The sequence below is a fragment of the Budorcas taxicolor genome, chromosome 5, assembly GCF_023091745.1.
Source record: "Budorcas taxicolor isolate Tak-1 chromosome 5, Takin1.1, whole genome shotgun sequence".
Taxonomy (NCBI): domain Eukaryota; kingdom Metazoa; phylum Chordata; class Mammalia; order Artiodactyla; family Bovidae; genus Budorcas; species Budorcas taxicolor.
The window spans coordinates 131,245,527-131,389,705 of record NC_068914.1 but is presented as its reverse complement, the minus strand read 5'-3'; the positions used below and the strand labels follow the sequence as shown (position 1 = coordinate 131,389,705).

The following is a 144,179-nucleotide window of genomic DNA, read 5'->3' as shown; positions in this document are numbered from 1 at the left end:
GGACTGCAAGGAGATCCAACCAGTCCATTCTGAAGGAGATCAACCCTGGGATTTCTTTGGAAGGAATGATGCTAAAGCTGAAGATCCAGTACTTTGGACACCTCATGTAAAGAGTTGACTCACTGGAAAAGACTCTGATGCTGGGAGAGATTGGGGGCAGGAGGAGAAGGGGACGACCGAGAATGAGATGGCTGGATGGCATCACGGACTCGATGGACGTGAGTCTGAGTGAACTCCGGGTAATGGTGATGGACAGGGAGGCCTGGTGTGCCGCGATTCATGGGGTTGCAAATAGTTGGACACGACTGGGCAACTGAACTGAACTGAACTCTAGGACCACAGCCTTGTCTAACTCAATGAAACTAAGCCATGCCCTGTGGGGCCACCCAAGACAGGCAGGTCATGGTGGAGAGGTCTGACAGAATGTGGTCCACTGGAGAAGGGAATGGCAAACCACTTAAGTATTCTTGCCTTGAGAACCCCATGAACAGTATGAAAAGGCAAAATGATAGGATACTGAAAGAGGAACTCCCCAGGTCGGTAGGTGTCCAATATGCTACTGGAGATCAGTGGAGAAATAACTCCAGAAAGAATGAAGGGATGGAGCCAAAGCAAAAACAATACCCAGTTGTGGATGTGACTGGTGATAGAAGCAAGGTCCGATGCTGTAAAGAGCAATATTGCATAGGAACCTAGGATATTAGGTCCATGAATCAAGGCAAATTGGAAGTGGTCAAACAGGAGATGGCAAGAGTGAATGTTGACATTCTAGGAATCAGTGAACTAAAATGGACTGGAACAGGTGAATTTAACTCAGATGACCATTATATCTACTACTGTGGGCAGGAATCCCTTAGAAGAAATGGAGTAGCCATCATGGTCAACAAAAGAGTCCGAAATGCAGTACTTGGATGCAATCTCAAAAACGACAGAATGATCTCTGTTCGTCTCCAAGGCAAACCATTCAATATCACAGTAATCCAAGTCTATGCCCCAACCAGTAACACTGAAGAAGCTGAAGTTCAACGGTTCTATGAAGACCTACAAGACCTTTTAGAACTAACACCCAAAAAAGATGTCCTTTTCACTATAGGGGACTGAAATGCAAAAGTAGGAAGTCAAGAAACACCTGGAGTAACAGGCAAATTTGGCGTTGGAATGTGGAATAAAACAGGGCAAAGACTAATAGAGTTTTGCCAAGAGAACGCACTGGTCATAGCAAACACCTTCTTCCAACAACATAAGAGAAGACTCTACACATGGACATCACCAGATGGTCAACACTGAAATCAGATTGATTATATCCTTTGCAGCCAAAGATGGAGAAACTCTATACAGTCAGCAAAAACAAGACCAGGAGTTTCTTTAGTTTACAGATATAGCCCCTGGCTGCTTATCAGCTGCAGATGAAGAAAATAAAATCTATGGAATGAGGCAGAAGAGGAGAAATTACTGCTAAATTTCTGGGATGAGCAAAGAAGGTTCTTTCTGGGGAAATCCATGTATCAGGTAGGACTGGCAAATACTACAGCAACCCAGGAGCTCAATGGCTTAACCTTATAGAAGTTTGTTTCCTATCCAGTCCTGCCTGGACTCTGAGCATCATTGCAAATTTCAGTTAGACCTTTATCAGGACCATTCTCAGGATTATAGTTACTGTGTCAACCTTGAAAGACGAAGTAATGTCTTCTCCACACACAAGGGCAGGCTCGATTCTGCTTACAATAAAAGTGGTAAATTCCCCAAGTTCAGTGTTCCTTTCTTATAATGTAGCTCACTGCATGTGGAGACATCTCTCCCATGTCCTGTGTTGCCTGAATAGAACTGGGAGACAAGAAAAATAGATACAAACCAACATGAAGCTCTGGCTATTGATTTTGCCAGGAATAGTAAAGTCTTTTGTTTCTGACTCAGGAGTTTTGTGTCTTCTTCCAAAATCCACGAAACAGTAGCAGATACACCAGTTATCCTGTGAGTATTGTAAAATCTCAGATCCTTCATAATTCTTGACAGGTAGCGGTTGGGGCTCTGTTCCGAACACAATTGTTCAGGGATCAAGGCATATATTAGTTTTTCAGCCAATGAGTCCTCACCTACATCTTCAGCACACAAATGACAGGTGAGGGAAGTAAGGGGGGATGTATAGGAGGTTCTAGGGGCCAGGCCGCCAAGCAACATAAATTGCTTCCATCCATTTACAATAGACAGGACATGGAAACAACCTAAATGTCCATCAAGAGGTGAATGGATAAAGAAGGCACGGTACATATATACAATGGAATATTACTCAGCCATAAAAAGGAATAAAATTGGGTCATTTGCAGAGATGTGGATGAACCTAGAGTCATATGGAATGAGGTAAGTCATAAAGAGAGAAACAAATATTGCATATAAACGCGTGTATGTGGAATCTAGGGAAATGGCACAGATGAACCTATTTCCAGGGCTGGGACAGAGATGCAGATGTAGAGAGTGGACAGAGGGGGAAAGGGAGGGTGGGAGGAATTGAGAGATTGCTTGACATAAGTACAAAGAGCTAGTGGGAAGCTAGCTGTAAAACAGACAGCTAGTGGGAAGCTGTTATATAGAACAGGAAGCTCAGCTCGGTGCTCTGTGATGACTGAGATGAGTGATAAGGGGGGTGGAGTGGGAGGGAGATCCAAGATGGAGGGCATATATGTATCATACATAGCTGATTCACTGTGTCACACAGCAGGAGCTGACACAACATTGTAAAGCAATTAGACTTCAATAAAAAATAAATCACTTCCACATTCCATTGACTGGAATATAGCCATAGCCAACAGCCCAACCTGGTAATGGGAATCTGAGATATAACCTGTGTGGTCAGGAAGATCCCCTGGAGAAGGGAATGGCTATCCACTCCAGTATTCTTGCCTGGAGAACTTCATGGGCAGAGGAGCCTCCCTGATGAGTTATAGTCCATAAGTCACAAAGAGTCAGACACAACTGAGCAACTAACACTTCCACTTTCAGGAGTAAAAAAGAAACAGGTCTTGAAAAGGATATAGGGATCTCCTTGCTACAGTCCAACAAGGTGATGTGATCATGGAAAACATGAACTCATTTTTGGAATTTTAGAATTTACTCAACAGAAGTTAGTGCCTGGACCAAATAAAGTTAACGAGTACATCTAGAGTTTTGTTTTCTGTGGAGGAATCAGCATTTCTACAATACTTTCAGATGAGAGGAGAAAAAGAAGAAAGGCATGGCATTCTCTATTTTTCTGGAGAATGAAGAAAGCTTTCCCATCTTGACCTGTAAAGGTTTGAAGCAAAAAGTGCAATTAAATTTGCCAATGAAATATAACTTGGGCACCCATATTGTTAACAATTCTACCTGGGTTTAACTTCTTTTATTTCAGATGATTGCTCAGGTGTTCAGAGTGTTTCCTCTATCAGAGAATGTGTGGAGGTGGAGATGAGGAAGAAAGGATCCTGAGGTCTGGGGCTCTGGCCTTATTTGACTTCTCTGAGGGTGTTTCTGATCTTCCCTGGATACTGGGCATTTTTCTCTTCATTTGTTGTTGTTGTTTAGGCACTAAGTCATGTTCAACTTTTTGTGACCCCATGGATTGAAGCCCACCAGGCTCTTCTGTACATAGGATTTTCCAGGCAAGAATACTGGAGTGGGTCGCCATGCCATCCTCCAGGGGATTTTCCTGACCCAGGGGTCGAAACTGCATTCTCTGTCATTCGCTGCTAAAAGTCACCAGGAGGAAAACTTGCAGTCTTTTCTCTTTCCTGGTCAGATCCTTGTGCTTATCCCTCCACGATGACTGAACTCTGCCTTGGCTGGAGAGGCGAGGAGTCGACAACACCCCCAACATCTGTTCTAACCTGTCACCTGGATGCACCTTGCTGGTTGCTCTTTCTGTCAGTCATTCAGTTCAGTCGCTCAGTTGTGTCTGACTCTTTGCAATCCCATGAATCGCAGCATGCCAGGCCTCGCCATCCATCTCCAACTCCTGGAGTTCACTCAAACTCATGTCCATCAAGATGGTGATGCCATCCAGCCATCTCATTCTCTGTCATCCCCTTCTCCTCCTGCCCCCAATCCCTTCCAGCATCAGGGTCTTTTCCAATGAGGGGACTTGAAATTCCCGCCTGTGCCCAGAAAAAATGGAGAGAAAGCCGTTCTTCTCTTACACACCTGAAACCTTACCTGGTTGTTTTTTAACACCTCACTTCCAGGACTTGACGTGAAATGGAGAGGAAGGAGTCATGGATCTGACCATGTCCTATGTCTTCCTCCTCTCCACTCACCCCTGGGGATCTCCGGTTCTTCCCTGTGCAATCAATATCCTTCCTAATCTCAGCCCATCTGCTCCCTCTTCCTGCAATCCCTAGTGAAAGCTAAAGTTCAGACCACCAATCTTTAAGGAGTTTGAAAATATAGAAAGCCTTTCTCTCTCATCAAACCTTCCCTCCCAGAAGCCTACTTTTTGCAAGAGTCCTACAAATATCCAAGCAATTAAGTAGTGTGTCCTAGCCTTCTGCTGAGGGGCTTCCCAGGTGGTACTAGTGGTAAAGAACCCACCTGCCAATGCTGGGGACACGAGAGACTCGGGTTCAATCCCTAGATTGGGAAGATACCCTGGAGGAGGGCATAGCAACCCACTCTAGTATTCTTGCCTGGGAAATTCCATGGACAGAGGACCCTGGCAGGCTACAGAGTTGCACGGAGTTACAACTGAAGCAACTTAGCACAGCACACACATCCTTCTTCTGAAGAACTGAAACCCTCTGGTTCATTAAGTGGAAAGTTCCAGGACACCACATTTTAAAGGGAAGAAAAATATATCACTCTTTCAAGTAGGTATCTGTTACACTCTCACTCTTGAAGGAAAACAACTGAAAATATGGATAATGTTTTCTTCCCATACATAGTCTTCCAGCACCACTTGTAACAAATATTACCTTGTGGTATTTGGGGCTATCATAACTTTGCCTTCCAGGACAACACTCACATCTTGGATGACTTTCAAATCCAGTGTTACACAATCTACGTCCAGCTGTTACTTCTTGGCTCCTTTTTCCACATGAGTGTTGAGTAGTATCCATTGTCTTAGAACCACACCTGGAACTAGAGTATGGCTATTTTATTTTTTTAAAGGCAGCTCTTATCTCATTTGAGTTTTCAGTGTTCATATCACTATTATAATTTAAAAGGGAAGTTTTGTTATTTACCATTACAGTTTTTCAATGTGATTTTGAAACAAGGCTGGTCTTTGTGCTAGAGGCCTGGCTCCTCAGGTCAGAAAAATTAAAAACTGTCTCAAGTAGAAAATAAGGAAATAGACAGGACTTCCCTGGTGGTCCAGTGGCTAAGACTCACACTCTTAATGCCTGGGTTTAATCCCTGGTCAGAGAACTAGATCCCACATTGTGCAACTAAGACAGTGTGCATGAGTGCTAAGTCGCTTCAGTCGTATCTGACTCTTTGCAACCCTATGGACTATAGCTCCTCGTCCATGGGATTCTCCAGGCAAGAATACTGCAGCGGGTTGCCATGCCCTTCTCCAGGGGATCTTCCCCACCCAGGGTTCGAATCCGCATCTCCTAAGGCTCCTGCATAGCAGGCACTTTCTTTACCTCTGAGTTACCAGGGAAACACATGACTCAGCACAGCCAAGTAAATAAATAACATTTCTAAGAAAAGAAAATTAGGAAGTAGAATTACAGTGGTTTGCTATTCTAAACATTCTACCAGAAGAATCACTCTAGGCCAGAACTCAGCAGAGTGGTGTCATGGAGTAAGTAACTATAGTTAAGCATGTCCCTAGATTCAGGTTCCAGTTTGGGGTGAGCATAGAGTATGAACACTAGTATTTGGGCAACCAAGAGGCTAAATATGGGGCCAGATATAGGTTGTGGGGAGAAAAAGTTGTGGAGTCCTGGTGGTTAAAGACCCCAAACAATATCCTCCATACACTTCTGTCAGATGGACGTTTCCTCAGCCACAGGTCATGAGGAATATTTTGTCCTTACACACCATGAAAACATGCTCTGACAATTGCCAACTGTCAATATCAATGTTCTCATACTCCAAGTTGTATTTCTTAAAATAGAAAATCTGTCCTCTGAGTTGTTTGATTCTTATCACAGGAAGTATTTAAACAGAGGCCGTTGAGGCTTATTATTGAAATGTGAAAATAGATTCGCCTTTTCCAAGCTCTACAGCACAAAGAGCAAAAAGACAAAATAAGGATTTGGATTTGCAGAAGAAAAATCACATCATTCAAAAAAAAAGATTTTGTCTGTAAGAATGGGCATATGTTCAATATTAGGAAGCGGTTCTTTTTGATTTACTTCTACAATTTTTCCACTTCTCTATTTTTATAACTTCAACAACATAAATATCAAAACATCTCATGTTCCACAAAGAGTATCAGCAAGACATGGCTTTTATGTGTAAGCCAGTAAAAGGCTGACCAAAGATTCTTTTCCCACGTTTGCCAAGCATTTGCAATAATTTCTATTTTAGGAGCTTCCAATGATCCAGAGTGGAATTAAAGCTGATGTGCACTGTTTTGGGGTGGTTTTTTTTGTAAGAATTATAAATATCCTGTGACTTCCCTGGTGGTCCAGTGGTTAAGACTTCACCTTCCAACGTAGGGGGTGCAGGTTCAATCCCTGGCCAGGGAGCTAAAATCCCACATACCTCAGGGCCAAAAGATCAAAACATAAGACAGAAGCAATATTGAAACAAATTCAATAAAGACTTTTTAAAAATTAATTTAAATTTTTTTTTAATTTTAAGACTTAAAAAAAAAAATTTGGGTTTCCCTGATGACTCAGCTGTAAAGAATCTGCCTGCAATGCAGAAGACCTGGGTACGATCCCAAGTAGGGAAGATCCCCTGGAGAACACTCCAGTGTTCTGGCCTGGAGAATTCCATGGACTGGTTGCAAAGAGTCAGACACGACTGAGCGACTTTCACTAAAAATGGTCTATGTAAAAAAAAATCTTTTTAAAAATGTGTAAATATCCAAAAAAATGATGACTCAGGAGAAGCACTCAAAACCCTCTAACCCTCTCACACCTCCCTCCTCCAGCTCCCAGGCCAGCAACCACCCAGTATCCTGTCACCTCCTTGTTGTCCCTCGAGCAGCAACAGGAATTCTTGTTCTTACTATCTTTGGGGAGCACAAGAAACACCCCAGGGGAGAAACACTTGTTGTTTTAGAGTATCAGTTGCCCTTTTTGTTCCTCTCTTGTGGCAGAAGAGGAAGCCATATAAAAAGAAGTTAAAAATAGAAGCAGCTGTGGTTACTCATGTTTGGGAAATAGATTCAGAGAGCTTTGTCCAGGTTTTATTGCAGTGTTGGACTCAGAGAGTTTAAATTGAAATGACAGTTTTGCCACTGCTAGCTGTGTGACTTTGGGGAAAAGAGTTCATTACTCTGTGTTTCATGGAGCCCATAAAATAAAAAACGAGGAGAGTAAAATTCATCCCTCTCTGAACTGTTGCATGAAAGTTAAAAATTTAATATATGTAAAGCTTTCGAAGTAGTAACTATGTATAAGAAGCATGATATAAATGTCAGCTGTTTTAGTGGTGGTTTGTTCAGGTGGGAATGAAGAGCACAGATGGAGCCGGGGCCATACCCTCTGCTGTGATTTCAGTGTATCCTTCCTGTTTGGTCTTCAGGAAAACTACTGGCTTATCCTCTTTACCTAAAAGTATTCATGTCATTCACATTTGCATGCCTAGTTGCTTCAGTCATGTCCAACTATTTGTGACCCCGTGGACTGTAGTTGCCAGGCTCCTCTGTCCAGGGGATCCTCCAGGCAAGAATACTGGAGTGGGCAGCCATTTCCTTCTCCAGGGATCCTCCCAACCCAGGGATCGAACCTGAGTCTCCTGTGTCTCCTGCATTGCAGGCTTTTTATCACTGAGTCACCAAGGAAGCCATCATTCACATTTACTCAGCCTTAAAAAAGAATGAAATTTTGCCATTTGCAGAAAACATGAATGGAATTGGAGGGCATTATACTACGTGAAATAAATCAGAGAGAGAGGGACAAATATTGTATGACATCACCTATATGCAGAATCTGGAAAAATAAAACAAACTAGTGAATATAACCAAAAAGAGGAAGCAGACCCACAGATATGGAGAGCAAGCTAGTAGTTTGAGAGAAGGGAGGGGGCAATATACGGGTTAAAAGGAAGAGGTACAAAACTATTAGATATAAAATAAGTTACAAGGATGTATTGTACAACAGAAAGAATATAGCCAATATTTTATAATAACAGTAAATGGAGTATAACCTTTAAAATTGTGAGTCACTATATTGCATACTTATAACTTGTATACTATTGTACAGCAACTACACATCAATTTTAAAAATAAAGCTTTTTTTCATCCAACCTAGAAAATGACTTCCATTCACAGCAGAAGCATAAACAGAATCTGAAGCCACGTGTTAGTTATTCTTCCTATTGAGGGCACAGGGACCCAGGTTTTCAATATCATTAAATGGCACCAAGATGGATAGACCCATCATCCATACAAGAGAGGGTTAAAGACAAGACAGATTTTCCAGTCTAAGGATGCGTGACTTTTTGCTCTGATTTGAGACTGCTGTCTGTGATTCACAAAGGAGAATCACGGGCAACAGCCTAAAGGAGCCCCTAAACGCAGCTCCTTTACCTTAGACGCACTGAATCCCAGCTCTCTGAGTCGCTTCATTCTGCATCTGTGCACGTGATGCTGCCTTGCTTCTGGGAAGACTGGGCTAAAATTCCCTCATCCAGTCTGCCTTCTCTAACACGCCACTGACTTTTGCATGTATTTGCTAAAGGGAAATAAGCACTTTTCCCATCTATTTTTGTATTAATTTGTTTTTTTCAAAGGCACCAACATGCCACATGGATTGACTCATTTGTTTTCTCAATTACTTCTACTGACTGATAACCTCTTCATAATCTAATATCAAGAATAGGTGAGTTTTTAGAAAACTGGTAGAAACTGATAGAAAGTTTCTGGAAACAAGATAGAGATCAAAGGGGGAAAAAGTAAAGGTAATTTGAAAAGTATAAAGCACTGCAATTTAAATAATTACGTAGGGTGCAATTAATAACACCAATAACCCTGTGGTCCAGTGGTTAAGAATCTGCCTTCCAGTGCAGGGGAAGTGGGTTTGATCCCTGTTGGGGGGAACTAAGATCTCACAAGCCACAGAGCTACTGAGCCCATGCACTCTAGAGTCCCTGTGCCACAACTGGAGACATGCCTGTGTGCTGCAACTAAGGTCCATTGCAGCCTAATAAAGAAATAATTTTAAAATAGAGAAATAATTGCATATACATGTGTACCCAAATATATTATTTATATATATGTGTATATATGTCTCTACCTTTTTTCGTAGACCTGTGTAAATATTAACGAAACAAGGACTGAAAAATGCCAGTTTTCATTCCAATCTCTAAGAAAGGCAATGCCAAAGAATGCTCAAACTACTGTACAATTGCACTCATCTCACATGCTAGTAAAGTAATGTTCAAAATTTTCCAAGCCAGCCTTCAGCAATACGTGAACTGTGAACTTCCAGATGTTCAAGCTGGTTTTCGAAAAGGCAGAGGATCCAGAGATCAAATTGTCAACATCTGCTGGATCATGGAAAAAGCAAGAGAGTTCCAGAAAAACATCTATTTCTGCTTTATTGACTATGCCAAAGCCTTTGACTGTATGGATCACAATAAACTCTGGAAAATTCTGAGAGAGATGGGAATACCAGACCACCTGACCTGCCTCTTGAGAAACCTGTATGCAAGTCAGGAAGCAACAGTTAGAACTGGACATGGAACAACAGGCTGGTTCCAAATCAGGAAGGAGTACGTCAAGACTGTATATTGTCACCCTGCTTATTTAACGTACATGCAGAGTATATCTTGAGAAACGCTGGGCTGGATAAAGCACAAGCTGGAATCAAGAGTGCTGGGAGAAATATCAATAACCTCAGATATGCAGATGACACCACCCTTATGGCAGAAAGTGAAGAAGAACTAAAGAGCCTCTTGATGAAAGTGAAAGAGGAGAGTGAAAAAGTTGGCTTAAAACTCAACATTCAGAAAACTAAGGTCATGGCATCCAGCCCCATTACTTCATGGCAAATAGACGGAGAAACAGTGGAAACAGTGTCAGATTTTATTTTGGGGGGCTCCAAAATGACTGCAGATGGTGATTGCAGCCATGAAATTAAAAGACGCTTACTCATTGGAAGGAAAGTTATGACCAACCTAGACAGCATATTGAAAAGCAGAGACATTACTTTGCCTAGTCAAGGCTATGGTTTTTCCAGTATGTATGTATGTGAGAGTTGGACTATAAAGAAAGCTGAGTGCCAAAGAATTGATGCTTTTGAACTGTAGTGTTGGAGAAGACTCTTGAGAGTCTCTTGGACTGCAAGGTGATCCAACCAGTCCATCCTAAAGGAGATCAGTCCTGAGTGTTCATTGCAAAGACTGATGTTGAAGCTGAAACTCCAATACTTTGGCCACCTGATGTGAAGAGTTGACTCATTGGAAAAGACCCTGACACTGGGAAAGATTGAGGGCAGGAGGAGAAGGGGACGACAGAGGATGAGATGGTTAGATGGCATCACCGACTCAATGGATATGGGTTTGGGTGGACTCTGGGAGTTGGTGATGGACAGGGAGGCCTGGCGTGCTGCAGTCCATGGGGTTGCAAAGAGTCGGACACGACTGAGCAACTGAACTGAACTGAACTGATGCAAACTCTGGAAGATGGTGAAGAACAGAGACACCTGGCATGTTGCAGTCCCTGGTGTTGCAAGGAGCTGGACATGACTTAGCAACTGAACAACTGTGTAAGGGACGCAGTGATGAACAAGAGACACCTTAAAGCAGAGGAAGCCAGGATGGCTGGGAGCTGCTGTCAGAGCGGGTGCCTGGGGACAATTCATATAGGATCTTGCAGGATTTTAATTTCATTCTAGATGAATGAGACTTAAAAGCAGGGTAAGGGGGTTATCGGGGAAGAATTTGACTTGAAAACTCTGTGTTCAGGTTCACTAACACAGTTATACCTGGTTTGTTGTTATTTTAACTATTCTCTATATTTATTCTATATGTGATAATATTTCAGGCCTTCCCAGGGTTTTGGAACACTTACATGTGAGATGAGTTTTTAATTTGCTGCTCAGTTGCTCAGTCGTGTCTGACTCTTTGTGACCCCATGAACCGCAGCATGCCAGGCTTCCCTGTCCTGCACCATATCCCAGAGTTGGTTCAAACTCATGTCCATTGAGTCAGTGATGCCATCCAACCATCTCATCCTCTGTCATCCTCTTCTCCTCCTGCCCTCAATCTTGCTCAATCTTTCCCAGCATCAAGGTCTTTTCCAATGAGTCAGCTCTTCCCATCAGGTGAAGGAGATCAGGGGAGGAGAAGTCATATGTACATATATGCCTCACCCTCTCCTCCCTTGATTATCTTTGCTTCAGCTTCAGCATCATTCCTTCCAGTGAATATTCAGGGTTGATATCCTTTAGGATTGACTGGTTTGATCTTCTTGCTGTCCAAGGGACTTGCTTTCCAAGAGTTTTCTCCAGCACCATAGTTCGAAGGCATCAATTCTTCCTTGCTCAGCCTTTTTTTTTTTATTGTCCAGCTCTCACATCCATACATGACTACTAGAAAAATAATAGTTTTGCCTATATTATGTTTGTAGGCAAAATAATGTCTGCATTTTAATATGCTTTTCAATATCCTTCACTAAAACCTGTAGCAAAATATTTAAAAATGGATCACTAACAAGCACCTAGTGTATAGCGCAGGGAACTCTGCTCAGTGTTATGTGGCAGCCTGGATGGGAGGGGAGTTAGGGGGAGAATGACACATCTATGTGTATGGCTGAGTCGCTTAGGTATTCACTTGAAACTATTGCAACATTGTTAATTGGCTATACTCCAATACAAAATAAAAAGTTAAAAAAAAACTGTAAGAAAGAATAAACTTAATGGACAGCAGATGGGTCTTGGTAAACCCAAATTTACCAGGCATATAATTCCATATACAATCATTGGGAAGCTTCCAAGAAGGGGGAGAAAGTCACCTAGAAAAAGCATCCTATCTAATCTTTGCCAAGGTATTAGCTGCAAATGGATAAGTGATGTTTTCCGCATCCTCAGTTGGGAGACACCTCTTATCACCTCCATTTCAGGCCTTAGCATCTGCACAGAACCATAAACAATAAAAGACGTATTTAAACAATTGGCTTGAAATGTAAATCTCTTACCCACCTTTCATTGTATTTGTTTATCTTGCATCTAATAATGAATTCTGTCAATGTCTTTGTATCAAATTTCCCTAACTTGTTATTTTTCTTTAAGCTTTACCTATATATATATATATATATATTTAGTGCCTTTATTATTAAAAAGAAAACAGTTGACCAAGAATGATTGTTCAAAATGCTAATAGTGTAAATTAGCATACATGTGGTTTGAAATGTGGCAGGTAATTAGTTTTCCATTATGTAGGATTCTTGAAAGCTAGTATATAATGAATAATGTATCTGAAAGAGTGTGGCCATTAGTCTGAACCTCTAGGGTTTTGCAGTTTCAAAGGAGAAAATATATTCTGTATATCATTACTTGGTATTTTTAGTGGCTGCAGAAATACCAGTAACTAAATAATTTTGATGATAATATTAACCAAAAATTTAGCAGGGTACTTAATAATTTTTAGTGAACACAATACATTCACAACTGGTGGGATATTATAAGTATTCCTGAAGTCATCTTTAAATATTGAAATGGGCTTCTTTCTAATCCTTCTTTGATTTTGACTTGGAAGTAGAATTTCAAATTATGCTGAGAAAGAAAGTCCCAAGGCAGTGGGAGGTGTTAGCATGAGGCCAGATATAAGAAGGGGTCTGGGAGGCAAGTTTAAGACAACTTCTCTCTGCAGCATGTAACAAAAATGGAATGTTTCCTGAGGCACCAAAACTCCGATAAATTATCTATTCCAGGATGGCATTAAAAAAAGAAAGGAATGCGCCGATTTTAGTTAATAATGTACTCCATTGTTCTTCCCCAGTTCTCTGGGGAGTATCTCATAACCTAGAGAAAGAAACAGGCAGGAAACAATTACTTACAATAGTCAGATACTGTCAGTAATAGCAAAAACAAAGGAGAAACCAATCTAAGTTTTCCTTATTCTAGTTTCAATCATCTCACTGATGTGCAGGAGGTCACTGTGTCTAAGATATGGCCTCCTGAAACATAGCGAGGTTTATAGCAATTTCAAGACCACAGAGATTACTTGGTGTAGGTAGCCATTCTGGGCAGCGCCTATAGACATATTTAGCTGGATGGTGTGCATACATACACGGATTATCTGGTGGTTCATGGAGTTGCTCCCCAAATTTGTAGGCACTACCTTCAGGCTTATAAAGGAGCAATTCTGTATTCACAAAGTGTCCATTCAGCCATATCTGGAGATATAAGACCCTGAGGGCTGTGTACAGACAGAATCAAGACAAAATTGGACAGACAAGATATTTTAACTTATGCCCATTGGGTCACCAGTAGTCAGACCAGATAGTCCTTTTACAATGTCTGGAACCTGAGTCTTCGTCAGGTCATCCCTTCTTTACATCCCAAGCCATATAGTGGTTAAACATCTATTTGCTCTTGTCTGGAAACCCGCTCAGTGATGTTTTTCTCTCTCTGATGGCAGTGTTCTGGGTGCTGCACACTCACTCACCATCTGCAACCAGGCAGCTAGGCAAAGGCGCCAGTTAAGTGTGGTGAGAATCCCCACCCTCCACATAACTTACATCTTTTGAGCTGAGCTGTTGCACCTTCCATCAATCTCCTGAAGAAATAGCTGGGTGGGATTCTTACTGTCTAACCTGGAATTTTGAACGCTTGAAGACCAGAATTAGCCAGAGGATTTTTTTTTTTTTAATAGTTCACCTGAACTACACTGTCTTACATTTATACAACTCTAGCCACTTGCAAAGAATAAACAATTTTTCTTTTAGTAAAAAATGATCTTAGAAGGCTTCTAGTCTCACACCTTAATTTTCTATATTAGAAAACAAGACTCAAGGAATAAACTGGCTTGCCCAAGGACAGAAAGCTTCATTTCTTCAAGCATTCAAAACACATTTATTTATTGAGTATCTATAACCCATTCGTGCAATTCATGGATGTACAGTTTTTCATATTTTGACATCTCTGAAATCTGGGTTGCTTTCTGCCAGGCATTGACTGTCCACAAGCATCAAAACTTGCAGAGCAAATGTTACCCTCAGGGAAGAAAATCACAAAGACAATAATGGCTCAATCTTTTAAGAAACACTGCTTTGCTAATGCTCTTGATGACAAAGACAATAACACTGTGTGAAAAGTGTGTGTGCTGGCAGCTTTTCATTGAAAATTGATACTGGAGAGTTGGATTCTGAGTGAGAAGTTGTTTCAGGAATAGGTTAACAGTTTAGTTTTGCTTATGTTCTCATCTTTCAAGTGTACGGTAAGATGTATGATAAAGTTATAGTCTTTCTAAATAAATCTAAAAGAGCTCTTCAATATTTTGAGATTAAAAAATCTAAAGTGAGAAGAAGACATTGTGCCATAGCTTAAGTGGTGGCATTTTTTCCATACATATGTGATGGTGTATCTTATAATTGACATCATGCTAGATTTGGTGAGATAGGTATACTCCTGCTTCTCTTCTAGACGCTGCATATTTAGCAAAGAAAAAGACATAAAATCTCTAAAGCTTAAATTCTGGGAGGATCACAGTCACAAGTAACAAATAAGAAAAATATCAAGTAGTAAATGATAAGGGCTACATAGAGAATTAGTATTAGGTGATGTGTAAGAGAGAGATTAAAGTGAAGTCGCTCAGTCGTGTCCGACTCTTTGCGACCCCATAAACTGTAGCGTACCAGGCTCCTCTCTCCATGGGATTTTCCAGGCAACAGTACTGGAGTTGATTGCCATTTCCTTCTCCAGGGGATCTTCTCAACCCTGGGCTCAAACCCAGGTCTCCCGCACTGTAGACAGACGCTTTACCGTCTGAGCCACAAGGAGTCAAGGAGATGACTTTAAGGTGAAGAAGTAATAATACTAGGTGAGTGGAAGGGCCACCCGCCTGGACACCAGTTCCTGAACACCAGTGCCTTTGCCATTATACCTACACAGGCTGAGAGTATAATCACTGTGCCAAAGCTTATCCACAGGTTTTTTATTTTTATTTTTTCCACTCTGGAGGCATAATTCTTATTTCAAAGCAAATGTGGACTTTAGGACAAACTACTTTTTATCTCATCATTTTAAACGGAAATGTCTTAGATGGCTAGTGTTTTATGCATTAAAAAAAATTGAAGCTTTGATGCATTGAGATGTTGGAAGAAATGAATCTCTAAAATCCTTTTGAAATGAAGAATGAAATGAGCGAAAGTAGGAAGGAAGGAAAGAAGGGAGGAAGAATGAAGGAAGATGGAAAGGGAAAGACAAAGAGAGAGGGAGGAAAGGAAGAGAGGGAGGGAAGGAGAAAAACAACTACTTAATATCAACTTTCCTGTGAAAACTTTTGCCAATAATCAGACAAAACCGATTTTATTTTCTTGGGCTCAAGAATCACTGTGGATGGTGATTGCAGCCATGAAATTAAAAGACTCTTATTCCTTGGGAGAAAAGCTATGACAAACCTAGGCAGCATATTACAAAGCAGAGACATTACCTTGCCAACAAATATCCATCTAATCAAAGCTATGGTTTTTCCAGTGGTCATGTATGGATGTGAGAGTTGGACTGTGAAGAAAGCTGAGCACCAAAGAATTGATGCTTTTGAACTGTGGTGTTGGAGAAGACTCTTGAGAGTCCCTTGGACTGCAAGGAGATCCAACCAGTCAATCCTAAAGGAAATCAGTCCTGAATATTCATTGGAAGGACTGATGCTATAGCTGAAACTCCAATAATTTGGCCACTTGATGTGAAAAACTGACTCATTGGAAAAGACCCTGATGCTGGGAAAGATTGAAGGCAGGAGGAGAAGGGGATGACAGAGGATGAGGTGGCTGGAAGGCATCACCGACTCGATGGAAATGAGTCTGAGCAAGCTCTGGGAGTTGGTGATGGACAGGGAAGACTGGTGTGCTGCAGTCCATGGGGTCGCAAAGACTTGGACACGACTGAGCGACTGAACTAAACTGAAAGACCCTGCTCCTGGGAAAGACTGAACGCAAAAGGAGAAGGGGGCAACAGAGTATGAACTGGTTGGATGGCATCACTGACTCAATGGACATGAGTCTGAGCAAACTCTGGGGGATGGTGAAGGACAGGGAATCCTGATGTGCTACAGTCCACGGGGTTGCAAAGAGTCGGACCCAACTTAGTGAATGAACAATATCAGAACAGAAGAGTATCAATCTGGAGTTGGGGCAGAGGGATAATTTACCTCATTGGCTTTTTATTCTTTTCTTGATTGATTGCTGTTTAGATAACATGTGTTTAAAATCAGGATGTGTACTTAAAAATGACCAAAAGATTCTTGGCCTGTGATCTTAGTTTTAAAATATCAGAGGTTCTGAAAATTAGATTCAAACAAACAAGTGTATGAAGAAAGTGATAAAATAAAAGATCCGGAAACACTAGGATCAAAAAGAAAATTAAAAGTTAATTAAAAAAAAAAGACACACAAGGTAACTCCTAGGATAGATGAAAACTCAGGGAGCATGACACAAAAATGATAAAATTTTTTAGAGATATACAAGCACTAAGATAAATAACTGGTTTTTACCTTAAACAGCTTTATGCTTAAAAGTTTATCTTGAATTGCATTCTGATTTTTTTAAAAGAAGAAATAAAAGCTTCTCATTCATTTTACCTGTAATAAATATTCACTCTGCCCTTACTATGTACCAGTCACTGCATTAGAACAGTGGCAGAACTCTTCTTAATATACTAAGATCAGTTGAAGCAAAATAAAAGAAACTGTAAATAGGTTGTTAGCAATTTAAGACCTAAAATCTGAGGGATAAAGTGGTACCTATGTCCATCCCAGTGAGCATCCAAGAAAACTGCACTATAGTTTCCCAGCTAGAGACATTAAGTGGTAATCCCTTAGGGTGCATGCCTCTGAAACATGATAAGAATAAATATGAAAGGCCTTTCTGGAAAATGCCTAAGGTTATGAAGAGCAATCAATCCACTGAACCCAGCTGCTCCCCACCTCCTTCCACCCATTACGAACTGATGCTTCTTCTTTTATTTCCATCATTATAACCACTCTGGTAAATGAGGTATTTATGCCAATGTGTGGAGGAAAATCTTAGGGACCAGTAAGTATTTCTTCTGTCTATCCTGGGATCCAATAATGGCTGAGTACTTTATTTCAAAGTGGAGGATTAGGAGACTGATCAATGGAAATTTTGGCAAAGGTCCATCAAACATAACTGAATGTGACAAGAAAAATAGAAATGATTATATTTCAATTTCCTCAACTTCAGAGAGTGAGAAAGAGATGAGAATGTCTGTAAATAGATCCTTTATATTTAGATCATTTCTCTAAAAACACCAGCCAAGGCAGGCAGGAGCAATTCAGCTAGATGACTCTGCTATTAATACATGTATGTGTGCCTTTTTGTCTTATGGGTATGGAATAGTTATCTTCATTCTTATGCCATGAAGAATCCATCTTGTTCCCTCAACCTGAAGCTTAGTAAGATTTTCAAAGAAAATTTCAAAGATTTTCTTTGAAAATCTTACCTGTGAGGATAAAGTGCTATGTGTGACTGATTGCAATGCAAAAGGAGAAAATGTTTTCTAACGGTTAGATTCTGGTTCATTATTCATTCTAAGTTTCATCTGTCATCTTCTCTACAGATCTCATCAACTCCCTTAAACAGTCTCAAATAAATAATTTCCTGTCAAGAAAACATTACTGCTAGGAATATCAAGGCTCTAATTAACCTTTTACACATAAAGTTACTTCAAAAACCATCACTATGGAAACACTGTACCAATATACTAGAGAAGAGTGTTCAGATACACAATATATTTTGCTGTGGCAATATGAGAGCAAAGTGAAAGTTGCTCAGTCACGTGCAACTCTTTGCGACCCCTTGGACTATACAGTGCATGGAATTCTCCAGGCCAGAATACTACAGTGGGTATTTATGTTTCACAAATATAACTTTGACCTCTGAGTTTTAACTACATCAATTAGTAAAAAGTATATTGCCTCAGGAAGGGGCTTCCCTGATAGTTCAGTTGGTAAAGAATCCACCTGCAATGCTGGAGGTGCAATGCAACCTTGTCAAATACTCTGAATCATTTGAAAGAAACACTCTCAAGCCCAGGAAGTGGATGTAGATTTAAATCAGCGTTTTGGAAATGCTTTTCAGTTCCGTTCCGTTCAGTTGCTCAGTTGTGTCCGACTCTTTGTGACCCCACGGACCGCACCATCACCAACTCCCAAAGTTTACTCAAACTCATGTCCATTGAGTCGGTTGGATCTCCTTGCAGTCCAAGGGACTCTGAAGAATCTTCTCCAGCACCACAGTTCAAAAGCATCAATTCTTCGACCCTCAACTTTCTTTATAGTTCAACTCACATCCATACATGACTACTGGAAAAACCATAGCTTTGACTAGATGGATCTCTGTTGGCAAAGTTGTCTCTGCTTTTTAATATGCTGTCTAGGTTTGTCATAACTTTTCTTCCAAGAAGCAAGAGTCTTTTAATTTCACAGATGCAGTCACCATTTCTGAGTAATCAATTACTTATTATAAAAATCATTAACATAACAAGTAATTGATTACTCAGATATTGTAAAATTTTACAATTCACAAAGAATGTTCAGATCCATTATTTTCTTTTTATTTGGAAACTCACAAGACCATTGTAATTTAGGGCACAGATTAATATCCCCATTTTCAAGTGAGATTGTTATGTTAAGTGGCTTTGTCTAAACCAAACTGTGATAAGGAGATCTGGCATTTAAGGCCAGTTCTTCTGAATGCTAGTCCGTATTTTCATCCTAGTGATTATTTTCACTCTTCTGTTCTCTTAATATCTATAAAGTTCATTCATTCACCCCTAGGTATCTGGTGCTCTGCTAGAAAATATGGTGCTCTTTGGAGGAAAAAATATTGTGAACCTAGATTTATAGAGTCAGCTATACTATATAGTGAAGGTGGAATAAAAAAATTTCAGATGCAAAATTTTAAATATGCACAGAACCTGAGTAAACTAAATTCTAATAAATATACTTGTGATGCAAGAATGAAAATAAACCCCCCAAAAAGGAATGGTATACAAAGAGAAGTGCTAAGTACATATCAGAAAAGTACATCAGTAATCTCCATAAATACATAAAATACAAAAACAACCACCATCTGTTTATGTTTTAAAGTGTGAGAATTAAAAATCATAGACAATAACATTAAATCTTTGCTTATTTGGGAGAAAGATAGGAACACTCAAAAGTTTCGACTTATTAGAGAAATAACATACTAAGAATGGATACATGAGGACTTATCTCACGGTCCAGCGGTTAGGAATCCGCCTTTCGATGCAGGGGACGCAAGTTTGATCCCTGCTCAGGGAACCACATGTCACATACCCTGTGCCGCAACTACTGAGCCCGTGTGTCACAACTAGAGAGAAGCCGCTGCACTGCAGTGAAAGAACCTACATGCTGCACAGAAGGTCCAGAGTGCCACAGCTAAGACCGGATGCAGACAAGTAAGAAAGCCACTTTTTTTTAAGAAAAAAAACATCTATGTGGTAGGCTGCATAATAGGCCCCAGAGACAGCCACACCCTTAATCCAGATCTGTGAATATTATCTTATACACCAAAGGGGCCTTGTCGATAGGATTAAGGATCCTGAGATGGGGAAGTTATCCTGGTTTATCCAGGTGGGTCCTACATGTAATCACAAGTGTCTGTAAGTGTCCTTCGATGCTGTATGCAGGCTTTCTCTATCTGCAGCTCAGTCCCTTCTAATCTTTGGGATCAGCTTATCAGTAGAGAACACGAATTCTGCTCTGTTCTGTTTTGCTTCTCAGTAGGGAAGGAGTCCTGTGGTTACTCTACACTGATAGGAACCAGGTAAGTCTGCCTAATTCAGAGATAACAGACTTAAAGTCACATTCTCCAAAACGTCATCATTAGTAATAATTGACAACTACATAATTACAGTGGAAATTTTTTAAAATTATGTATCAGTTAGTAATTATTCCTTCATAGAAATTACCCTCAAACTCTGGCTTAAAGCAATTGTCATTCATTATTATTTATGGATCTGCCTTACAGTTAATTCATTCAAGTGTGGGATGGACTCAGAATAACTTATCTTTGCTGCACAAAGTTCCTCAGCTTCTAGAAGACTAGCCAGGGCCTGCTTGCCTGGCGTGGTAGAGGTTGCAGAGAGAAAGCAGAAACACAGAGCACAGTACATCTGTGATCCGAGGACAGTGTAAGCAAATATACTTCTGCTTTGTCCCATTGGCCTTTGCAAAGCAGGAGGCCAGTCTCAAAATCTGGGGAATTAGAGTCTACCTCTCGATGGTAGGAGCCACAAAGTCATATGCTAAATGCCTGGTTACCTGGAGGCCATTATTTAGGGCCATCAGTGTAATCAACACGCCATAGTCACCTCTCTCAGAAATAGACAGGTCAAGGGGACAAAAATAGTGGTAAGGATGTAGAAGATTTAATAACATAACTGACAAGCTTGATTTAATACAGCCATGATGATAGATGGCAGATAGATGACATAGAGATATATAACTTGCTTGCAACAAATGAATTTTCTTTTCAAGTGCATATGAAACAGGTACATAAACTGAATAGGAAAACAACCAGGGAATTTTCAACAATTTTCAAAGAACTTACTGAGATCACAATATTTTATCATAGTGCAGCTTAATTAGAAAACACCAAAGTAAACAACAACATGCTTTTGGAAACTAAGAATACACTTCTAAAGAAGACATCATAGTGGTAATTATAAATATTCAGATAAAAATCTAGAGATACTGAATTAAACTTATAACTTTAGACACACTTATGAGAAAATAAGAGCGACAATAAACAAGCTAAATGTTCACCCCAGGAAGCTGATTAAAAAAAAATGAAAAGGAAAATTGCTTTCAATCATTCAAAGAATATTCTTGAGCTGCAAAGTTACGCTGCTATACTATTATTTGATGGTAGACTGTGATAAATATAAAAATATATATTGAAAAGTCTAGAGCAACCACCAACTCTTCACAAAAAAGAGGCATAATTTATATGTCAATTTATATGTCAATTCTGAAGACAGAATGAAATCACAAAATCTGACCTTGAGGATATTATGCTGAGTGAGATAAGTCAGACAAAGACACAAATACTGTAAGGTATGTGGAATCTTAAAAAAGTAAAACTTGTTATAGTATAGTGATTATAGACAACATGCTGTATTTCAAACATAACACTTGCTGAGAGACTAGATCTTAATTATTCCCATCACAAAAAGAAATGATAATTACATGAGCAAATAGAGGTATTAGTTAACAGTATGGTGCCAATCATATTGCAATATATAATTGTATCAAATTAATAAAAAATTGTGCACCCTAAACTTACACAAGGTTACATATCAATTATATCAATAAGCTAAATAAATAGTAGACATTTTAAAATAAAAAGTCAAACTCATAAAAACAGAGAACAGGATGATGGTTATCAGAGCCCAGGATGGGGAACCAGTGGGGGCACTGGGGAGATGCTCTTTAAGGGTATAAACTTGCAAACAATAGATAAGTAAGTCTTGGAGCTCCTACGCACAGCATAGTTATTGCAGTCAACATCATGTATTATAAAATCGCTGAAAGACTCAATCTGGTTATCACCACAAAAAAATAACTGGAAAAATCCCTAAATATTTGGAAATTAAACAACACTCTTCTAAACAACTCATTAGTTCAAGAGGAAGTTAAAAGGAAAATTGTGAACTATTTTGAATTTAAGAAAAATATCAAAATTTGGGGAGCCTCTTAAAGGAGTGTATATAGAGAAATGCGTCACTTTCAGTTTTATATTAGAAAAGAGGCCTCAAATCCATGATCTAAGCTTCTGCCTTAAGAAACAAGAAAAATAAGAGAAAACTAAACCAAAAACAAGTATAAAGAAGGAAATGTAAAGGTAAGAGCAGACACAAATAACAGAGTCTAAAAACATAGGAAAAAACAGTAGAGAAAAATCAATGAAACCAAAAGCTGCTTCTTTGAAAATATGCTGCTTCTCCCCCTGAGATCTGGAACAAGGGTAGAATATCCACTCTTATCATTCTATATTATACTTAATAATTTAATAAGATAATTACTAATAAAGCCAATTAAGTAAGGAACAAGAAAAATCAACATATACTAGATTCAAAGGAATAAATAAAACTGTCCCCATGTACAGTCATAAAGATGATTCTCTACATAAAAACTCCAAAGAAATACAGAGAAAGCTAATAGAATCAATACATGGATGCAGAATGCAATATCAATGTAAAATATCGTTATTTGTATATACTAAAAATCAGCTCTCAACAAAGAGGCCATGTCAATCCAGAGTAGCAAAGCTAGTCAACATTGTCATTGCTGGAACAATTCAACATCCATATGCAAGCAAAGGAATGAATGAATGAATAAATCCTTAACCCCTACCTTATACCATATACAAATGTAAATCGAAATGATCGTGTGCTTAAATGTAGAGGCAAAAACTGTGAAATTTCTAGAAAATGTTTTCGAGGTTCATTAGGCAAAAATTTCTTAGAACACCACACAAATTACAAAAGAAAAAAAAAGAATTAGACCTCACCGAAATTTAAAATTTCTATTCCTCAGAAAGAATGTTTAAAGTGTGCAAAATAAGTCACAGACTGAGGGGAAATGTTTGTGAAATACATATTAAAAAAAAAAAAAACAAAAACCTGACATCTAGAATTTGTAACTGTCAGAACTCAATAAACAGTTGAGCACCATGAACTGAATCTTGGCAGGTTTCCTCAGATGGAGCAGGCATAAAGAAAATTACTTGCTAAAGAATCCTGGAAACATATATGCGCGTCTTGGCCAGTTTGACATCCTCCCTGCAGAAAAACCAGCATCTTCTGCTCTACTGTGTGGAACCCGTTACAACAGTGACACCATGTGGCAGTGAGAAGCAAGTGCAAACCAAAGAGGTTCTGGGAGCTGAGCTTTGGGGACTGAGACCTAGAATTGAAGGCAACTTCAAAGACTGAAGATCATGAACTTCTGCTTAGTCAATGAGTATTAAAAAATTAACTGGCAAACAAAAGAGATACAACTATACTCGTACCTTGAGTTAGTGAAGCATTTTGTATTAGATGTTATTACCATGTGCTGTGCTTGCTGCTACTGCTGCTGCTAAGTCGCTTCAGTTGTGTCCGACTCTGTGCGATCCCACAGACGGCAGGCCACCAGGCTCCCCCGTCCTTGGGATGCTCCAGGCAAGAACACTGGAGTGGGTTGCCATTTCCTTCCCCAATGCATGAAAGTGAAAAGTGAAAGTGAAATCGCTCAGTCATGCCCGACTCCTAGCGACCCCATGGACTGCAGCCCACCAGGCTCCTCCATCCATGGGATTTTCCAGGCAAGAGTACTGGAGTGGGGTGCCATTGTGCTGTGCTTAGTCACTCACAAAGAGCACTGTATTTGATATCTGAACTAAATCTCTTCAGTTTAAACTTATGAGAACTTGTATTAGTTTACTATTCCTCCTATTAAAAAATGACTACAAACTTAGTGACTTATACAAGTTTAGCTTACAGTTCCACAGGTCATTAAGTCTGATGTGGGTCTCCCTAGGCTAAAACCAAGCCTTTGGCAGGGATCTCTGTTCCTTTCTGCAGGCTCAAAGGAAGAATCCAATTCCTCCTCCATTTGAGGTGAGGCAACATTCAGTTCCTTGCAGGTGTAGAACTGAGAACCTTGTTTTCTGGCTAGCTGTCAGCTGGTGGCCATTCCCAGCATTGAGATGCCACCCACATTCCTTGGTTTATAGCTCTCTTTTCTTCTTGAAAGTCAGCAATGGCAGGTTGAGTTCACTTCTCAAAGAATCTCTCTTACCTAGTCTCCTATCCCTCTTTGAGAGGTAAACTCAACCTGCCAAGAAACATTAGGTTCTAGGACTCTCACAGATAAACTTAGATAATTCACCCATCTCTAGTTCTTTAGCTTTGACCCTATCTGCGAAGTTCCTTTTGTCACGTAAGGTAATACATTCACAGGCCCTGGAGGTTAGACTGTGCACATCTTTGCTGGGAGGTGGGAGGCTGGGGGGACATCATCCTGCCTACCATAAATATACATCTTTCAAATATTTAAACGTCTAATCTTAAAAATGTCTTTTCTACTGGAGAAGAGGCAAACATTTTAGGATAGGATTTACCCAAATCTTCCTGTTTCCTTCAGCCTGGTTCCTTATTCCCCTCCATATGCTGTGCTGTGCTAAGTTGCTTCAGTCAGGTCTGACTCTGACCCCATGGACTATAGCCCACCAGGCTTCTCTGTCCATGGGATTCTCCAGGCAAGAATACTAGGGTGGGTTGCCATGCCCTCCTCCAGGGGATCTTCCACATGCAGAGATGGAACCCACGCCCCTTATGTCTCCTGCATTGTTCTTTACGCCTAGCGCCACCTGGGGCCTGTACTAAATTTAACTTGAGCTCAACAATGGGGCTTCAACAAACCTGAAACAGTGTGCAAAATTTCACCTCTGTGCTTATTTTTCTGGAGAAAAGTTCCAGAGCTTAGATCAGATTCTCACAGTACTCTTTGAAAGACCCCACAGAATAGAAATACAAGTTTCACAAGAAAGTGTGAACTTAAATAAAAGTTTTATTCATAGTAGCCACAAATGTTGTCCAAAAGGGATGCATCTAGAAAACATCAAACTACGTAGAAGTTACCAAGCACAAGATCCTATTTACATGGAGGGGTAAGTTAACTGACTGCAAAGGGGCACAAAGCATTCTCCTTGGTGATGAAATGTTATCTTGGTTACACAACTGGATCTATTTGTCAAACTTTGACTCGTACACTTAAAATAGATAAATTTTATTGAATGTAAATTATACATTACCATATTTTAATATGTAAGAATACATACTAGGTTATTAACATGGATTGGGAAGGATAAGATGAGGGAAGAGAAAACCAGGTGTAAAGGTAAAAAAAAAAACACCAATATACTTAAAAATTAGGTACTTGATTCAATTTATGAAAAACTGCACGTGTATGCATGAAGCTTCTTAGATGCCTGATACTGCAGCCCAACACTTGCATCCTTGGCAAGTTCAAATTTAGGGCAAGATCAGGTGATGGAAACCTGATGGTGACAGTTTATGGCAGAGTAGGGCTTCCCCGATGGCTCAGCAGGTGAAGAATCCTCCTACAATGCTGGAGACATAGGAGATGCAGGTTCAATTCCTGGGTCGGGAAGATCCCTTGGAAAAGAATATGGCAACCCATGCCAGTATTCTTGCCTGGGAAATTCCATGGACAGAGGTGCCTGGTGGGGTACAGTCCATGGGGTCACAGAGAGTTGGAGATAACTGAGCGACTACACACACACACACTGGAGGTGAGGAAGTGGGACAGTGAATTTAGCAAATCCGACAAAGGACTGGATAAATTGTGTAGTTTAAGCTTTGGACTAACAACAGAGAATGAGATACTACAAGGTGTGCTGTAAGTCCTGTCACTGGCCTCAATATTTCCAAAAGATTAAGTCCCAGTACGTTTGTCTAAAATGATGTTTCTGAGGGAATTTACACACAATGAACAGCAGCAACTCTTTCGGCATCAGGTAACATCAGCCTTTCCGGAAGGAGCCATTTCTGGCATGGGATGACTGCCTCACACGTGACGCACATTGAGCAAATGGCCTGTGTCAGCAGACAGAAAACCTGAGTAGTTATAGAAACTCTAGCTTTTCTAGGAATCAGTCTGTGCCCTCTGTTAAGTATCCAAATGTTGAGACCAAAACAGCCAGTATTATGTTTTAAACATTAGTAATAAGGTATATGCACAAACCTAAAGGAAATCAACCCTGAATATTGACTGGAAGGACTGTTGCTGAAGCTCCAATACTTTGGCCACCTGACAGGAAGAGGGGACTCATTGGAAAAGACCCTGATGCTGGGGAAAATTGAAGGCAAAAAGAGAAGGGGACAGCAGAGGATCAGACAGCTAGCAAATAGCATCACTGTTTCAGCTGACATGAATTTGAGCAAACTCCAGAATGTAGTGGAGGATAGGAGCCAGGCATGCTGCAGTCCATGGGGTCGCAGAGAGTTAAACACGACTTAGTGATTGAACAACAACAATGTGCACAAGATATGACACAAAACAGGCACTAAACCAGTGAGTTACATTATTAAGCCCCTGCCAAGAAAGAACTCAGAAACATACTCAGGAATCACAAAATAGCTATTGTATGGATGGATAAAACTATGAACAAGTCAGTCAACTCCAAGTACCTATTGTTCCAGAACGAGCTCCAGTATGAGCTCTTGGGGAAGCCACCTTCATCCCAAGCTACACACATTTTCCCACTTAACAGTGCAGGTTTCCTACCAACAACAATGAAAAGGCACAATTACACATGCATTTCCCCTCCACATGAAGAACAGACACACAACAGATGACTGTTGACTAAAGAAATGAAGATGATCATATGGAAAGTGATTTCTGACCACTGACAATACTACAAAGAGGCAAAAAAACAGATTTAGGAATATTCCAGTTTATAAAATCTTTTATTTAAAAAATAAAATTATAAACAAAATACAGAAAAATATTGACACCTGTGATAACAAGGAAATGACTCTTAATCTTTAGGGCAGCTGTTATCCTGGAAGAGCAAAATCATGAGTTTTAAAAAGAAATTTTATTGTCCAAAGGAGGAATGTACTTTTAAAGGTTCACCTGTAATATGTATTTGGCATTGACAAAAAAAATTATTTCTATCTATACATTCAACATTCTGCAGCATATTTACATTCAAGTTACATTTCCAAATTCTATGCCAAATACAGTCTACCTCACCACCCCAAACCCCTAATAAGATAGTACTAAAATTCTGTTTATTTGGTAAGGGTTCAGTATGACTTTATTAGAAAATAATTTTATGTTCCAACTAGATCAATCATATTTTAACTACTTCAACAAAACTCATTGGCCTGTTCTTCCCAGTTGAAGTCAAGCCCCTTCCAAAAAAATTAAACACAAATAGAAACTTGGGTAACAATGAAGTTATATAGTAATTTTTTCCTCCTTCCTTAGAGATATTATTAAGCTTCCAATGAAAGGACACTGGCTCTGATAAACAGATTTTACTTTTGCAGCAATTAAGATACAAGTCACAGAAGTTTAACGTCTTTTTCAAAGATGGCTAAAGCACTTTTCCCTTCCAGCTGTTACCAAATTCCTCATCAAAATAACACATTAATAAACTCAGTTTTCTGAAAACTTGACATTTTCCCCATACATTCCTCAAATCAGATTACTTAACAATTTGTTAATTTCTTATTTAATTTTTATAAATTACACCAGAATAGCTAGCCTAATTTCCTGATAATTTAAATTACGATTTTATTAAAATCAACATAAATTATAAATAGCTTGCATCTTTGCTACAGTTCTCAGAGAAATTTATCTGAACTTCCTGGGGAGTCAAGCCTCCATAAGGTCTGTCTGTCTAGCCTTGATTAAAAAAAAAAAGTCAAGATTTGAAAATTCTCATGCCTCCAAGGTGATCCCATTCAAATAAAACATTCTCATATGGGATCAATTCTTTCTTAATTCTCTCATATTAAGTTCATTTTTTACATCTAGTATGATAAATGAATGACAAAGGAAACTGATGAATGTCATTTAGTTGAGCTCTTTCTTTCTAACTGACTTCAGGTTGTGACTTCTCCTCCAGTACATGAGGGCTGGCAACTGGCAGCAGGCTGCTGAGTAGACACCACTTCTAATTCAGATTCACGAACAAAAACCACTGCATCACCACTGACGTTTATAAGACACTGTGCCTAAAAGAATAACAGGACATTTCAGTCACATTTCAGTAACACGCTCATACTCTCCCGTTACGCTGGGGGCAGCACTGTAGAGCAGAAACAAGCATACAGTCCAAGAAAAAAATGAGCAAAGGATAAGAAGGCAATGCATAGGAGAGGAAACAAAAAAATTCATTAATATAGTTATTTAATTTTTTAAAGGACTATCTTTAACAGTTGTAAGTGAATTATTACGTTAACAAAGCTGATAAGAGAAATCTATTCTAAAATTTAACCTAAGCAACACTCCCCTATCCTCATTAACAGAATTATATTACTTCTTAGAATTAACAGTGTGGCCCCATCAGGACGTACTTTTCAACAGCAGAGCAGTCAGAAGTGGACAGCATCAAAACTCAAACCAGAGGGCATCTTTAACTGTCCTCCATTAGCCATCAGGGGATCCCAAAGAACATCCCCCCTCCCCAAGAAGGTGGTGGGAAAAGTAATTTAGGAGCAAAACTTCCAGAGGTATTTGAGACTAATAACTAGTCACTGCGGATATGAAAACAACACCTGACCTATGTATGACCACAGTTACCACTATATTTACTAAAACATGTTTTAAGCCTCTGGAATCAAAGAGCTCTGAGAAGCAATTCTCTTTTTTGGAGGTGGGTGGGAGGTGAAAAGCCCAGAGGGTAAATTTGTAGGGTCTCCCCATCAGGTTTTTAACTCCACCTCACCTGGTTTTTGTTTGGATTCTCCATGAAGACACACTGCTTCATTATGTAGGAGACAACAGCGTTCCCTCCCAGCGCAGCCACATGTGCGCGCACCATGGCAAACACTTCAGCAATAAAAGCATGGAGAAAACCACTGACTCCACCTTCCTAAAGGATAATGCACAAGAAAACCAAACTATATACCTGTCTGAATGAACGTACATAAAACATCAAAGAATATATATTAAAACAGTTTAAGTGATCTTACTATAATGGATGGTCCTTTTAATTTCCTTCACCATGCGGATTTGTTGCATGAATGAAAAAACCTTTACTTAAACGCATGTCTACAACAGGGATTATTGTTGGTGTTCAGTCACTAAATTGTGTCATAATCCCAACAGGGATTACCATCTTGATTTTAGAGATGATGAAACTGAAGCTCATGTGACATGCCCAGGATGAAGGTGGAACACAGAGCTAGTGGACAGATGGCAGAGCAAGAGTTCTAACTATTCCTCCACTGTCAACACCTCCCTCCATGAAACTGTTCCCGTCATCATTCAAATAAATCGATGGTAAATATAAACAATGAGACTTCCCTGCTATCCATATCTCCCACTTTGAAAATGAACCATGTTCCAAGTCGCACTCGTCTTTTTCAGTTTCTTGAAGGTCTGACACCTTTTCCAGCCTCGGGGTCATTGTACATGAAGGGTCCACACCCGATTTTCCACCAGGGTAACTCGTACTCAATTCTTCAGGTCTTGGTTTACATGTGACTTCTTCAGAGCAACCTACCCTATCAGACCTAAATTACGTTCTCCTGTTAACATTCTCTGTGAGTCTTGTTGTATTTCTTTATATGACTTATATTACTAAGAGCCATACTCTCACCACATGATGATTATTTACTGTCCACTAAATCCCACCATGCCAGGGGCTGCATCTGCCATGCTCAGAGCCATATACACTAACACGTGTTTCAACAGGCGCCTGTGCCCAGTGATCTGCACATATTTGTCATGGAAAGAAACCCAACAGTTTGGGGAACTTTTGCAGTGTTCAAAGCCAAACAAGACAGAAACCAAAGGCCAGCTGACAGCTCAAAATGCTTTACAATCTAAATTTTCCACAAATTTTACTGAAGGTTTTTTACAGTCTAGGAAGAAATTTCCAACTTTAAATTGGAAGGGCAAAATTTAATACACTGTTAGAAAAAGCATTTGTCTAGGTCACATCTTTCTGAAAAGCTACAGACTCCTACATAAAGTTTGTCATTAAGGAATTAAAGGAGTTGCTTCAGCCTGCCTCTGACTCAATCACAGTCCAGGACAGTCTTTTCTTCTGCTTTAATCAGTTTTCCTCTTACATATCAAATCAAAAAATTCTTAGAGTAACAGACACTACAGAGGGGTAAATTCTAATATTACATAATTGAAAGCAAATAACTCAACAAGGAATGAACAGATTTCAGATATTATACTATATACAGGCTTCTCAGGTAGCACTAGTGGTCAAGAACCCACCTGCCAAGGCAGGAGTCATAAGAGACGTGGGTTCAATCCCTGGGTCAGGAAGATCCCCTAAGAGAATGGCAACCCACTCCAGTATTCTTTCCTTGAGAGTCTCATCTTCAGAGACGCCTGGTGGGCTACAGTCATGGGGCTGCAAACAGCCAGATACAACTGAAGCAACTTAGCCCACATGCATGCATATACTACATATTATACTATTAACTACATTATAGCTGGTATTATAAATCTCTGTTAAAAGGAAATCTGTGAAGCAACATTTCAGGGTATGGTTGCTTCAGCAGTTGAAAAGACACTTTGGAAAGAAAATTTTATGGATTTGACAGTATAATATCCATGTGCAACTGGAAAAGGTTAATTCACCAATCTTTGACAGCTTCTCAAACCCAGATTTCTTTGTCAAACCTCAATGGATCTAAAAGTGTTGCCCATTTTAATTCTACATTAAAAAGTTTTTTAGAATATCTTGAGATAGTTTCTTTTCCATCTCAACACAATTAGAATATGATTATAAAAATAATTTTTCTTAAAGGAAACATTTATCTAATTAATTAATTTGTCAGAAGTCACTCCCTCATTTACACAAAAACGGCTTGTGGTTCCTCTGCACCAGGCACTGTGCTAGGTGCAAGAGGGTGAGGCTGAGGTTAGTAAGCAGGCTGCTATTTCCAAGAAGGCATAGAAACACTGCTGGTGAAACAATGGGGGGAAAAACACAATTAAGTTGTGTTTATAATTAACACACTTTAAAAAAATACAAACTTCTGCTAAAGTCAATTTTGAAGAGTTTATTGGGTTTCACACTTAAATAATTAAAAATTTTTCCCTACTCACTATATTAATTTGCTTAGCAGCCCTGCTCAAGAAACATAAGACAAATAGAAATATAATCTTTTCCTGAGTTTAAATTCCTCTGTAATGCAAGATATAATAGGCTGACTCTGATTCTTAATTCTGACCTCATCAAGCAAGAGATTATAACTGCTGTTACTTAAAAAACAAATTAAAGTTTAATGATACCCATTGTGAGGTAGGCACTTGAACAAATAACACTGATGGCTAGAGGAGAAAACAAGCAGCCTCCTTTGTCAGGAGAAAATGACAGAACTAAATGATATAAAAAAAATCTCCAAAGACATCCATTCAGGATACAGTCCCCTACTATTTCTTAACGTGGACTCTTAAAAATTGCCATTTAAATCCATCTCAGGCAAATATCTACAGAGAAACTAAGCTCAGGGCTGTTTTAAACCTCTATCAAACATGGATACATTTATTTTATTTTAATTTACCATCTGATAAGGATCTGTAACTTCTAATAACAAATGAATTTAAACCAAACACAACTCTTGTGATAATACTGAAAGCAAAAGTGAAGTCGCTCAGTCACGTCCAACTCTTTGCAACCCCATGGACTACAGCCTACCAGGCTCCTCCGTCCATGGGATTTTCCAGGCAAGAATATCAGAGTGGGGTTGCCATTTCCTTCTCCAGGGCATATTCCCGACATAGGAATCAAACCCAGGTCTCCCACATTGCTGGCAGACACTTTTACCATCTGAGCCTCATCTACAGACAGGTTATGGAAAAAAGTGTGTGTGTGTCTGTGTGGAAAAAAGTGTGTGTGTGTGTGTGTGTGTGTTACTTTTGGCAAAAAAAAACAAACAATTTGAAACATGTTTGGTTTTGATACTAATACTTTCAACCACAAAAAATTCACAAACACAATGAAATAACAACTATAAAATTACCTCACGTAGAGAAGTGGTTTCCCGAATAAAAAACATGTTAATTATACCAAGATATTTTGTTATTTTTGCTCCAGGAATGAAAGAAAGAGGTGTCATCTTAACAACCCCAACAGTAGAATTTGCACAAGGTGGAGCAGAACGATTCCGGAAGTTTCCTTCACCCATTGGACTTGCTTTTTCAACTGTCACTGCTAAAATTGGAAAGAGAAGAGAAAGCATCAAGATCACATGTTGGTGACTCAATGATTCCCTAGTGTTTCCAAATAAGTGGTGACAACATTCAGCTGTCTGTGAGGCTAAGCCATGTCATGAAAGAAAAGAAATTACCATGCACTGCATGCAATTACAAAGAGAGAGAAAGAAAAACGTAAGCGGAAATGCTGGAATGGAATCTTTGGGAAGAAAAATGGCATTCCTGCAAAAGAAAATGTCGATGCGGTGTAGCTACACACACAGTGATCGTTATAAAGTGAAGACAAAGAAAAAGCGGTAGAGCATTAAAAAATCTGCTGTAGGAACAAATTATTACGAGAGTGTGAAAGTTGTTCCATTTCCCAGGGCAGTGTTTTCCATCTTTTTTTCAGACGACTTCATCATTGTCAACTTGTAGATAAACCTTATCTTAACTAGTTGTAGCAGGTTTCTTTTCCAAACCTTCTCGATCAAAGTTGTAATTTAAAAAATTTAACAAATGACCTTGGCTGTCTAAAAGTTAATTGTTCATAAAATAACAAATACCTACTGCTTATCAAATAACTACCATGAACCAAACACACACACACACACACGTGCTTCTCAAATCACACACGTGTGTGTGTGTGTCTATAATTTTCACAACGCAGTGACATAGGTGTTATCATCCCCATTTGATACATGAGGTAACTGAGGCTCACAAAACTTAAATAACTTGCCAAGGTCACACAGGTATTAAAATGGCACTTTTAGGATTCAAAACCAGACCTGGTTGATTCCATAGCCTGTGAGCTTCCCCCTAAATACAGTTCCTTCCTTTTAATGTCAACTCTTTCCCTCAAATACATTTACCTCAAAGTCTACCAGAACACATGGAGTATAGATTTAAAAAAAAAAATCTTAGTCCTGCTGCTGAGTCTAGCAGTGAGATAAGAGCTGGCCACTTTCTCTCTGGAGATTCCTTCTGTTCTCACTCTAGACATTACTCTTAGTCATCTGACGGATACCATATACCACCGAGGACCTTGGGCCCTGAAAGAGTCTCTTCAATAAAAGCTCATTAATTTCCTTCCACTATGTGACCTAATATCTATTTATATACGTCTAAGAATACCTTCACCAAAATAAAATCCTAAAAACACAACCCTGCAGCTGCAATTTAAACATCTAAAGGCCCTTCAAAAGCTTTTGCTAAATGACCGTTAGCATCTGCAGCTTTCACACTCCAACACATGATTGATTGGCAATGTTATTACTGAGTAGTCAGGGCCAGCCTTCACCACTGGGAAATCAAGGATATGCTTCTCAAATCACAACGTGGTAGAAACATCCGCCTACTTGTCTTAATTGATCCGCGCCTTATGGTCTGAGCTTTCAGTTTAATGAGCTCTATCCAGCTGCTGCATCTGTCTGCAAAGGAACTGTAATCAACTGACGTTGCTGAAAACACAGACAGAAAACAAAAGAAAAAACAAAGAAAAAATATGGATGACGTCTCTTACTCGTCACAACACTCCTCTCGATGATGTAATTTAACTGTAACTTAGGGGGAAAGGTGGTCCTTTTTAAGTCAGGTGAGAGAGATAGTAAAGAATCAAGCTTTAGACACTGATTTGTCCAAAACCAACTTGTCGGTTGGCTGAGCATCTCTGGTGATGTCAGAGCTGTGTGGTCTCTTGGGGGGAACAGAAGCGGGTCTACCAAGATCAAGGAAAGGGTCACGTGCTGCGTTTTAACTAACTTCCTTTCCCTTGTTTTTATTTTACACTGTTTTAGCTGTTTATACTTAGGACTTTAATTTACAATCAGAACTTAGTGAATAATTCCTTGACCTATTTTTGCTCTGAAATTTAAAAAAAAATGAATAAATAAATAAATGAGAATCAAATGTTAAAGGATACATGAAAAAAAAATCACTAGTTAACTTATCTTTTGCAAAATATCTTCTTTCTACCAGTAGTAACAAGGAAGCCAAAGGGTCATTTTTATCAATATCCTATTTCCACATCTGATTTTGGCAACAAAGCTTCTGTTAACATGGAGTGAGGATCAAGTGTGAGCCCAACAAGTTCTTCTTTTCAAAAGAGTATCTTTTACTACTGTTGAGCTAAAAAATAATATTAAAAGCTGAAGTCTTATCTTTAGAAACTGGGACACTATTAAAATGCTAGACGGCGTAAATAATATTTGAATTACACAATCTAACTACAATAAAGCCAAATTTTGGTGTCTATTCCATTGTCCAGTGCATTTCTTCAATGTCTGTATGCTTATGCACCACCACGCTAGAATTTCACACCTTTGGTGACTATTTGCTTAATTAGACAAACTCACCTCTCTGTGCAGCTGGTATACCTGAGTTAGAACTTGCACTCTCCAGGTGTTCTAGTAAGACAATATGAACAACATTAGCTTGGATGCTAAGTACAAGCCAGTATCTCTTTGCTCTTGGTTAATACTCTCTAAAAACCAGATGAATAGGAGAAAATTTTTATGGCCTCATTATAAAAGCAAACCAAATAGAAGTACCTAGGTTTAAAATGGCAGTTTCTATTGATATATGAAAACTAGCTCAGTTAATAAACACCATGCCAAGAAAGATTACTTGTTATAACACAAAAAAAGTTCCAGAAACTCTACATGTTAGAAAATATCCACACAGTAACAAATGTTAGTGGAAGGGAAGCAGAATGTGGGAAATCTGAACAGAGAAAAGGGTCAATGTACTGGGAAGAAAATCTGAAATGAAACGGGAAGGTAAATGTATGGGGGGGAAAAGCCAGTAAGATTAAGAGCTACAGACAAAGCAGTGACCTGTGTCTCATAGATAAACGCACACCATACATTAGCCCCGCCCCACCCACCTCACCACCAACCCCCTCATTCAAAGCTTTCCCTTTCAACAGCTTCCTCTGAAACTATCATGATTTTATGGAACTAAAAGGTGACTACTTTTCACAGAAATAACTAGGAATCCCAAACTATAACCTCCTTTCTAGTAAGCTCACAAAAGCAACATCTTGAATTCTTCCTGAAAGTTTATATTTTTATCACAGATATTTAAGGAACTGTACAAATTCAAACAGCACTACATTAAAAAAAAATCTTCATCATCTATTTCTAATTTTCAGGCTCTACCCACACTAGCATATTTGAATTTCTATTTCTAAGAATCTCATAACTGAGGATATAGTGTTGCCAAGATGGAAATAACTCATAAAAACACTAAGAATAATTTGGTCAGCCATTTTTTTTTAAATTATAAACTAAGTAAATAAGTAAATATATAATATTTTTGTCTCTGTGTCATATGGTGATGGGGGGGTAATATTCTTAAATTTGTAGAAGTTGTAATTTTCAAAAATCAGATTTCTACAGAATGTTTCTGCCAACTGGGGGGCAATGACATATCTCCCGTCCCCACTCCACCTCTTTTTTCCTAAGGCTAGTGACCACGAGCTAATACTGGAGAGAGTACAGTGATCAACATTCCTCTTACAATACACAGCTGTCAATAAAAGGGATCATGAGGAGAAGTTCACAAAAAGACTTGTGAGAGGATTACACTGGGTGTGCCCTGACACAAGGCAGTGTCCTCCTGATTCGGAATCCTGAGGGGTACTGGAAACCCAGGAGGAGACAGGACCTACAGCAGGAAGACTAAACAGAACTGACACTCAGTTTCTAGCAACAGCTGATCCAATGCATAAGCTGGGAAAGTAAGTGGCCCACCCCCAGGCTCACATATCCCAGGGGAGTTCCAGGACTCCCAGAGGTCCTGGGCAGCACAGCCTCACTGAGTACAGACAGAAAATACAGTCAGCATTAGAGACCCTAGTTTTATCATGTGGGGATGAGAAGAAGGGAGGGGAAGCTAAAAGAAAACAAGAAAATGACTAAAATTATCCTCTATACCTTCATATTATCTTGGCAGTATGGAACTCCCTGGTAGCAACTGCATATGAAATGTCCACAAAGAGAGCTTATACATGTAGAAGCTATCTGCTCCCATCTTCAAATATGTCGTGTTAAAAAGTAAAGGTATACAATGATCTGTAGAATATCTGTGGGTTTTTTGTTTTTTTTTAAAAAAGGAGAAATAGAACATCTTTGCAAAGAGAGACGATATAGCTATTAAGAGCACTTGCCTCTTGGGAAGGAAAATGAAGGGAGAAGGGAGCTTTATTTTAGATAATGTGGTCTTTTTGTAGGATTTGAATTTTTTATCATGTACAGTTACTACTTTCCCCCAAATTTTACAAAAGGTGGAAGAGAAACAAGAGAGGAAAAATATTTATTCCCAGCCCTCAAATGTGAATGTGTCTGAATTAAAATCTGAAAAGAACACAGTTCTTAAATTGGAGACGTAGACGGAAAGAATGAGTTGGGAGACTTCTGACCTCACTGAAGGAGAGCAGGTTCACCTTCTGCCATGTTTGCCTGGATGCCCATTTTTTCTATCAGAGAAAAGGCCCAAGAGAAGCTAGTCCTGTGGACTTCAGCACTTTGGACTGGTCTGAACACCTCAAACATCTATTGACCTCAGGCTCTCTGCCCCTTCTATTTACAGTTTGGCTTCCCAGGTAACAGCCTTTTTCAAAAGAGAAGGTAGCATAGACATTAGCTGTCTGGCTCACTGACAAAGCAGAAATTCCGGTTCTGTGTGTGTTAGTTGCTCAGTAGTGTCTGACTCTTTGTGACTCCATGGACTGTACAGCCTACCAGGTTCTTCTGTCCATGGGATTTTCTAGGCAAGGATACTGGAATGGATTGCCATTTCCTTCTCCAGGGGATCTTCCTGACCCAGGGATCGAACTCGGGTCTCCTGCATTGCAGGCGGATGCTTTACCGTCTGAGTTACAGAAGCCCTCTGCAATCTCTAGTGTATACATGCTCAATTGTGTCTGACTCTCTGTGACCCCATGGACTGTAGCCCACCAGGCTCCTCTGCCCACAGGATTCTCTAAGGAAAGAAAACCGCAGTAGGTTGCCATTTCCTCCTCAGGGGATCTTCCCCACCAAGGGGTCGAACCTGCATCTATCTCCTGTTCCCTGCACTGCAGGCAGATTCTCTACTGCTGAACCACCGGGAAAGCCCCATGCAATCTCTAAGCCAGTACTAAAAAAAGGCAACAGATTTCATATTCAGAGGTAGAAATCTTTTTAAATGTCCTTGAGGCTTTGCTGGGGAGCCAATGCTCAGTTCTGGCCATTTGTACATCTCTGTGGAAGACTTTGAGACAAATGCTTCATATGTCAGGTCCCCACTGAAGCTGCAAAGAGAGTTTAAATCAAGCCACACAGCAACCCAGTTCTCTTACCATTTCCTTGCCCACTGAATACAATTTTGCTGTTCAAAAATCTACTAAGTGATAGTGATAATCCCTCAAAAAAAACAATGCTGGAAAGCTAACAAGGCAAACAGAACATATAGAACTATTTTCTTAGTATACTCTAGTGACTTTTAATAGGCCTTAGCAGAGTGGGGAGGGGGATTACTCTAGATTAAAGTGGTTTAGTGGAAATGAGCATACAGATGAAAAACAGAAAGAAAATCTAGCAAGAATTCTTCCTCCTTCAATTATACACCTGCCAGTGCTTCTAAAGTTTGAGACGCCTCCATTCTCCTAAACAATCTGTCATACCAACGACAAAGGGATGTGCGAGCCAGGATAAAGTCTTACACTAACTACTCTTTGGACAATTTACTTTCTATCATTAAAACTGATAGATCATCTTTGCTCTGAATAATTAAAAAAGTCTTTGAGACACTCTTTTCCTGTTACCCTAAGGAAGTTATTAAAACTGAAAAAATTCCTGCAAACTCTGAAAAGATTCTCCAGCAGATAAAACTATGTGCAATCTGGAGTCTCTAAATCATAATGCTTTATTTTCCTATTTAAACATGCTCAGTTTTAAACTATGATGATCAAAATTTGGTTTTATGTTCCTTTAGGCATTTCCATCAGTCTATAATGCACTGATCAGTATCTGGCTTAATGACTGAGTGAGACAAATGATGTATGTAAACATTCAGTATATACCTGGACCCTAATGGTCTTCAAATATTGGTGGTCTAATAATGAAACTGACATATTACAGTTAAAAATTATTAAGGCATGGAGAAAAATATAAGTTGTTTTGATCTGGATATTTCACTAGGAGAAAAAAATTCAATACACAGATAATATATAATATATGACAAAAGACAATTAGTTGCCCTATTGAATCATTAAAACTTCCAATTAAAGGTATATAATATCCTAACCCACTTGTTTTTCTTCTTCAGTCCCCATCATTCACTCCTCTCACTACCATCCTTTGTTATCTTTTTTCCCCAAATAATCCTGGTTTTTGGTCAGTAGCCCAATCCCACTTTCTTTGCTTTTCACTCCCTCGTTCCCTGACTGGTTTTTACTGCCCTCGAGCTGCCTTGAAATAGCTGATTCCTTATCTCTACCTCTTCATCAACTCTTTGCTTCCTTCACACTTCTTAGGTGCAGTTTTCACATTTTCCACTCTTTAGAGAGTTCCTGTTCATTCTGTTTCCCCTCAGTATTGTTCCCCTTTCAGGATGCCCTACTGATTGCTGTGGCCACCAATAGCAAGGGAAAGGCAGCATTTTTAACAGCTGCTACCACTTGGTCACGTGTGCTTAGTGTCTCAGTCACATCCAACTCTGCAGCCCACCAGGCTCCTCTGTCCATGGGGCTTCTCCAGGCAAGAATTCTGGAGTGGGGTGCCATGCCCTCCTCCAGGGGCTCTTCCCAATTCAAGGATCAAACCCAGGTTTCCCGCATGGCAGCAGATTCTTTACCACCTGAGCCACCAGGGACGCTCAAGAATACTGGAGTGGGTAGCCTATCCCTTCTCCAGGGGATCTTTCTGAGCCAGGAATCAAACTGGGGTCTCCTGCATTGCAAGTAGATTCTTTTACTTGCTGAGCTACCAGGGAAGCCCACCATTTGGTCACAGTGACAAAATATATCTTAAAAAATAGAGAGGAAAAACAGACATGCAATGAACTGTTAATATAAAAAATTTTTAGCTAATATAAAGAATTATATATACTTGTAAGAATTCAGAACCATTAGTTTGCAGGAAAAACTAAAAGCCAAGTTCTGTAATTCTCATAGATTTATATTTCTAATAACTAGTTTACAATAATTTAAAGCAAGTCATTTAAGTTTAAAAAATTAAGCTATATTTAAAAATCAAATTTGGTTTAACAAAAAGGTAAACTCCAATAGCCTACTGTAAAAATAAAGGAAAAAGGTTCCAATGTGGATACCTAATTATGGAGTACAATGCACTGAGGGGTGTAAGTTTTCTTTTTTATTTAAATCCAGAATGTGACCTATGTTTGTCACATTAGTCAGCAACTGCTCAGTGAAAAGAGAACTCCTCCCAGCCTCTAGTTAAGGCAACTGGACATGAGGATACCACCCCAGCATAAAGCTAAGTGACAGCAGAAACAAGCATGGCGGGGGTGGGGAGTAATAAAAAAATGTTTCCTCTATACAGTTTCACCCAACAGTATATAAACACTAAAAGTGACTTAATTAAACCCTTTTATAGCCTTAAATTCTCAGAATTTTAATGAAAACCATTATCCTAATATAGATTAGATTTATAAAGTATTTGATATCTATCTATCTATCTATCTATCTATATATATATATATAGTGGTATATGAATCACACACATTTGTCTAACGTAAGTTCTTAAAGTCCCCCAATATGGTATCTAATATCTCAAGGTTCAGACCTTTAAATATGTATCTACTAAAGCAATATGCTAATCTTTTATATAAAAAAATTATACACATCTTTTACCCAGATTACATTTACTCAGATTCTCTATTTTTACTATATTTGCTCAATCTTTTTTCACTTTCACTTCATAAAATATATATGATTTTTAAATTCTCTTAAAACCATTTCAGAGTGAAGTGACATATTGAAAAAACTGACATACAGATATTAATGAAGAAGAAAAATATTATGAAAGTGCCATAAAAAATTTGCTATTGTTATCTTTTTTTCTTATAACACAGGTTCATATGAAAAAAAAGTAATTTATGGTGATGCCACATCAACTTTGTTCCTCACAGTATTCTAAGAATTTTGATGACCTTCACTTGATAATGTTCTTTAAGAAATTACTTAGGCTCAGCACTTTTTGATATTTCAAATCAGAAAAATCAAGATAACTAGCAAGGTAACACCAAATCAACCATAATTTGAGACATACATCAAAACTGTTTTGTTTACCTTGAGAAACAAAACCAAGTATAACAAAAGATGGAAGGGAAAAAAAAACTGAACACGGATGGACAACTCAGGCCCGGGTTTACTCTACACAGTCGATTAGAATACAATGTAATTGAAACATCTTCTCTTCAAAGAGTCACTCATTTTCAGTAACACAAAAAGATAAGTAAAGGTTTATCTACAAGTGAAAAGATGGAAGTATTAATAAACATACTGTGCACAGCTCTTGACACTACTCTGTCAACTAAAAAGAAATAAAAATTTTCATAAATCATCCCATCTGTGATGAGAACATGGAAAATAAATTAGTATTCAAAGTCTTCAGAATTAAGAAAGATAAATCTCAGTCAGCTTAGCTAACTGATTTAACTATGAAAACTATGTATTTATTTTACTTATCATATCAGTCATCAATTTTTAAGCCTCTGGTCGCAGAAAGTTTTTTTTTAACATTTATTCCCCACCCTTGCCTTTCTTTGTCCCACCTATTTCCTCTAAACTGCTAAGCTTAACTGTTCCCAGATATTTTTATTCTCTAGTCAAACCCTGCCTTCATGTTAAAATATTCAGCTGCTACATTCATAATATAACACTCTATTATTACGTTTCCTACCCTTTCAAAAGCCATTCTATCCTCAAATTTTCTAAAATATTTTGAAATAACTTTCTCTAACGTATATAGCAGAGCACACGTTCTCCTGGAGAGACGTCAGGAAGCAAAGACAATAAGTAAGCATGCAACATAAACCACAATATACATGACTTTAAAAAAAATGCACAGATAAACTTTTTAGCGTTCACTGATGATTTTAAAATATAACACTCAAAGAAAGGCACATAGGTTTTACAGTTAAGTACTTAGTATTAAAAGTTTTATATGTATATATATAAGTATTAGATGTGATATTATTATGAAGCTGACAACGGTGACGACGATGATGATAAAGGCAGCAGGATCTGATTCAGTGATTTTCAAACTTTTGGAAACCCTTCCTTCTAACAAAATCACATAGAAAGTCAACACAGAAAGCACAATGAATCAAAGCTGCTCTAGTTCAGAGGTAGGTGAGCCAGCACTACCCCCGATACCTTGCTTCTTGGAAGGCCACAAGACACCTCTGAAGAAATTCTATGGTTTGGAGGGACAGAGTTTAAAAATCATTGGTTTAACTGATTTGAGGCTATTTGGAAAATGAACTCAAAGAAGCTCAGTGTGACCTCAGGCATAATTTAGCTTTTATGTTTTTAGTAATAATTGAAGAACCATACACCAAAGAAACTCAAAAAAATCCGAGAATTTTAAAGGCAGGAGAGAATCTTCATCTTTTCACATTTTACAAATGAAGAACTGAGACGTCAGTGGCCTAACTGCAGATCACCTGGCCCCAGTTCTCACATTTGATATCATCAGGAGCAGAACTGAGAAAAACGCCAGGTCTCTTGCTTTGTGAGTCCACTGTATGGCCCTTTCCCATGCTCCTTAAAATAAACTGCAAATATTGTAGGCATTGTTTAGATATAACTTATTCTACTCAAATTCTTCTTTGTTTTTCAGTTCAGAGTATCATTTGTGCAAAATATACTAATTACTACAAAAAGCATTAGTTTTAATTACCTTTGAAAACATTTTGAAAGCTATTATCAAAACTGTAAGTTATCAATATAAACATAGTTAATTTACAGAGTTTAAATTTAATCTTCCGCAGAATTCAGTAGCTATTAACAACATGGTAAAACAGAGCTGCCAGGGACCTCAACTCCACAAATAAATATTTTTATAGATTAGCAACTAATCAAACCTTATTGCTGATTGGATTATTGGTTTTAGTTGCCCCCTCCTCACCACTTTTGGGTAAGGATAAACTAAGTGAAAACTAAAAGTAGCTTGAAACTAACCCTATGTTAAATGTAAGTTTCTATCCAGTCAGTTCAAGAAAGATTCTAGACTGTTCTGCTTTTTGTTCTAAAAGCTGTATTTAAGTTATAAATCTGAACTCAGATTATCTTTGGATTTATCCTTTTTTTTTTTTTTTTAGGAAATTCTCTATGAAATTCTGAATGAGAATTTTATTTGGACAAAAAGGAAAAAGAACCACATGGTAACCATGTTAGGAAGTTCCAAATCTGAAAGTAGCTTAACTTTTTCAGCTCCAAAATATGAGTCAAGATCTATTTATCTTCATAGACTCTGAACTGATTTAGCAAAGACTCTACTGATATATACACAATGTGAATTTAAAGCTATTATGTATTATAACTAACTTGGTATCAGATAAAGTAACTGACAAGTAGAAACCATATGCATTATAAAATGTAAACATTAGAAAGGCCATTTGATTTTAAATAATGAATGCATCATTTCTCAGAATAAAAAATTGAGGAAAAAACACATTTATTGTGTATAAACTGCTCTAAGATAAGGTACAGTAATTCTGAAATTTTTAGAAGAATTACATTGAAATCACAAGAGAAATGGAAAAAACTACCTCCCACTTTTCTCCAAAGATTGTACAGATGTAGGTAGACCTAATGCTACTGAATTAAGGGATAATCATTTTGCATTTGAAAATATGTTCCTCAAATATAAGACACCTGAAAGACAGAAAGCTCATCCCTTTCTCACTTGTGCTAATCCTTGCCCAAAACCTCTCTTCACATGGCTTCTGAAGAAAATAAGTAATTCGTTGGCTAAGAAAATCTAAAAGTTTCTGCAAGAGGTTAGAATGTTGCTAGAAAAAATTCACCAGACAAAAATATCATAGATAACATACGTGAACAGTTAACTTTGGGAAATCCAAATCTCTGAAATAAAACTTTAATATATTTGAGGTATTAGAACAGAATATCATATGAAAAATTATCTTAATAAGTTATGATGAGATTACCAGAGAAATTAAAATGAAAGCAACGGTACTCTCTCCCCTTTATGAACATGAAGAAATATACAATGAGGGAATGAAGAGCAAATCTCCATTTCAAAATTAAGTTAAGATCACCTACAATCAAGAAGCAAGTATAAGTATCTAGAAACTAGTATTTGTGCTTGCATTTCTCTTGCTTAACCAACCTTTAGCTGGTGGAAAAGGATGAGAAGGAAGTGAATCTGAACAGAGTTCCAGGGGAAACTGCAGAAGTTCTTCATTATCTGTAGAGGCTAGAGAAGCAAGAAAAAATATTAATTACTATATAATGATCTCATTAATTTTTTAAAAATTAAGAATCTGGGATAATATATGTATTTTCCCCCAACTCAATTTATTCTGGTTATTTTCTCCTTGCTTTCTACCTTCACCTGCAGACACTGAGAGTGGTTGCTATCTTTCCAGGAGGGACTGATGAGATTTAGAAAGGATGATAAAATAAACCTCTTAGCACAATGCCTTGCAAAGAATAAGCACTCACTAATAATTATCACTATCTTACTTTTGTATTGATACTATACCAGTTCTGTAATACTTAAACCAGTTACTGTTTATTTTCTTTGATAAATATCTGAACATATCATCATTTAACACATCTCTCAATCTGACATTTAATCAATACTATACAGGTGTAATATATTCAACTTAAAATATTTTAGATATTTATTTAGCCAGCAAGTCATTAAACTTCAGAAAGTTTCTTTTTTTCAGAGCCTCTAAACTGCTGCAGAATTAATGATACAATCTAAATGTAAAAAAAAGCCACACTTCCTGCGTAAACAGCAGTGAACCACCTATCCATGTGTGAAACAAAAAAAAGCCAGTCATATGCTTATCCATACAGTTATCCTGATAAAGAAAACAGGAAAAGTAACAGTATCTTACCAAAAAACATATCATTTAGTTAGTTACCTATCCTCTATATTTTTTCACTGAAATATAAAATAGACAAATGTATTTTTTCACTGAACCATGCTCCCATCTACCACAGGTTTACCTCTTTGCAATAACTTCTCAGCATGTGTTTTTGTAGTCTGTAAAGCTTGATTTTTGTCAAAAGTTATTGCAACTGCTGTGACTGTAACCTAGAATCACAGAAACAATATGATGAGCGAAGTAAGCATTCCCAAAGTCATCTCCTCACAAATCTTTCTCACTACCATGGAACAACTTATACAAACTGGCTAATTTGCCTTTACTTTTAACTGGTTAAGATTCTCAACCGGAACTGCACATAAACTCAGATATTCAGACTACAACTAAGCCCAACATGTACACCGAAACCTAGGTATTCCAGAAAAAGCTCAAGAACCTTCTCTAAAGGATGGGGACTGCAGAAGTCACACTGAGGCAGAACTCCCAGTGGGTGTTACGCTGGAACATACACGTGATTCCACCTTTAGATAACTACAGTTCACAAAAGTAAAACGGACAGACAAGGTCTGACTCATACTAACATGTTTAAAAATATTTTGAAATAAAGCAGCTCATACTTCTCAATTACAGCAAATGTATAATATTAAAACAGATCAAAGACATCTTTTTTAATAACAGACTAAACTTTAATTACCTGAATTAATTCATCTTCAGGGAGGGAGACTGTAAAATTGACATGGCAGAGGCAGCAGGGGATCATAGACCGGAGTTTAAAATACAGGCTCTACACAAAAGAAAATATTAGTAATATCACTTCTTTTAATTTAAAAATCCATAAAAAATGATTTTTAATGCATATTTTACTGTGGCAAATAAAATTCAAAAGATTGAAACATTTATGTTTTGTCTATTCTTTCATTAAGAATACAGTTGAGGGGCGGGGGAACACATGTATACCCATGGCTGATTCATGTTGATATAAAGCAAAAACCATCACGATATTGTAAAGTAATTATCTTCCAATTAAATTAATTGAAAAAATAAAAAATGGAGATTTTAAAACATTAAAAAATGAATACAGTTTTACTATCTAAGCAGATAGTAAGATTTAGTCATATTTCTAAGTCATAAAAACATAAGAAAGAGGAGTTTTTTAAATTTATAAATATAAATTTTTATGCAGTTTAAAGCTATGAAATAACTCAAAATATATACCTTTTATACTGTGGCATATTAGGATGGAGAGGACAACTTTGGCATTTTACTTGGTGGCAAGTTAAGATTGACAAACAAAAATAACTGCCCCTACCACTGTGCAAGGTATTCTAGACAATATAAGCACTTTTCTTTTTAAATCTCATGATCCTTAGGCATTTTAACTAAAGTATAGTTAGTCAGAAGGTTCCTACCTTAAGCAAGTTTTCACAGAGATCATTAAAGTTCTTATTAAGGGCTTGATTAGTCAGGTTAAGGCTGCTTAATCGGATTACTCTTACTGATGTAAACATCTAAATATGGGAAGATATAATGGCATGTCATTTCATTATTATTAACTATATACTGTAACAGAAAATAAAATAAACAACAACTACCATACTACTACTAATAATTATTTTCTAAAAAGATAAGATTTAATTGCAATAAGGAGGCAAAAAGAAGACACATGTTAAGAAGAAACTTGCCAAAATCACACATGCCATATTTGCTTAAAATTAAGAATAAAAGGTTTACCTGTATTTCAGATGTCCAATTATTTATACCAGGCATGATTTCTGTATTACAACTATAAAAGCCTGTCAAAATAAATTATAGTTAAAACTTATGATATTATTTCATTTATTCTTGTTGTTAAAGGATAACATATTTCAATTATTACATGAAATCCTAACTGTAAAATCTACTCATTCTTTTTTTCTAAAACTCTATACCTCTGGGAAACTTTAGACCACGTTAATGTATCAGCATGGTTTTGGGGGGTTAATGATAAACATAAAAGGATTAAAAAGCAGTTCACCTAAGTTCTAATGTAAATATTTTTAAACACTGTGTTTTCTATCTTGGGGCAGCAAAGAACACGACAGAATGTAACACTGATAGAGCCTTTAGAGTTAGTGCTATAATAATTATGAACTGAAATACTGATATGCAAAACTAGTCTCCTCTCAGGTAATTTTTCTCTATTTACCTGAAGGAGGTGGGACATCAGTGAGGAGAGAATGTACATCTTCCATAGCATCTGTGTCATCAATCTGAAAATGAAAAGATTAAACCTATCACATAAATAATAAATATGTAGTTATTTCAAATTTTTAAATTATTTTTATTATTTATTAAATAGAAAACATACAGCATCAAGGAAAAGTGGTGCCATTTTCCCCTAAGTTAAAGCATAAAATTTGAAAAAATTTTTCTATAATCTATAAACTTTACTGCAATAATAATTATAAATACTTCTAAATGAAATATCTTACATTACAAAGTATACTGGGTTAAAAAATTCAAGGCTTTTCTCAAGTCTTTTTGAGGGCATGTTTCAAAAGATTTATAAAGATAACATAAACAATCACTAACTCTGTTTAAACTAATAAAGTGTAACTTTAAAAAATCTTTTGGGTAAATATGGAACTACTTTAAAACAGAATTACATAGGGATAAATTTAAAAGTATATCTTAAAAGAATAAGTACAAATTCCATTTTTCTTACATCTCAATATTCTACTGTGAATTATAAATAGTGAACATATCCAACTGGACATATACATACATTTATCTGTACCTTGGGGGTCTAAGTCCTATCTCATACCCTTGAAATGTCAAGAATCACTTTCAATTACACTTTGCTTCAGTTACCCACAGTCACAGCCATACCTCAACTGTGGTATTCCCCAAAACATTTCACACCAAAATCTCAAGCACTCTCCAAGCACAACCCGTGTGTGTCTCTCTGTCCCTTTTACTGAATCTACACCTTGCCCTCTTGTCCACACTTGAAGCACTTCCATTCTCCCATTAGCTAGAATCCCATACACAATTTAAAATTTGCACTCACAAAAAAAAAATAATAAAAATAAATAAAATAAATAAAAAATGAAGTTCTATTAAAAAAATGCTCTGGATAAAGGTTTAAGAAATGCTAAGAATCATCTGGAGGGTTTGTGAAACAGATTCCTGGGCCCCACACTGAAATATTTATGTACGAGGTCTGAAGTAGGGGCCCCAGGGTCTGAATTTCTTACAAACTCCCAGCTGGTGCCAATGCCATTTCACAGGACACTGAGTAGCACTGCTCTAAACAGAACCCTGGAGCTTGTTACTTCTTAATCTTTCACTGACCTACGCTTCTTTTTTTCCATTCTCAGACTGTAGAAATTATGAGAAAAGCGTACAAAGTCATATAGTTTGAGTTTTCTACAAGGTAACACTCTTATCTCAGTTAAGCCTTGAGCATCTTCTACAGCTGACATCCTAATCATTCACAGGCACCGTTCTAGACTCTTCAAGCCTCCAATCCCAACCCAGTTCAATTCTACTATCACCTTCCTGCTTTACTGAGATGCAGACGTCAGATTTTTTCTCTCAACTGTCACCTTCAGTTCAGTTCAGTCGCTCAGTCGTGTCCGACTCTTTGCAACCCCATGAATTGCAGCACGCCAGGCCTCCCTGTCCATCACCAATTCCCAGAGTTCACTTAGACTCATGTCCATCGAGTTCGTGATGCCATCCAGCCATCTCATCCTCCGTAGTCCCCTTCTCCTCCTGCCCCCAATCCCTCCCAGCATCAGATTCTTTTAAAATGAGTCAACTCTTCGCATGAGGTGGCCAAAGGACTGGAGTTTCAGCTTTAGCATCATTCCCTCCAAAGAAATCCCAGGGCTGATCTCCTTCAGAATGGACTGGTTGGATCTCCTTGCAGTCCAAGGGACTCTCAAGAGTCTTCTCCAACACCACAGTTCAAAAGCATCAATTCTTCGGCGCTCAGCTTTCTTCACAGTCCAACTCTCACATCCATACACGACCACAGGAAAAACCATGGCCTTGACTAGACGGACCTTTGTTGGCAAAGTCATGTCTCTGCTTTTCAATATGCTATCTAGGTTGGTCATAACTTTTCTTCCAAGAAGTAAGCATCTTTTAATTTCATGGCTGCAGTCACTATCTGCAGTGATTTTGGATCTGTCACCTTACCAGGAAACATTTCTCAGTATCCTCATTTATTTTCCTTTCCTTCAGGATCAAAGAAAGATCATTAACCCTTTTAAAGCTAAGCATTCTACAGGGGAGTGCCTGGGAAGCAGATCTGTGAAAGCAAAGGTTCCATAAACCTTTCACGTCACATTTATTCTTCAGGGAAGTCAGTTCTGAATGTATTTTTACAATGAAAGTTCGATTACATATTCTGAACTCAGCAAGAAAACACTAAGTGCTTATATTATTATGTTTACATGTAAAAATGTTATAGTAACATTACAACCTATAAAGTAGGTAAGAACTATAGTAAGTGAAGGAATAGAACCTTATTTAAATTAATTCAAATTTACAAAAATAGCTCTAAAAGTTTAATAGTTTTATTTCAACCCCAACATTTCTTCTTCTCAAACCATCTACATTATTTTATCAGTCATCTGGTATTAAACAAAAGATATACTACCAAGTCTTTATATCTTCAAATTTGTTGTAATTTCTGTAAGAAAACATTCTTTTGACATTTATAACAGTTGTAAGCTGTAATGATTTTAAAAATCGCACCGATTTAGGATCTGATTGTAAAAATACATCTCTTATAGTCCAAAAATTTTAGAAATCATTTCAGTGCAATAATACCTCCAAAACAAAGGCATCTTTTTTCCCATGTGAAAGGTCCAATTCTGTAACTTCATCAGAGCTTTCTGACTGAGATCTCAAAAGTCTTGAGCGTTGTCTAGGTTCTGGAATGGGGGATCCTATAATCTCTTCAGATATCTCCTAAAAGAAATATAATTGCTTTATATCATATCTTTTTCTGTTTAAGGGAGCTTCAGTTGACATGTAACATAGCAGTTTCAGGTGTTCAATACAATGATTTGATATTTGTATGCTTCAGTCTGGTTTTGAATTTTCATATTAATAGAAAATTACAGGGGGGATGTGTAAAATGTATTCATAGTCTATATTTAATCATAATCTTTAGGAATAATTAAACTTTTATAGACTACATGGCTATCTCTTTTAGTCAGACACAATTTAGGGACTAAACAACCACCACCACCTTGATACAATAATCCAGAAACTATCACAGACACAGCAAGGCAACACTGACATCTAGTGTACAAACAGGACACTACAACTGGTAGGGAACTGGCGGGTTTTCCAGCTCACAGTGTTTTCCACTCGACATTTGAAAGTCCTAAATAACTCATAAAGAATTAAAGATTATGTACCCAAATAACATTCTAATTTTTTATATCTTATGCAGTGTTAAATTTTCAAAGCCCCAAATAGTAAAATGTGGTATATGACATACGTATCTATGACCAACTTATTAAGCTAAATAAATCTTGACAGTTACAATGATCTCTTTAAGGTCAATGTATGGTGCAATCTTATATGGGTTTATAAATTTTCACCTATTTTATAACCAAAGATCGCAGCTAACTAGAGGTTCTAAATAGCTGCTGGCCACAAGGATATCAACAGAAAGTGGAAGGTACACAATGTACAGAACACCAATGTAAAAGACAAAGCTTGCTGTTGGTATAACAGAGCTATCTTAAAAAAAAAAGGACCAAGGAAATTATTTTTAAAAAGGTCTTTCCAAACTGTTTTCAATGTTCTCTGCTAGTGCACACCTTACATAAGACTGCCACCGCACCATTTCCTAACTCAGCTAATCTGCAGCACCTTCATATCCTTACCTTATTTGCTTTCCACATTAATCTGCCCTACATAAATCTAACAGGGTGCCTGTACAGTGACTACAAAATGAGAAAGAAAAGACCCTGCATTTTTTAGTATTTTTGCCATAGATAAGCAATCTTTCTTCATACTAAATGAAGAAAAATTTAAACCATTTATTTGGTTACTCAACAAGGACTTATCTGTCAGGAGGCTACTACTAGGTGCAACTGGTCAAACCATTAGGGATATAGCCCTGACGCAGCTTCATTCTACTGGGAGCATCAAGGCAGGTAAGTGAAAGTCACCCAGTCATGTCCAGCTCTTTGTGACCCCATGAACTATACAATCCTTGGAATTCTCTAGGCCAGAATACTGGAATGGGTAGCTTTCCCTTCTCCAGGGGATCTTCCCAACCCAGGGATCGAACCAGGTCTCCCACATTACAGGCGGATTCTTTACCAGCTGAGCCACCAGGGAAGCCCAAGAGTACTGGAGATAGCCTAGCCCTTCTGCAGCAGATCTTCCTGATTTAAACCGGGGTCTCCTGCATTGCAGGCAGATTCTTTACCAACTGAACTATCAGGGAAGCCCAGGAGCATCAAGCAATACACAAAAACATACTTCACACATAAAGACACACAGAAATAAGAGAAACGGAAAACAATAAAACACTGAAGGGAGATGCAAAGTACCAAAAACTGATGGGAGAGTTACCATTTTTTAAATAGGGTGTTCAGAGTTGGCTTCCCTGAAAAATAAGACATTTGAGCATGGATGTAAAGGAAGGAGAAAGAATGAGTAATAGGGACAGCAAATTTAGACAGTGTAGAAAAAAATCCTTAAAAGAACCTAGAAATACACTAACATGTAAACAATAACTTATGTATTCACAATGGAGATTTATTTCACTTACCGGAGGATTGATTTCATACAACTCTTTATTCTTGGCAATCGTGTCATTTATCTTCTTCTGCATATGAGATATGTGCTGCTCGTATGAGCCATCATTAGGAGTCTTTCCAGCAATCTGAATACCACCAGGCGTTGGTAAAGCTGCTAAATACACACCGGTGGCCGACTGGTAAAAATAATGGGGGAATAATGAGAAAAAAAATATCTAAATCATAACAGTCCTTTGGTATTCATATTTAGAAATATGGTCCTTGTCCTGTGTAGGAAAAAGATAATTAGCACCAGTGTTTGCACAGGACATATGTAAAAGAACACAGAAAAACAGAACTGGTAGCACAGGGGTTGGTTACTTCCAGTGAGAACCTTGGGTAGGTCAGACACAGTAGTGAAAGGACAATTTCCTTGGCTCTGCATACACAACTGGACTTTAAAATTTTTCCTCATGACTGTAAAAAATAATGTGCACAGAAAAAAATAGCTCAGGAAAATACGATTGAAAATTGTAATAAGTAAGTATTTAATGAATGAGTAAAGTTTATCTTTAAAGTGGCAAAAGTAAAAAGGAAGCTTATGCAAAGCAAGTAAAGAAACTGAAGCTCAGAAAGGATAGGAAGCTTACTCAAGATCACATCAATAAATGTGGAGAAGAGATGTGAATGTGTTTCAAACTCTTAAAACCAAGAATTTTCCACTGTATCATCCTAACTTCATAATCACCAAGAAAGAAAACCTGATACAGATTTATTTTAAATATTTAATTAAATAAAATTCTGACTTTGTAACAGTACTGTATGTCATTAGTACTGAAAACCCTATATTAGGGGAAATACAAAACAAGATAAAACACACACACATATGTGCTTTATGTTTAAATATGTTTCTGTAAGGAAAGAAAGCAAAAAAATGTATAAAAGTACACACAGCAAATTGTTCACATCAAAGGAGTAGAATGGAGAAAAGAGAAGACGATTCTTCTAACTCTGGATAGCTGCATAAATTGTAAGAGCTGTTGTTACTAAAGGTTTTAAGTGGCTGCCAATTTTGTTAAAGTCCATCCTGGAAAGCGTGTGGTGCTCTATGAAGTCTGGTCCCCAGAGCTGTTTCTCCTGGTTTGTTCGCATGTCCATGACTGGACCCACAACCCAGTCTCCGATGCTCGAACTTAGAATGCCCTCCGCACCATATGACGCCTTAGAGCACCATCTCTTAACACTTTCTTAACTGTATTCACTAATGAGGCAACAACCCAGCATGGCTGAGAACACAAACTCTGGAACTAGACAGGCCTGCATTTGAAACTGAGTTCTGGTATGTGCAACCATATCACTTTGGACAAGCCTCAATCTATTATGGCATCTGTCTTCTCTTGTAAAGTTAAGATAATGTCCATTCCTTCCAGAGAAGCACAGTGCCACATACCCAGGAGACACTCATCAGAGATGACCTATTATGAAAGCTACTCTTGGGACCTTGAGATTCAGGTGTACAGACTAAAAAAGTCTCCAACAGTTACAATGAGTGTCCCTAGTGATCAAGAAGAAAAGATCAGTAAGAATCAGAAAAGGCAGTATTTGAGGCAGGAATGTTAACAATGCTGAGAAGGAAAAATCCTATGCTAGCACTGCATAAACAATAATAAAGTCCAGACAATGGTGGCCAACTTACAAAATAAGGTCTACATGGTAATTCTTAGAAATGTGACCATAAGAATTATAATCTTAATACAAAAATAGAATAATAACATAAATATAAATTTATATAATACTTCATTAATTTAATTTCAAATAATAATTTCATAAAGAAATATAAAAGTATCTGAACATCTATCACTGGATTTCTTTTCCCCTAGCCTTTAGAAGTCTTAATGCCAATTTTTTAGCTAAGTCTTCTTAAAAGACTCTTTGAATCACATAAAACAGAATCTACAACCACATGAATCACAAAACAAAAACAAAACATCTTGAAACTTACCGCTAAGCCCATCAACATATTTTCGCCCACTGTGATCTGAATTCTCAGTCCAAATAAAGCATTCATTGCTTTGAGTTTTAGTTTATTCATTAGCTGAGTATGCACTTCATATTCCATAAATGGCAAGAGATTACTGATGGCTGTGGCATTTGCTTCTGCCTGTGCCTTCTTTTTTAAGCGACACAATCTATTAAGGAAAATAATGTAGTCAGTGGACAGTGTTCCTGATACCATCTTAAGCAATATCCAATTTTTTAAACTTCCTAAAAATGTGCTTGATGAAAAACATTTACTTGCTTCAGATGGGCTTATTATGTTTTATCAATAATCCTTTCTGCCATTTTTTCACCATACACACTTTTGCTAAAAGTCCCATTTTGATAAACAAAAGGAAAAAAAAAATCTCAAAATCTCTAGAAATGAAACAAATAGTAATCAAAATCATCAGAGAATATAGTTTTAAATCTTAGGTTTCATAACTCCACATGATCATATAATGGGTGGACAATAGAGAAAAAAAAGTTAATTTACTCATTAAAAGAATATAAAACTTGAGTATCTACCATGTGCCAGGCACTGTTCTAGGTGGTGAGCAATGAATAAAACACCGAGACCCTGCTCTTGACCGTATTCCAGGGGAGGAGTAATAAAAAAAGGCAAAGAAACAAAGCAACTGCAGACAACGCTTAAGAATCAGGTGTGTGCAGAAAATAAACCAGGTGAAGAAAGAATACCTGGACAGAAAGCCTCAGAGCAGAGATAACACCTGAGCCAGGATCTTAAAGACAAGACGGAATTGGGACTGCTGGAGAAAGACAATGATGGAATGAAGTTGGCATATTACAAGAACCAAAAGGAGACCATTGTAGCTCCAGTGAAGTGAGCAAGGGTGAGGGCAGTACAGAGGAGGATGCAGTTAAGCATGGGCATGACTATGTCAGGATTGGTCATGGTGAAGAGTCTGATTTTATTCTACCAGCAATGGGAACGCCAGATAGATTTTAAGAAATAACATGATCTAATGTATATTTTAGGACATCATTTATACTGCTACACAGAGAACGGTGCAAAGAGAACTGATGTGGGAATGGTGAACAAGAGCTACTTAGGTGACAGACAACAAAAGCTTGGACTAAAAAGTTGACTGAAAAGATGAAGAGAAGATCCCCAAACTGGTAAGCCAGGCTGCTCAGGCCAGCAGTTTTCAAATGCAGGCTTGCATCAGAACCACCTGGAGGGCTTGTTAAAAAACAATCGCTGGGCTCCATCCCTAGGGTTTCAGAGTCAACAGTTCTGGCACAGAGCCTCAATTTGCATTTCTATACATTCCCCCAGGATGGTGATGCTACTGGTCTAAGGGCCATACTCTGAGAACTGTTGAAGAAGATTACTTAAAATAAGAAGAAAAAAAAAGAAAACTGGATAAACTATGCACTTTTAAAAATCTTCCTAAAAGCATCACAGGACCAGGGCAAGGGGCAATACAGGGTATAAATGTAAGTGAGTAGCATAAGGAAGTTCTTTTGTGGTGGTGAACAACTGTGTATCTTGACTATGATGGTGGTTTACACAATCTATTCGTTGGATAATACTGCACAGACATATATACACACACACAAATACTTAAATGAATGCAAGTATTAAAAATGTAAAACTGATTCAGGTCTGGAGCATAGTTAAAACCATTATAACAGTGTCATTATCCTAGCTGATGCCCTACTACAGCTGTGTAAGATGTCACCAATCGGGGAAGCTGGGCAAAGGGCACACAGGACTTTTTACAATATTTGCCAAACCAAGTGAAACACAATGAACAATAACCAGCAGAAACGACAGAAAAAAAATGTTTTAGATATTAAAATCATCAGTTACAGAATTAAACACAGACTATAGTAAGTGGTATCAGATTTGAAAAAGAATAAAATACAACTTCTGGAAATAAAAAATCAAAAATTTTAAACCCAATTATTAGGCATAACAGCATATTAAAGATAGCTGAAGACAAAACTAAAGAACTGAAAGATAAGAAAATATCCAAAATATAACATAAGAAATAAAAAGATTAAAAATAGAGATAAGAAAGTAATAGACATAGAAGAGGCGGTCAGAAAGTCTCACATACTTTAATTGGAATATCAAGACAAGAGAACAGATGAATCACAGAACTAACCTAAAATTTTTTAAAACACATGAAAGATACCATTCTATAAATTCAAGATGTCCAAGGTATAACAATTAGGATAAAGAGAACTCCATACCTAACACTCTACAGGGAAACTGAAGAAAACTGAAGACAAATAAAATAGCTTGCACACAGCCTGAGGGGAAAAAAAAATAGACAAACTTCAAAAGAAGAACAGTTAGTCTAGTAGGTTTTTCTCAACAGTTGCAATGAAGGCCAGAAGGCAGTGGAAGAGTATCTTCAATGTGCTTAAAGAAATGTGCTAGCCAAAGATACTGTTTAAAGATAAAGTAGGCTCATTTTCAGACATGTAAAAATAGTTCACCATCAATAGATCCATCAAAAAAAATACTCAAGGAGATAACTCAGGTGAAAGAAAAACAATTCTAAACTGAAGGTCTAAGATGCAAGAGGGAATGAAAGCAAAAAGGAAATGGATTAGAAATATATTTTAGAAGAAAATTTAACATGCTTTTGAAATAACTCTGATGTGGGGAGGTAAGGAAAGAAAACAATGTCTAAGAATACCATATTTGCAATGAAGAACTGAATAGAGCAAGTATCACTTATGAAAACAGGAAAGACCAATATGAAAGAAATGGACAAAATCAGCAGTTCAATATGTAACAAGTATTAGATGCTTATGAAAGTGGGGTGTAAAGTAGACAGCAAAATATATGGGTCGGAAGCTCAGAAGAAAGTTCTGAACCAGAGCTATACATTTAGGAGTCCTAGAGTTACAGACAGAATACAGATATATAGGAGTTGATGACTTCAACTAGCAAGAGAGCGTTGAGAAGAGGGTCTGAACTCATGGCTCTCAAGGAATAAGAAATGAGGAGGAAGGAAGACTATATATAAAGGTAGGAAAAAAGGACGTGTGGCATTGTGAAGTCATGAATTTCAAGGAGAAAATGATCAGCTGTGTGATTACTGCTGAGACCTTAAGTAAAATGAGGACAGAAATGCTCCATGGATTTGGCAGCCTGGCAGTTGTTAGTGACCTAGATAGCTGCAGCTGTTTCCTGCGTGCCTTCCAATTTCCTATTCCAGCACACTTTAAAGAGAACTCTTAACAGCTAACTGAAATTGTTTTAAAAAAAAAAACAAAAAACCACACAGCACCATTCTTAAAAAGAACAAAAAGTCAACTTCCAAAATGTATCAGATATTTAACGTCATTAAAGCATACTGAGTCACATCCCTCACCTGTGACAGGGTAGTTAATAATCTTAATAATAAACATTTGTACCTAATTTCCATGTTTAAGACTGTTTTTGCATACAAGTTTATCTGAGTCTCAGAAAGAGGATTATTTTTCCTTCCAATTTTCCATACAGTAAAATCATATGGATCATATATGTCTATTTGACTTCATACTCTATATTCCTTCAAGGACCCCAAGTACTGTCTTCACAAACATACCTTGCTTGAATGAGACAACCTTTTCCAATAACTGTTGCATCCACTGGGAGGTCTATGGTTGTGAAGAGAACATCAGGAACTTTTTGTTTCCTGCAGTTATTGCAGTATGTGAGATGAGCTGGAAACGGCATATTCAGTTCATCATATGGTATATGGCAAAATCCACAGCCTGCAGGCGAATTTTCTTCTAGCCTATATGGGTACATTAAGGGGAAAAAAGGCATTCTTGAAAATTCTATGCATTTTTCCAAAAACAAATATTATCTATCCAGTACTTATGTACAAACTATATCATAACTTTGACCATAATAGGTACCACTATGTTTGATAAGAAAAACAGGAAATCAGAACCACACACTCTGTTATGGAACAAGAGGCTTATACAAGTAGAGAGGCATTTTCTATCAATTATGGTTTTTTTTAATTTTTTAATTGAAGGATAATTGCTTTACAGAATTTTGTTGTTTTCTGTCAAACCTCAACATGAATCAGCCATTGGTATACATATTTCCCTTCCCTCAATTCTTATGTTTGATGACCTGACAAAAACCACTATTATTCCAATGGTTTCTCCTTTAGGATACAACATAAAAATGAATGGTTGATATATGACAGAAATCAAACCAATATTGCAAACCAATCATCAATCAATTAAAAATTAAATATTTTTAAAAATGGCTAGATAACAAGAGTGATATGCTTTTATTATCTGAAAAGATAATACTCAGAAAATAATTCCTAAGGGAAAAAACCAATTTGAAAAAAATCTACAGTTAGAAACAAATGTATTTAAGAGGGGAAAAATGTCAAAGCTAGACACTCTAAAGTTTCTAATTTCTAATGTCTGTTGTAGCCTTTCAGAGAAAACAAAACACCTGGGTTCCAGAAATGAACATCCATCATACATGAACCACAAACGAACAACCCACAACCTTCCCATTCATTGTAAAATGTCTACTGTAATAGGCTGCTTATGAAATCACTTTAGAATGATTAAGTTTTTTTTCAGTCATTAAATCTGAAAAAATCAGGAGAATAGGAAGGGAAGAGAGAAACTCCATGGAGAACAGCAGGATTTCACACAGTCACATCCATGGCTCTGAAAAGATGTGGGTTCTCAATTCTGTTTCATCCAAAAGTTTACAAGTTACTATATTTTCCAGGAATCAGGCTTTGCACAGATTCTTTGTATACATTATTTTACAGAATTTTCTCAGTAAGCCTCTAAATTAAATTAAGTTTCTCCCAGATATTATTGTTTCACTGTTGGGATGGCATTCTGGCTTATTAGAAGTAACAGGGGAAACAGATATGAGCAGAGCTGTGAGCCTGAGCAAGTCATTTAAACTGAGAGTCTCCTCTATAAAACTGGAACAACAGTGTCTACTCAGAAAGGTTCTATTTTTTTTAAAGATTAAGTAAGAAAACTATAGCTACATGAACACCCCCTTCAATATGACGCCAAGCACAAGGAAACAAAACCTAGTTTCACTTGGCCTGAAACCCAGCTGAGATGCTAAGTAATTTGCTCAGTCACAAAAAGTACTAAGTAGCAGACATCAGATTTTAACGTCAGTTTGTTTGAATCCAAAGCCCATGTGGTACAGGGGGACACAGAAAGATGAAAACTGGGACAATTTTTAACCAAATAACCAAAAAATTTGAACACAGGTGGTATAACATCATAAAACATAAAGAATAAAAGTGCTAAAATGTTCAGTTCAGTTCACTCAGTTGTGTCTCTTTGCGACCCCATGGACTGCATGACATGAGGCTTCCCAGTCCATCACAAACTGCCAGAGCTTGCTCAAACTCCTGTCCATCAAGTTGGTGATGCCATCCAACCGTCTCATCCTGTCGCTCCCTTCTCCTCCCACCTTCAATCTTTCCTAGCATCAGGGTCTTTTCCAATGAGTCAGTTATTGGAGCTTCAGCTTTAGCATCAGTCCTTCTAATGAATATGCAGGTTTGATTTCCTTTAGGATTGACTGGTTTGATCTCCTTACTGTACAAGGAAATATCAAGAGTCTTCTCCAACATCACAGTTTAAAAGCATCAATTCTTTGTCATTCAGCTCCTTTATGGTCCACCTCTCACATCCACATGACTACTGGAAAACCATGCTTTTGACTAGATGGACTTTAGTCAGCAAAGTAATGTCTCAGCTTTTTACTATGTTGCCTAGGTTGGTCATAGCTTTTCTTCCAAGGAGCAAGCGTTTTTTAATTTCATGGCTGCAGTCACCATCTGCAGTGATTTTGAGGCCCAAGAAAATAAAGTCTGTCACTGTTTCCACTGTTTTCCCATCTATTTGTCATGAAGTGATGGGACCAGATGCCATGATCTTCGTTTTCTGAATGCTGAGTTTTAAGCCAGTTTTTTCACTCTCCTCTTTCACTTCATCAAGAGGCCCTTTAGTTCCTCTTTACTTTCTGCCATAATGGTGGTGTCATCTGCATATCTGAGGTTACTGATATTTCTCCCAGCAATCTTCATTTCAGCTTGTGCTTAACCCAGTCTGGCATTTTGCATGATGTACTCTGCATATAAGTTAAATAAGCAGGGTAATAATATATAGCCTTGATGTACTCCTTTCCCTATTTGGAACCAGTCCAAAATCACTGCAGATGGTGATTGCAGCCATGAAATTAAAAGATGCTTACTCCTTGGAAGAAAAGTTATCACCAATCTAGACAGCATATTCAAAAGCAGACACGTTACTTTGCCGACTAAGGTCCGTCTAGTCAAGGCTATGGTTTTTCCAGTGGTCATGTATGGATGTGAGAGTTGAACTGTGAAGAAGGCTGAGCACCGAAGAATTATGCTTTTGAACTGTGGTGTTGGAGAAGACTCTTGAGAGTCCCTTGGACTGCAAGGAGACCCAACCAGTCCATTCTGAAGGAGATCAGCCCTGGGATTTCTTTGGAAGAAATGATACGGAAGCTGAAACTCCAGTACTTTGGCCACCTCATGCGAAGAGTCGACTCACTGGAAGACTCTGATGCTGGGAGGGACTGGGGGCAGGAGGAGAAGGGGACGACAGAGGATGAGATGGCTGGATATCATCACTGACTCGATGGACGTGAGTCTGAGTGAACTCCGGGAGTTGGTGATGGACAGGGAGGCCTGGCGTGCTGTGATTCATGGAGTCGCTAAGAGTTGGACACGATTGAGCGGCTGGACTGAACTGAACTGAACTGTTGCTGGTTCCATGTCCAGTTCTAACTGTTGCTTCTTGACCTACATACAGATTTCTCAGGAGGCAGGTAAGGTTGTCTGGTATTTCCATCTCTTTAAGAATTTTCCACAATTTTTTGTGATCTACACAGTCAAAGGCTTTGGCGTAGTCAATGAAATAGATTTTTTCTGGAATTCTCTTGCTTTTTCTATGATAGCGGATGTTGGCAATTTGGTCTCTGGTTCCTCTGCCTTTTCTACATTCAGCTTGAACATCTGGAAGTTCATGGTTCATGTAATGTTGAAACCTAGCTTGGAGAATTTTGAGCATTACTTTGCTAGTGTGTGAGAGGAGTCCAATTGTGTGGTAGTTTGAACATTCTTTGGCATTGCCTTTCTTTGGGATTGGAATGAAAACTGACCTTTGCCAGTCCTGTGGCCACTGCTGTTTCCCAAATTTGCTGGCATATTGAGTGCAGCACTTCCACAGCATCATCTTTTAGGATTTGAAATAGCTCAGCTGGAATGCCATCATCTCCACTAGCTCTGTTTGTAGTGATGCTTCCTAAGGCCCACTTGACTTCACATTCCAGGATGTCTGGCTCTACATGAGTGATCACACCATTGTGGTTATCTGGGTGATTAAGATCTCTTTTGTATAGTTCTTCTGGGTATTCTTGCCACCTCTTCTTAATATCTTCTGCTTCTGTTAGGTCCATAACATTCCTGTCCTTTTATTGTGCCCATCTTTGCAGGAAATGTTCCCTCGGTGTCTAATTTTCTTAAAGAGATCTCTAGTCTTTCCTATTCTATTGTTTTCCTCTATTTCTTTGCACTGATCGCTGAGGAAGCCTTTCTTATCTCTCTTTGATATTTTTTGGACTTCTGCATTCAGATGGATATATCTTTTCCTTTTCTCCTTTCACTTCTCTTCTTTGCTCAGCTATTTGTAAGGCTTCCTCAGACAACTATGTTGCCTTTTTGCATTTTGTGACTGGTGATGGACATAAAGTCCGATGCCGTAAAGTACAATATTGCATGGAAAACATTCATAACCTGGAATGTTAGGTCCATGAATCGAGGTTAATTGGAAGTGTTCAACCAGGAGATGGCAAGAGTGAACATAGACATTTCAGGAATCAGTGAACTAAAATGAAGTGGAATGGGCGAATTTAATTCAGATGACTATTGTATCTACTATTATATCCATTATATCTACATTATATCTATTATATCTATCAGTGGGCAAGAATCCCTTAGAAGAAATGGAGTAGCCCTCATAGACAAAAGAGTCCGAAATGCAGTACTTGGGTACAATATCACAAATGACAGAATGATCTCTGTTTATTTCCAAGACAAACCATTCAATAGCACACTAATCCAAATCTAGGCCCCAATCACTTATGCTAAAGAAGCTGAACAGTTCTGTGAAGACCTACAAGACCTTCTAGAACCAACACCAAAAAAGATGTCCTTTTCATCATAGGGGACTGGAATGCAAAAGTAGGAAGTCATGAAATATCTGTAGTAACAGAAAAGTTTGGCCTTAAGAGTACAAAATGAAGCAGGGCAAAGGCTAAAAGAGTTTTGCCAAGAGAACGCATTGGTCATGGCAAACACCCTCTTCCACTAACACAAAAGACTGCTCTACTCGTGAACATCATCAGATGGTCAACACCAAAATCAGATTTTTGCAGCTGAAGGTAGAAAAGCTCTCTACAGTCAGCAAAAACAAGAGCAGGAGCTGACTGTGGTTCCAATCATGAACTTCTTATTGCAAAATTCAGACTTAAATTGAAGAAAGTAGGGAAAACCACTAGACCATTTACATATGATTCAATCAAATCCCTTATGATTATGCAGTAGAAGTGACAAACAGAGTTAAGGAATTAGATCTGATAGAGTGCCTGAAGAACTATGGACGGAGGTTCATAATACTGTACAGGAGGCGGTGATCAAAACCATCCCAAAGAAGGAATGCAAAGAAAGAAAACATTTGAAATATGAAATGTACAAAACGGATAATCTCTAAATACTGACATCCTAGGGAATTTTTTTCTTCCTTCTACCCTCCTACATTTTTTCAAATTTTCTTTAGTAAGCACTAATAATTTCATGTGTCCATCCAAGCCATAATACGGAAACAATCAAACTGCATGAGAAAGGCTGTTCATTAAATTAGGCTTCTACCTACTAAAGAATGGAAGCTACTGACATAAGCAAGAACTATACGGCAGCACTGGGACAACTCACTGGCAAAGTCAGTTTCCTCAACAGAATATTCCAATTGTTTAGTATACTTCAAAATGTCCAACCTTCACTTTCCTATTATTTACCATGACTTTTAATGCTCTGAAACATATTATGGTCAAAATCCATGTTTAATACTGAGAAACGAAGAAAATGACCAAGGTCTTCATAATATATCTTTCTTGGCAACAAAGACTTGCAAATTTATACTAAATTTGATAACATATAGTTTGGTTGTTTTTTTTTTGGCTTTCTTCCCTACATTAATACTGGGGGGAAATATGCATAGTGTTAGGTAAGAAGTATTTAAGATTTATATTATTCAGGCAAGCTCTGGTATCATACTTACAAGCTTTCTGTATATATAGTTGATAACCTCATCATTTTATTTATGGACACTAACAGATTAAAGGAACCAATAATCAAATAAACCAAAAAGCAGTCTCGTTTTACCTAATGCTTTCACTTTTACTTTCTCTTTAACATATCTTAAAGTCATATTTCACAAGGTTTTTATACATAATTGAACCTTTTATATATAATTTTCGTACAACATAGTGTCTGTTTTGTAAATTAGAAATTTTCTTTATGGAAATTGTTTCATGACCTTTTCCTATTTTGGAGGTAAGACAAAAGGAAAAGAAAGGAAGAGAAAAGTCAAAAGAAATTACTTCTACATTGTAGCAAACACAAAAATGTATACCTGAAATTCTTCAATTGGTAATCACATGTGCCATTTACTGAGATATTAAAAATAACAATGTGCGTCACGCAGTGCAGAACCCAATACTTCTTTGTTGCTATGGTGTTGCTATGGATTAGGTAAAAATCAGTCAAGTGCCTGGTCCTGATTTCTACACTGCACCCGTGTTACCCGCCCTCATAGAGAAGGATTATCCCAGCTCTGAGAAGAAAGTCAAACTCTCCCTTCTCTACCCTTAAGGAAAATAAGCCATGCTGTCGTGACAACCTCTGTTCCAAACAGCCCTCCACGGTGCCATCCTGCAAAAATCTAGGGTTCAGTACAGCTGCCGTGCCGGATGCAGATAAAATACAGACCTCTTCACTACAAAAGAAAAAAAAAAATAAAAATAACCAAGTTAATATTTTCAGGCAGTCTAACTCTGGAAAATGTTAAATATCAAAGTCATTACCAAGGTGACAATTTAAATTTAAGATAGACTTTACTAAATATTATTATCACAGGATTACCTCCTAAATCTAGGATAGAAAATAGAAGTAACATTGTTAAAATGAAGACAAAGAGTATTCTTTGTCACTTAAAAATTGTAAAAGATATAGTATTAGTGATAATTCCTTTAAAATATGGCAAAGCTTATAAAGACTGGAATGTTTAAAAATAATGGTAGTAACAAACTATATTGCTAGCCCATTAAACTGTAATAAAATACTCTTTAAATGAATATTGAATTTTATTAAAATTATTCTAAAAGCACAACTATGTAAATATCTACATTGCTTTAGCTTAATTTAAACTTAATAATAAAAAGACAACTGACACAAACATACAAAGTATACTAGACAGAGCTTAAGCTACATCATATTATATATATGATAAAAACCGATTTTCCAAAGAATTATCTGAAACTCCTTATTACATATTATCCAACCTGAAAACCAAAAAACAATCAACATAATTATTGAATTTATGAATGAGATCACTCAAAGCTAATGGGAAAAGTAGCAACCTAGGGACAATACACTTGAAACAAAGTAAATGGACAAGAAGCAAGGCCATAAAAGAAATGATCTGCAAGAGGCCAAGCTTCTAATGGTTAAATGCACACTGAGAATATAAAAAAAAAACACAAAGCCACAGAAGGCACTGAATCAAATAGCTACTAGAGCAGGTGTGCATTTCAAGGTGTGCACTGCAGGGAACTAAATCCAGTAATAGTAAGTAGGACGGGTTAGAACAGAAAAAACTAGTAAAGACAGGATCTAAATACAAAGATTTTCTGAGGTCTCCAGGGAAAACAGAAGCTTACATCAGGTGAATGCAAACTTCTAAGTAAATGAATTGGACTCATTTCTGTAGACTCCTGCATCTCTGACTTATCTCCAGCAACTGAATCCACACCTCTGGCCTTCTCCACATGCTACTCTTTTCACCCTGAAAACCCTCCTTATGCCTTTTCTCTTCATGATATAACTCGTTTCTCAAGATACAGTTCAAGCTTCAGTTACTGCATTAAAACTTTCTTCCAATCTTCCTAACCTATAGCCCTCTAGGATCCTAAGATACACTGGGATATCTCTACCATAAAATGTATTATGCTTGTCTTAATTCTCCAGGAGAATGTGAATCTGATGGTAAGAACTGTCTTCTAAAACTATACCCCTAAGAGCTGAAAGTTTATGAAAATAAATCCACAAATAGAGCAAGACTATCTACTGGGGAAAGGTAGGATAAGCCTAACAAGGTTAGTAGGTTAACAAAAGTAGAACAGCTTCTATGAGGACAGAGCAGTTCAAGGGTATAATATATACAAAGGAGTACTACTCAGCAATGAAAAGGAACAGGTTCTTACTAACTGTTACAGGGACGACACTCAATTTAATCTCAACTTAAACATGCTGAGTGAAATTAATTAAACAAAAAGGAGTGCATAATGTTAAGATTCTATTTACATAAAATTCTGTAAAAGTGAAAACTTATTCTAGTGATAGAAAGCAGATCAGAAGTATATCCTGTGACAGGGGTGGGATGAGAAGGGACTGAAGCAAAAGAGTACAAAGGAATATAGAGAAGCTTTGGGGGTGATATATGTGTTGACTGTCTCGACACTAATGATTTCATGGTTTCATGACTGATGCTAATGGTTTCATAATAATGGTTTCCTGGCTTTTATGGTTTCACATAAAACTTATGTGAGAATTTTTCAAAGTAATGCACTTTAAACATGTGCGATTATATGCCTATTATACATCAATAAAGTTAGAGAATGAAACAGCATGGCTCTGTAACATCCTCATTTATTACAGTCTAATCATTTTTTCTCCAACAAAAATGATCAGCACCACCACAAGAAAGTTATCCATGTAATAGCTGGCAGTTAAGAATTACCCAACAGAAGGTGGAAAAATTAGACAGCATAAGGTCAAACAGTGTCTAGATGACATCTATTACCAACTTCTGAAGGAGTGGAAAGTAGGGTTCAAGGATGGCAGACAGCATAAAATCAGAACCTAAGTAAGGAACTGGGAAAACTCTTGATTAAGAGAAGGGCCAAAATAAACTAGAAATAAATAAGCAAATGGAATGGGTAGGAAAATATCAGGTTGTGATCCAACAGTGAAATTTAATGGTTTCAAATTTTTAAAGAGGAACAGTTCCATGTGATAATGAAGTCAAAAGAAGGTTGAAACTCAACTGAGGCTAGAGGACTTGAGAATGAGAAAGCACAAGGACAGGCTGTTAGAAGGGAGATAATATGTTTAACTGGAGGAGACAGGCAGGAAAAAGAGCAGAAAAAAGTTTTGGAGGTAGAAAATCCTGAACAGTGGATTGGCACGGACTTAAATGGGGAAGAGGTTGTCCAAATGAGAGACAGGCGAAAAAGAAATTGAGAACTGAGTATGGAAGTCCCTTCCTAACTGGATAGCGTTAGGGAGATTTGTTGGTGGGAAAAAGTTAAGTTATAGTTCATTAATAAAGGCAGAAGAGTTTACAAATGAATTTGAAAGACACACGGCGGTTCATTTACAATAGATTAAGGGTTTCAAAATCCCAGAGGAAGGAGCTGGTGGAGTCACAAACTGGAGTAAAGTAGGCCTGGAGTTAATACTTGCTGTGTGCCAGTATTATATTCTCATTTAATGTCTCAATAACCTTAACTGATAGGTAGTTATTGTCTCCAACATATAAACTGAGGCTTGGAGGAGTAGAGCAATTTTCCTGAAGTTTCAGGAAAATTAAGCAGTAAAGATAGCATATGAACCTCCTCCTGATGTATTCTAAAAAAGCCCATGCTAACTGGATCAATCCACTTTTCTTCTTTTCTCCATATCTGCCTAAAGCTTTTCCCCTTTCAGATGACAATCTGTAAACTACAGCATCTAGAAAATCAAGTTGTTATTATCATTTACCAGATGCTAGTTGATTCACTGTAGCCCACTACAGCATGACAGCCTAGTGCTTTGGCATGGGATTTTATTTCTTGTCTGATTTCTGCCCACCATGCATCTCGAGTTTCTGGTTCATCTGAAAAATAAATTTTAAATCAGTTCACTATTCAATAGCACACTGTCTATTTGAACAAGAAATATTTAAAGTACACATACTCTGGAAGGCAAAGAACTACTATTCTACAACAGGTTTTCAAACTTCACATCTTTAAAATGCTAGTTCTCAAAAGCTTATTAACATTTTCATTTAATGCTACTTCTCAAGAAGTTTAACATTTTAAACTCAGATGCTAGAAAATAAATCCTCTAGTTCTATTTGCTTTATTGCTTTAGGGCTATCTATAGGGATCTGTTTTATGAGACACAATTTGAAAGGTAGACCCAGAGTTTTCAGACTCTAATCTTAAACTAAAAGGACTTCCTATGTCTCACCTCACTGAGTGAGCACCTTGAGTCATATCCATAAATTTATTTTAAATTCTGATTTCATTTCCTGGTACTTAATTTTTAATAATGCAATACAGTCTGGGTTCTCTGCAAGGCATAGATTTATCAACATTAAAAAGCAGAAAGCCATCTGTAGCCATCCTTCTAAAGAGATGTGGGTCCTGAAGCAAAGTGACAAGAAATAAAGGGACTGGCCAATTCAAAATAAAGAAAGCAAATACATCGGAAACATTAGCACGAAGAATCTAGTTAATGTACATAAGGACAAATTTCAGAAAGAACACTGAAACTCCATATATAGCTCTGTCATTAAGAAAATGCTTTCGAATCACAGAATCACATCTTATTACCATAGAGTAGGCCAACATTGCTTGCAATGGAGCATTATAGATGGAACATCTGTCACATACACTTTCTAATTACTTGCATTTAGCTGCAAACTACTGAAGAGCAGCTGCATATATAGTTAACTTTTCATGCGCAAAGATGTTAAAAACAGAAACGGTCTATATCAGCATATCCTAAATTGTTTCTTTTTTTGTGACCAATTCCATTTGGGAACAATTTGGAAAAGAAAAAACCTGATCAACTCTAAATAAGATGTTAAGCTCTTACTGTAAATCTTTCACATTAAAAAGGCACTATTACGACTACAAATCCAACAATCCAAAACAGCCTTCTGAGTTTCTGTACATATGCAGTTTTCAAATACGTTTTTCAAAATAAGTAGAATAAGTAGAATCATACTCACTAGTGAAATACTGAAGACAGCAAAGTAAAGAAAGGTTAAAAGGCTTGTTATAGCTCACATTCCTATGGTGGAATTTTGTTTCCCCCACAGGGAGATCAGCAAAAAGAAATGAGGAGATAAAAACCAGAACTACAAATGATGCCAGCCAGTTCTTGCGTTAAAGTCTTAGATCCAAGACCGTGCTACCCTAAAACTTTCTTTCAGAAGAGAAGAAAGAAACACAAAACTCCAGGAAACTGAGGAAAAGATCAAAGTACGAGATAAAGAAGGAAAAGAAATAGAAAATACTACAATATGGTGTTAGCAATCAATATTACGAATTCAGAAATGGGTGAGACAATTAGGAGGCCCTATTTTGCACATATGCTACTATGTTAAAGAATTTCTTCATATTCCTAGCTGAATTGTAGACATTAAGAGCAGAAAAACACTTTCATATCCATTCTCTCTTTTTAGGACATACAAGTTTCCAGATTAATTTGGACATCTATTAACATCATCTTTTCCTAATAGGGAAATTTCACATCATAAGACAAACTATTATTCAACTAGTTGCTCCATCTATCAAATTACTTATGATTTTCTAAAAAGATAGCAAAAATAAGAGAACTATATCTCAGCTTAGAAAAAAATTATTTTCCTGAAAAACTATGTAAAATGAAAAGTCTACTTTCTAAAACATAATAGTAAAACCTGCAATTTACTTTTCAAATCATTCTGGAAGTTTACAATAATATTTACTAAATCAAATAATCATATACTACATTTTAAAAAAAAATAGATTTTCTCACATTAGGTTGGCCTACATCTTGCTACATGGTAATACATGGCAGTTTTTCTGCTTTAAAAATTTTACAGGATGTAATCAACAGTATTATATTTTTTTAAATTAATGAAAAATTTGGAAGAAGCTACTTATTTTAAGTTTGAGATCTATTTATTTAGAAAGGCCAGCATGCCTAAATGGAAAAGTATGTAATAATAATTACTATGAGATACATGTAACCACATAGAATACAAAGTTTATCTACATCAAACTTACCTTGGTATAACACATAAAATAATCAGATAATTAAACCAAACACTATGAAAGAATAAGTGGCTGATTTAAAAAAACAAACAAAAAACCGACAAAAAGCTGAATGCAGTGCAAGTAGAGCATTCATACTCTTCTGACAAGTTCACAAGCAGCCTTTATTTTTACATGAGCCACACAACTGCACGTGGGGATGCCACTGTCGTAGTTAACACAGTATTTACAAGTTTAATAAAAGCTGAAGAGTTACATAACAGGAGGGCTAAGGAAGCAAATGGTGTTATGTCCACACTCCAAAGAATTTCTTAAATTTGGTTTTTGGCTAAAGCAAAAGCTCAAAGAACGAAGGGTTTTGCAAAGCAGATTCAGCAGACAGGAGCCAGAAACAGTGGAAACTTTGGCGCATGCTTGGATCAGGTGACGGTACAGACTGAAAACTATGGCAGCTCACTGAAATGGTTACAGAAAGTAATGGCCCTACAGTCTAGGTGAAAGCAAGGCAAGCATACAGTAGGGAGCACTTCATCACAAACCAGTAATTGGATTAAAATCATTACCTACAACTGTGAGCAATAAGTCAAGGGACGAATTTTTTGGCTATTAAATTTAGGGGTTAATTAAGATACAATTAAGAAAAATCAATTTATTTAATACTACAGAAAAATTAAGCTTCTCTTCAAAGCCTATCTTATACTTAATGCCAGAGATGAGCCACAGAATATTCAAGTAGCAATCATGATTCAGTCTAACTTACTAGTACTGAAAATTCAGAAACAAAAATCAGAGTGTTTAATCCCTACTAATGGAAATCTTAAAGCTTAAAAACTGCTAATTATACTTCTTATAGGAAATACATTAGTGAATCTGAACTGTTTTATTCACCCTACAAAAAAGTAAAAACTGAGGATTTACCAAACTTATATAAAAGGCAAAACAAAGAACCTGGTTTAAAAGTTTACTGGCAACTATACACGCCTTATATGAAACTGGATACAATTTGGTCACTTGAAGGATATACAGCTGAGATGTGAGGGTTTGAAATTAACATTTCAGAGATGTGAAGAAAAAATATCTTCACTTAAAATACCATGCTCCTCCCAAGAATCTATAGAATTAATGATAATCATAAAAAGATTATCATTTTAGGAAATATGAAGTTACTTATTATATAAATTATATTTCATACTATTTTGTATTTTTCTTCCAAGGGTCAGAACTATACATAGATAATTATCACAAATCTTTTACTATATTCTTTTAATTGCAAGCACGAATTGAGTTCTAGATCAATGCCTCACTGATGCCTCTTACAAGGGTAATGTCCTCACACTTACGCTGACACCACAGTTAATTCGTTTTTCTATTACTTGTCTAGAGCATGGCCATAGCTTGATATCTTGCCATCTTTTTAGTATTTTATCTTGTTTCTAAAGCACAGGTGACACTGGTGAAGATTCCTAAAATGACAGTAATAGTTTACCCCTCAAAAAGTAAAGAAGTGAACAACTCAACATAATAAGCCTTTATAAAAGTCAATTCCTTCGAGATTTTAGGCAATTACATATTTGCAACTAAGAAATGCTAACTACATAAAGAGTTAAATGTATTTCTATTTTTATATAGGTCTAGAAGAGAATAATTCTGTCCCTGGGAACCTTTTAATCAAGTTGAAAGAAAAAAAAAAGGAAATGGGCAGTTATTCAATCTAATTTTTAAATAAACAAGAGAAGATAAAATGTTAGACAGGATTTTCAGAAAAAGGACAATGTATCTTGTTACTGGCGAGCACAAAAAGCTACCTTCTCAAATATCTGAAAGTAATAGTCCAACGCAAAACAACCTTTTGAAGAAGATACATTTCCACTAATAGAATAGAAATTAGAGAGTCCAGGTTCAAGGAAGTATAGAACCTCAAACTGGTTGGGGATTCAGTATAGACTAAAAAGAAGAATCTCATTATAGAAGAAGTAATGCACAAACTGAGAGTGAACTTCAAGATGTGGTAATTTGGAATATTAGGATGGTGGCTCAGATACAATCCATGTTGGACCAAACCGCAGTCGTTACTATTTGTTTAAAAAAAAAAGTCAAATATGTAATTTACTCCTTGACTGTGACATTTCATTCTTTATATATATAATGTAACTGGTGACCAGTTACATTATTTTATACAGAGAATGATACATTACATTTACATGTTACATTATAATAATGTAATGGAATATCCAGTTACATTTTACATATTTCATATATATGAAGAGTGAAATTTCACACTTAAGGAGATTATCCATCTGACTTTTTTTTACAGATAGCAGAAAAGTAATGAATATCCAGTTACATTATATATAGAAAGAAAATTAAATATTATAGTTATGTCACATTATAAAGGAAAGCTCACAAGTCATGCATGCTATATTTATGCCTTCTTGAACTCTATGTGTCTACTTTCTGAAAACCTTATTAAAATACTGAAAACCAAATGCTGCTTAACTACTTCAGGCTTACTTTGCACATCTGCTCATGAATGTCCCTCAGATGTAGAAAAATAATGACTGCTGAGATCATCAGTAGAATTCAAATTCCAACAAAGTCTATCTCCATTTAACTCTCTCTCTCTCTCACACACACAGCAAAGTAGTATAAGAAATAGACTAGACTAGTATGTAAACAGGAGGTTTGCCTGGGTGAACCCTGGTTATTTCCAATCCCCAGAATTGTGCTTAAGACATGGTAGGCACTTGACAAACATCTACTGGAGAAAAATTTGAATGATCAGAGTGGTAAGTATATTCTATATAAATATTTCCTTATATAAATATTTCCTCAGCTGACTCATATTGTTAAATATTTTTAAAGTAGTAACTACACTTTTAGATGTTAACTATTAATTTTGCCTCCAAAATAAAGTTAAATTTCTAACTATATTTCTGAAAACAAAAAAAGAGAAAGAGAGTAACATTTTCTAAATTTAAACCACTAAATCTATCATTAGCTGAAGTTCATTCACTGTAAGATTGAGAAAATTTCCAGTCTAATAAGTCTTAAAACCTACAATCTGTCTAAAAGAGTAAAAAAAGAAAAAAAAAATTTTTAGAATATTCTCAAAAACAAAAGAAAGGCTATTCAAACATCTTGCTTTACTAACTCAGGGCTTAAAAACACTTAAAAATACTGTCTAAGTTCATAAGCTACTTCAAACTAGTATTTTTCAAATGACATTATATAACTACTTTAAATTTCCTCTTGTCACTTCTAAAAACATTATCTAAATTGACATGCAGGAAAGAATAACAAATGTTCCTCAACTCACTGAGACTGTTATAAGTAAGAAACTATGTGTGACCTATTCAGAAATACTTCTAGTGGTAAACTCAGAAGAAAAAAAGATTACAGCCATTTGAGAAGCAATGAGCTAGGGCTATTAAAATTTACTCAAAATATTATTTACAACTGAACTTTCAAACAGACTTGAGTTTCTACAAGGTAGGAATCATTTGCCCCCTGGGATGTTAAGACTTGCAGACCTGTGGGACAATCATTACCCTTCCCTCTCTCTCAGCTGAAAGTTGCACCGAGCCTGTTTCACTCACCACATTTTCCTATAATTACCAAGTCCTGAAGGCTTTACATTCTAAACAGTTTGTAAATTTGTGGTTAAGAGTGTTAAGCCCTGAAGCCAAAATTGTAAGGTTCAAACTGGGGCTCAGTCACTTCCTATTTGACCTCGGACAAATGGCTATGTTTCGTACTGCTCACGTACAAAATGAGACGAACGCCTATGTGAGGGCTGTGCTTGAGGATTAAATGACCTACTACCATAAAATCTTAGAAGAGTACATAGTAAGTGCACCATGAAACTTTAGCTCTCCTGTCACCATCAGATCCCAGGTCACTATCTGGCTAGGACTCCTGCACTGCACTAACTGGGCTCTCCCTAGTCTTGCTGCTTTTAAATTCATTCTGAATCAGAAGGCAACAATTTAATGCAAATCTGACTACTCTGTCTTGAATCTCCTGTCCCTGGCATGTCACACACAAGATCTGCAAATGTTATATTCTCCTTCCTAGTAGCAAGGTTCATTTTGTCTTTCTCCAAGTGTTTTAACAGACCAAAGAAATAAGAAACAAGGTAATAAAAGGTAAGAGTTTTGAATAAATTTTCAAATATTGAGTTCCTTTCTTCCTGCTCTATAAAAATACCTTCTATCACTGTAGTTAACACTGTAGTTAACACAAACTAACATGACAAAGCAGAAGAAAAGGAGGTGGGGGAAAAAGGTAAACTAAGACATTTTGCATTAATAGCAAACAAAAAGTATGAATTAGCTATGTAATAAACATCAAAAGAGTAATGGCTAGGATATTGTTTTGCAAATGCTTGAAGTTTCAGAAATAGACTCAAAGAATATATTAACATGGTTCCAAATACACTGTCTGAAATATAAATCTAAGTGAATCTTCATATACTATCCAAAACTGAGCTCAAGATTACTACCTCTATAAGGTACCCTGCCACACAGAGTTAATCTTAACTTTCTCTTTAACTCTGAATCTTGTATCACACCATACTACACAGTACGCCGTTTACGTATTCTTCTATCCTCCTAGAATATAAAAATAGGGGGACAAGTACCTTTGCACAACTCTTATCTAGCAAATTGCATAGTACAAAATAAATTCTGATAACTGCCCACATGGTCTACTGTTTTGCATGAAACACTATTGTGTGATATAAAATGTTTTCCTATACCGTCCCACATTTTTATGTTTCTGAAATAAAAATGTCAAATAATTAGTATGTTTGACTAGCATGTGTTCCTCTTTTTTCTTAGAAGGCTTTTATGAAGTCAATGCTATAGCTGGTATCAGAGACCAGGAAATATAGTATTGATAAATAATTTCTAGCATTAACAGAAACTGTATCAACAACTACTTTTCTACAATTTTTGATTTTCTGTGGTAATACAGGACAAGAGTGGCTAAATATTCCCTAATTACAGAGAAAAATATATAAATGATTTGAATACATTTACCAAATATATAAATTTTTTGCAGAATTATCAAGCTATTTTTCTGAAACTAGTATCAGAAAAATCCTGGTTTCTAAGTATATACCAATTCTTACCAGAAAGACTAAATATCCCCAATCAAAAACATAAAACTATGAGCATATTAAACTGAAAGCATCATTTTTTATGTTCTTTTAATATGCTGTAACATATCCATCTTTTCTTTCTTATACTTACTACTGGATTTTATTTTAAATGATGGCAAGATATACTGCTTCCTCAACCATGTTCCTCCTCACCAAATTTTGTTTACAGGGAACAAAGTCTTTACTGTGTCTTTAAGATTTAACTTTTGCCTTTTCCACTTTCCAAAACAGTTCTATCATCTATTATATCTCTCATTTTAAACATCATTGCCCTCACAAACTTTCAGCTCCTTAAATTATTAATGATGATGCCTCAATGTCCTATTCTTATATAACTAGCCTTTTCTCTGCCCACGACCATAATCTGCCCATGTTTTTCTAAAATATATTCTTATTAAATGAATCCAGCAGGATATTTTTAATTTCTCATAAAAAAAAACAATATAAAGCATGACTTACAAGAGATTACTTTAACTCTAACCAATGTGATACATGCTGGCAAAAACTTAGATAGGAAATAGAGGTAATTTCCTCAAAGATTTACCAACTGATGTCAGTCCAAATCTCCAAAGGTTGGACCAGATCAGATTGTTGGACCAGATCAGATCAGATCTGACTTTAGGTTAAATCCACATGATGAACATGAGTTACTTCATAGTCAAACATACACTACTTACATCAGAACTTACTCCTGGACTCCTAAAAACAAAAAAAGTTTATAACACTGAAAAGATTATGGGATATTATCTCAAATGTTGAGCCTCTTGGTGCTTCTGCTTTTGTTTTTCTATAAATAGATGTACTTTCTGATACAACGAAAAAAGTTCTTTAGGAAAATGCCAGTTTCTGATACTGAATCAAATAGCTCTATTATTTAATTCTAAAATAGAGATAATATAAATATCTACATTTTTATGTTGAGAGAACATGCTTTTAATCAAAAAGAAAAATTAATTGGCTTTGACTCTAAACCACATCATCAGCTGTAAAGCTATCTTAGTTTCTTTAAAAGCTACAAACTATATTCATATGTAAAATTACTTAAAAAGAAAAAAATATATTCTATTTGGAAAGGGAGAGAGGAAAGCTTATGAAAGCTGTTAATCCCCCCAAAATCTGCTCCTACTTACCAAATTTCAGAACACTTCTAGAATTATAAATAAAAATACAGCAAAACCACTACAATATTGTAATTAGCCTCCAATTAAAATAAATTTTAAAAAATTAAAAATAATAAAAATACAGTTATACTTTTATAATATTTACAGAACACTAAATATATTCAAATCTAAATTGAAGTTTAAACATACTTCAAGATGATCAAACTAGCCATTTGATACTTATATATTTAACAATTACTATTCCCTTAATGATAAAGCTAATCTAGTATCATTCACCTGATAGGAAAAAACTGTACAAAATGTAATAAATATAATTTAAAATTATCACTCTGAAAGTTCATCACCTAACAGAAGTCATTCATAATTCATGGTATTTCTATGGTTTTGATTAATTCATTTTAGTAAAAACATTTTTATGTTTGTATCCCCATGGAAATTACAAAAGTTATCACATATGTATTCCAAAATATATCTGTATTAACTGAATTGACATTAAGCCTATTTAATTGAGAACATTTCTAAAAACTTCACTGAGCTGCCATAATTTTTGTCAGCATATGTAGTACTGAATGACCATTAAAATACCTGAATTGAAACTATTCCAGTCTAGCAGTTTGTAAGATCTTGTGTTACCCATAATTCCGACAAAGGCTGAGTTCAAAACAGCAAATTAGTAGATCAGTTTTAGGTGCAGAATAGTAGGGAAAAAAAAAAATACTACAAATAAGAACACAATTGACACCACCACTTGACAGGAACTAGAAAGACACAGACAGCAGAGTTAATAAGAAGTAGAAATAGAGAAGAAGGAACATGCTATAGTCATCTAACATTAACTGAAGTCTAATTATTATTTCAGATAATTAATTACCTTTTAAAACCTTCCCATTCTCTCCCTTATTGTATGACCTGTTTATTTATTATTGAAGAAGAGGAAGTTCTAAAGAAGTAACTCCAAAATAACAATCAATAGTTAGCAGGTGGTAGTCGTTTTAAAATAAGGCTTTTCCTTTTAAACTTAGTGTGAAATGAAAATTTCCCATATTCACTAGTCAAAAAATAGCTGCAAGATTCATCTGAGAGTGCAAATATAGGACTTTTAACATTAGCACGTGTTATCTCATCTGTCATAATTTTCTTTCAGCAGAGTAACTCAGAATCATAAAATTAATAAATCTTTATTATGGTAGATACTAACTGAGTTTTGTTCTGACATTTAGCTTCTGTAAACAAATTAAAATTTTTTCACACATAATTATTTACGGGGCCTGAAGATTAACAAAATGTTAAACAAATGTTCCTTTTTCAGGCACAATACATATATTAAAAAAACATCCAAATAATGTGATAATTATATCAAAATAATATAATATTGGGGCCATTAGAATATGATTTGTATTTAACCGAAAATAAAAACAAAACTGAAATACAACATTTATAACATTACAAGTATTTACATGTATTATATATGCCCATAATCTTCTGGAAAATAAACCATCAGTAACTGAGAATTTCTCCACATAAACTGAAAAAATATTCTGATAGGGAAGGAGAGAAAGAAAATGGATGTGCCATAGTTACAATATACAAATCATATTTTATAAGAAGGAAGAACTTGTGTTTTCTTCCCTGGGCCTGGAATTTTATATTTCTTACACAACTAAAAATAAACTGTCAAGTATGGAAAACGCTCAAAAGCAGGTTTTTTGGGTTGTTTTTTTTTTTAAGTAATGCAATTTAAAATTTGGCTCTCTACTTAAACTTAGTTTAAATAACCTTCGTTTCTTCTCCTAGATTCTACAGCTTACTCAGAGTACATGGAAGCAATGATGAAATTTAAAATGTTCCCATCACGAACAACTGAATATATCCCTAGAGCCATTTTTGGAGCTATTATATCGATGGGTAGATGCCACCTATCAAAATACTTGAGTCAAGGGTACACAGAAACACAGGTAACTGGCCTTGGGTCACCCAGTTAGTGTCAGGTATCTTAACTCAGTATTTCCTTGCACTTCTCAAATAATTTAAGTTCCTAAATGCACAGATATGAAATTTGGCATAGTCTTCAAGATCTCAATCCATTAAAACTGACATCAGTCTAAATTTGCCTTTAATTACTGCTGCTGCTGCTGCTAAGTCACTTCAGTCGTGTCCGACTCTGTGCCACCCCATAGACAGGGTCCCCCGTCCCTGGGATTCTCAAGGCAAGAACACTGGAGTGGGTTGCCATTTCCTTCTCCAATGGATGAAAGTGAAAAGTGAAAGTGAAGTCGCTCAGTCGCGTCTGACCCTCAGCGACCCCATGGACTATAGCCTTCCAGGCTCCCCCGTCCATGAGATTTTCCAGGCAAGAGTACTGGAGTGGGGTGCCATTGCCTTCTCCGCTTAATTACTACAGAATGCATAAAATACTGCACGAAGAAAAGATTTTAAATTGACCCCAAAAATGAGATACAGGGGAAAAAAATAATAAACCAGAGAAGAAAAAGAGAAGAGTGGTACTTAAAATATGTATTTGCTCAACGTTAGAGTTAAACTAATCCCCCAAAGTATTGCTTTTCTGCAATTCCATTCAGGGTTTAGAAAAATTCCATTCTGTTTTAATTCAAATGACATCAAACTATGGGGCCCAGATTAAATTTTTTAAAAATCTATAAGAACGGTAATGCTTTGTATCCTCAAAATCACTATTTGAGTTTTGCATACAATAATTTCAAAGCATTTTTCTTCTTTCATAGCTGTCAGTACAAGGCCCCAAAGAGCTTACTGGAAGTGACCATTTCAGTTTTCAAAAATACATTTGCATACATGCCAGGTAAGAATACTAATATAACTTCAAGTTTAAGGTATGTCATCAAAATAATAACTGACTTGAGCAAGTTACTGGGCATCTAGTCAATGAGAGATGCAAGAACAAGTTCCATCGGGAAAGGTCCTACTATACTTCTCATGCTTATTTTAGATTTAGAAAAACCAGCAAAGCATTTTTAATCCAAGGGTCTGAAATTACTGGGACTTGCATGCCTTTTTTCTCTTTTATAATCAAGGTTCATGTTTTAAAGAAGTGAGTTGCCATTTTCTCCTGTTTGCTTAAATGGAATAAATAGCTACTGAAAGAAACCAAGGATCCAAAGACAATAATTACTTTTTAAAAACTTTTAGGTTCTCTACACAATGTATACATGTCAAACTAAGACTTCTTTTGTGAATAAGAAAATTACTCAAATAACCCATAAAGAATTATTCCAGTAAAAAGAATTAACCTAACCTCTTAAGCTAATGGCCACAATGATCAAATTGTAAATTTTGTTATCTGCCTGAGTCAAAGAAAACAGCTGACTCAAAAGTGATTTAAGGACTGCCTCAGAGTGATACACCTTGGCCAAAAATGAATCAAGATTTGCTTTGTATTAAAAAAAAGGTAACTGAAATATACATGTCTACTTAGTTTATTTTTAGTTAAGATTACTGCAAATATTTGAAAGCAACGTGTGCTAGTTTATACTTTCTTCGTCATTTTTCTTTTTGGATAAATTCAGCTTAAAAAACTATAAAAATCAGTGTTAATAATAATCACAGTGTAAGTAAATGAAACACAGAAAACAAATGTTTAGAGAACATACCAGGATTGTGGATACGATCCAAAAGCTTCACAGAGCGTGCACTAACAACGCCCCCAACATGCACAAGGAATCCAGGAGGAAATGCCGTCAGGGTGAAAAATGGAAATTCCTAGTAGAAAGAATGGGGGAAAAATATGCCTGACCATGTGTGAAGTACAAATGCATGTCTGTTAAAAAGCTTGTCATAAAGAAATGAATTCTACCCCTTAACAAAAGGCTACCAATTATACATTACAGATGCTTTGTAATGAAAAGCTTCCTTGGATGCTGAGTTCCCAATCCATTTTCCCATATGTATTATGTTATAGAGAATCCGAACACCTTTTTTATCACTTCTAAATGAGAGAAAAAAAACAACATTCTCAGAGTTTCAATTTGAGATATTTGAACACACTCTTCCTTCCTCTCAATCGCCTATTGCGATCGAACTTGGCAATGAGATGAGGAATCTGCCTGAACCACAGTCCACGTCTACTTCTCGACGGGGCAGACTCTCCCTCAGACACCTACCCTGTTCCAGGCTACTGGCAGACTCTGAAGTCTTGGGGCAGGAGGTCTAAAACAAGGTGGGGCTGAGGGAGGAGGAGGGAGAGGATGAGCAGAGCAGGTTAACAGCTACATAGAAAGATGAAGAGAAGAGCCAAGTTCAGGTAGGCAGAGAATTACTGTGTGGGCTTATTTCCTCTATCAACAAGGGGGCAGCAGGAAAAAAAAATCTAAATATATAAATGCATATTAAGAAGGGGAGAGGTATGTAGATGACAGCAAGGTAGGCAATAGAATTCTACAAGTTCTTCCAGGATTTATTCTCCTCTTTCTCTCGCTCTCTCTCTCGGACATCAAATTTGTCAACTTAGAAATGAAGAGATGCAGGCAACAGAGAAATGGTAAAGCAGAGAAAGAAAATTTATTGAAATAGCACCCAAAGGAAAGGAGAGTTCCTGAGGCCGCTCATATGATAAAAACTGGATGCAAGAAAGGAAAACAATATCCAACCTGTCTGGCGGCAAGATTAACGTAGCTCACTTAACCACAAGTCACTTAGCAGTAGCCTCAGCTATTCAGAACATACTGAGAACTGGAAATTAAGCAAAACAGGGCTCTCAACAGTCAAAAGAACTGTTGCAGTTGCAAGGACTAAACTTCATGTATTTCATTCCTAACAGATCCCCATAGACTATATTCATACAATGATATATGGTAATTACAAGTGTATAACATTACAAATATATTCTAAAATCTACTGGTATCTTTTTTTTCTGGACCATAGCAGATTAAATGCAGCAAATAAAAGTTTGGGAGATAAAGAGATACAGAATACTACAAGAAGTAGGCACATTAACCACAGCAAGATTACTGACTGGCTGCTTAAAGCATGGGGATATGAACTGACCAAAGCATAATTCACACAGCAAAGCAACTTGGAATCATTTAGCACAGAGGCAAACAGTCCTGCACACCCCAATAACCCATGACGTATAGTATTAAAATATATATACATGTGTGGGTGTGTGCACACACACACTCATATTCAGAAATAAATTCATTAAAATTTAAAAGTAATCTTTAACAAGGGCAAGGAAAACCTATGCTATGTAAAAAGGGAGTGAAAAAACAGTGGAAGTGGACAAGTTTGACCCAGTTGATAGGTAGAGGCCCCCTTATTTCCACCTAAATTTTTTACATATAAATTTTAAATGAGAAAGTACAGATAAGCTCATACTATTGGAAACATGAGTCTTTTGTTCAGTCTCTAAGTTGTGTCCTTAAGATCCTTAAGATTTGTTTTCAATTTTAAGAATACAGAAGTTTTAAAATTTCCTCAAACTACTGTTGTAAAGTCCAAAAAGCATGTTACACTTTATCTTTATACTTAACATTTTAAATATTTTGGATAACAGACAGTGAAAATGCAAATTTTGGAAGCTAAATGGAACGCAGTACTTCCACCTAAACTTGAGAAATAAGTAAATTCCATGCTGGAAATCTGCATATAAGATTTTAGATAAGATAGAAAAAGAAAATGAACCTAAATGATTTCTCTATTTGGGAGTCTCTAACTCTTCTCCCCAAACTTCAGAAAATGGGAGAACAGGATGGGGGGAAGCATCACTCCAGAGCAGAAGTAGTAGGGGACCAGCTGACCTAAGAGGTAGAGGATGCCCTGCCAACTTAGACTCTGTCCTAACTGTCCCCAGTTCATCCAGGCAGCACACTCCCCCAGTTTAACACAAAACTTAACCTAGAGGGACTTCCCTGGAAGTTCAGTGCTTAGGACTCCCATTTTCACTGCAGGGAGCATGAGTTCCACCCACAGTTAGGGCTAGGATCCTGCTTGCCACAGGGCGTGGCCAAAAACAAACCAACAAACAACCTAGAATTTAAATGGCATTATTATTCAACCCAAACTATGATTGGCAAACAACACTTTCACCAGTATCTCAAATGAGGGTTAAATAGCTGTTCTCCCACCAGCATCACCAGTAACTATTATGGAGCACGTCCAATGTGCCAGTCCTCTGCACAGCACCTCAAAACTAGGCTTCACAGACGCTACCATACCCTGAGATGGATGTCCTATCAAATCCAGGATTCAGGTGAAACACTGAAATGAAGAGGGCCTACACTCTCTGAGCCACAAACTTTGTCACCTGGCTTCTTACCATTTTTGGTTAAAACACTGAGTAAAAGAATTAATTTTAATCTCTATCTATTACTACACCTGATGAATCTATAGGCTCTCCTCCACTGAAAAGGACAGCTTCGTTAAGATCCACCCAAGCACACCCTGCCTTCAGTGTCCAGATGGGAATGCCAGGGACCACATTTTCTCTGGAAAGCCCTTATTTTGCCCTGTGGAGCCTAGATAAGACTTCATACATTGATGCTTTGACATCAATGCCAAGTGCATGCAGCATGAATCATTTAATAGCATGTGCTCAGAGGCAGGCTAGTTGAAAATTCTGAGAACAAATGAAATTTTTAAAAAGATTTAAATAGGATTTTTCTCAGAAGATATTTATCAATTTCATTTTTTGAAATCAGAGATTTTTTTTATTATCCCAAGACACCATAGTAAACTTTCTAGATACAAAACTCCCTGCCAGGTTCATACAATGATTTATCATATAATTTTATCCCTTCTTCAAAAAAGATCATAATTTATCAAAAGAATCCATTTTAAATCTAACTTTCCCAAAGTGGGTTCCTAAAAGGCATTTTAAATGGAAGGACTTCATGGTAAAATACATTTGGGAAATACCAAACTAAGTCAATTAGGATTCTTTATTGAAGAAAAATATACATTCCAGAATCTAAAAAGTAACTTCATTTTTCGGGCAAGTTAAAAAAGAATCATATTGGAAAAATATATCTATTTGCTTCATAGCAAATACTTCACAGGCAGAACCTTAATCTAAACTTTTACCTCCCAATAATCTGATACCAATTACCAAGATCTAGTGAATTTATTTTTTAATGCTTTTGTGAGAGAGGAAGAAAAAAGCACTTTTATTTTTGATAACTGCTACTTGAGTAACTCAAAAGATGATGGACAAATAAAGTTCCTCTTTTCCACAAGAAACAAAAAGCCATTTAATATATTAAGGGTAGCAAGGGGCAGAAGTGAATGTTTTAAAAATGAATATATAAAATGATAAATAGATCATATGTTCAACTTGATCTAATGTTCAACTTGGCAGAGTGAAAGTATAAGTGACCACATACAGGGAGAATTCTTCATTATTTCTGCTCAAATTTTTTCCATACTGATGGCAGCCACAGGTACATGGGGAAGCCAAGCATGACAAGGCTTTTTCTACCCATTATATACACAGGGTAGAGAGGGAGGCTCACACATACAACTCACTGCCACTGCAAGGTTTGATAATGTAAATATATTGCCAACTGAGGTTTACACAGTGGTAAATGAAAACTATAGACCTCCACATCTCTGCTGTTAATGCCTCGAGGATTATTTAGTAATGTATGTCCAATGTGTTAATGTGCCCAGAAGTTTAAGAATGTTTGAAAGCATATTTGAAAACATAAATTTTATCCAAACTAAATCCAAAACATTTTCAATGATTAGTATTTCTTTTGTCCTTTAAAACTAGGTGCTTTTTAAAGCTCTTAGTACAGACAGGAGAGTCACGGACTCAACACACAGGCAAAGTCTCATTATATCAAATGTCAAGGCAAGTCAAGTTTTTCTGTTCATGTGAATTCTAGAATGGTAATTAGATTACAGAAAATATTCCTAGCATAAGGGACTCCAGAAAATGTAAAACTGGGAGGGGGTAGGCAATAAGAGTTCTCTGGCCTAAAAACTGTAAGTGACACACACACTTTAACTCTGATCCTCTTCCCCATGCTGTTAGTCTTTCTTTATATTTGGTTTCAATGTATAGTTTGAATGTTTAGGTGAGCTACTTGATGGTAGTCATCGGCACGATATGCCTGCCGATGTAAGAGTAGTAGCTCAAAGGCAAAGAACCAGGTACCACCCAAGTCCTACCAAAGTCCCAAGTTTAGTTCAGCTCTGTTCTCTCCAGACTTTTATAACAGGCAAACTGCACACACAGATACTTTCAGCACAAGGAAAAAAAGCCTAAAAAAATTACTTGTTGTACTGTTTATAATAATAGGATCTGAAAAACACTCTTGTCGAAAGCCAACTTCTAGCAAATAAATACCTTTGTTTTATAAAATGCATCCTTTTACAGGTATTTGATATGTGTTATCTTTCTTTTTTTACTGCTAGTATAAAATGGAACATGTAAAAGAAAATTCTGTAAATGCTTATAACTTCCAAATCAGACATAATGAAAGCTATGGAACTGTGCCTTAAAATAACTGACATGACATATAAAACCATGCACTGTATTAGTTAGGGGGGAAAAAAAAACATGAGTCTCATAGTGCCATTAAATTAAAACAAAAAACAAACAACTTTGCATTACAAAAAAGAAAAAAAGCTGGCAACATTTGTTAAATGCTTAAATAAAACTTAAATGACCAAGATTAAAACTAGAAAAGCTACCAATACATGAAATAGGCTCTCACACATGTTCAGAAACATACCCGCCTTCTACAGAACCTATGAGGCGATCCTCCCTTAGCAATGAAGTTTATACAAAAAAATAAAGAGAGAAAATCATCCAAACACTTTAGCTCTTCATACAACATATTTAATTAAGTAAATTTACAGTACTTAAAAGAGATGTATTCACATACTGAATAGTCATATTATCTATGTTAATCTGTAAAAATATGGAATCTGCATTTCTTAATCCCAAAGAGACTGGCCATTGATAAAATTTATCTCAGCAAATATATGTTAATATACTAAAGAATTGTTTTTAATACAATACCAATAAACTTTTTTCTAGAAAATTATCCACTATTTACTTTTATATATTAAACCCTAACATAAAATTGGAAAGATTTCATTATTCAATGGATATTTCCAAACAGATTATTTCTAATATAACTTTGGGAGATAAGGCAAAAATAGTTATAGAATTATTCCAAATTAAAAGTAATCATTAATAAACAAATTACTATGATACCTTTTGGACTGAAATTATATTATTAATCAAAACTAGTATATGGAAACAAGTACGTACATAGAAGCATGAGAAAAAAATCATATTAACAGTGTAAGAAGAAAGAATATTGAGTGAACCTTACCCTCTGTTCCAATGCTGATTGAGTCTGTTGTCTTAAAAGAGCTTTAAAGGGCCCCCCTTCTTTTCCAGCACTACCACTTCCCATTCCTACAGAACATCAGTATGTAAATAACGACCAAAAACAACTAGAGACATAGAAAGTTTAATTGCATTTATCTTCATAAATATCATGAACAAAATCTGTTAAAAACAAAAATCTAAACATTTGAAGCATTTGTGATGGCAACTAAGCACATACTCTTTTTTATTCACAAGGTTTTCTTTAGAAGCAAGATGTCAAAATTCTGATCACAGTGAGTGCAGACTTAATTTATCCTAAAAATCATTTTTAAAATTACATTAAGGTGACAAATTTTTTATGTAATATTCAATTTTAAAAGCTGAATCTTCTAATTAAAAAATCAATGTAATATCAATTACTTATACCCTGCTAACAAGTGAAGAGTACTAAAAGAAATGAGAAACATTAAATGTTTGTTTCAAACTAAATATATATAGAGAGAAAGCACTAATTGAGCTTAAAATATTGCAAAATTCTCTAAAGAGTATGAATTTTAGGCAATTTTGAAATATAGTCACATCTATTTTCTGATAATTTTGCATTCATAAACATAATGTTCATTACAAAATAGCACTAATATTCATATCATACAACTCATTTACAAAAACTGACATACAGTTTTTAAAAACTAAAAATTACAGACATATAGACACATCACAAATGTACATGGTTATGGATGAAAGAATTACATTTCCCAAGCTCTTAGATGTATTTATTTTTAAGGTATAAGTTTAAATGTCTTTCCTTATTTTATTGTTTTGATAGTACTAATAGACCAACTATGGTCAAAGAATTAAAGAAAGCAGGGGGCAGGTGAGAAGCCAGTGCTCTACAGACTAAAATTAATAATTTAGTCCCACCTTTTAAACCTGAAGATACATGCAAGCATATTTACTACAATGACTTAAGAAAGGAACTAATTTACTTTTATATTTTTAGCTGTTCTTGGATAAGGAAACAAAGTTAGCATGTGTATAGTCCCATTTTGTTCTTTAAAAATTAAAAAGAAATGTATTTTTCTTGTAGTAACCTAAACATAATTTTTAGAGACTATACAATACTAAACACAGAAACAAAACTAAGATCTTCATATGAAGCATATTGAAAGCCATAAAAAAAATGTAATTTGGTAGAGATAAATGAAATATCAGAAAATAGAGCAGAATAACTTGAAAATTAATGCAATGGACAAGAAAAAAAATGGATAATGAAAGAATATCACTAAAATGAGACTTAAACTGATTCAAACAGAATAATTTACTAACCAATATGGTTTAGCAACATGATGACATAGGTCCAACGTGAATGGAGTTGGTGTGAAGGGAAAGAAAGTAAAAGCATCTAAAACAGAAATTCTAGTAATGAGAACCTAATAATTATTAGAAATAAGCAGCTCTAAGCACTTAGACAAACAATTTTTAATACATAAGATTATTTAGCAGAATATTCATAATTATCCATCAAGTAATCCTCAATCGTGTTCTCATGGTAATTTTACTGTCTGCCAATAAGAAAAATAAGAAATACATCCTGTGTCAAATACTCAATACTTCTGTACAGTATGAAATAATTAATTTTTTTCAAAAATGATTTCGAATAAAGGGATTAAAAAGCTGACATAATATGATCCTACCAGAAGCAGCCAGGAACAGCTCTTCACTGAAAGAAACACTTTTCCTCAGAACTGGGCTGACAAGGCTAGAAGGATGAGGGGGAAGGCTAGATTCCGAGAGGAGGAGACAGGACTTTTTAAGATGAAGGGACCCACAAGGGAGAGAGGGGGAGCTGGGACACAGGTAAATCCTAGGCCCCTGTGGGTAAGGTGCTGTGGAGGAAAGTAGCAGAGAAAAGATGCAGATTCAGAAGATGACCAGAAAATGCAGGATAAGGAAAGCAATGGTGAAGCAAAACGTAACAGTAAAATGAACTGTAAAATGCATACACAAATTACAGTAAGCATATGAAGTCATTAGCAAGATCATCTGTTCAACGTAATATAAAGAAAAGGCATAGTCTAAAACTTAACAAAACCTTTACAAACTCTGCACTCATTAAACATTTTTAAATCGATTAACACGATTTTATGCCATTCTGATTACTTTTAGCTGACTCCTTAAAAACATTTAAATTACTTCCGATTTTTTTGCTTAAGACTGTTTAAGGTCAAAATGCATCACATTTTTTAAAGCCAGAAATTTGTTGTCTCAAATACAAGAACTTTTTTAAAGAGGTAAGAGTATAGTTCTTCCAATGTTACTAACTAAAACACATGACTTATGGGTATTTTAATTGAATTTTAAAAAATCAAACACCTGCTACCACATTAAGCAGATAGCCATCATTAAGTTTAAATAAATAAAATATTAACTACCTTCTGTCATGCTTCAGGATGTATGTTAATACTTCTCTTTTTCCTCTAAAATTTTAAATACTCAAATCTGATCATAACACTGTTTGCATTTACAAAGATTTGAGTACCTGAGAGTCAAAGGAATATGCTCTGAACCACAAAAAACACACATGGCAAAAAGCCTGATCAAAAAAAAGTAAAAATTAGCTTGAGTCAGATGTCACATCAGTATCTTAACACTAGCATTCTAAAATTCCACTTCTCCTAGTTGAATACTTGAAAAAAAAAGAAAAGAAAATCTGGTAAAATGTCAAAAAATAAAAATCTACAGAAATAAATGTGAAATTTTTTTAAAACAAGACTCATCTGAGGTGGATGAGAGCTTTAACTAGAAACAGAAAAACAACTTTTTCAGTCTAAGTTCTATTAACTTCATTCTATTCTGTTTTTGTTTCCCACTGTACATATAATTAATCAATCATGAGCAACTAATCTATCATGAAATACATGCTGACCTACAGCTCTAGAAATTTCAGAACATTCATAATTTTGGCACTTTCAATCTCCATGAAAAATAGGAATACTTCCTAGTGGCTCAGACGATAAGGAATCTGCCTGCAATGCAGGAGACCTGGGTTCAATCCCTGGATCAGGAAGACCCCGTGAAGAAGGGAATCGCAACCCACTCCAGTATTTTTGCCTGGAGAATCCCATGGACAGAGGAGCCTGGCAGGCTATAGCCCATGTGGTTGCAAAGAGGCAGACAGGACTGAGCAACTAACACTTTCACTTTCACTTTTTCAGAAGTAGTAAGGATCCATAATAAGGACAAGCACCTAAAAACTGTTAATATCCTATAAAAATGCAACTGATGTAGTGAATACTACTGCTGCTGCTGCTGCTGCTGCTGCTGCTAAGTCACTTCAGTCCTGTCCGACTCTGCGACCCCATAGATGGCTGCCTACCAGGCTCCCCCATCCCTGGGATTCTCCAGGCAAGAACACTGGAGTGGGTTGCCATTTCCTTCTCCAATGCATGAAAGTGAAAAGTGAAAGGGAAGTTGCTCAGTCGTGTCCGACTCTTAATGACCCCATGGACTGCAGCCTACCAGGCTCCTCTGTCCATGTGATTTTCCAGGCAAGAATGCTGGAGTGGGGTTCCATTGCCTTCTCCGATGTAGTGAATAATTACAGGCAAAACAAAATAATTTACTTAGAGGCAGCTTATATAAAAATACATGAGAACAATACTTTTTTTGTAAATGAATTTTTAAAAACTAAAAATTTGGAGCTAGAAAATAGAAAAAAGTTTTCATTGATAATACAATTGATTGCCTACTAAAAAGCTAAGAAAATATAAGTCTGGTTTGGTTAATTTATTACTTGACAATCTTCATTAGATTTGTTTTTCCTGATGAATTAAAAAGAAACAGAAAGACAAAGGAAAATACTTTTAAAAATGTGTTTGTAGCATGGCCAAAAAAAGATAAGGAATACTGAAAAGTGGCTTGGAATACAAAAATGAACAAGCAGTGGACAGTCTCAAAAAATTAAGAAAACTACTCATCAAATGTTATGCTACATCCTTACTGTTTTGATATTATGAATTTCAAAGCCAGAATCTTATACTTTACTTAAAAACAAAAAAAACAAAAAACAAAACACCCCCACTTTCCTACAATTTCAATGATTCTGTTTTTATGACACCCATATGGTTAAGATGCCACATTCCACAGCATCCATTACTCTCAAATATCACATTTTTTTGTTGTTGTTCATAGTCATACATGTAAAAATAATGCTTTTCAAAGAATTAGGTATTAATAATTATCTTATTTATATTTTGTGACTATATTTATAAAAAATAATATTGTGTCTGGTGGTGGTGGTTTAGTCACTAAATTGTGTCCAACTCTTGTGACCCTATGGACCCTAGTCTGCCAGGTGCCTCCACCCATGGTACTTCCCAGGCAAGAATACTAGAGTCTGTTGTTATTTCCTTCTCCAGATATTATGACTACAGGCTTTTTAAAAACACCCTATCTTTACTTTGAAAGTAGCACTGGTTCTAGAATTAGATTTCTTCTCATTATTTTCATAAAATCTGGGGTCGTTCTAAATTTCTTGTCTAACATAAAAATAGTTATTAAAGATTACAAATTAAAAATAACACATGAACTAGGCAAAATGTTTTCCTCAATCTGTCAAGGAAACTCCCAAACATGCTATTTGCAAAAACTGCAAATGATTAACTTTTAAATGTTTCATTTATCTTTTATTTTTCTCAAGAATATTAATTTGATGATTTAAATAAGCTAATTTTAAGGCATAAGAAACTAATTTGATTCATTAATCAATTTTTATCATAAAACATATTCACAAAACTGAGAGATCAGCAAAACACAAAGAGGGAAAAATTATAAATGTCATACACTGAGAAATATGCAAAAATAAGTAAAGCATAAATGCTATTTTCTAACCTAGAGAATACAACTAGCAAAACCAAACATTTTAAATAAAAGCTAATAAATATATATGCTCCAGTATAACAATATCAGCTGTTCTTAAGGTTTTTTTCATAATAAAATCTTAAAATTAAATTTCAAAATAGAAACAATGAATTCAAACTGTTTATACTGCATGAGGAATTGGACTGCAAGCTACTAGTGTTCCTTTCTATTCAAATGATTTGAGATGTTATTGCTCTTAATTTGAACATGAAATGAAAAATGTCTACATGCAAAAATCAATCCTGGACTTCATATCTAAACTATAATTCAATCAACAAAATGTCATGCTTTGAACAAAATAACTTCTGAACTATACAAAGTTTTCACATTTTAATTGTAATCACTGAAAATGATCAGTATTTCCATTAGCTTCTAACTTAAATGCCAAAAACAGGAAGAAAGGCTTGGATGGAAAGCTAATAAGGAACAAAAAACAAATTTGGAAAATAAAAGAAAAAAAGAAAAGGTGAGTGGAAGTGCCTTACCAGTTTTGGGTGTCAAACTCAAATCTGTGTCAGAAGAAGAGGACTGTCGACTGTAGGACTTGGAAGGTGAAAAGGAATAAGTTTGGTTTTTCAGAGGGGTTGAGGGTCCTGATGAGTGAGTATTGGGATTGGGATCTTCATTGAAGGGAATCCTGCCAGAAGAAGGTGGAGAAATATTAAGCAATCATGTGCCAAAGGACCTGACAGAGGCAGCATGATCCAAACACCAGGAAAGGATTGGGGCAGGGCCAGTAGTCATTTCTTAAGTGTGGAGCTGGGTCTGAGGCCAAAGGCATCCAACTGTTGTTTAACCATTCGACATTCTCCAGATAAGTAATTATCTGCATTGAAACAGTTAATAAGCCAAGGGAAAAAGCAAAAAAGCATGAAATGGCAGACTCAAGGGGTAAAAAAATATTAAAAGAAGAAATAAACAAAAAGGATAAATACATGATTAAAAATATTTTCAAATAAACAATGCTTTTTTAAGTTACAAAATAAAAAATGGTGACTGCAAATGGTGTGTGTAAATATTCACAATAGTTTTTATATTTGCACACACGGATATCTTGGGAAAAAAACATGTTTCCTTATCCTATAGCATCAAGAGTGCCACAGCTAAAAACACAGCAGAGTGGAAAATGAATATAGTTACACAGAGACATCGCATTTTATGCACAAGAGTCACTTACCTGTTTTCCAATAGCTCTCTTCCACAGAACGAAACAGACCCTACTATAACAAGCTTTGTACATAAAGAAAATAAGCAAATTGGAAGCTTTGGCAGCTATTTCATTTAGATTCCAATTATCTATTTTATTTCTAATGCAGAAATCACAGCAAAAATACATACTGGAAGATTCTCCCAAAACTCACAGTATCTATATGTATGTGTATATATATGTGTGTGTATATATATATACACACATACACACACACACACACACAAGATAGGGTTCTTAGAGGATCTATGGAAGAGACTTTGGAAGCTGGAAGAACACTTTCACTTCCATGTAGTTAGAGCCTCTGCGGCGGCTAAATACAGGATTCTTCACTGCCGCTGGACTAGGAGTAAGAAAAGGAGGAAGCAAAGACTAGCGGGGCCTGCCTACGCTACCTGCCTGCCTGCCCTCTGCAGCCACTCTGCCCGTGGCCTGCTTCCCCAGCTCTGGAGTCTGAGCAGTCTCGTACCAGTATAGATGAGAGTGGGAACAGACACAGAGAAGTTCTGAGTAAGTCGTGAGCCAGTAGCAGTGTGAATTGGGCTGTTGTGAGTCGAGCGGCATCCATGGCTTGGAGGATGAACCAGCGGAGACCTGAGGGAGTTTGTGGTCAAAGTGGAAGAAAAGAAAACAATACATACAACAGATAGCAAAGTTATGTTAAAACAGTTTCAAACGAGCTTTAGTTAAGGGGAAAGGAATTATTTTTTTAATCCCTAGCATGCACAAAATAAGTTAAGATAAAAAAGAAGAGCTAGATATTAATTTGTTAGGAATCAGATTAATAAATTATGACTGTGAATAGAAAAACAGCAAGCAGAACTGTCAGTGGAATTAAATAAGAAAAAGACTGTGATTTGGATTTTCAGTTACTTTAAAATGCCTGTTATTATTTTGATCATCACTGAGCTTACTGAACAGTATTGCAGGAAGAAAATAAAACTGAAAAGTCAAATATGAAGTTCTTACATGACCTTTGAAACTGAGATATGAATAATTGCTAATTATATTTTTCTATAAAGAAACTTTAATAACAGAACTGTTTCTGTCTAGAATATAAAGACTAGGGTACATAAAAATATGAAAAATGACAGCATAAAGATAAATGAGTGAATAGAATGTATATATATGTATACCCAATCATCCATATTTCTGCACACTAAATATCTACCTTAAAACCAGGTTACAACAAGAACAAAACAAAGCAAAGGAACACTGCTTTTAAAAAAATAAAAACATTAATTAAACCATATAAATGACTCTTCTGTAACTTTCAAACAGAAAATATTATTTAAACTTAAACAGAATTTATTTCAACTACATTCTGAATTGAAACTTTGTACGATATCAACTAATATCTTGCAATAGATCACATCTATGTACATGTAAAGATAGATATTTAGACCAGATACACAGATATACATTCATCTATGACATTTAAAATTTTCAAAGAAATTTAGGTGAAAGAGCACAGTTTCAATGGATGGCCAAAAAGAAAAAAAAAAGGCATATTATATAATTAAGAATCCTGGACTTCATATAATCAATTACTTCACTGTGCAGTTCCTTCCCTTATGGACAATGGGGAGAAACAAATAACTGACTATACTCTGAAAAGCTCTCATGCTCCCATTTTTTAGAATTCAAATTAATAGCAGTTTAAGAGCCCAACTTTTCCTGGCCTTTCTTCCTTTTCCATTGCCCAGTGAACATTCCCAACAATCACAATTTGTCAAGATTCAAACATGAGTTCTCATTAATTGGCAACAGTGGTCCTTTACAGACCATCCACTTTCTGAAAATATCACTGCTTTAACTGTAGGACAAATGTTTCTGTTTTTGTTGCTACCTTAAATTTTTAAGTGTTTAACGGATAAAAATCAAATATCTCCTGGGTGACCAATTTCTATACAAGCAACGAAGTGAGGTTTTATTTTTTTTCTTTCTCTGTTCAAGAGACTAATGGAGTTAAAAAGTCTAAGAATCAGTGCCATACAGAGGAGAAACTATAACTAAAAGCTCCTAAAAAGTACTTTTTAAAAAAAAGTAAGAAAAAAAATAAAATAAAAGTAAGGACATGACTGAAGCGACTTAGCAGCAGCAGCAGCACCATGGAATTGACAAATCATATTTAAATGCACTTTCTACAATTAAGATAGTTCAACTAGGAAACACCAAAGAGATTTATACTCTGTACTAAACATCTAAAATGAAAACAAACTGATGGAGTAGAACACACGGTTAATAAAAGCAAAATAAAATGAACACTATTAAATGTTCAAATTATGACATCGAATTAAAATCCAAGCACAGCGGAGGGAACATCACCATAATGTATTCTTGGAGCCCTAATTCTTATTGGTCTTATATGAAAGGTTGCCTTACAAGAATATGTTAGTGGTATTTCTTAACATTAAATCCATTCAGACAAGAACATAATCCAAATTACCTTCATCAAATTCCTGTCTAGAATCAACAAAGTTAAAAATTAAATAGCAAAGTAATACAATCAGATGACTCATAAAACAATTTTAAACTAGCACCCAAACTAATTCTTTATCAAAAAGACAAAGAAGCTGGTTGAAAGTGTTTTTTTTTTTAAAAAAAAAAAAATAACATGACTTAAATAATAAGATGCCATCAGAAAATCTTAATGAAGCCACTTAAATTCTTCATGGTGTGATATCTGAAAATTTAAGGCAAATGGCTGCAACAAAATTAGAAAAAGAGAACACTTAGACAAGCTCAGGTTTACCATAAATGGAACTCTCCCTGAATGCAGGCAAAATGTAGTTCCCTACTATCCATATATCATTTTAAGACAACAACAGGTACTGCAGCTTTCTTTCCACTAAGTAATTTAGTGAAAAGAGGAAAACTTCAGACATCACAGTTGCAAAGGCCAGGCCCATTCAGACAGTACAGATAAAGCAGGAGGGTGGTGGAAGGAGGAGGGACCCAGGTCTTCAAGTAAATTTGCTATGGAAAGAGAAAAAATCTCAATCCCCAAAAAGGTTATACCTGCCATCTGACTTTATCTATAGAACAAAGTAGTTTACACCTTTTGTAAGACATATTTTAAATGGAATATAAAGCAAATTCACTCAATTTATTTATAACAATTACACTTATCAATACTTCTAAATAAAATCAGGTCGCATACACAACACTGTCCTCCCTCTTGTGACTAAAATTTAATTCAAATAACTAAAGGTCAGCAGAAAGAAATAATTAAAAAGAGTTGAGACAAAGAGAAAAATTTCACCTTTATAAAGACTGTTTGAAAAAGCACTGTGATTGCTTTCTAGGCAACCTCTCTTTACTGCTGAACTTGGAAACATTTTGGGTTTTTTGACTACAGAATTCTGACTCCCTGATGATGAAAGTCAGAGGTCAGCACACTACACAGTACAGACCAAATCCATCTTGCCATCCGATTTTCAAAATAAGTAAGTTTTATTGGAACGAAAGACACACCCATTCATTTGCAAACTATTGTCGGCTGCTTTCATACAACAGCAGCAAAGTTGAGTCCTTGCTATTCCCATTCTGGTCATTTACCAAAAAGTTTTTTGACCTGTGATCTACAAGAATCTCCAGAGCAATGGTTCTCAGTGGAAATACTATCAGTATTTTTAGTATAGAACAAGTCTTTGTTGTATAGAGTTGTCCCTTGCTCTGCAGAACAGGCAGCATTTCTGGTCTCCAACAGAATCATCCACCTTACCCCAAACATTACAACAGAAACTTCTCATTTCAAGTATTCCTTCTCGATAGCAACACCACGTTGAGAATCTCTGCCTTAAGCACAAATGACGACACATAAGCCAAATCAAGCCAACAGAAATGTTTTGTTGGATCAGATGGAGTTTTTTTTTTTAATGTGAGACTCTAACTTCCTTTAGGTCAAAATCGCCAAATTCCTTTAATTTTTTTTGATAAACAAAGATAAAAACTATATATCCAGTACATGAAATACTATTTACTATCTGGTCTTTTATAGAAGTTTGCCAACATCTGCTCTATGCAGTCCCAGTATTCACCATTTAATTATACCCAATTATTTTACTTATATAAATTGCTTGACCTCTGTAGACACTGAAGTTTGAGACCCCCGAACAGGTCAGTCTTCCCTGCTTTCTATACTATGTTGCTAATAATAGGCATAATTGGATTACAAGGTATAAGGTATTAAGCATTTCCCATACAACAAGTAAAATTCCCCCCAATGCATAAACGTTCATTTTATGCTTTAGGTACACAGTGCCTAAAGATGTAGAACAAGTTTAATTATACATTACTTAATATGAATTTCACAAGACAGTATAAAAAGTACTAGGAAGATCTAAGTTTCAAATTTTGATAGTCATCTCTGATAAGTAAAATTGCCACAGGAAAAAATGTATTTTGAACAACTCTACTAAAATGTTTCAAATCAAATGAAAATATGTAAGCAAAAGATAAAAAGCTCCATAAGAACAATTCATCAATTCATACTTACTCCTTCATTTCTTTGGACGGGGAATTACATGCAGGAAGGAATGCTGCTGGGCTACTTAATTTATCCAGCGTACACGCTGTTCCTATGGCTCGTACCACTAACCCAGATTCGCCTTCCAGATCAAAACACTGTAAGTACCCAACAACTGCATTTCCTCTCATTTCAAGTACTTTTAAGCCAATCTTCCTCTGTAATTCACCTACAAAAAAGGGAAGAAAATTCAGTCAGCTTTTTATCTGTATGTTTCAAAACACAAAGCTGGGTATGGTGGTGATTTGAAAGAGTACAGGAAAATCACAGATTTTGAGAACTTGAAGGTAACCTAGAAGATTACCTGATACATACTCCTATAGTTAAGGAGGTAAGATATTATTAGCTACATTTTACAGATGTGCTAAGTAAGGTTCACTCATTCATACATTCATTTACTAAATAATTTCTCACCATATACTGTGTGCCTGGCATTCTTTTCTTCTGTGCTAGAGATACAGAGGGGAACAAGAAAGATAAAGCCCTAAAACTAGTGGCATTTACATACGAGGGGGAGAAACAGATAAAAAACAAGTAAACAGGTATTACATATAATATAAATAAAATACATAGAATATACAGCACATAATATACTCTAATATATAAAAATATAATAAATTATATGTTTTCTTAATATGTAGACTAAATACAATAAAACATATAAATTAATATATTAACAGTAACATATTAAATATAATATGCATATGCATTCAAACATTAAATATTTATAAATATTTAAAATTGTATCAATATTAAAAATTTATAAATATTACATACATGTTAATATACTTAATAAATTAACTATAAATATATCTATATTTCTATTTAAATATGCAAATTTATTATAAACATATTTGTGTTTATTAATAACAAATATATGTATTATCTGATATATATGAGAAAATGAATGTATATGCATGTGTGTGTGCATATGCAGTCACACACACATACATATAAATACAAACTTTAGATGGAAACAAGTTCTTCAAAGGAAAATAAATTAATGGGGTAAGAGTGGCAGGGGAGTAGGGGATTAAAGGAGGTATAAATTGTCAGAGAAGGACTATGAAAAGACATTTAAACAAAAAGGCTAGGGGCTTTCCTGGTGGCTCAGCAGTAAAGAATCTGCCCACAATACAGGAAAAATTATCTATTACGCAGGAGACGTCGGTTCAATCCCTGGGTTCGAAGATTCCCTGGAGGAGGGCATGGCAACCCACTCCAGTATTCTTGCCAGGATAATGCCATGGACAGAGGAGTCTGGTGGGGAGGAGTCTGGTGGGCTGCAGTCCATGGGCTCGCAAACAGTCAGACAACACTGAAGTAACAGAGAAGCACGCAAACAAAAAGCCTGAGAGAGATCACCTAAGCTCTGACTACAAATAAACACTCAAAGAAGGAAAACTACTTCCCACTATTCCACTTCATAAGCACAATTTCCTTTCATCACCTAGATAAAAAGGAACCATAAGCTTCTGATTCAGATTTCTTCTTGTTATAAGACAATAATGCACATGTGTTTAGCAGAATGGGGCCAAGGATAAGGAAACAGTTACAATTCACAGTCTTCATTGTAAAGTTTTAATAACATGTCAAAAGGAAGTGAAGAATTTTGGAGGATTAAGTCAATCAGCCATGATGTTATTATTATTATTTTTCAAATACCTGACATTAAAGAAATGAGCCTCTGTCTGGCCTCATTTGATGCCCTTGGCGTGCGAATTCGATCAATCCATTGATATTCTGGGTCTTCATTGACCACAAGTTCTTCTACAAATCCATGAATTATTACAGCTCTATAGCACTTTGGAATAGATGTTGCTGTTAAAGAAAATTATTTATTATGCTCCGTTTATCACAAAGTTAAATTCAACCCTTTAAAAATGTACAACTAGTTCTTACCTTGTGGATACATACTACAAGAACATCTTTTACTGTGATAACCTCAGTGTAATCATAATAATACTTCCAATCAAACAGTCTCTTCTATTGATTCTAATGATTATTCTTAGAAACAATCATTTTCTTTCATGAGGCTTCTCACCTTTCTCATATAATGGCATAGTAGATAAAAACTTTATTTTTATAATATAGAAAACAGCTTCACACCATCTTAAACAGTATTCAATACAAAATATTTAAAAAGTCAAAATTAAACAGAGCTAAGTAGGTATTATACAAAAAAATCAGAAAGCAGATGATGAATACCAAAAACTTCTAATTACTGGAAACCCTTTTAAAAAGTTCTGAACACCTCATAATGAAGACTTAAAAATCAAACCATTACCTTTCTGACTTAATCTGAGAAGTCCTACAGGTTTGTAGTTCCTAATAATCCATGGCTCCAGGGCCAACTGGTTCAGTAGTCACTACACTACTTAACAGACTCATTTAGTACTGAGAACAAAGTTGCCTGGATTTATCAAAAAGGGGAGAATTCGAGAATTCACACTTTCTCAACCAATAAAAAAAAAATGCCATTAATATCAACATCTGGGAAACAAATCTGATGAGGCTACATGTGTGGTGTATTTACACTTAATTCATATGGGCTGTTCAAAATCAAACAATACTGATATGGAGCCATTTGTGGTAGAGTCTTTAGTTTCAAGCCATTCAAGTACCTTGAAATTAACTATTTAGGAGTTTTCAACCTTGTTAGTTCAGGCTGGCTATGAATTGCCCAGAACTGCTTAATTGCGACCCCACATTTCATGGCATTCGCAGGGTTCCATACCTGTAGATGCTCATGTCGTTCTGGAGAGTACCATGGTACTCCACTCCTATCTTTCAGCATCCTGTACCAGCATAAAATGCCACTGGATCTTTCTTTTTTGTGACAGTTATTCAAAGCTTAATTACAGTCAGATCTTTTACACATTTGACAAAAATAACTTGTTCTAATTTATGAAAAAAAATGTACTAGGCTGCTGCTGCTGCTGCTGCTGCTAAGTCACTTCAGTCGTGCCCGACTCTGTGCGACACCATAGACGGCAGCCCACCAGGCTCCCCCGTCCCTGGGATTCTCCAGGCAAGAACACTGGAGTGGGTTGCCATTTCCTTCTCCAATGCATGAAAGTGAAAAGTGAAAGTGAAGTCGCTTAGTTGTGTCCAACTCTTCGCAACCCCATGGACCGCAGCCTACCAGGCTCCTCTGTCCATGGGAGTTTCCAGGCAAGAGTACTGGAGTGGGGTGCCATCGCCTTCTCCAGTACTAGGCAATAAAATATTAATTTTTATAGAATAAGACAAATATGTGAAAATTATTTTAAGATTTTGTTGACTACTGGTACAAGAGTAAAACTCAAACTAGACGAGTAGCTTGCAATCTTCTCTATAAGTTAATGTCCTGTAATTATGCTTTTTAAATAATAATTCTGCTTTTTAAAGCCATGTGCGACTTCTGCAAGATATACATGTCCATCCACCACAAATGGTTCCACATCTATATTGTTTCATTTTGAACAACCTATTTGAATTAGGTCTGAATATTCCACACATGTAGCCTCATCAAATACGTTTTCCAAATGTAGATATTAATGGGATCTGTCTTCACTGATTGAGAAAGTGCACCAAGTTCTCTCCCCTCGTGTTGTCTCTGACCACTGATTACCTGCTGACATCAAGGTAGTGTAGGCTATGTTCAAATACGGTATATCAGCTGTTTTATATCACAATGTTTTATATTACACATGGGCTCACACCCAGTTTAAGAATGCACTGATTTTCTTTCAACATGTAGCCTAGATGAACTGTGGGCTCATTCTCTATATATCAGATTGGGTTTATTCCCTTAATTATTGCATTTTGAGTAAAGACTGTACCAAATGCTAGCATACTTTGCATTCCCATATCTAATTTCTCTAAGGCTGAATTAATTTGTTGCACTGCAGGAAAAAGCTTTTCACCTTTATCTTCAATCTTGTTTCCAGTCATTCTTAGATATTTCTTATGTAGTGCTTTACCAATCAGTTCTCCACCTCAAACCCAATATCACTAAACATAAGGTTTAAGTAAATATTCTCTCATTAACATATGGATTCTTCTTTAAAACTTTGGAAAAAGATGCAAAAATCTTCAGCTGTTACTCTTTCTAATGGTGTTAAGTACTGTAACCAGCAGTGATTAATGTGATTCCCTCTAATCATGCTCTGTGGGCCTGGGCGGAGGCTGGCATAGAGACTAGAGAAGTCAGGGAAGCGGGGAACAGCCAAAGGCAGCCTCCCTGTAGGCCACAGTAACATCGTCATGACAACCACATGCACAGACATGCCCTACTGGATTTTTCTAGAAAAAACTTTCTATGAACTTGTGAAAAATTGGCTATCATCTACTTTAAAATCAGATAAGTTTCCAGAGCTACAGCAATTAGTTCTGAAAAACTAGCAATTTTCTCTTTGACATTAAGACCAAAGTATAACATATTTTCTGTTAGCCTTCTGAAATATTAATTTGATTTCCTACATTTAACACATTAATATTTTTTGTATTTATTAATATAAATATGTATAAATTAACAAAATTTCTCATATTTATTAATAAATGTATTAAATTTCCTGTCAAATGAGTAATAAAATATATTTACTTACTGCAGAAGAATTTGACTCCACATGATGACTGCCTGAATCGATTTAAATCATTGAAGAGGTCTACTTTGACAACTACGTTGATTTCCCCACGGATACCTGTAATTTCAAAAGGAAAATCAAGTTTATACCTTTAGAAAATAAAGTATAATTAAATAATCAGCAAATAAATGCCAATTAATGATTTTAAAATAATGTATCAATCATAATAGCAATGCTAACCTTGTTTCCTAATTATTTTTATTCTATAGATGCTCTATTTAAGTAAATACTGTTCCCAACTTATTTTACTATTTTAAATATCAGTAAAAATACAGAATATGAATAATGTCACAATACACACAAATCTCATCAAATATCTTACCTTCTTATAATAAACTACTATCGATGGAATTGCCAGGTCAAAAATGTAAAATAGGCAGAAAAGTGCAAGACTGTAGGCAGAAGTATCTGCCAGTTTCTTATGAGTCCATCTACCCTTTTAAAGAGATGACATTATTTTTAGGTTAGTGGTTCTCAACTTTTTGATCACTGGGCCCCTCTAATCTCAAAAACTATTGAGGATCTCAAAGAGTCTTTGTCTATGTGAGTCAAAACCTATCTTCAATATTTAACATGTTACAAATTTAAACTGAAAATTCAGAAAAATATTTACTTATTACTTCATTTAAACTAACAGGAAATCCACTTATGACAAAATAAACATTTTTATAAAAATAACTATATTTTGAAAAACAAAAAAATGTTTAACGATAGAGTGGCATTACATTTTTTTGAACCTCTATAGTGCATAACTTAATGAAATATTTAGATTCTCATTTCTGCTCTGCATTCAGTGTGTGGTAACATGATATTATCATAAGATACCTCTAGAAAGCTCCATTGTACCCTCTTAAGAAAATGAGGCTAAAAATGGCAAATGACATACATATAAGTATCATGCCAAAAACAGTTCTCATCTCACTTCGCAGGGCCTATGAAAGTATCTCAGGGACACACAGATGTCCCTAGACCATACTTTGAGAACTTTACTTTAGTTAACAAAAAGCCTTTGAACACTTTTCTTCCTTTCAAGAATATTTACGCAGAAAAGTTTCAAAATCATTCATTTTAAAGTATGTTTTAGAAACAGAGTACTAATATTAGATGATTTTCAAATGATGTATTTGCTTATTATATTGCACAAATTCAGCAAGCATTATTCCAAATTATGGTCAGAAAAGTTACAATTCTATCAACAATACATACTACCACATGTCTATTAAAACAAAAGCCATATTTTTAAAAAAAACAAGTTTAGCACAAAAGTATTTAAGTAAATTAAAAGATTGTGAGGACTTCCCTGGTGGCCCAGTGATAATACAGGGGACATGGGTTCAAATCCCTGGCCCAGGAAGATCCTATATGACATCCAGGGCAAGTCCATGCACCACAACTGCTAAGCCCGAGCTCTGGAACCCGTGAGCCACAACTACTGAAGCCCAGGCACCTGGAGCCCATGCTGCATAACAACAGAGAAGCCCTCGCTTACCTCAACCAGAGAAAAGCCCATGTAGCAACAAAGACCCGGCATGCCCAAAAATAATTTTGAAGAATTATTTTTTAAAAAAACATTGTGACTTATTTTCTTAAAATGTACTGCTTACCGTGAATGGTATCATAAATTGGAAACCATCCTGAGATGACAGTTGCAGCCTCACTGTAGAGTAAAGGATCAATGTCAATGTACACTTTACCGATGGCATCATTTGCACTATACGTATCATGGTCAAGAACTGTGATCTGGAGAGGTTCATCTTGTAAATCTTCATCATCCACCTAAAAAAGGATACTTTAAAAGTTAAATCTTATAATAAAAGTATAATAAAAATCTTATAATAAAAATCTTCATTACCATAAATGTATGCATAATGTAAAAGATTACTTATCTCTGGGAAAAAATAAATCGTATAGATTTATCTATACATAAAGGTAGAGAGACTAGTCATCAGAGAAATGCAAAAGAAAACCAATGAGATACCACCTCACATTACATTCTTTGTATTAAAATGGTCATCAAGTCTGGTGAAGTCTACCTCCAAAATCTAAATATCTTCCTTTGGTGGTTAAAATATGAAACAGTTCAAAGTAAAAGGATGCAAATGAGCCTTAGCCATAAGAAATCAAACTCACCTCATTCATAATAAAAATGCACATTAAAATTATATAATAATTTATATAATTTATAGGATAATTTTTTAATTAAATTATCCTATTAGGATGACTTACATTTTTAAAATAAATAAATATGAACAAGAATATGGAAAAACTGAAACTCTCAAGACATGCTGGTGGGAATGCAAAATGGTGCAACCACTGTGGAAAAGTTTGGCAGTTCTTTAAAAAGCTAAACACAGAAATTACCATATGACTCACACTCCACTTCTAGGTATATACCCAAAAGAACTGAAAACAAAGATTCAAACAGATCCTTGTATACCAGTGTTCACTGGTGCGGCATTAATCACAACAGCCAAAAGGCAGAAACAAATCCAAGTGTTCAACAACAGATGAGAATAAACAAAATATGGTATGTTCATAAGATGGAATATTATTCAGCCATAAAAAGAAATGAAATTTGGATACACACTGCACAACACAGATAAACCATGAAAACATCATGTTAAGTGAAAGAAGCCACGCACAAGAGGACAAATACTTATGATTCCACTTATATGAAATACTTACACAGGCAAATTCAGAGACAGAAAGTAGATGAGAGGCTACAAGGGGCAGGGGAGAGAAGGGCACAGGGAGTTGGTGCTAAATGAGGAGTTTCTCTGAAGTGACCGAAAAGTTTGGGAAATAGTGGTGATGCTTGCATATCATTGTATGCAGGGAAATGCAATTAATGCTGTTGTATTGTACACTTAAAAATGGTTAAAATGGTAATATTTATGATATATTTTTACAAAATTCAAAAACTTTTAATCTGTACACAGTTGGTAAGTGATTTTTGGTATATGCTAAAATCCAGAGGAAAATTATTACATAATAATACCTTTTTAACCTGGGCTCTCCTATTCATACACCATTTTTCTAAACTGTAACATAATTTTTTGGAAAATTCAATATTCCTAGGGCTTCCCAGCTGGCACTAGTGGTAAAGAATATGCCTGCCAATGCAGGAGATGCAGGTTTGATCCCTGGGTTGAGAAGATGCCCTGGAAGATGCAACCCATTCCAGTATTCTTGCCTGGAGAATCCCATGGGCAGAGGCCAACGGGGCCGAAAAGAGACACAATTGAGTGACTGAGCACACACATAGGAAATATTTTGCTGGTGTAGAAAAACTATAATACCTGAAATAAAAAGTAGTGCAATCATTCCTGGGGAGGGGAGAAAAAAGGGTCATACCAAAAATACACACACAAAAGATGCTGACATTTAAAAACTTACCTCAAATTTAAACCACTCTGAGTTCCACTGAGGGTTGAGGGACTTGAGATACACATCTGTTTTAAAGGTGGTATTACCAAATTTTACCTAAAAACAAATGAGAAACAATTCAAATATAAAGATCAAAAATGTGAATAAAAATAAAATTTAACGTCAGCTAAGCAATGGGAAGATTAACCATGCAGGGGGGAAAAAGACAACTATCCCTGAGACGAAAGGGGAGAAAACAGGATAGGCCTAGGTAAGTTGATAGATTACACCTGGGAACAAGGGAACAAGGGCTCGCCCACTGTTCTGTTTGACTAGCTCTGCCGATCCCTGGGTCAGGAAGATCTCCTGGAGGAGGGCATGGCAACCCACTCCAGTATTCTTGCCTGGAGAATCCCCAAGGACAGAGGAGCCTGGTGGGCTACAGTCCATGAGGTCACAAGTGTGGGACACGACATAGTGGCTAATCCACCACCAACTCCGTATGGAGGAAGTATTCAACACAGCCTTCACTAAACAGGAGCTTAAACAAAAGAGCAAAGTCTTAAGGGTGGGAAGGGGAAGTGAAGTTGCTCAGTCGTGTCCGACTCTTTGCGACCCGTGGACTGTAGCCCACCAAGATTCTCCACCAATGGGATTCTCCAGGCAAGAATACTAGAGTGGGTTGCCATTTCCTTCTCCAGGGGATCTTCCCAACCCAGGGATCGAACCCAGGTCTTCCACACTGCAGGCAGATGCTTTAACTTCTGCACCACCAGGGAAGCCTCTTAAGGGTGGAGGACCAGCAAAACAAAATCAGAAGGTAAAAAGGACAGCTGTCTTACCAGCTCATCAAGGGAATCCAGAACTACAGACTATTATTACAAGAACTTAGTAACATACACTCCTCTATTTTCTTACTTCCTCATATGTGTTATTTTTAAACATCTTTACTTGTGTATACATCAATTCAGTTCAGTCGCTCAGTCGTGTCCCACTCTTTGCGACCCCATGAATTGCAGCACACCAGGCCTCCCTGTCCATCACTAACTCCCGGAGTTCACCCAAACTCATGTGCATCGAGTCCGTGATGTCATCCAGCCATCTCATCCTCTGTCCTCCCCTTCTCCTCCTGCCTCAATCCCTCCCAGCATCAGTGATCAGCAATAAACTATAGTCATTAAGGGTTTTATGTTCCTATGTTAGGGGACAATAAAAAGGGTTGGATGGGGAGTCTATCTGGTTTCACAGTCAGTCTTGGCAGGCACTAAATCAAAAAGAAAAAGTAAATAAGAAGGAAATGAAGAAGATGGAAAGCAGGCTAAATCCCTGGGACGTTTCTAACAAAGAATGGAGATTGTGAAACCTCAGACTGGACTTGAGAAGCGGTCAGGAAGCTTAAGAGCAAAACAGATAAGAAACTACTTCCTAGACTGTCTCATCTTTCCTAAATTTGATCTTGCCAAGCTCTTTCCCAATTCTATCAGTTTTCACCAGTATGTATCTCCCACCCTCAAAATTCACTAAAGGTTTATCCCAATACCCAGTAAAGAATTTTGCACATTGTAGATACTTAGAAAATGCTGGTTCAGTCAGATTACCCATGAAATCTCCTTTCCTCCCTGACTTACAATCCTACTTTTAGTATTACAATACTGGCAGACATTAACGTTTAATCAGTCCAGAAAATATTCTAAAAGCAAAATACCCAAAACTACGGTCATTATCTTCTGTACATTTTATCATACAATTTGAATTATCAGGGATGATACCTACCATTTTGTACCTAGGTAGTTGCGTCAGAGGGTAGAAAAAGTTTAAGAAATTACACAAAAATAGTAAGTTCTTGCATGGTGAGTGTGCTTAGTTGCTCAGTTGTGTCTCACTCTTTGAGATCCCATGAACTGTAGCCAGCCAGGCTCCTCTGTTCATGGAATTTTCCAGGCAAGAATACTGAAGAGGGTTGCCATTTCCTACTCCATCAGCCATGGTAAGCACTATGATAAATAAGAAACTGAGGAAAAGGGTTTGCTAAACATGTCACAAACAGCTAATCTCCTTGATTTCTAACAAGTTCCTACAAAGCAGTAAGAAAAAGATCAATAAACCAACTGAAAATAGGAAATTCAAAGAAATGGAAACATAGATGTCTTCTTAATGTATCAACAGATGAAAACAAACTAAACCATGTTGACCACTCAGGCTGGCAGAGCTCAAAAAGTCTGAAAAAACAGTGTGAGTGAAAAGTTTCATACTCATACTCTTGTTGCTCTAAGTGCAACTTTGAACCATCTTCACAAAGTGCAATATGACTACATTTATCAAAATGTTAAATGCCCATACCCTTTAAATTCATACAGAGATGCACAAGGACACATACAAGCAGCATTATGGTGGCAAATGATTGGAAGTAACCTAGATGTCCATCAGTTGGGAACTGGCTAAATCAAGTATGGGAAAGCTGCGTAATGCAGTACTAAAGAGAAAAATGAAGCTGTTCCCCAAACACTAGTACAGAACAATGTCTAAGGGCCCAGGTTTGATCCCTGGTCGGGGAACTAAGATCCCACATACCACAATTAAGCCCGTGTGTTGCAAGCAGAGAACTCTGTGTGCTGAACCAAAGAGCCCAGTGCAGCCAAAATAAACTGAATTTAAAAATTTTTTAAAAAAAGGAACAGTGTCTAAGATACATCTCTACTGCAGGGCAATGTGTACGGCATTCTTTGTGGAGGAAAAAAATGACAAAATGTCATAAGGCATATAACACATGCCTATACGTGCACAGATTATTTCTGGAAGGACACACAACAAATGCTAACAGAGGCCGCTGAGCAGAGCAAGACAGATCAGCTGAAGGAGAGGCAACGAGAGGCCGACTCATTTCGTACCTGTTGAATTTTGACATGCATGTATGTTACCTATTTTTTAAATGGGCTATTTTAAAAGTCAAAAACATCAAAAATAAAACTAAATTCAAATGGCAAAAACTCTGTTTAGATTCAAATTATAGAACTCTGGATTCACCTCCAGGAATTTATCCTAAAGAAGTACTTTCACATATGGCTCCTCCTCCAAAAAATACACACAAACCTAGTGACAACAAGAAAGGGACTAAATCACATACTCCCTACTAAAGAACGGAGTTGACTATATATGCTGTGAGGGGAGTATGTCCATGGCATAATAACTGAAAAAACCAAGAAACATGATATGTAAAAGTTGCTTTTTTTTAGAGGGAGGAGTAGATAGATACATGCCAAAAAAGAGACAGCAATGATCTCTGAAGAAGGAACTGATAAGGGAGCAGATGACACGGTACAGTGCTGTAAGAAGTACGGGGCTTTCAGGGTTCCTTCTGAGTATCTGGATCTTTTGTTACAGGAGTTATTCATGCTCAGTTGTCTCTCAGTACCCAGGTATTGGTTCCAGGACTCCTCCCTACCCCTCGCCCAACCCCCAGATATCCAAATCAGTGGATGCTCAGGTCCCTTATATAAAATGGTACAGTATCTGTGCATAATATCCTGTACACTTTAAATCATCTCTAGTCCAGAGGGTCGCAAAGAGGACACGGCTGAAGCTGTGTGCTAAGTTACTTCAGCCGTGTCCTCTCTGCGACCCTATGGACTGAGGCCTACCAGGCTCCTCTGTCCAAGGAATTCTCCAGGCAAGAATACTGGAGTGGGTTGCCACTTCCTTCTCCAAAATGCTATCTAAATAGCTGTAAACATAACATATATGTATGCTAAGTCACTTCAGTCCTGACTCTGTGACTCTCTGGACTATAGCCCGCCAGGCTCCTCTGTCCATGGGATTCTCAAGGCAAGACTATTGGGTTGCCATTCCCTTCTCCAGCGGATCTTCCCAACCCAGGGATTCAATTCTACCCTTGTCTCATGTCTCCTGCAATGGCAGGTAGGTTCTTTACTGCTAACACCACCTGGGAAGCCCATACTATGTAAATAGCTGCCACACACAAAAAATTCAAGTGTTGCTTTTTGGAACTGTCTGGAGTTTTTTTTTCCAAATATTTTCTACCTGCAGTTGGTTGATTCCAAGGAAGCAGACCCCAGGGGCGTGAAGGGGCCAACTGTATTACTGTGTAACTATCTTTTTACTTTTAAATCACAAATGTAAAAGAAATGAAATGAGGAAAAAGACCCCTCAGAAGAAGCATGCTTACTACTTCTCTAACGTTTATTTCATTTCAATATTCAAAATACCAAAGAAATATTTCTTTTTTAATTTACCTAAAAACTACTTTATCTGAAGTAAAATATCATTAGGATTCATAATACCATTCAACACCATTCAAAAGCCAAATGTACCCAAGGGTTTTGGCTCAACTGCCAAAAACCAGCATATCATTCCCTAAGTTATGATTTTTGCACTCTCTTAAGTTCTGTCTCACTACAGTATAGTGCCATAACGTGCTTTTTTTGGGAGGGGCGGGTTTGGGGGGGGGGGGGACGGTCAACTGCCCATTCCATCTATGTAAAAATCTAATAGTCCCCATACTACTCTAAACCAACAAAAGATTTTTGAAGAAAAAGGCTAGAGCGGGTACTCTGCCAACATTGCGGTGATTCCCCACCTACTAAAGAAGAATCAGAGTTCATTTGGTCTTATTTAATTCAAAGGAGATTTTATTACTCAGCAATTAAATGAATGCCTCACCATTTAGCTACAGAACATCAGGGATTTTAACGAGATTCCCTGGTAAGGTAAAAGCATTTTCTTTCCCCACTCATTAGCTAAATTACCTTGAGAAAGTTATTTAACCTGTTATTTAAAGCTGCTTCCTCCTCTGAAAAGAGGAGTTGCTGTAAGCATTAGTCAGGATAATGCATGTAGAGACCTAGCAAAATGTCTGGTAGAAGATGCTCATTAAATATTTATTTCTTTTCCTCTCCCAGTTCCTTCAAAGGCTCCTGGGTAAACACAAAATGATAATGTAGTTTAGCAGAACAGTTTGTTACATGCACATTAATACTGGGATTTATTTTGATTAACACTTCCCTTGTACAGAATGCCATCCCATTCATCCTGGAGACTCTCATTTATTTAATAATCATCTTTAAGTACTACTTGGTCTTCACTGGCTTCCTGAAAGCCTCACATCATATACAGCAGAAATTCCCTCAACCAATACAACCAGGACCAATATCTGAGTAGTCAGTCAAATAATCTGGTTAGATCAGATAATAATTAAAAATGATACAAGCAGTAAACATTTTCAAATAAAACAGGCAAACAAATATTCATTTCTCTATCTTTTATCATAAGACTAAAGGCCTCATCTTTGAGTAAGGATCCACTGTTGATAGTTCTGTGGCATCTTTTTTGCGTAAACAACACTCATAATGTGTCATCTGTGTTTGCCAGTTTGCGTTTCCTTATAATGTGGTAGAGGGACTTCCCTGGTAGTCCAGTGGCTAAGACTCCACACTTCCAATGCAGGGGGCCCAGGTTCGACCCCTGGTCAGGGACCTAGATTACACATGTCACAGCTAAAGACCTGGCGCAGCCATATAAACAAATAATTTTTTTTTCATGCAGTAGACTTAAAATTGCTGGTAAAACTATGGATAGAGAATACTCATTTTAAAATCTTCATCTAATTCAGGAGTAATTTTTAGCAACTGTATCCATAAGTCTTTACACAGCATTATCGACTTCATCATCCCACTTAAATCACTGATTTGTATGAGGTTTAAACAAATAACAATAACAAATGGAGTTGGCATAAACAGGTAGGGAATAAACACAACTGCCTCTTAGTAATATTTCGAAACTGATGGGAAAAACAGGCACACTGGAGCAGAATCTAATGATACAAGGTCTTCAAAAATGTGTTTACAGCAGAAATGCAGAGCATTGGAGACCGTAATGAGTCAGCTGGCAGAAACTGGTTAAGAGAGCATCCACCTTACAGACTTCTCCCCCTCCTTTTCAGACCACTTGGCAATCTGTATCCATCTGAACCACCAGGGGGCCCATATCACCTTTACTCAGCCAAATTTTATTTCCCACTTCTATTCAACAAGAACCCTCTTTTCAATTATATGTGCTCTATCCCCTCCTTTTACTTTTATCAAGTTTGTCCTATTCATCCAAAAAATGCTCCCTTTTCCTCTCTGCCTGTGGAGATGTTACCATCCTTCCAGTCCAGCACAAAGGCTTCTTATCACCAGCCCAGACTTCATTATGCTCCTTTCCTATGCATTCATACAGTGCTTAGAGTCTACCCCATACAATGTATCCCTTTATTATACTGTAATCCTTCGTTATCCCCTTTTTCCTGCATTAATCTTTCCCTTTCTGCTGGATTATTCCTACTAGCACACAAATATGTTCTAATATCTTCTAATTTATTTTTTAAGTACTAAAAGCTGCATAGCCCCTCAATATCACACTATTTCTCCTCTCCCCTCACAGCCTGTTTCTTGAAACAGTTGCCTATTCATGCCACCCCTACTTCCTTACTCCTGTGTACAGTGCATGTGTGCTAAGTCGCTTCAGTTGTGTCCAACTCTGCGACCCTATGGACTATAGCCCACCAGGCTCCTCTGTCCATGGGATTCTCCCATGGAGTGGGTTGCCATGCCCTCCTCCAGGGGATCTTCCCAACCCAGGGATCAAACTTGGGTCTCTTATTATGTCTGCTGTCTTGGCAGGTGGGTTCTTTACCACTAGCACCACCTGGGAAGCCCTCCTGTGTACTTACTTTACTACAGTATGGGTTTCTGGCCTTGTCACTCCTTCTGAGTGTCAATGCCGTCTGAGACATTACTTTCCTGATTCTCTCCTAAAATCACTGGCTGATGGTATGTTTCCTTCCCACCATCCTCAACTTCTAATAAATTCTTCATGTCAAATTCGTTCAAGGATCCATCTTTCTTCTTGCTCCCTATTCTCTCCCCCTTAGTCAGTGGTTTGCAAAAGGGACAGAACTAACTTCTAATGGAACTTTAAAAATTGCCAGTGGGTATTTTTGGGACAAACAGTAGTAGTATTAAGTGAAGAAGGGCAGAGATGCTAGGTGTCCTGCAATTCAAGAGACAGTCCCCAACAATGAAGACTTGTCCCATGTCATGACTACCAAATGTCCCCACCAACAGCCAGATGGGTCAAAAGCCAACCTAGAACCTAACTCAGTTTTACAAATATAAGTATTGTAATGTGGTTTAAATATACACTCACTTTAATATACATAATTGTCAAGAAATATGACTACTGTGAAAATGAGCGGACTTTTTCCCCATGAGCTGACTATTTTGGAAAACCAGATCACCTATGGCCATGAAGGGCCATCTGAGATGCCAGCACTACACAGCTGTCTCACTCTGTGCGAGGAGCAGCTGTGTGCAGGAGATGGCACATGGAGGTGAGGTATTTGCTATCCTGAATCCCCGCTTTATTTTCTCCACATGGGGCACTTCTCACCACCTTGCATAGGGTCTCTCTTACTTAACAATTTTCCTCATTAACTCTCTCCTCCCACTAAAACCTAAGTTCCATGACTACAGAAATTGTTTTGCTCACTGCTCTATCCTTGCATGCTGTACTATAGCCAGTACAGTATCTGATATACACAAAGCCTCAATAACTATCATGGACTCAATCTGACTACTTCATGTCTTCTACTATGGTCATTAACAAGTATGTCTGTATTAAAATACATATTATAAAATACTTTTATCCTGTATCATATTACAGTTAGAGCATTCTATTGATTCTTTAGAACTGTAAGCATGTAAAGATAGTAAACGGAAGATTCCAAAATACCTGCTATATAAACACGAGATTGGGCCTCACAGAGTTGAGAAGTACTGGACTGTGGGAGCTTATTTTTAACTCATACCTCTCTTCAAAACACCATACTCACAAATCCAACCTTGTTTTCCTCAGTAACTCCAATTAAAGGACCCAAGGACACTTCAAACTGAACATGCCCAAACGGAAGCTTACGCTCAACCCACTCAGTCAATCTCTCCGAATCCCATGGAGACTGAGAAAATTACTTCAGTGACATCAGAAAGCTAGGAATCATCTTGACATCTCCCTTTCCTGGGCCCCTACTCCAACCTACTAAGTCCTCTACTGTCTATTTTCAAAGTATATCTGGAATCCATCCACTTCTATTACCAAAACCATCACCCTGACCCTCACGATCTCTTTTTTGAACTATTATGAAATCTAACTAGTTGCCTGCTTTTGCTCTTTCCCCTCTGCAGTCCATTCTCCAGACAGTAACAGAAATACTCATCTTAATAAGTGCTTCCCACTGAACTGAGAATCAAAACCAAACTTCAGTCATGGCCTCTAGGATCCTGCACAATTGGCTCCGATTAACTGTCCAGTGTTATCTCACAGCACTCGCTCCTTCCCTTACTACTTGCCAGCACACATCTCTTCCCTCACTTCCTGAAATAAGCAAATCCTCAGGATCTTCCCTCTGCTGAGGCTTTCTTCTCCTCCAGCCTCTCTACTACACACACATACACCGCCACCGCCACTGCCACCGCCACCGCCACCACTACCAAGCAGCTATTCCTTCTCATCCAGCAGGTCTGTGGCTAGCTGGCATTCTCGGGGGCCTCCCTTGATAATCCAACCTAAAGTTCCAGAGATTCTTCTTCTTTTTTAATAGTTACTGACAATTAGAAAAGTGTATCTGCATATATTTATTTTTTTACTCCAGGACAGTGACTATGCAAAATTAAACTTTTAACAGTCTACTACTTCGAAAAGGGTACAAGTACATGGTATTTAATTTTTTTAAAACCTTTTATTTTCGATTGGCATACAGCCGATTAACAATGTCGTGGTAATTTCAGGTGAACAGTGAGGGTAAACCTCCTGAGATTCTCTATCACTTTTCTTTCATGACTCTCACCATGATTTCTAATTATAAATTTAATTTTCCTTTACTTTTTAACGTCTGGTTCTCCCACCAAAATACACAGTCCATAAAAACAGGAACCAAGAATATTTTATTCACTATCACATACACAGCAGCTAGATCGGTGACTACCACAAGGCTTGGCAAACAGCAGACACCCAGTAACTATTTGTTGAAAGAAGGAATGAATGAGTCACCATTAAATCCAACTCCTCCTTCTCCAGCAAACACCATTTGTTACCAAGGCCTGAGAATGTTACCTTAGAAACGTCCCTCAAATCTTTCTCCTTTAATTCATTCCCACTATCATCTAAACATCTACACATTGTCTGGATAATTTTACCACCTTCTCAACTGATCTCCCTGCCTCGTCTCTCATCTATCCAGTCTATCAATAACATCACCATTCAAGTCATCCTAAAAAGAAACAACCTAATAGAAAAATGATCTTATTTCATTTCTGCTTGAAAAACTTCCCCAGACTACCCTACATTCACAAAATACAGGAAAATGCCTTTAATACAAAAAATGAGGTTGGCGCAAACCTACCTTTCTAGCTTTAACCCCCACAAAGCTCCACTACCCACATATCCCTTCTGACACCAAGCACATCACAAACTAAGTTGGTCTCCTCACACACCACGTATCCCACTCTGCGCCTTTGATGTTCTGCGCCTTTCCACTCTGCCTGGAAAATTCTGGATATTCTACAAAGCCTAGCTCCAATGTCTCTTTCTTAGGAAAACCCCCTCAACCTTCAGAGACAGAATTAAGTTTCCAGAGTCTACAGAAACACCCATCATCTTGTCTGGAATGGCGGTATGAGCACAGTGGATCAACAGACCACAAGGCTATGGAGAAATACAAGGTTAAGTTACCTCTGGCAAATTATTTACTGTTCCTAGGCTTTTTTCAAGTTGTAAAGATTTTTAATTGTAAAAACCGTCAATACAGGTTGACAGTGCAAATGTTATCTCAGAACATTTTCCCCTGGCTCCTGAATTTGCCAGGTTCCTTTGTACCAGCAAGTCTTCATAGCATTTCTCAGGTATCATGATTCTTTTCAGATATGTTTTAATTGATTATATGTACATACTGCTTGGAAACAAAAGTCTATATGATATTAAAACAAACCAATCTACTGTGTCCTTCTGGTACTTCCACTGTAAATGGGAAAATAACAATACAACAGTAAGACTGATATAAAGGCTGGGTTGTGTGTTAGTTGTGCACTCATATCCAACTCTGCCAACCCACAGACTATAGCCCTCCAGGCTCCTCTGTCCGTGGAATTCTCCAGGCAAGTATACTGGAGTGGGCAGCCATTCCCTTCTCCAGGGGATCCTCCCAACGCAAGGATCAAACCCGGGTCTCCTGCGCTGCATGCAGCTTCTTCGCAGCCTGAGCTAGCAGGGAAATCTGACATAAAGACTAAGATGTAAGACTAAAATTTAAGATATAAAGACTAACAATTAAAAAATACTTAGCACAGACCTGGCAATAAAAAGACTCAACACATGTCAGCTACTATTTATTAACCTAAATTGTGCAGGTCAGTCTCTGATATACCTGAAAGCAAAGACTATGCTTTTGCAATCCGTGCAACCCCATAACTTATCATCTGGCCCCAAAACATACTCAGTATCTGTTTCTCAAATAAAAATGAAGTTGAGACTAAGAATGTCAATGTTTGTGTCAATATCTGACTAGGTTAGAGAATCTTTAGGGACCGTGAACAGTATTTTATATTGAGATGGAATCAGGCTGTATATTATCATGTATCTATCAACTTGAAGCATTAATAGCCCAAACAATTACTGTTCTAATGTTCTGGCTCGTCCTGATAATTTTTTATTACAGTATTACTAGGCTTCTTTCAGACTCTGGATTATTAACTTTCCGCGCCCCAGGCCTGTGCTAATTTGCATGAGTTTTAAACTAATCATTAGATTTAAAAAGCAATTTTGCAATTTAAACCCATGGCACTTAATTGGCTTCCTACCTCAAGGCACTAAATTACCCTGAAACAGCTCATCAGACCTACCAGTCTATACAAGAGCAGAAAAGTGTTACACTTGGGTTTCAGAACTTGCACTGATGATTCAGAAATCACTATGTTAAAGAGGAGATCGCCTTGCAGCTCTCCCGTGTCCATAACAGACTGTATCTACATTCTTAAACATCTCCATCACTCTAACATTAAAAAACCAGGCACCCTCCCCCCAGAGAAGGGTGGATGTGGGTGTCTGTGTGTGTGTTTCAGTGGCCGCCTGGCCACGCCTTGGGATCTCCTGACTGGCGGGTGGCCTGTTAGGTGTTCTGACATCAGGGTCACCCCTGCAGACACAGCAGTAACAGCCTTCCCTCGCGGCTGAGCGTGCCGCTGACGCCTGCGAGCCGTGCACCCATTACAAGGGCTGCAGTCTCAGCAGTCAGCTCTCCAGGGAGGGCTGGCCAAGCACCGCAACCCGCAGGCCGGTGGGCGGGGAAAGGGCTGAGGGACTGCGGGCGAGGTGGCTAGGATCCTTCACAGGGCTTGGCGCTCCCTGTGTTTGGAGGGGCAGGACCTTGCACCAACCTCCACGAAGGCATCAGTCAGGTCACTAGCTCGGTCCATCACTGGTAAATGGCGCCCGGCCACGATTTTCACCTTCAGCTTCCCAGGCATCGTCCCGGCTTCGGCCTCTTCTTGGGCTCCTGCAGACACAAACAAGCGAGTCTGCGCCGAGGTCCCAGCCTGGGAGGGGGAGGGGCGGGAGCGCGCGGGGAGCGGCGCGCGGCCGCGGAGACGCGCGGGGTAACTGACAGAGGAGGGCGCGCGGGGGCGCGCTGCGCCGCCTGGTGCTACTTACTCTTGGAGGAGAAAGGGGGCCTTCCGGTGCGGGAACTTAGGCCTCATTCCGGAGAGGCAGGCGGAGGAGTGGCCCCGATGGAGGCTTCTGCCCGAGCTCCACAGCGCTGGCAAGAAAAGCAGAAGCCAGTCGACATCCCGTTGAGCCGCTGCCGCCCCTACTAGTGTTTCTCCTCCCCCCAAAATGGCGGCTCCCGGGGCGGGGAGGAGGCATCGATTGCTCGGCGCTCGGCCCACCTCGCAGAGGAGATGCGAAATTGGCTGAGAGCAGATGAGAGGCGGGACGGACTTCGAGGAAGCGGAGGGCAGGGAAACTGGTGGAGCTCCGCATCATCCAGCGAGCGCGGGCTGTAGGTTGGAGCACAGCTGCTTCCGGAGGGGAAGCCGGTCTACGGGTCAAGGGCGGACCGCAGGTGCTGCTCCTAACTTCTCCGCGGGCCGTTACCTTCCCGGCTGCCAGCGCCGAGTTTCCAAACGGCCAGGAGAGACCCGGCAGCAGCAGAGACAGATAGAGCAGCCGTTTCAGTTGGCCTTTAACGACCCTTTAGTAGTTTGTGAAATCAGCTTAACTGGTTTCTACCTGGAAGGGCTAGTTTTTGTCTTATATGAAATAGAGTAGAAATTTCAGGAACCTCTCGGGTAGTCGAGTAAGTATTGGAGTAAGATAGTCGAGCATCCTATAGTAACATTCTTTATTCAGTCATATACACGTGTACTGGGTTACAGATGTTAAGGTAGATTTTGGACGGAAATTTTTTGAAATCCAAAGGCACTTCTTGCAGGAATTTGCCTCGTACCCTTAGGTCATCTCAGGCTGGTCATGCTGGCCGTAAATCGGGCCAATAAATCAGGAGACGAGTTGTTGGAACAAGAAATAACGATTTTAATTGGAAAGTTGGCCGATTGAGAAGATGGCCGACTAAGGCCTCAAAAAGCTACCTCTCCTTAATCTCAATTCAGGCTCCTTTTATACAGAAGTGGGAGAGGGGTCCACTCTGTTAGTGTTAGTCGCTCAGTCTTGTCTGACTGTTTGCGACCCCATGGACTGAAGCCGGCCAGGTTCCTCTGTCCATGGGATTCTCCAGGCAGGAATACTGGAGAGGGTAGCCATTCCCTTCTCCACAGTATCTTCCCGAACCTGGGTCTCCCATATTGCAGGCAGATTCTTCACGAGTCTGAGCCACCAGGGAAGTCCAATCGCTGAGCAGAACCAGTAACAGCTGCGGGCTGACAGTTGCTCCCTGTCAGTTGCTTGGGGGAGGAGCCAATTGCGGTGCTAACCAATGGCTATAGAGCTGAGCTGCTATAGCTTGCCCCTGCCCTGACACTGTTATAACTTCTTGAAGGAATTTGCCCTCCACTCTTAGTTCGTTTTAGTGTGATTATTAAGCATCCAAAGATCTACAATTCTAACGGAATTTCAGGACCTCCTACCATTGGAAATTGGGCTTCTCTGGTGGCTCAGATGGAAAAGAATCTGCTTACAATGCAGAAGACCTCGGTTCTATCCGTGGATTGGAAAGATCCCCTGGAGAAGGAAATGGCAACCCACTCCAGTATTCTTGCCTGGAGAATTCCATCGACAAAGGAGCCTGGTGGTCTATAGTCAGGGGACTAAAAGAGTCAGACACGACGGAGCAACTAATATTGGACGTGCTTTATTAAACAGTTTGAAGACTCGACCCAATTGTATATATACATAAACTTGCTAAAATGAAGCCTAATTTATAAGCTCAGACCATGAGAAAAAGATTAGAGAAATTGAAACACACACACGTGAGGTAACACAAATCACTCCATAAAAATATTAAAAACAGTGTTAACAATGCATGCCATGTTAAATACCAGAATGAGCATTAGCAATTTCAGTAGAAAGATTATACCACTGGGATTCATCAGGAGTGGAAAATTCCAAATGAAGATACCAAGATGATATTTTTAACTTTGAAAATACTCAACAAGGTAGGCATCCAAATTGGAAGGCAAGAAGTAAAACTCAGTATTTACAGATGATGTGATACTGTATAAAGACTCCATGGGAAAAAAAATTGTTAAAACTAACATGAATTCTCTATAGTTGCAGGATACAAAATCAATATATAGAAACCTATTGCTTTCTTTAAAACTAAGAGAAATTAAAATTCCATTTACAACTGTATCAAGAATAAAATATCTGGAAATAAATTTAACCAAAGAGGTTATATAAGAAAGACTTGCATACTGAAAACTGTTAAGACATTAATGAAAAAAGACACAAAATATTGAAGAATATTCCATGCTCATACACTGGAAGAATTACTGTTGTTAAGATGTCCATATTATCAAAAGCATTCTATAGATTCAATGCAATCCCTATCAAAATTACAGAGCTATGTTCCACAGGACTAGAAGAAACAATTCTAAAATTTTTATGGAATAAAAAAAAAACACACACACAAATAGCCAAAGCAACCTTGAGAAAGAGGTATCACACTCCCTATTTCAAACTATACTGCAAAGTTATAGACTGATGTTGTCAGAAACATAGGCACACAGATTAGTGGAACAGAATAGAAAGCTATAAATAGACCCACAAGTATATGGTCAATTACAATAAAGGAGCCAAAAATATACAATGGAAAATTTTATAACTACATGCAATGTGTGAAACTAGACCACTATCTTACACCATACACAACAGTTAACTTAAAATGGATTAAAGCCTTAAATATAAGACCTGAAACCATAAAACCTCTAGAAGAAAACATAGGCAGTGAGGTCCTTGACTTTGGTCTTGGCATTAAATTTTTAGACTGAATGGCTTAGCGGGTAAAGGAATCCACCTGCAATTCAGGAGACACAGTAGATGCAGTTTCAATCCCTGGGTCAGGAAGATCCCCAGAGGAAGAATGGTATCCCAGTCCAGTATTCGTGCCTAGAAAACCCCACGGACAGAGGAGCCTAGCAGGCTACAGTCCAGAGGGTTGCAAAGAGTCGGACACAACTGCACACTGCATGCAAAAGTAAAGGCAACAAAAGCAAAAATAAGTGAGTTTACATCAAACTAAAAAGCTGCACAATAAAGGAAATCATCCACAAAATGAAAAGGCATCCTACTGAATAGAAAGGCAAATATGTATCTAGTGAGGGGTTAGTATCTAAAATGTCAAAAGCAAACAACTCAATAGTAAATAAAATAATCTGATTTTAAAATGGGCAGAGAATCTAAATAGACATGTTTCTAAAAAAGACATGTATATGGTAAACAGGCACATGAAAATGTGTTCAACATCACTATCATGGAAATGCAAATCAAACTACACTGAAATATCAGCACACACCCACTAGGATGACTACTCTCAAAATGACAAAAGTTAACAAGTGTTGAAGAGGATGTGGAGAAAGGGAGTCCTTGCGCATTGTTGGTGGGAGTGTAAATTGGTACAGTCACTATGGAAAACATTATGGAGGTTCCTCAAGAAATTAAAAATTGAACTATGATATGATCAAGCTTATGGATATTTGTCTAGTGAAAACAAAAACACTAATTTGAAAAGATGCATCCATTTTCATTGCAGCATTATTTGCAAACTAGCCAACATACGAAAGGAACCTATGTCCTGTGATAGATGAATGGATAAACCAGATGCAGTGTACAATAAAACACTACTCAGTCATAAATCAGGTAATTTTGCCATTTGTGACAACATGAATGGACCTTGAGGGTATCATGCTAAGTGAAATAAGTCAGAGAAAGACAAGTAACGTATGATTTCACGTACATGTGGAATCTAAAAAAGAAATGAACAGAGAACAGATAAAGCAAAACCAAACTCATAGATGAACAGAAAAAACTGGTGATTAGACGACAAGAGGGCTGAGAATGAGCAAAATGATGAAAGTGGTCAGTTGTATAGTGATGGATGGTAACTAGACTTACTGCGTTGATCACTTCATCAGTTCAGTTCAGTCGCTCAGTCGTGTCCACTTCTTTGTGACCCCATGAATTGCAGCACGCCAGGCCTCCCCATCCATCACCAATTCCTGGAGTTTACTCAAACTCATGCCCATCGAATCGGTGATGCCTTCCAGCCTTCTCATCCTCTGTCATCCCCTTCTCCTCCTGCCCCCAATCCCTCCCAGCATCAGAGTCTTTTCCAATGAGTCAACTCTTCGCATGATGTGACCAAAATATTGGAGTTTCAGCTGTAGCATCAGTCCTTCCAATGAACACCCAGGACTGATCTCCAGAATGGGCTGGTTGGATCTCCTTGCAGTCCAAGGGACTCTCAAGAGTCTTCTCCAACACCACAGTTCAAAAGCATCAATTCTTTGGTGCTCAGCCTTCTTCACAGTCCTACTTTCCCATCCATACATGACCACTGGAAAAACCATAGCCTTGACTAGATGGACCTTTGTTGGCAAAGTAAAGTCTCTGCTTTTGAATATACTATTTAGGTTGGTCATAACTTTCCTTCCAAGGAGCAAGCGTCTTTTAATTTCATGGCTGCAATCACCATCTACAGTGATTTTGGAACCCCAAAAAATAAAGTCTGACTCTGTTTCCACTGTTTCTCCAGTCTATTTCCCATGAACTGATGGGACCAGATGCCTTGATCTTCGTTTTCTGAATGTTGAGCTTGAAGCCAACTTTTTCACTCTCCTCTTTCACTTTCATCAAGAGGCTTTTTAGCTCCTCTTCACTTTCTGCCATAAGGGTGATGTCATCTGCATATCTGAGGTTTTTTATATTTCTCCCAGCAATCTTGATTCCAGCTTGTGCTTCTTCCAGCCCAGCGTTTCTCATGATGTACTCTGCATATATGTTAAATAAGCAGGGTGACAATATACAGCCTTGACGTACTCCTTTACCTATTTGGAACCAGTCTGTTGTTCCATGTCCAGTTCTAACTGTTGCTTCCTGACCTGCATATAGGTTTCTCAAAAGGCAGGTTAGGTGGTCTGGTATTCCCATCTCTTTCAGAATTTTCCACAGTTTATTGTGATCCACACAGTCAAAGGCTTTGGCATAGTCAATAAAGCAGAAATAGCAAATTATTATGTTGTATACCTGAAATATAGCATAAATTATATGTTAGTTTTACCTCAATAAAAGAAAAGTACTCAATAGGTTAAATTAAGTATACTAGACAGTGGTGACCCAGAATTATCTTTTCAAAGCAAAAATTTCTTTACAGAAGGAATATTGTTCATGTAAGTGAGATGTTCAACTCCCCTCCTCCAAAAAATGAAAGACCATCTCAAAATTAAAATCTAAAAGATGAAACTAGAGAAACCTTTATCCATCCAAACTATGACAAATGAATAGAGGCAACAGTTTCAATGCAAATTTCCTTAAATCTACCTGCAGTTTTTGTGAAATGTAACTCTACGCTTAAAATGCCCTTACAATACTTTCAAGGTCAGCTATAGTAAGTACATGATCAGCTAATCTTGGTTTGTTTTATTTTGTTTCAATGGTAGAGGTGAAATAGCTTTATTACTGAAATCAAAATGTAGCTATACTATCATTTTTAATACCGAAAAACATATATAAAAAGAAGAATTAGATAAATGAAGCTTAGTAACAATCTTAATGGAAAAATAATGCATTATGTTACAGGATGTTGTAATAAAAAATTTGTAAATTGCACAATTAGAGATTAGCCATTCAGCCTCCTAATTAGTAGCCTGAGAGGTACTTGTACATAGCTGTTGCCTTAGGCTTATCAACAGGAGATTATAATTAAGATGCTTCCTGAAGATTTTTTTTTAGCAGAATTAAATCTGACTTCAGTTTGTCTTCTAATAATTGTACTGGTTTCTTTTAATTAGTTCTGGGAACAATACTGACTTTCCTGACAAATCCATCATGATGTGCTTCCTGATTACCTCTTTAGCTTCATACCCTCTCACACTGTTTACATTTTATATCCTTCCGTATTAACCAGAGTTAATGTATATTGAATATTTGATGTGCAACAGTCAGCGCATCTTAACCTTTAAGCCTCCCTAAAAACCTGAGATAGTAATTATCAGATTTCATTTTATAGATGAGGAAACTGAGGCGTGGCAAACACATGGTGATTACCCACAGTCATAGAGCTGGTATCTTTGAGGCAGGATTTATATCTAGACAATGCTATTCCAAGAACCCTTGTTCTTTAAAGACTACATGTAGTTTTCCAATAAATGATGTTTTTCTTTCTGCCTGAAATGCCTTTCGTAGATAGTCATCACAGAAAACATTTAAGAATTCATGTGTGTGCTGTGCTTAGTCACTCAATCATGTCCGACTCTTTGTGACACCATGGACAGCAGAGCCTAGCAGGCTACATACAGTCCATGGGGATTCTGCAGGTAAGAATATTGGAGTGGGTTGCCATACCATCTTCCAGGACATGTTCTCAACCCAGGGATCAAACCCAGGTCTCCTGCATTGCAGGTGGATTCTTTACTGTCTGAGTCACCAGGTAAGCCCAAGAATACTGGAGTGGGTAGCCTATCCCTTCTCCAGCTGATCTTCCCGACCCAGGAATCAAATCAGGGTCTCCTGCATTACAGGTGGATTGTTTACCAGCTAAGCTACCAGGGACACCTAAAAAATTCATGACTCAGTTTAAATGTGACTTAGATGTCTTCCTTGTTCTCCTTCCTAATAAACATACTATGCTACCACCGCATCTAACATGTATAATACTGCACTGTCCATATACATAATTTTTCACCTGTCTCTCTCCATTCAACTTTGAGCAACTTGAGGACTGCTTTCTGCTCACTTGTCTCTCAGTTCTCAGTTCCCTGCCCTTCATGTGATCAAGAAAATACTTGTTGAATTAAATTTAAGTAACACTTACAGTATTACTACATTGCTCTCTCTTTCCTGACTTCCTAAAATCCTTTCATCTCTCTCCATCCCCTCAAAGTTAGGCCTCTCAAGGGTTGTCTACACGTGGTGTCCTCGCCTCACCTCCCAGGCACTCCTGAAACTTTTTCTATCTGGCTTTTGCTACCACTACCGAAACAGCTTTCACTGAGGCCACCAATAAAATTTTCTCGCTAAATCCAGTGGACAGTTCATGTTTTACATGACTCTCAAGAGCATTTGACAATTGATCAAGCTTGAAATAGTCCTCCAAGCTTCTCTTACCTATTCTGCTGTATACATCTGTCTTCTCAGCTTACTCTCAGTTCATAACAAATAATGTGTTTTTCTCAGTGTTCCATTCTTGCTCCTCATCTAACTTCTCTCTCTAGGTGATCTCATTCAAGCTCATAATTTCCATTTCTATTTGTTTAGCTAAGGAATCTTACATTTCTATCTGTAGTTCACAAATTTCTCCTGGGATCTGGACTGATAGATACAACTGCCTAATTCTTATTTCTATTTGGAATATCAAAGTGACCTTCATTTCAGTTCAGTCGCTCAGTCGTGTCCGACTCTTTGCAACCCAATGAATCGCAGCACGACAGGCCTCCCTGTCCATCACCATCCCCCGGAGTTCATTCAGACTCATGTCCATCGAGTCCGTGATGCCATCCAGCCATCTCATCCTCCGTCATCCCCTTCTCCTCCTGCCCCCAATCCCTCCCAGCATCAGATTCTTTTAAAATGAGTCAACTCTTCGCATGAGGCGGCCAAAGTACTGGAGTTTCAGCTTTAGCATCATTCCTTCCAAAGAAATCCCAGGGTTGATCTCCTTCAGAATGGACTGGTTGGATCTCCTTGCAGTCCAAGGGACTCTCAAGAGTCTTCTCCAACACCACAGTTCAAAAGCATCAATTCTTCAGAGCTCAGCCTTCTTCACAGTCCAAATCTCACATCCATACATGACCACAGGAAAAACCATAGCCTTGACTAGACGGACCTTAGTCGGCAAAGTAATGTCTCCGCTTTTGAAAATACTATCTAGGTTGGTCATAACTTTTCTTCCAAAGAGTAAGCGTCTTTTAATTTCATGGCTGCAGTCACCATCTGCAGTGATTTTGGAGTCCAAAAAAATAAAGTCTGGCACTATTTCCACTGTTTCCGCATCTATTTGCCATGAAGTGATGGGACCAGATGCCATGATCTTCATTTTCTGAATGTTGAGCTTTAAGCCAACTTTTTCACTGTCCTCTTTCATTTTCATCAAGAGGCTTTTTAGCTCCTCTTCACTTTCTGCCATAAGGGTGGTGTCATCTGCATATCTGAGGTTTTTGATATTTCTCCCAGCAATCTTGATTCCAGCTTGTGCTTCTTCCAGCCCAGCGTTTCTCATCATGTACTCTGCATATAAGTTAAATAAGCAGGGTGACAATATATAGCCTTGACATACTCCTTTACCTGTTTGGAACCAGTCTGTTGTTCCATGTCCAGTTCTAACTGTTGCTTCCTGACCTGCATATAGGTTTCTAAAGCGGCAGGTCAGGTGGTCTGGTATTCCCATCTCTTTCAGAATTTTCCACAGTTTATTGTGATCCACACAGTCAAAGGCTTTGGCATAGTCAATAAAGCAGAAATAGATGTTTTTCTGGAACTCTCTTGCTTTTTCGATGATCCAGCAGATGTTGGCAATTTGACCTCTGGTTCCTCTGCCTTTTCTAAAACCAGCATGAACATCAGGGAGTTCATGGTTCATGTATTGCTGAAGCCTGGCTTGGAGAATTTTGAGCATTACTTTACTAGCATGTGAGATGAGTGCAATTGTGCAGTAGTTTCAGCATTCTTTGGCATTGCCTTTCTTTGGAGTTGGAATGAAAACTGACCTTTTCCAGCCCTGTGGCCACTGCTGAGTTTTCCAAATTTGCTGGCATATTGAGTGCAGCACTTTCACAGCATCGTCTTCCAGGATTTGAAATAGCTCAACTGGAATTCCATCACCAATACTAGCTTTATTCTTAGTGATGCTTTCTAAGGCCCACTTGACTTCACATTCCAAGATGTCTGGCTCTAGATTAGTGATCACATCATCATGATTATCTGGGTCGTGAAGATCTTTTTTGTACAGTTCTTCCGTGTATTCTTGCCACCTCTTCTTAATATCTTCTGCTTCTGTTAGGTCCAGACCATTTCTGTCCCTTATCGAGCCCATCTTTGCATGAAATGTTTCCTTGGTATCTCTAATTTTCTTGAAGAGATCTCTAGTCTTTCCCACTCTGTTGTTTTCCTCTATTTCTTTGCACTGATCGCTGAAGAAGGCTTTCTTATCTCTTCTTGCTATTCTTTGGAACTCTGCATTCAGATGCTTATATCTTTCTTTTTCTCCTTTGCTTTTCACTTCTCTTATTTTCACAGCTATTTGTAAGGCCTCCCCAGACAGCCATTTTGCTTTTTTGCATTTCTTTTCCATGGAGATGGTCTTGATCCCTGTCTCCTGTACAGTATCACGAACCTCATTCCATAGTTCATCAGGCACTCTATCAATCAGATCTAGACCCTTAAATCTATTTCTCACTCCCACTGTATAATCATAAGGGATTTGATTGAGGTCATACCTGAATGGTCTAGCGGTTTTCCCTACTTTCTTCAATTTAAGTCTGAATTTGGTAATAAGGAGTTCATGATCTGAGCCACAGTCAGGTCCTGGTCTTGTTTTTGTTGACTGTATAGAGCTTCTCCATCTTTGGCTGCATAGAATATAATCAGTCTGATTTCGGTGTTGACCATCTGGTGATGTCCATGTGTAGAGTCTTCTCTTGTGTTGTTGGAAGAGGGTGTTTGCTATGACCAGTGCATTTTCTTGGCAAAATTCTATTAGTCTTTGCCCTGCTTCATTCTGCATTCCCAGGCCAAATTTGCCTTGTTACTCCAGGTGTTTCTTGACTTCCTACTTTTGCATTCCAGTCCTCTATAATGAAAAGGACATCTTTTTTGGATGTTAGTTCTAAAAGGTCTTGTAGGTCTTCATAAAACCGTTCAACTTCAGTTTCTTCAGCGTTACTGGTTGGGGCATAGACTTGAATAACTGTGATATTGAATGGTTTGCCTTGGAGACGAACAGAGATCATTCTGTCGTTTTTGAGATTGCATCCACGTACTGCATTTCGGACTCACAATGGAACTTATTTTCCTTATCTCTCCTCCTGGAACTACAGCAATAGCGATTACAATAACAACAAAATAAAAGACCCAGTTCTCAGCCGCTATGAGAGCTTCCCTGGTGGCTCAGACTGTAAAGCAGCTGCCTACAATGCAGCAGACCCGGGTTCAATCCCTGGGTTGGGACGATCTCCTGGAGAAAGAAATGGCAACCCACTCTATTCATGCCTGGAAAATCCCATGGATGGAGGAAACTGGTAAGCTACAGTCCATGGGGTCACAAAGAGTCAGACGTGACTGAGTGACTTCACTGTCACTTTCTCCTCCACTATAGTCCCTCAGCTCTAATAGTAGCATCACCTGATGCCTAGTCAAGTGCTCAAGCTAGAGGCTCACTGGTTTGAGATTAAGGGTGGATACAAATGATAACTCAAACTCGGTTGGGTTACTTTTGCGCTGATTTACTTGTAAAGCAGTAAATCAGACTTACTAAGCATACTCCTGCTACTGCTGCTAAGTCGCGCCACTCGTGTCCGACTCTGCGCAACCCCATAGACCGCAGCCCAGTAGGCTCCTCCGTCACTGGGATTCTCCAGGCAAGAACACGAGTGGGTTGCCATTTCCTTCTCCAATGCATGAAAGTGAAAATTGAAAGTGAAGTCGCTCAGTCGTGTCAGACCCTTAGCGACCCCATGGACTGTAGCCCACCAGGCTCCTCCGACCATGGGATTTTCCAGGCAAGAGTACTGGAGTAGGTTGTCATTTCCTTTTCCACGGTAAGCATAAAAATGAGCCAAATAGGCAGCTAAGTAGGATCATCTTCCCATTGGTTCCTTTGAATCTCATAAAGCCATAATGGTGGGCATCCTGACCACATTGAGAAAGATGTTCTCCAGATTATTCCATTATTGAAGTGGAACACATTGCTTGCTGTCAGTAACCAACAATGCACTCAATGAGCCATGTCACCCAGGTGTAATGAGCAGGTTAAAGGCCTTGACTTTCTTATTTTGACAAGCTTATTATTTCTTATTGTGACAAGCTCCTTTTATTAATGCCTGTATTGCAAAGCCTAGACGATTTCCATTTATGTCTATTATTGATGCTTTTGAACTGTGGTGTTGGAGAAGACTCTTGAGAGTCCCTTGGACTGCAAGGAGATCCAACCAATCCATTCTGAAGGAGATCAGCGCTGGGATTTCTTTGGAAGGAATGATGCTAAAGCAGAAACTCCAGTACTGTGGCCACCTCATGCAAAGAGTTGACTCATTGGACAAGACTCTGATGCTGGGAGGGATTGAGGGCAGGAGGAGAAGGGGACGACAGAGGATGAGAAGGCTGGATGGCATCATGGACTCGATGGACGTGAGTCTGAGTGAACTCCGGGAGTTGGTGATGGACAGGGAGGCCTGTCGTGCTGCGATTCATGGGGTTGCAGAGTCGGACACGACTGAGCGACTGAACTGAGCTAAACTGAAAGATCTTTCTAACAAAAGCAGAAGATATTAAGAAGAGGTGGCAAGAATACATTGAAGAACTGTACAAAAAGATCTTCATGACCTAGATAACCACGATGGTGTGATCACTCATCTAGAGCCACACATTCTGGAATGTGAAGTCAAGTGGGCCTTAGAAAGCATCACTAAGAATAAAGCTAGTATTGGTGATGGAATTCCAGTTGAGATATTTCAAACCCTGGAAGACGATGCTGTGAAAGTGCTGCACTCAATATGCCAGCAAATTTGGAAAACTCAACAGTGGCCACAGGACTGGAAAAGGTCAGTTTCCATTCCAATCCCAAAGAAAGGCAATGCCAAAGTGCTCAAACTACCACACAATTGCACTCATCTCACACACTAGTAAAGTAATGCTCAAAATTCTCCAAGCCAGGCTTCAGCAATACGTGAACTATGAACTTCCAGATGTTCAAGCTGGTTTGAGAAAAGGCAGAGGAATCAGAGGTCAAATTGCCAACATCCGCTGGATCATGGAAAAAGGAAGAGAGTTCCAGAATAACATCTGTTTCTGCTATATTGACTATGCCAAAGCCTTTGACTGTGTGGATCACAATAAACTGTGGAAAATTCCAAAAGAGATGGGAATACCAAACCACCTGACCTGCCGCTTTAGAAACCTATATGTAGGTCAGGAAGCAACATTTAGAACTGGACATGGAACAACAGACTGGTTCCAAACAGGTAAAGGAGTACGTCAAGGCTATATATTGTCACCCTGCTTATTTAACTTATATGCAGAGTACATGATGAGAAACGCTGGGCTGGAAGAAGCCCAAGCTGGAATCAAGATTGTCGGGAGAAATATCAATAACCTCAGATATGCAGATGACATCACCCTTATGCAGAAAGTGAAGGGGAACTAAAAAGCCTCTTGATGAAAGTGAAAGAGGAGAGTGAAAAAGTTGGCTTCAAGCTCAACATTCAGAAAATGAAGATCATGGCATCTGGTCCCGTCAGTTCATGAAAATAGATTGGGAAACAATAGAAAGTGTCAGACTTTATTTTTGGGGGCTCCAAAATCACTGTAGATGGTGATCGCAGCCATGAAATTAAAAGACGCTTGCTCCTTGGAAGGAAAGTATGACCAACCTAGATAACATAGTGAAAAGCAGAGACATTACTTTGCCAACAAAGGTCTGTCTAGTCAAGGCTATGGTTTTTCCAGTGGTCTTGTATAGATGTGAAAGTTGGAGTGTGAAGAATGCTGAGTGCCGAAGAATTGATGCCTTTAAATTGTTGTGTTGGAGAAGACTCTTGAGAGTCCCTTGGACTGCAAGGAGATCCAACCAGTCCATTCTAAACGAGATCAGTCCTGGGTGTTCTTTGAAAGGACTGATGCTGAAGCTGAAACTCCAATACTTTGGCCACCTCATGCGAAGAGTTGACTCATTGGGAAAGACTCTGATGCTGGGAGGGATTGGGGGCAGGAGGAGAAGAGGACGACAGAGGATGAGAAGGCTGGATGGCATCACTGACTCAATGGACATGAGATTGGGTGAACTCCAAGAGTTGGTGATGGACAGGGAGGCCTGGCGTGCTGCAGTCCATGGGGTTACAAAGAGTCGGACGTGACTGAGTGACTGAAATGAACTTAAGATCTTTCTGGAGATCTCTAACCACAATTGATAATTTCTTTGGACCATTCCTCTTACCCTTGACACTCAAAGAATTACTGAGTCCTATTGCTTCATACTCCTAGTTCAGTTCAGTTCAGTTCAGTCGCTCAGTCGTGCCCGACTCTTTGTGTCCCCATGAATCGCAGCACACCAGGCCCCCCTGTCCATCACCAGTTCCTGGAGTTTACTCAAACTCATGTCCATCGAGTCAGTGATGCCATCCAGCCTTCTCATCCTCTGTCGTCCCCTTCTCCTCCTGCCCCCAATCCCTCCCAGCATCAGAGTCTTTTCCAATGAGTCAATTCTTCGCATGGGGTAGCCAAAGTATTGGAGTTTCAGCTTTAGTATCAAGCCTTCCAATAAGCATCTTTCAAATCCATCTACTTCCTTCACTATTTATCACCTGGATGTCTGGTAACCCCACTTCCACTGTTGTTTTAAATCTATGAAGCCGCCAAAGAGATGTTTTTAAATAGCAAATATATTTGCATCACTCTATTTTAGGGGATTTTTTTTTTTGCCAAAGATTAGGTGACATCCCTTTGTTCTTGTCAGAGACTTTTCTTTACAAGAAAGTAAAAATTTTCAGAACTTAGAGAGATCAGAAGTGGGTTTTTAGTTTAATTTTTGCCTTGATGAGTTTGTTTAAAGCCAAACCATGACTTTCCACCTGTGTTACCCTATCACCTAATGCTAGATTGTTCCATTTCAAGGGGATTGTTGTTCAAATGAATTGTTTTGCTTTAGTATCTACAGACTGAACTAGATCCCAATTCACCACAATTCATCACTAGTTATACAAATTAGACTGCCTCCTGTGTATTCGTGCTCAGTTTTGTCTGACTCTATGCCAACCCTTGGACTGTAGCCCACCAGGCTCCTCTATCCATTGTTTTCTCCAGGGAAGAATACTGGAGTGGGTAGCCATTCCTTTCTGCAGGGGATTTCCCCAAGCCAGGGACTGAACTCACATCTCCTGCCTTGGAAGGCTGAGTCTTTCCCACCTGGGAAGTCATATACAAGTTAGATACTGACCCTTAACACTTTTAACTCAGCCACTGTATTTCCTCTGATGCAGATTATTTTTCCTTTGCCAGTTAGGTGACATTAATAGAGTTTTTCTGACCCTATAGGCCATTATCTTCACAGAGACACTGAATGTAACATTAATTGAATTACACTGGCATAAATTTCTCAACCCCTTTTTTAATGTCCAGTATTTTCCTATTGTTAGAGGAGATGTTCAATAATGCTCCAATGTATCTTGAAAAGTAAAGCTAGAGATATATATTTACTAAAATCTGTAATGAGCAAGATTCAGCTTCTCGGCTGAACTCACTGTGGACTATTTAAAGGAGGGATGGTAACAGTGAGGAAGTTACTAATTACTGCAATTGATGGGAAGAGGAGAAGTGAACCTAATCTATGGCTAGTATCCCTGTACAGCTCACTGTAATATGACACACATGAAATCTGTTCTGAACAGTTGCATAAAGGATTTCTAGACCTGCTATCGATCGAGTTGCTTCCCACAGGAGAAAGTAGCTTCACACATTACAGGCAACATACATACAGACAGCTACTACAATTCAGATGCAAGCAGTTGAAATTTTAGCAATACTTATGGGTACCATGTTGGAAAAACAAAACTCAGTTGATGTAGGGATCTGAATGAATATTCCAAGAATAAATTCAGCTACATACCTTGGGACCTTAGTTCCTAGTTAACTCCTGTGGCTTGTCTTCACACCCACTTGGGTAAAGAAATTGACTCACCACCACCACACCTAGCCGAAGGAAGTTTGCTCAAACATCCCCTGATATATATTACTATTGAATGTTTGTCTACTGCTACAAAGAGAAAAAACAAAATTTCTAAACTATACTATAAGATTTTATGTGATTTGACCCCTACCAACTTTAACTAAGTAAGTAAGTGTTAGTCGCTCAGTCGTGCCTGACTCTTTGCAAACCCATGGACTGCAGCCCACCAGGCTCCTCTGTCTGTGAGATTTTCCAGGCAAGGATACTGAAGTGGGTTGCCATTTCCTTCACCAGGAGATCTTCCCAACCCAGGGATCTAACCCAGGTCTCCTGCACTGCAGGCAAGTTCTTTACTCACTAGGCTACAAGGGAAGACTAACTTTACTAGCTTAATTTTCATGACCCTCCCTCCCACTGACGTATTCCAACTGTACTGGTCTCCTTTAAACAATACCATTTTCCATTTCTTAATAACTAATGTTGAGAAAACTGAATAGCTGTATGGAAAAGGAAAAATTGAACATGTTCCTCACATCACAGTAGTTGGAACTTATATCACAGAAAAAGGATTAATAATTCTGAGAATAAAGAGCTTCTAAAAGAGATTTTTTTTTTAACGACTAAGAAGTATAAACAGATGGTTCATGTCCATCCTGTGCGTGCATGCTCAGTCATGTCTGACTCTGTGATCCATGGGACTTTGCCTGCCAGGTTCCTCTGTTCGTGGGATTTCCCAGGCAAGAATGCTGGAGTGGGTTATCATTTCCTACTTCAGGGAATCTTCCCGACCCAGGGATCAAACCCACATCTCTCTTTTGCATCTCCAGCATTTTCAGGCAGATTCTGTACCCTGCACCACCTGAAAAGAGAAAATCAGGGAATTCTCTGGCAGTCCAGTGCTTAGGATTTTCACTGACAAGGGCACAGGTTCAATCCCTGGTCTAGGAATTAGAATTCCCAAAGCTGCACAGTGCAGGGGCAAACAAAGAAAAAGAAAATCAAATGGTCCTTGAGTATATAAAAAGATGCTCATAATTTTAAAAGATGCAAATCATACCATAATGAATTGTCATTTCTTATATATCTGGTAGGAGAAAACCCAAAAGCTTGACAAACATATTCTGTTGGCAAAGCTGTAGGGAAACAGATATATCATACATTTCTGGTGGGAATGCCAAAACATAATCCATGCGGAGAAGAATGTGGGGATATTTAGCACAATTACAAATGAATTTTTGTTTGATGCAAAAATCCCACTTCTAGAAACATATCCCAGAGAAACACTAACAAAAACACAGAAGATTGTGTGCACAAGGCTATTAATGATAGCACTCTTTGTAACAGCAAAAGACTAAGAACACATACGCCTATCATGAAATGACTGAAAATCATGAAAGGCTGAATAAAGTACTATGTCATTTGCATATTTAAATATGAATAGTACGCAACTGTAATATGAGTAAAGACAGTATCTATATACTACTGAGGAACAATTACCAGGATATATAGGCTAAGCATGAAAAAAAGAAGCATGTTTTGAAAACAACCAAGTTGAGGGGGGAAAAAAACCAACCACGAAGTATCTTTTCTCGTAGGAAGGGGAGGAATAATAATAAAGAGAAAATATTAATATATATTATTTTGAAGCAAAGAATAAATGAAAACTAATAAAAATGGTTACCTGTGAGGAGAGAGAGAAGATAGGAAAGAAGCTAGCCTTTTTAGAAAATACTTTATTCTGTGGCACAGGCTTTGGAAACAAAGCAAAGTACAAAAAAATTTTTTTAAATTGAAATCAAAATAAGGCAAATCTAACTATGTAGAAGGTGCTTGCCTCGTAGCTCAGATGGTAAAGAATCTGCCTGCAATGCAGACCTGGGTTCAATCCCTGGGTCAGGAAGATCATCCTGGAGACAGAAATGGCTACCCATTCAGTATTCTTGCCTGGGAAATACCATGGACAGAGGAGCCTGGCGGGCTACAGTCCGTGGGTCTCAAAGAGAAAAACGATAAATTAACCACATACAAAAAATCATTCCAAATGTCTTTACAACGTAGAAGTTCATCATATATCCCTACTGTGAAGTATCCTAGGGACAAAAATAACTGCAAAGAAATCTTAATCTATTTTATAGATTTAGTAATAATATCCATATTGAATCTTTAGTAATAATATCTTTAGTAATAATATCCATATTAAATAATGTGTATATATATTTATAATTGGACTACATCAAATTTAATAGCATGTATATTTTGTTGGAACACATTAAGTGTGTAAAAATCCAATGTTCATAATATTTACAGCAACAGAATAAAAAGCCTCGTTGTTCCCTTTGGAGAATGCTAGGAAACAAATACATTATTCTGAGAACAGAAACTAAAGAGAATGAATAAAGTATTATCTTGCCTTTCCTAGAAGAATTTCACCTCAGGATAATGTAAGGGAATAATTTATAAGGGAAAGTTTTTCTTTATAGATATATTCCGGTTCATAAATAAAGAAATAGTAAAATTAAAATATTACCAGTCTGTGCTGTATTTCACAAGGAACTATATTCAATACCTTATAATAAACTCTAAAGGAAAATATATGTATCTAGCTGAATCAGTTCAGAGATGACTTCTCTATCTGAAAGACTTGTGTGTGGCAAGCCAAACTCATCTTCCAGTGATTGTCTTCCTCCTTTCGAAGTCCCAGGCCCCTACCTGTGTCTCCTTAGCTGAAGAGGACACAGCCGTATATTAGCCTCAATATCCTGACAGATTTTGAGTGTCATTGTCTCTGAGGGGCTCTTGCACATATATATTTAAATGTGTTTTTCTCCTATTATTCTGTCTTATTTAATTATTAGACCAACCCAAGAACCTAGAAATTTTTTCACCCCTACAGGAAATATATAAAATTAATAAATGTTTTCTTTTAAAATTAAGTCTATCATGAATTATTTTACTCATCCTGTGTCTAGGGTGCTCAAGACATTTAAGTTGAAAGATGAGTAGGAATTAATTTCAACACAATTGACATTTTCTCAAAGAAACCTTCCCTGCATTCCCAAATTAGGTCAGCATTGTGTAGTACTTTAAGTTACCCCTTTTGATGTTAAAATAATGGTAACTAAATAATTAATTAGGCGAGTAGTTGTTTAAAGCCCTCTGCCCTGGTAATAAGCCCTGTAAAATCAAGCACTGTCCGTTTCTGCTTCATCATTGCATCGCTGGCAGATTACACACAGTAGGCAATACAGTATATTTTTATTAAATGAATAAAAAGTCATGTCCCTGTGTACGAAGAACGGATTCTCAAGTTTGATGAAATGCTAAGGACTTGCAAGGAGACAATAGCCCTGGAGTTAAATCTTTAACTCCTCATTTACTGTTTGAGACTGAGTAAATTACTTACACTGTAAAAATTAAGGATTTCTATAAAATTAAGGAGTGTTGGGAGCATTTCAATAATGCATTTAAACTTTCTGGAGGGACTTCCCTGGTGGCTCAGTGGTAAAGAATCTGCCTGCTAATACAGGAGACACAGGTTTGATCCCTGGTCCAGGAAGATCCCACGTGCCGTGGAGCAACTAAGCGTATGGGCCACAACTACTAAGCCTGCGCTCTAGAGCCTGGGAGCCGCAACTACTGAAGCCCCCTTGCCCTAGAGCCTGTACTTTGCAACAAGAGAAGCCACTGCAACAAGAAGCTCTTGCACCACAAGAGAGTAGCCCCCTCTGCAACTGGAGAAAAGCAGGAGCAGCCACTAAGACCCAGCACAGCCAGGAGTAAATAACTCTTAATAAAACCCCAAGAAACCGTTTCTGGAACAGTATCAAACAACCATTAACTATTGTTTAGCTATTCATTTATTCAGTAAATATTTTTATGTGGCAGAAACTGTTCAGGGAACCAAACATTTCATGGTGAAGGAGAAACATTATCACTGCCCTCATGGGATATATTTCAATTGGGGAGAAATTAGGAAGTAGGTAAATGAATACTGTAATCTCAGGCAAGTATAGGCACAATAAAGTATAATAGGAATTATTTTAAATAGAATAACTTGAAAATAGCCCTTTTAGAAGCAATATCAGGAAAAAAGGAGGGGAATACACAATGCAATGATGTAGAAGGGGAAAGGATGGTAAAGAAATCAGCTTCTCCATAATAAACTATTATGATTGTGGATTTATTTGTTTTCCATTACAGTTCTATCAATTTTTTTTTTGCTTTATATATATCAAGGCTGTTATTCAGAGGACACAGAAATAAAATTGTGATCTCTTCCTGTTGATCATTTCAACATTACAAAGTGAACTGCTCACAATATTTTTTTCATGAACATTTATCTATTAATATTGCCCAACCAGCTTTCAATTGGTCAGTATTCTCACAGTGTATTCTCACAGTATATTCTCTGTCCTTGGAATTTTCCAGGCAAGAATACTGGAGTGGGTTGCCATTTACTTCTCCAGGGCATCTTCCCAACCCAGGAATCTAAACCACATCTCCTGTGTTTCCTAGCATTGGCAGGCAGATTCTTTACCACTGTGCTGGCTTGGGGGTATATTTCTGCCAGTGAAAATGTTAGTTGCTCTTCATGTCCCACTCTTTGTGACTGCATGGATAGTAGCCCACCAGGCTCCTCTATCCATGGAATTCTCCTAACAAGAATACTGGAGTGGGCTGCCATTCCCTTCTCCAGGGGATCTTCCTGACCCAGGGATCGAACTTAGGTCTCTTCTACATTGCAGGCAGATTTTTTTGCCAGCTAAGCCACCTCATAAGACTTCTCTGTATACAAATTTTTCATATTTTTTATTGTGAGACGTTTCCCCTAGCACAGTGTTTATCTCATAGTTGGCACTCAGAGAATATTTGTTGAATAAATGAATTTGTTGACTGATGACACCACTACATATCGATTGTTAGAGAATTTAAGGGCTCATGTAAATAGTGGTTATTGAGTGTTTTATTGGACCAACGGCATGACACTTTCAAATTTATGCAAACAGCACCCCTTTTAAACAGCTCTTTAAAACTTTTGACTACAGGGCCCTCTCTTCCACCACCCTGCTCATTTGGGGAGGCATTTCCTTGTGCTAAGCCACAAGACAATTCTGGGGAAGGGAGGCTGGGGGATGGGGAGGGCAGGTATAAATAGATTCTGTCATTTTCTATGTTAAGGAACTGGGTTCGGTGGTAATTTGCCTACGGTTAGTGAACACTCCCCCTCTTTCCTTCCTGTAACACACCTCTTGCAAACAACAAAGTAATTTTAAAATTCTGTTTTGGTTATCATATTTTCCACAAGTGGTGAAGTCCTGAGGCAAAAATGAGCCCTGATGTGACTTGGAGAAAAGTAAGCAAGTGGAAGAAGGATAGTTGAGCATTGCTTTTATCGTTGCTGTTGGTAAGGAATTAAATTGACCCTTTATTTGATATCATCTTTCTAGTCTCTGGAACAAACAGTGCATTTTCTTGTCCCTGTTGTTCCTCTAGAATGCCCTTTCTCTCCCCACTTATGCAAATCTTACTGCTTCCTTCAGCATCAGTTACTATTTACTGACGATGCTTTATCCTTATACAAGGTCTAAGGTATGGATCTTGATCTCCAGAAGTTTGTAGTTCAGGTATGTGGATGAAACATTTATTACACATGAAAAATGTTAACTATAATAAATGACTACATGTTGTTGGTTAGTCGCTAAGTCATGTCCAGCTCTTTGCGACCCCCTAAATTGTAGCCCACCAGGCTCCTCTGTTCATGGTATTTTCCAGGCAAGAATACTGGAGTGTTTTGCCATTTCCTTCTCCAGAGGATCTTGCCAACCCAGCGACTGAACCCATGTCTGCTGCATTGCAAGCAGTCTCTTGCATTGCAGGCAGATTATTTACCACTGAGCAACATTTTGGGTGTCAACTGAATGGTTTGGACGAAACATTAAAGGAGTTAAGGAATCTGAGAAAAGTCAGGGAAGAAGCCTCACATAAAAGAAAGAAGTGAGTTGGCAATTTGAGGATTATCAAGATCTAGACAGTGGGGATTCCTTTGAGAAAAAAATCAAGAGCAAAACTATTTAAGAAAGAATGCTTACGGAATAGTCTAGAAATAATGACTAGAGTTATGGCTGGATTTGGGGATTTTGGAGAAAAGTGGTAACTTGGAAGAAGGATAGGTTATACCCAGGGCAACAAATGGCAACCAGAATTGGGAGGGAGGTGATTCAATCAATAAATCGAAGGAGCAAGAACACTGTTATGTCAGCAAAGGAAGCCATCTAAGGATTTTTTGGAGGAAAGAAGCATAATTAGAGCAATATTTTACTAAGTGAAAATTCCATGAGGATTCAGGATAAATTGAACTACTGAAGGCCAAAGAATCATTGCTGTGCTTTAGCTATTAAATTAGCATAAACATGGTAACTGTTAATGGAAAGGAAAGTAGAGACGGAAAGTATTAAGGAAGAATTGATGAGATAGCTCTGCACATTAAAGGGAAATAAAATGAAAGAAAAAGCTTGCCTCATGTTTCGAAACATGATGACACAGAAATGAAGGCACTATTATTAGAAAAGGGAGAAAACGAAAATCAAGAAAAATGAGCTTAGTTTTGTAATATTTTTAAAGAACGAAAATTCAACCGAGTCAATATAAGCATCAAACTGGCTTTATCAAACAATCCATAAATCAGGCAGCATCCGTATAGTAAACAGATACGAGCTCCCTTGAGTTATGGAAAAGGAAAGGTTTTTAAAGGCAGAAAGGGGGTGGAAACCAAAAATTATTACCAAACAATGCAGTTTCAGACAGGATCACCTTTTTAAGGGGAGAGAAAGTACCTATTGGCCAATTGCTTCAGTTAGTGCTGACAGGTAATTCCAGGCTGACTGGTTAAAGATCACATTCCAAGGGAGTTGAGACAGCAATTAGATTAGGTATTAAGTCTTGAGTTGGTGATGTGGACTTAGCATAAATGACTCTATTTTGGGACTATTGTTCCTTTTTTAAAACATTGAGTTTCATGAAGTCTTCCTCAACTGTCCCAATCTGCTTTGAGCGCCCCAAAACCCAGTGACTTTACAGCAAGGATTTCTTATGCCAATTCTGAGTTGGTTGGATGGCTCCTCTGTCAATTCTGCTGACCCACTCATGCAGCTGCATATTTGCAAGAATGGCTGTTCTTGCCAGAACGCTGTAATTTGCAAGACTGGATGTTTGACACTGGCTGTTAACCAGGGGGTCTCAGGTCTCCTGAGAATGTACTCCATCCTATGGTGGGGTAGACTGGCTCTAATATGGTAGACATAGCCAGCATTCCAGTAGGGCAGAAACAGTCTGTCATTGAAATTTCTTGCCTTAATTGTTTCCAAAGTTTCCAAAGTCCACCTAACAGTCAGGAACCATTGTCATGACCCAGTCTCCTCTTTCCTTGCAAAGTGAACTTGATACTTAAAATGATATCATTTAAAAAGTTTATTTTTTATACTTAGGGCCTTGAAAGGCAGGCTTCTTTCAATTGAAGTGTTACATGTATTGGGGTTCAGACTACGTCACTCCAAAATGTACCTCAAAAAACAAAAAAAGAGCAAAATGTACCTCAATAGCATATTGATTATTTTGAATCAAAGTTGCTAATGGCCAATGCAAGAGGGCCACTCTAACGCTCCTCTCTGTCTCCCTGAAAGCAGGAAATAAATGTCTCCTGTGAAAGAGGCCCTTCTTCCACCTGGAGGCAGAAGGACATTCTTATCTCCTGAGGTAGGAAATTGGGGCTGAGAAGCCTGTGTAAATTAACTTGATGACTTTTAAAATTTACTACCCCAAGCCCAAACTCTGTTCAGATTCTTCACTAATTGGGTGCCCCAAACCTAAGTTTCTTTATCTGGTCAATTCCTGACAAAGTTATTGTTTCTTTGTATAAAAAGTAGAAAAGTTGCCTGTTTTCATCACTTCTTAGGTGTCATTTATATGGGACCACCATGTGCATGAATTAAATTGTGTTCTTTTTCCTCCTATGAATCAGTCTTGTGTCAATTTTATTATTACGCTAGTTATAAGAACACAAGAAGAGACAAGGAAACTTCCCGCTCCCCAACACTTGCATTCAATACACGTGAACTTCCAGATGTTCAAGCTGATTTTAGAAAAGGCAGAGGAACCAGAGATCAAATTGCCAACATCCGCTGGATCATCGAAAAAGCAAGAGAGTTCCAGAAAAACATTTATTTCTGCTTTAGGACTATGCCAAAGTCTTTGACTGTGTGGATCACAATAAACTGTGGAAAATTCTGAAAGAGATGGGAATACCAGACCACCTGACCTACCTCTTGAGAAACCTATATGCAGGTCAGGAAGCAACATTTAGAACTGGACATGGAACAACAGACTTGTTCCAAATAGGGAAAGGAGTATGTCAAGGCTGTATATTGTCACCCTGCTTATTTAACTTATATGTAGAGTACATATGAGAAATGCTGGGCTGGAAGAAACACAAGCAGGAATCAAGATTGCCGGGACAAATATCAAAAACCTCAGATATGCAGATGACACCACCCTTATGGCAGAAAGTGAAGAACTAAAGAGCCTCTTGATGAGAGTGAAAAGGAGAGTGAAAAAGTTGGCTTCAAACTCAACATTCAGAAAACTAAGATCATGGCATCTGGTCCCATCACTTCATGGGAAATAGATGGGGAAACTGTGGCTGACTTTATTTTTTTGGGCACCGAAATCACTGTAGATGGTGATTGCAGCCATGAAATTAAAAGACGCTTACTCCTTGGAAGGAAAGTTACGACCAACCTAGATAGCATATTCAAAAGCAGAGACATTACTTTGCCAACAAAGGTCCATCTAGTTAAGGCTATGGTTTTTTCACTAATCATGTATGGATGTGAGAGTTGGACTATAAAGCAAGCTGAGTGCTAAAGAATTAATGCTTTTGAACTGTGGTGTTGGAGAAGACTCTTGAGAGTCCCTTGGACTGCATGGAGATCTAACCAGTCCATTCTAAACGAGATCGGTCCTGGGTTTCACTGGAAGGACTGAAGTTGAAGCTAAAATTCCAATGATTTGGCCACCTGATGTGAAGAGCTGACTCATTTGGAAAGAGCCTGATGCTGGGAAAGATTGAGGGCAGGAGGAGAAGGGGATGACAGAGGATGAGACGGCTGGATGGCATCACCGACTCAATGGACATGAGTTTGGGTAAGCTCCGGGAGTTGGTGATGGACAGGGAGGCCTGGCATGCTGCGGTTCATGGGACTGCAGAGTCGGACATGACTGAGCAACTGAACTGAACTGAACACTCACATGCAAAAATTTTCATGATGTAGAGAGATATAGAGACAAAAACATCCTTCATACTCTTTCCTTAGACCATACAGCTTTGGAGTGCCTTGAATTTTAATGACAGTGTATCAGAACTGTCTCTTTCCAGATAAAAGAGATAGTCACATGACCATGTTAAAGTCTAATGTTTCAAAAGTCCCTGTCATCCATAACTTTCTCCACTTTCTGTTTTTCTGACTCAGAAAGAGAAATGATGGTTTGAGATGTTCCCTGAAGATTAGCAATTCTGTGAAAAATAAGTAGAGATTAGCAGAGTGCGGACATCTCAGTTAATGACTTCAATTATTACAGGCTTGGAGTGATGATGCATCTTTAACAAAGATGTGAGGAGAAAATAGCTGATGAATGGCATCTGGAACTTACCTGAAAAATTTTTTGCTTGGGGTCAAATACAGAAATAAGTAAGAGATTGATGTCATTCTTAGCATAGGATACTTTTGTTTTGAAACTTCATTATATAACAAGCTAAAACATAATAGTTCTTTCAAATACTTTTTATGGTAAAAATCATAATGAACAGAATCAAAGACTCAATTCAGCTCTTTTCTCTTCTCACCTAGGATGTAGCCTATCCACAGAGAAGAATATATTTATGCATTCATCACATGGTGATGGTAACTGAAATCACAGAAACAGTGTCTAGAAGAAAATACGTTCCTTGCTCTTTGGGTGCTTCCCACCTTTTTTTTTTTTTTAATCATTCTCTTTTACATGGTTACCAAAGTCACAATATTTTTGCTTAAAACATCTGATCCTCTGCATAATATAATGGAAACTTAGGGAAAGCTGTGGATTTCCAATATTCTAAACACACAAACTCCAAAGCATGAATAGATAATTTACTCACTCTGTAAAATTTAGAAACTGATCTAGAAACAGCTGACTTAAGCTGGGGAAGAGCCTGTCTAGAGCTTTTGATCAGATTCGTCACTTAGGATATCCCAAAAATCCTTTTTCATTCTATCTTGCTCCCTTTTTATATATCTTTTTCTTCTGGAAAAAGCAAAATCAATACCCCAGTGTTCCAGATAGCTGGCACCTGAATTTAATGTGCCACAAAAGAAGTGGATAGTTTTTTAAAATTAAACTTTGAGTTTTAAGGTGAAATTTTCAGGTTCGCATGCAGTTGTAAGAGTAACAAAGAGATCCCACACACCTTTTACCCAGTTTCTCCCAATAGTAAGCTGTTATTTAGTCACTAAGTCATCCCCGACCCTTTACAATCCCATGACTGCAGCGCATCAGGCTCCCCTGTTCTTCACTATCTCCAGGAGTTTGCTAGATTCATGCCCATTGAGTCAGTGATGCTATCCAATCATCTCATCCTCTGTCACCCCCTTTTCCTCCTGCCCTCAATCTTTCCCAGCATCAAGGTGTTTTCCAATAGTAAGCAGCATCTTACAAAACTCTAGTGCAATAATACAGATATCGCTGTATATTGTTAGCACTCCCAAAAAATATTTTATTGTTATTTAATAGTTTAGCTAAATTAGCCCAAAATGAACTCACTAGTCAGCAAGGATAAGCCACACATGCTAACACTTGCCACCGTCATTGTCTAACCAATGGAAATTCAGAGTTGTGCTGGAAGAAGTGGATTTAGTCATAAATCACAATGAATGAAACTAATTATGTAGTTGAGAATAATTCAAGTTTAATTCCATTAAAGAAAGGGTTCTTTTTCAGAATGTGGGGGAAAGTACTAAGAAAAACCTTAGATGTTCTTTATTTTGTTGGGTTTTTTTCAAAATATACTCCCCATTCTGATAAACTTTCGTGGGTAGTGGTATGGTTGACAAAATTCTCAAATGGTCCCCAAATATCCCACTGACAAGTTGTGCATTACCTGATAATCCCTGGGACTGTGAATCTGATGAGTTTTCCTCTTGTGATTATGTTGTTACAAGGAAGAGATGACCTTAAGGTAGGGAGATTATCTGGATGGACCGGACCTAATTATATCGAATCTTTAAAAGTAGAGCATTTTGGGGCTTCCCTGGTGATCTAGTGGTTAAGAATCCACCTTACAATGCAGGGGACACTGGTTCCACCCCTGGTCCAGGAAGATTCCACCTGTGTTGGGGCAACTAAGCCCATGTACCAAAACTACGTGCAGCAACTACTGAAGCCAGGGTGCCCTAGAGCCCATGTCTGCAACAAGAGAAACCACCACAATAAAAAGAGCAAGCACCACAAATAGAGAGTAGCCCCTGCTTGCCACAACTAGAGGAAAGCCCACATGCAGCAATGAAGATCCAGGGCAGTCAATAATAAATAAGTAAATATAAATGTCGTAGTCAGTGGCTAAGTCGTGACCAACTCTTGTGACCCCATGGACTGTAGCCCACCAGGTTCCTCTGTCCATGGGATTTTCCAGGCAAGAATATTGGAGTGGGTTGCCATTTCCTTCCCCAGGGGATCTTCCTGACTCAGGGATTGCAAGCTGATTTATTTGTATTTAAATATAAATAAATGTTTTTTAAAAGTAGAGCATTTTCTCTGGCTAGTATAAGAAGGAGACCTTTGAGAACTGTCTGGCTTCGCATGTTGTGGAGTGGTAACGGTGGCCCTGCAGAAGAGGGCTAAGGACAGCCTCTAGCTCCTGGGAACGAGTTCCTCTAGGTCCTCTAGCTCCTGGCTGACAGCCGGCAAGCAAAGGCGAGCTCCGTCTTAGAAGAACAGCAAGGAACTGAATGCGGCCAACTACACCAATGAACTTGGAAGTTGATTTTCCCCTAGAGCCTCCAGGCAAAAATCTCAGTCCATATGACGCTTTGGTTTCAGGTTCGTAATATCCTGAACAGAGAGCCTGGCCACACCATGTTGGACTTCTCGAGACACAGAAGATGCAAAAGAAACTTGGATGACTCTGTAATAATCCATTACAATTTGGTAATGACCACCCCCTTTGAGAATTTGCATACTACATTATATCATGAAGCTAGAGGATAACAAAGATTTATGACAAAAGGAAAGTAGGAATAAATAAATTGCCCTGTGGCCCTGACTCATGTTGGAATCATATTCAGAGGTACCAAGCCCAGCCCAGCCACATTCAATTCATTATTGTCATAAATAAAAATGTCCGGTCTCAGGCACATAGGTCACATCTAAGCATGTATCTTACTATGTAAGAAACTTAGAAACTCCTGTTAAACCTCAAATTACTTAATCATTTCACTTCCTCTTGCTTTGATGCTTGATTTGTTTCCCTGCACAAAGCAGATTTCGCGTAGTTGTCAAGGCAACCACTGCCTCCATCTGTATTCATGGGGTATTTAGGAAAAAGCCCACTTCTTGCCTGTTTAATTTTTATCTTTTTTTCTGGCTAGGAAGACAAATTTAGCTGAATTTTAAACCTAATAACCATGACACATGATTTTAATATGACCATCAGTTCAGTTCAGTTCAGTCACTCAGTCATGTCCAACTCTTTGCGACCCCATGAACCACAGCACTCCAGGCCTCCCTGTCCAACACCAACTCTCGGAGTCCACCCAAAACCATGTCCACTGTGTCGGTGATGCCATCCAAACATCTGATTCTCTGTTGTCCTCTTCTCCTCCTGCCCTCAACCTTTCCCAGCATCAGGCTCTTTTCAAATGAGTCAGCTCTTCGCATCAGATGGCCAAAGTATTGGAGTTTCAACTTCAACATCAGGCCCTCCAATGAACACCCAGGACTGACCTCCTTTAGGGTGGACTGGTTGGATCTCCTTGCAGTCCAAGGGACTCTCAAGAGTCTTCTCCAACACCACAGTTCAAAAGCATCAATTCCTCGGTGCTCAGCTTGCTTTATAGTCCAACTATCACATCCATACATGACCACTGGAAAAGCCATAGCCTTGACTAGATGGACCTTTGTTGGCAAAGTAATGTCTCTGCTTTTGAATATGTTGTCTAGGTTGCTCATAACTTTCCTTCCAAGAAGCAAGCGTCTTTTAATTTCATGGCTGCAATCACCATCCACAGTGATTTTGGAGCCCAGAAAAATAAAGTCAGAAACTGTTTGCCCATCTATTTGCCATGAAGTCATGGGACCGGATGCCATGATCTTCATTTTCTGAATGTTGAGCTTTAAGCCAACTTTTCACTCTCCTCTTTCACTTTCATCAAGAGGCTCTTTAGTTCTTCACTTTCTGCCATAAGGGTGGTATCATCTGCATATATGAGGTTATTGATATTTTTCCTGGCAATCTTGATTCTAGCTTGTGCTTCACCAAGCCAGCATTTCTCATGATGTACTCTGCATATAAGTTAAATAAGCAGGGTGATGATATACAGCCTTGACATACTCCTTTTCCTCTTTGGAACCAGTCTGTTTTTCCATGTCCAGTTCTAACTGTTGCTTCCCGACCTGCAAGCAGGTTTCTCCAGAGGCAGGTCAGGTGGTCTGTTATTCCCATCTCTTTCAGGATTTTCCACAGTTTATTGTGACCCACACAGTCAAAGGCTTTGGCATAGTCAATAAAGCAGAAATAGATGTTTTTCTGGAACTCTCTTGCTTTTTCAATAATCCGGAGGATGTTGGCAATTTGATCTCTGGTTCCTCTGCCTTTTCTCAAACCAGCTTGAACATCTGGAAGTTCATGGTTCATGTATTGCTGAAGCCTGGCTTGGAGAATTTTGAATATTACTTTAGTAGCATGTGAGATGGGTGCAATTGTGCGGTAGTTTGAGCATTCTTTGGCATTGCCTTTCTTTGGGACTGGAATGAAAACTGACCTTTTCCAGTCCTGTGGCTGCTGCTGAGTTTTCCAAATTTGCTGGCATATTGAGTGCAGCACTTTCACAGCATCATCTTTCAGGATTTGAAATAGCTCAACTGGAATTCCATCACCCCCACTAGCTTTGTTCGTAGTGATGCTTCCTAAGGCCCACCTGACTTCACATTCCAGGATGTCTGGCTCTAGATGAGTGTGAGTGATCACACCTTTGTGATTATCTGGGTCGTGAAGATCTTTTTTGTACAGTTCTTCTGTGTATTCTTGCCACCTCTTTTTAATATCTTCTGCTTCTGTTAGATCCATACCATTTCTGTCCTTTATCGAGCCCATCTTTGCATGAAATGTTCCCTTGGTATCTCTAATTTTCCTGAAGAGATCTCTAGTCTTTAGACTGGTTCCAAATAGGGAAAGGAGTACATCAAGGCTATATATTATCACCCTGCTTATTTAACTTATATACAGAGTACATCATGAAAAACGTTGGGCTGGGTGAAGCACAAGCTGGAATCAAGATTGCTGGGAGATATATCAGTAACCTCAGATATGCAGATGACACCAGCTTATGGCAGAAAGTGAAGAGGAACTAAGAACCTCTCAATGAAAGTGAAAGAGGAGAGCAAAAAAGCTGCCTTAAAACTCAACATTCAGAAAACTAAAATCATGGCATCTGATCCCATCACTTCATGGC

At 37.6% G+C, this 144,179-nt stretch overlaps 1 protein-coding gene across 1 annotated transcript; it reads right to left on the bottom strand.

Annotated features, from left to right (window-relative positions):
• Positions 1-27,980: 27,980 nt before the first annotated feature.
• C2CD5 (C2 calcium dependent domain containing 5) lies at positions 27,981-114,621 on the bottom strand. Its single transcript, XM_052639686.1, has 29 exons — positions 114,528-114,621; positions 114,254-114,372; positions 102,801-102,887; positions 101,009-101,180; positions 99,366-99,461; positions 96,442-96,597; positions 94,747-94,945; positions 89,524-89,675; positions 84,120-84,205; positions 83,511-83,543; positions 78,429-78,537; positions 75,388-75,453; positions 66,254-66,368; positions 63,114-63,209; positions 56,717-56,908; positions 53,110-53,296; positions 51,140-51,304; positions 49,174-49,314; positions 46,538-46,601; positions 46,084-46,145; positions 45,762-45,860; positions 45,047-45,136; positions 44,474-44,561; positions 43,623-43,709; positions 34,617-34,667; positions 33,621-33,722; positions 32,091-32,281; positions 28,826-28,972; positions 27,981-28,112 (listed from the first exon to the last, which is right to left on the bottom strand). Exons 2-29 carry the CDS (start codon positions 114,341-114,343, stop codon positions 27,981-27,983), a joined length of 3,255 nt encoding a protein of 1,084 aa, XP_052495646.1. The 5' UTR covers positions 114,344-114,372; positions 114,528-114,621.
• Positions 114,622-144,179: the final 29,558 nt, after the last annotated feature.

What these genes read in the sequence shown, in the direction of transcription:
- C2CD5 (XM_052639686.1), bottom strand. Translation starts at nt 114,343, where the DNA reads ATGCCTGGGAAGCTGAAGGTGAAAATCGTGGCCGGGCGCCATTTACCA. An exon ending in CAGAGTGGTTTAAATTTGAG is followed by an intron (nt 101,181 to 102,800) that starts GTAAGTTTTTAA and finishes ATCCTTTTTTAG; the next exon opens with GTGGATGATGAAGATTTACA. An exon ending in TCCTTTTCCACCAGCTAAAG is followed by an intron (nt 34,668 to 43,622) that starts GTTGGTTAAGCA and finishes TTGTCTTACTAG; the next exon opens with AACACCTGGAGAGTGCAAGT.